We start from the raw sequence: 144,179 nt of genomic DNA, 5'->3' as shown, positions 1-144,179 counted from the left end.
CTGCTTCCATTTCTTTCATGCTGAGTAGGTAACTTCTTGATACACTTATAATTTGGATAAATGTTCCTTGTTTCAAGGCCAGTTTATATGAAATTCCAAGGCGTGCACAGAGAAATAAGTAATATGATGTGAGCTGTATTCAGCTGAAACGTTTGAGCAGTGATTGTTCACAGCGTATGTGAGTCTGAAAGCTCATGGTTCTTATCTCCACGGCAGAATAACTGATGCAGCAGAGATCTTTGCTGGCTCAAGGAAACAGTTCTCACCATATGCTATTCATGAGAAAAGGAGAAAAGAATTCTTTGAACAGCACGTACTTGTCCACTACGGGACTGCATTTAAAAGCTTGTTACTCCAGTATGAATATATACTCCAAAATAATAGGCTTCTTAATTAGAACTATGTTTTTTTCCTTCATCTGGCTGTCATGTAAAATAATCAGAGCAGTTGTCCTGTCATAGCAATAAAGTAATCCATACAATACACTTTTATTTTTATTAGCTGCATAAATGCTAGTTTTTACTGCCTAGAGCTTTGACAGTTATCTAAACTGTTTGCTGTCCTTTAGTTGACTTAAAGTCAGTCAGTGGAACCAGTTTTTAAAGTTATTCTTAAATAGCTGCAGAATAATCTAAAAAAAAAATGCAAAACCAAAAAAAAGAATACATATCCAGAAACAGAAGAGAAAGAAATGATATAAACGGTTTGAAAGTTTCCTGTCCCTTTATAATTTTTTGCATATTTGTAGACCATGATGGTATACCATAACAATAAGCCTCATTCATATGGGTAACCACAATGAAACAACTAGAAATAATCACATGAGGAACAGCTGCAAGAGCGAATTTGTGGATGTGGTGTGAATAAGAAAATCATAAAACAGAATGCTAAAGTTACTGTGCATAATACAGAAATGAAAGGAAAATTATTTCCGAGAAATAAATAATTCATCATCAATCCTGGACTATTTTGCTTTTGCATTTGTAACTGGGTGCTATATTACCTAAAAGCAGCACCCCTTAATCAAAATGGTTTTATTCAGATGATTACTTGAAACCTCTCAAATGTGACCACTGTGTTGTGATAAAACATGGCTTTCTTAGCAGTTAGAACTGGCTGAGCTGTTGGCACAGTGACACTGGAGGAGGATCCCTGCATGTGAAGCGACATAGAACAGCTCGGGCCTCCTGTTTTTCCTATGAAACATGACAAATGGAAGTTCATGAGCATTGCTCATCCTTCCTTTGCATAACGAAAGGAAAAATGTAATTTTAGACTTCATTTCCCAGGTTTTGCCGACGTGCTGTCTAGTGTATATTTATATTGTTACAAAAAAGGAAATGGAATTTGCATTGAGACCTGTTCTTACATGCTACAGAGTAGTTAGATCCTTTCTGCTTCTGTCTATTCCAAAGATTACCAAATAATCCTCAGTTTTGATAAATTTAGTTTTAATTGCATGTGAACAAAACACGTTGGCAACGGAATGATTGAGTTTTTGTCTACATGCAAACTACAGCTATCATGTTCTGTGCAGAGTTATCTATCTGCAGCAACCTCCACATCTAAGAGCCTGTATTTTTTTCACGTGGAAAAAAAGAAGTGTGTTTGCTGGAAAGTTTTGAATATTTTTTTAATACATGTTCCATTCATCCTTCCATCCATTCTTATTTTTCTTAAATTAGACCAGAAAAATTCAAAGAAAGAAGACTTTGCTTCCTGTGGAAAATGAGGCAGTGGTGTAGAACAGGGCAGATCATTCCAGGATGTCCCTGGAAGGTCCCGTCTCCTCCACTGGAAGCCTGCTCTTTGTAGAAAAATCTCATCTCTAGGAAGACAGAGCAGCCAAGCAGTTTGATCTGGGAGAATGTTGTCCTCAGGTTCTCTCCTAAACTCAGTCACAGCTGTCTGCTAAACTGATAAATCCTTCACAAGCTCTCACAGCTTGTACTCCAAATAGAAATGCAGCTGTAAGGAGATTCGAGGCCACAGATTTACTGGTACATTCCAGTGGCTACAGATGTGTTAAATTGTCTGTAAACCTTATATTTGCTATAAAAACAACCACGTAAACATAACTTTTATGTTAGGTATAAATATATATATTACCAAAGATATAAAACTTTGTGTCATTTCTTGCAATGCAAATTTTACAAATACACCTGCTTCAAACAGACTTTGCTTTTACTTTGGAAAGAACTTTGTTGTCTGTTGAGCAGTGAAAAATCAGTCTTCAGTCCTTATCATCTTTCAGATCTGTGTAATCAAACAAATTGTCCACTGTCTGTTGCTAGCTCAGCCAGCATTCCAGTCACATTCCTTCTCACTTTCTCACTTTCTCAAGGCCATCTCCTTGCATCTTAATTTTGAGAAAAGGAGTCATAGGAGTTTGTGAATTACAGATCTGTTTGAGATTCTGTCTGCCTTGTGGTATCTTTCCTACAGTCTTATTTACTGAGCCTTTTCAAATCATGCTTCCATTTCCTTGTTCAGATTTGCATTTTGCTCCAGTTATTTGCAGTCATACTTTCTCAATGTCTAAGTTATTATTTTAGGAAAAATCCCGATGTCTTCCTTCCAAATGAACCCACCCATTGCCTTCTTCTCTTACTTTACTTTGTAAAGTCTGTTTCAGCTTTGTTCCTTAGAGCAAATATTGTTTTTATTGGTCTTATCACAGACTTTCCTGCTTACATTCTTCTTTGGATTGCTGACCATTTAAGTAGTTAGCTAGAAATGAGTATAAAAGCTGCCTGTAACCTGATTTAAAAATTGGGTATATCCATAATAAACTTAAAGGAGAGACTCCCATAAAAAGGAAGGATGGCTAGACCCTGCTGCTAGATTAAGCAGATTACCCAATATAAGGTAAGGGAAACAGACCAAAGAACAAATAATTAAAGGTTACAGTCAGAAAAGGGAGGAGAGGAGATGCCAAAAAAATGTACCAAAAAAATAAAAGGAATAAAGTATTTAAGCCAGCTAGTTCTGTGATATCCAGTTAGGACTAAGCATAAAAGGAGCGGGGTAAAGGAAATTCTGACTTCCAGTTCACAATTCTGTTGCAGCAGTTTTAACTTCTTGTAATTGTAACCTAATAGTTTCCTGGAAACTCATGGCGGAAACACATTCAGCCTATTGAAAGGCAGGCTTTTCAAGCCAGCCTTCTACATACTGCTGAAGTGAACTAAAAACGTGAATTTATCCCATTTTTTTCTAGTGTATTTCATTGGGTTTTATAGAGCTATAATGAACTAAGCTAAATGTTTATAGTACTTGCAACTGTTAGCTTAAAAATGAAGAAATTCTTCAATCAGAAAAAAATATAGAGACATAATTTTCTTTCAGGAAGAAATACTGTGTCACCTTGTCCTTCAGAAGTTAACTATTCCCTGTCCACAAGTCTGTGTGAGTTCAGAAAAGAATGAATAACTCTGATTTAAGGAGCAGTACAAGTAAGTGTCCCAGAAAACAGAGAGTCTGCCTTTTCACTCAAAAGAGTATTTTGTTCCATCAATCAGAGGAACCATGGAACACAATAGTCAGCTCCCTGAATGTGGATATAAGGGCTGCTCCTGGTGCTGCCCTCAGCAGCATTATACCCACCAGCTCTCCCTGGAAATGCTGACTGACAAACTACTTTCAGTTTCTGTGGTCATTGCACAGATTAAGCTCCAGCTGTGGTACAAAATTCTAGCAGCATATAAAGCTCTAGTGTAGAAAAGTTGATTAGGGCTGCAGCACCAATGGAAGAGGCACCATACTGTGCCAGAAGTAATATACTGATGCAAAATGTTAAGGAAAAGCCTACTGTAATGACTGGATGTTGGAAAATCTGAACTTCACGTAGTAGCTTTTACCACAGCCAGAAATAGGAGTGAGGAGTGAGAAGTGAGGAGTGGCTGACACACCAGAGAGATGGGTGCCATTCAGAGGGACCTAGGCAGGCCTGAGCAGTGTGCCCAGGAGAACCCCATGAGGTTCAACAAATCCAAATTCAAGGTCTTGCACCTCGGCTGAGGCAACCTCCATTACCAATACAAACTGGCAGATAAAAGGATTGAGTGCAGCCTTGCTGAGAAAGACCTGGGAGTACTGGTGGATGGCAAGCTGCACATGAGTCAGCAATGAGCAAAACAGCCCAGAAAGCCATCTCTATCCTGGGCTGCATCAAAAGCAGTGAGACCAGCAGGGTGAGGGAGGTGATGCTGCCCTTCTACTCCATGCTTGTGAGGCCTCACCTGGAGCATTGCGTCCACATGTGGAGTCCTCAGAACAGGAGAGACATGGACCTGTTGGAGTGCATCCAGAGGAGGGCCACAAAAATGATCCATGGAATGGAACACCTCTTCTATGAGGAGAGGCTGAGAGAGCTGGGGCTGTTCAGCCTGGAGTAGAGAAGGCTGTGGGGTGACCTGACAGCAGCCTTTCTAAAGGGGAGCTACAGGAAAGAAAGGAACAGGCTCTTTAGCAGGGTCTGTGGTGATAGAACAAGGGGAAATGGTTCAAGCTTAAACAGGGTAGATTTAGGTTGGATATAAGGAAAAAATCTTTCACATTAAGGGTGGTGAGCACTGGAACAGAGATGTTCTTGATGCTCTGTCCCTGGAGACTTTCAAGGTGAGGCTGGATCAGGCCCTGGGCAACCTCACGTAGCTGTGGTGTCCCTGTTCATTGTAGGGGAGCTGGACTAGATGGCCTTCAAAGGTCACTTGCAACCCTAAGAGTTCTATGATTCTATGAAGTACTGTTCAGATGGCGTAGGGTTGGCAGAATGGTCTCCCGTCATCAAGAATCTCCAGAGGGCTGTACACTTGCTCTTCTTTAGCCTTTTAGCTTAGCATGAGAGAATTGCTCCCTGGAGGTGTCTCCTTATGACCATCAGCACTAAAGGAGGCACAATGCAAGGACTGCATACAGCTGATCTACCTGTTAGATACCTAACTTTCCTTCCTGCTGTTGTCCTGTGTGAGTCTTAAGCAGCAGGCTGAGGGAAAATAAAAATATAGAAGTGGAACTTCAGCAAGGATACTGATGGAACATATTTGTACCACAATCAAAATTAACTTTAGAACTCTTTAAAATCAGGATGGCTTTTAATTTTTCTGTGAGTTTTCAACACGTGTCTCCACAATGCAAAAAAATCCAACAAAAAGGGGATGGGGAGGGGGAAGTAAGGAAAATTACCTATGAGAGTATTTATTATGTGCATTAATAGAATTCTGTGGATTATTTTTATGGTTTAGTGACATTAAACCCTAAAGTACATTACACATTGAAGTTTAACTAGTAAAATGAATCTTAGGAGTTTATATAATACAGCTTGAGATCGTTCTAGATTAACATTCAATGGAATTGTAATAAAATGATTTATCCCTAGTTCTGTAGTAAATATATCAAAGACTTGGCAGAACTTAAAAACACTGATTTGGATACAGTGTGTTAAGATAGCCCTCTACATGGCATTACGTGAATAAATCCAACACCACACACATCATACAATAGTCAGAGAAATCTTGCAAGTTCGGTGATTTGGTTGCTATTAAAATCTACTTTAAAATTGTTGTTCATTCTACTCACAGGAAGATGTAACTTACTCAAAGAAAAATCCTCATGAAACAAAAATATTTGTTGGAGAATATGGTAATAATCCTGCAAAATTTTAAAGTTACATTATTAGAACTGCTTGCAGAATCAGTGTTGACTTAACAGTAAATATATCTCCAAATGTAAAATGAATTAACTGTTCAAGCAGTATTGTGCTGACAGGTGATGTTCTGTTCGTATCAGTCACTCATAGATACAAAATCTGAGATTTTGAAAGTGAATTTTGTGAAAAGAATTATTTTCCACATAAAGACTACTTTTACTTCAATGGACACTGGCACAAAATTACTGAGAACATCTGCTGTGGTGAGAGCAGCTACCTCTAGTGTTGGAAAACTGCTTAAGTGTAAGCTAAGTTGTGTAAGAAGTATGTTTACTCTGTGAACATGATTTCCTCACTGTGGCCTTCCAGTACATGAAGGGAGCATATAAACAAGAGGGGGAACAACTGTTTACAAGGGTGAATAGTGACAGGACAAGGAGGAATGGTTTTAACTGAGACAGGGGCGGTTTAGGTTAGATATTAGGAGGAAGCTTTTCACACAGAGGGTGGTGACGCACTGGAACAGGTTGCCCAAGGAGGCTGTGGATGCCCCATCCCTGGAGGCATTCAAGGCCAGGCTGGATGTGGCTCTGGGCAGCCTGGTCTGGTGGTTGGTGACCCTGCACACAGCAGGGGGTTTGAACTAAATGATCATTGTGGTCCTTTTCAACCCAGGCCATTCTATGGTTCTATGATTTTAAGTGAAATCTTTGCTTATACCTTTCAGTCAAATTTTAATGCTGATTTTCTGAACTTGCCCTTCGCAGTAGCATTCTTCCTTGTGAAAGTCTGCATCACCAAAATATACGTTTCAGTTCTCATTGATTCAGCAGCTGTTAGGGCTGCCATAAACTGTCAGGGTTGCCATAACTGTGGCAGTTCAATTACTTTACTTCCTGCCTACCATTTCCTTTTCTCATTAAAGCTGCATATGCAGCCTTGAGAAGGAGCTTTTGCAACATGCTCTACGTGATACTCTGATACTCAGAGGTATGAATGAAATAGCTGACAATGTTGATAGTCCCTGTGAAAGCTTTGCATTGATGTTTGAAAGACTGCAGTGGTTTCCTATTTGTCACTGTTTGCATACCAGAGTGTTGCAATTGGATCTTTAAAGTGCTATTTGGTTTGGATCATATCTATTTACAATGCTACTTCCATCCCAGTGATGGCTGAGATAATCACATCTGCTTTGGTTTGCATCTCAGATACTATTAGGAGACTAAAATAGAAAAAAGAAAAGGGGAAAAAACCTAGAAAAGCCCACCTTCAGGCTGGAGTCACGTCCTTGACCATGTCAGCAGTTCATCCAATGGAGTCCAAGGGCATGTCATGGAAATGAAAATAACCATGGTTTAAGATGTTTGCTGTAGTACTTGAGATAGCATGAGTTTAGCCAGGACTTCAAGACTAAAACAATTGTTTTGTGGCAGGCAACACTAGGGTGGGACCTGGGGCTGACCACATCCACATCCAAAGGTGGTCAGGAAAAAGAAGTTGCTTTGTTTTTCTTGCAAGAACTGTGGTCCTTTTAAAAACTCTCTGCACAGATATCATTACTGGGTGCAAGTGAACTCAACAACATCGTCAGCTGAGCTTGATATTCCCACCCTAAATAATAGAAGCACAGAGAGCAGGCAGGAATCACCACCTAGTTTCCTCTGCAGCAAAGGAGCTACAGGAACCTATGGCACCAGGAAAGAAATAGGATTGTCAGTTTTGTGTGTGCACCACTTCTTGTTACATTACTTTTTTTTCTCCATTAAGAAGAAACATTAACAGGAATGTTCTGTTCTTCTTGGTAACATAATTATCTAATGGCTTGGAGCTTAGTAACATATGTAAGGACTGCAAGATGTTCCCAAAATGCTGCTCTTTGCCATAAAAAGGCTTTGCTAAGGGGTGAAGTCTGTTAAGTGGCTTATCATGGATGACTACCCAAAGCTTCTCCTTTTCTTCTCTGAATTCTGGCGTATCCGTTAAATGACTTTTCTTCTATCCCAGCTGAAGATTGTTACAGCCAAATAAGAATTCTTGTTTTTCTGGGGTGAATCAAAGCTTCAAAAAGTGAGACATCAACATGCACTGAAATTGAGTTTGGTCAGCTGAATGCTGTGGGGTGGAGAGCGAGTCAGTGTGGCTATAGGCACCTGCAGCACCTACATGGATCAGGTAGGCAATGCACACACATAAGGTTGGGTGAATGCAGTACTGGGGCTATGGCTTGTACACAGTTTATCCATTTTAGGTGCGCAGGCTGTTCAGTGACAATCCCCAAAAGTGGCCAGCTGCCAGGAAAACACAGGAAAATCCACATCTGGCCTAGGACCTCTAAAGTACACAGCAATCTTAGCCTTGGCTGATCAGCCTCACATTGAGTTTGCAGTTTCTGTAGCCTGCCAGTCCTTCACAAAGACACCTTTCTCCTGGCAGGTTTTTCTACATTCCCCTCTCTCTCTGGAAGTAATGCTGTAGTTTCACCATTTTGGATTCAGTCCCTACACGTCAGCCCTCTCTCCTGCCCTCAGCTTTATTGTTGTGTCAGCTTCCAAGGCCATCTGCAGCTGGTAAATATTTCTCTCTAGGAATCTGTGACCAGAGCCTTACCGAAGTGACTCTGAGCTTATCCCTTCAACTAGCTGGACTGTCAACTCACCTAGAGATAGAGTGATGAGAAAAAATAGAAAGACATGCCATTATTCTCCTTCCTGAAGGGTTTGAGTGTTTGCTGTCCTTGTTGCACAAACTGGGACTTCAGATTCCCTACAGCGCTCCCGTGGTCCTGCCTCATCCTCCACCACATGATTTTCCATAAGGAAGTTCACCTCCTTTACTGGCAATCAGCCAAGCCAGATTTTCCCTTGCCAACCTTTTACTGCTGGAGATTTTCCTAAGTACGGTGTCGCTGCCTCTGGCATCACAGTGGCTCAAACACCTGAGAGCAAATTCTTCATTTGTTTTCAGAACAATGCTTCATTCTTTCCCTTTATTGTTTCCCTGGCTCATTCACTCCCTGTTGTGCTGGAGCCATTCTTTTACAAAGAATTCCTCTGAGCGGGTAGGGCTGTTGTCATTCCCTCTGAGCCTGCTGTGCACAACCTGCTACTGCTGGCAAACTCTGCACGAGTGATGTAATCTTGTTCAGACCTTACACCACCACTCAGATGCCAGGCATTGTGTTGGCTCGTGTTGTTTGTTACAGCGTGTAGAGCTCCTTACTTTATTTTTTTTAAAGGATTTGAAATTTGATCGATGCTTGTCTTTCTGCTTCTGCTCCTTTCTATCTGAGAGCCCTGACTGAGATCCCCGTGTTGGCCTCTGTGAAAAACCATTGTCCTTCCTATTTAAGTTCCAGCTGGGCTAGGTAACTTCCTTTGTTTCACAAATTCTCATTGTTTTGTTAACATTTAACCCGTCTTCCAGCTTTCCAACTCGGAATCTTTTGCTGGAAATCCAAGTAGCCTCGCCCCTTTCAACTGCTCAGAACAGCAAGACTGGATATTCAGCACCAAACCAGCCAGCCTGCTTCAGCATTTCACTCCCTTTACTTACCTACTGATTGAAATATCTTCCTTAAATGTGCTTCGATTTACTTCAACATTTTCACATTTTATAATACTCTTCCATAATTCATCAGCCTGGTTTCAAAGGTATTAAGTGCTTTGGCTCCTTGCCGGAAACAAAACTATGACCTGGCCGTTTTCCATTTTGCTGTAGTTGTAGTATTATTGCTGTAGTCCTGTCCAAGTACACAGGCAAAAAGAACTTAGTAGCTAGGCAAGGCATCTTTCCTTAGCCTTTACTGGCACTTCTCCTGATTTCTTCTCACAGACACAGATCAAAAACTTCTCCACTTCTCTACATTTCCCGGGATTTCTAGCATTAGTGGAATAGAGTACAGCTCCGCTATTCTGCTCAGACGTTTTCTCAGTTTCTTCTGTACATGACAGTGTTTGCTCAGCAGTGACTCAGAACAGAAAAGTGTGAAAGAGGTCAGCCTATTTCAGGTCCACAGCCTGGAAAGGGTTCAGTTATCCACCCCAACAGGAAATACAGGACTTCCTTGAGAATGGATGCTATTGAGGGATAGAGGTTACAATAGTCACAGAGCCTTGGGCTATCGTGTGTGAGAGATTATTTGACCTAAATTAATTAAATTAATTTAGTGAAGGTAAAAATCTTCCTTGAACTAAATATTCTGAAGAGGAAAAGCATTTACAGGCTGCTCTAGGATTGATCTGGAAAGGATTTGTTCCTTTTCTGGTTACCTAAAAGCCAGTGCATTGGTGGCAGTAGCCTGGTAGGAACTGGGGCAGAAATCCTCTCGCTAGCTCCATGCTAACCTGCAGTAGGTGATTTGCTGTAAAAGGTGATTTGCTTAGGCTCTAAAGGGATAATAACTTATATATGGCTTACATATTGCTGAATGAGAGAATATAAGCCAGTCACATAACACCTGTAAAACCACAGATACTCCAGCTGTAATCGTAACACACTTCACAGAAGAGGTCTGAACAATGAGGAGGGCTGAGGAGGTGTAAAGGAATCTTCCTCTTCCATTTGAGTGCATCAGATTTGTTTAACTTTCAGAGAACAATCACTGAGAACTATGAATGCCTGTTTCACCTGTGCCACTCACTTCTGAATAGGATATGGGTAATGATGTAAGGGCAATTTTAATTTCAGACTCATTTTTTTTTTTCCTCAGGTGATAAGTGACAGGATTTGAGGAAATGGTCTCAAGTTATGCGAGGGCGAATTAGACTGAATGTTATGAAGAACTGCTATGAAAAGGTGGTCAAGCATTGGAAGGGACTGCCCAGGGAAAAGGTGGAGTCTTCATTCCTGGAGGCATTTAAGAGACAAAGGATGTGGCACTAAGGGACATGACTTGGTGATGGGACTCAACTCAGTCTGATAGTTGAATTTACTGATCTTGAATATGTTTTCCATCTACAAGATTCTATGATTCTATACTGCTTATATGTAATATTCATAGGTACTTAAGTCATACTTCAAGTGTTGCAGGTGCTTTGTCAATTCTATTAATAAATCATTACCTGACTCTCATTCAGTGACTACACTTCAGTGAAGAAAAGGTGGGATAGTTTGCCTACAGTAACAGGAGTCATGGGTGGAATGAGGATTACAACACAGGATTTCCTGCCTCCCAAAAACACTCTGGTTCTTCTAGGTGAGGCTGCCACCTAAGCAGGTAATTACATATGTATCAGTCACACCTTTTATAATTTTCTTATCTTCATTTATGAGCTGTGATTCTCCTAGTTAACTCTATTACCCTCCAAGTATTAATTAGCTTTGCTTTACAAAACAAAACCAAAAATCAGAGGAATTTTACATTTGCGTGTTCCTGAAGTCCACGCTAAGGAAGGTGTTAACTAAGACTCGCACAAGGCTAGTAAAAAAAACAACAAAAAAAAAAACCAAAAAAACCCCACCTCTGTTATAACATACTTAAAAGGTAGCTGTTTGCAGACCAAAAATGGCAAAGTCATTTAATCACCCACAACTACGAGGGCAAATTAGTCACAAGAAAATTATAGGTGCATATATTGTGTATGTTCAGGCAAGAGAGCTACATGCTTAAGCAACATGAACTTAAACACAGTTTAAATAAACTCGTTTTCTAAGTGAGTTGCTTTTACATAAAGTATTAAGCTGTATCTGTGCTCAGTTGTGGAAGAAAAAATAGCCAGAGCCTCAACTGCAAAAAAAGTATTTCAGTTCAAGGGAATGAATGGATGCAGCTAGATCAACTTAATCTGTCTAAAATTCTGTACCCAATGTTATTATAAAACTGTGAAAATTATGAGACTTTCAACTCAGAAAGTCATTTTGACAGATGGAGAGAAAATGGCTGCATTGAAAGCAATCTTTATTAGACATGGGGGAAACTGTTGGCCTATTTTCTTAGATTTGTTGTTTTATTTCATTTCTGTGTTGTTGGACAAATCTGCCCTCTGTTCCGGTCATGCAGTATTTTATCATTTGGGGTTGATTTTTTTGTTGCTCTTGTTTAAAAATGCCTCATCCTTCTGACATTTTATCCAAAGTAAATTGCACATTTCTGAAAAGATGTTGTCTCTGTTTCTGTTGGAGAAGGGACAAATATCAAAAGAGATGTCAACCATATGCACCAAGGCAATGTCTGGATTAATATTCCTCAAACTATCTGGAGATGTAAGCGTGAAGTCTGAACTCAGAGTTCCACTGTGTTCTCAACTATTTTGAATGTGTATAGGCATAACATATTTCTTAAAATCAATTGCTTTCTCATCAGACCTCTTCTGATCTTCACAAAGAGCTGTGTTAGAGGATCACCAGGAGGCCTGCACAAAACGTTCAAGACTGTCACTGTGCCACAATTGTCACTGGTATGGACCAGTGGGCAGAGTGCATTGCTAAATAAAGACAGTGATGTTTTATAGCAGTTTTATTGATATGGGTTGTTGCATAGATGAGATAGGGTGGCCCCTCATAGTGCAGCTAGTTCAATTTCTCAAAAAACATGAGTCAGCCTCTCTGGATAATAAAACTGGCTTATGGACATTCCAGAAGCATCTTTTATGATTTTAGATGTTTTCTTTCTGAATCTCTGTGGTAAACTTGCATCACGTTTCTCACATTGTCTTTGCAATGTTAAAAAATTTCCTTTGGAAAAACCTAAGCAGGGAGCCTCAGAAAACCTCAGAATTTCAGTTGTTATTTTTAAAAGGAGACTACAAAAGATATTAAGTCTCAGAATAGAATTATGTGATATTGTAATGCATCTGTGCTACTTTCTCATCATGCAGTCTCTGCAGTGCTGAGAATGGCAAAGGCTGTTGCTGAAAAATGACTGTTTGCTGGCCTGTTTGCACTTGCACTGCAGACACGTAATTCCATGCTCCAGGGCTGTAAGTCATGATGAGCAAAATATATGCATGTGTATAGGTATTATACATTTGAATCTGAATTGGAGTTCATATGAATGTGAAAGGAGACTCAAACCTTTATGTTTGCATAATTTTTCAGTACTTGTCCATACAGAATCAAAACTGAAAAGGAAGATGAGAGGAGAGGGGAGGAAAGGGAAAAAAAGAGAAAGAAAAAGAAAGAGAAAGAGAAAGAAAAAAGGAGTGCAGTCAGCACATAACCACATGATTTACAGGCAGGGGAAAATTCTGGTCGTCATCTGAACTGCTGACCTACAGTACAGAAAGAGTCCCTACTGAACCCAATGGTCACAGGTCAGGTGTTGCTTGGGTCTGTGTGAGAGGGATGAAACAGCAGAACTCCAAGATCTCAGAGGCGCAGTGCTAGCACTGCATAAGGCCACAGTCCTTGGGAAGGAAACAGTGAAGTAACAGTGGTGCACTTCAGCCCCTCTGGACAAATCCCCAGCTAGAGAGGGACATCTGATTCTTGCTTGTGAATCTGAACTTTGGAGCAGCCTTTTTACCATCTTAAAGCTTGTTCCCAGCGTGCTCCTGTGATCAGAGCAGAGATGTTCAGATGCCTCTTGTTTTCTTTTGTTGCTTGTGGCTGCAACATAGCAGTAGCTGGCATCCATGCCTTCAGACTTTACAGTTTTCCTTTTTTTTTTAATAATTCCAGCTGTCTGAGGTTCATGCACTCTTTCTCTTCTAAGGAAGAATTCTTGGAAACTGTAGTCATTCTGGATCTCTTTTTATAATCTGAGAGAATACCAAACCCCCAGTTAATGTAAGGCCTCAAAATCCTTCCTAAAATGGACATTACCAGCCAGAGAGAATCACGATTCATTCACTCTTGAGGGTTATTTTTTTCTGGATCCCTGTGTAAACCTTTCTCTTTTTATGAATGGTCTACTAAATTATAAACCTTTTGTGTGAGACTGGTCTTCCACTACTCCGTATCCATTCTAATTATGTTTGACAGCAAGTCACTAAACTAAATATTGCTGGCTGGTAAATAGAAGTTATGAAAAAATCCACCAAGCCTGTTTTCAAAAAGGAAAAGCCTGAAATAACCACTGCTAGAAAGTTGCTGTGTACAAAATGATGGCTTAGACACTCTTGCTGGTGTTTTGTATATATTCTGTGTAAGATTATTCTAAACCTCAAGATAATTTCTCTTGCAAAACAGGGAAGTCTGTGCAGAGGGAACTTATAAAATAATTATTAAACTCTAAATGTGTCCCATACCTGTGACACAAGAGTTTCCCCACCGAGACAAGCCTTGGGTCACTTGACATATGAAGATGAGGCATTTGGCCCCTGGCACTCTTGTCACAAAGTATATGAAGCCAAATCTCCATTTACAGTCTTTGGAAACTACATCATTTAATCATTAATCATTTCATGATTAAATCATTAAATCATTTTATCATTAACCATTTAATTATTTTATTAGGCTCATCTCTTGCCAGAAAGTAGCGTGACCGGTTGAAAGACTAAATATCCTTGCAAAGAAATTATGGCACATCCATAGCAGCAGCCAGGTCCTTCATACTTGGGAAATGGGAATATGCAGAGTGAGTCCATTAAATCATGAGTACCCTCACAGCAAGGAAGAGACAAAATAATTCCTTCTGGGTCAGGAGACAGTTTGGTTATGTAAGGAGTTCATATGTCAGCAAATATTCCTAGGCACAGAACTGATCTAACACATAGACTGCCCTGTATTTCTATCATAGTGTAAATAAAATTCCAAACACTCATTTGTATGCTGTGATTTAAGGGAAAAGGGTCAGTTGTCAATAAACCTTTCAAGGAGACAAGAACCGCTGTTGTTTAACCACCCTTTAATAGGCCAACATCTAGAATCCCTTCCAAATGTACATACATTTTTTGCTTGATTAAATCATTCTTTGTAAATATATTCAAATGTCCTTAATTGCTAGAGTCCTTGGGAAAGTCAGACAGGATGCTGATAGGGGGATCATAATTACTGCTTTCTCACCAAGGCAATATCAGTACTTGGGTTTTCATAATACTGTCAGTTGGTTTCTCACACTTACTGACTTTCCTGTTGGATTTGACAGCACAGAAAAAGAATACTGCACTTGCACCTTTATCTCTGTCCACTGTGAAAAGCTTTCTGATTTTCCCCACACTCCAATTAAATTCTTGAAGGTCTTCATTCAGCAGTGAGTAATCTAATTTCTGTTTGCTTCTCAGTTCTGTTCTTAAAGGTCTAAAACATTCTTACCTTGAATCCAGGCCAATGCCTTATTAATTATGCCTGTGTCTGAGAAGATGATCTTGGTTGTGGCTGTATCAGCCAGACAAAATGAAGAAATACAGTACGTGATGAAAGACACTCCCTTTATAATTTTCCACCGTGGTGAACTGCTTCTCAGGCCTCACCCTAAATTCTTATCATAGGTGGTTACGTGATTTCATTTGAATCTGGTGATCCACTGATTGATTTTCTTCCGTGAGTGTCTTTCAGAGGAGGGAGAAGTCAGGTTGCATAGTCTGAGTATTTAGAAAGTATCAGCCTCATATTTGCAAAGACCTTTGATACTTCCTTAAGATTGCCTACAGTAATCACCATTCTGGTGACTTATGGACTTCCAGTTCAAAGAGTATGTAATTCAGTTTTGAATTATATTAGGATTAGTTCTGACAGCACAATTAGATCTATTCCCATTTTCTGCTTGTAACAGGTAGGGGGTTCATTCTATTAGGCTGAAGCTGCTGATGTGGCTTTTTTGCATGTATCATTACTTCTGATTACTATGAAATAGCCATATGATCGTCAGTCCAGATTTCCATTAAGCACTTTCCACCACAGAACCATCAGTGATAGACAATTTTTTTTTTGTTTTCCAGAGCAGTACAACAACCTCTTCAGCTCACCTCCAAACACCTCCTTGGTTTCGCCCACAAGCTGTGAGTCATCGAAAAGAGACTGGGTCAGTTCTGGCTATGTATGTGCATGTACACAGTATTAATTGACAAGCATTCTCCAAGAAAATCTACTTGTCTGCACTTTAATGGAAGGGTTTGGGCTTGTGTTGCCTACACACACACATGCACAAACTCAGAAGGTCCTCTACAATTAAGATTTTGCAGAGATTCACTTTTGTACGGTTTGTGCTTGCACAAGGGTACTGATGATACAGGACAGCCTAGTCAGATAGCACAGATCATTTAATTGCATGAACTTACAGAAAAAGAGACTGTGGATACAACATACAAGGCAACAGGAATTCTTCAAGATCATTCACCAACTATTCTTTTGCTTTATCTCACTTCCTTTGTTTTTTAGTTATTGTTCCACAGTGTGCACACCAGCTGGCCTGGATCCCACTGGTGTTATCATTTTTGCCAACCACTCTTGCCATGTCTCATCCTCTGAGCTTTTTATGGGTTGTTCTTCTGCCACTCACACATTCAAAGCCTGACAAGTTGTGTAACTCCAACTATGCTCTGTTTTTCCCCTCATCTCTTGCTCCACCCCATGCTAATTCCTCACATTCCACCCAGCCTTCTATGACCACTCCTTCTCTTTTTTTTTTTTCCTCAAGTTAATATCTTCTTTCATGCCATTACCATACACACAGAGAAAACACAGCCTCCCACTTCATGTTAACTACTATCCCCCCCACATTCCTGTTTCAAAACAAACCAAAAATGCTGCAGAGCCCATCTGTGCCGTGAATCATCCCATCTATAATGAGCACTTTCCATCTGCCTTAGTTTAGCCTTGCACTAGTTGCAGTTTTAAAGTTCAGAGTGCAGCAAACTCCACAGAAATTGATGGGACTCTTGTCTTTCAAATTGAGACGGCTTTGACACACAGCCATGGCCGCCTCAGGGTGCCCCGCCGTGCTGTTCCCCAGTGACACACAGCTGCGGCTGCCTCAGGCCGCCCTGACATTTCCCCCCTCAGCTTCAGTCATCCTGTGGAGCCAAGGAACTGGACCTGATGGTCCTTGTGGGACCCTTCCAATTTGAGATATTCTATGACTCAGGTTACAATATGGTTGGGGCAAACTTGCTCTTTTTTACTGCTTTTTTTTTTTTTTTTTTAATTTGTAGAGTTATTTACTGATCTTAAGTGCAAGCACTTGAGTATTAAGCCCCAAATTCCCGTGACATTTGCTCCAAAGGGGTGCTTTTCCTGGCCATGCTGTTTATCTTTTTATGCTGTGACCCACAGGCAAAATAGTTTACCTACAAGGAATCATGTATCTTCTGGGCTTTGTATGACATCTGAGTACAGCCTAGGAGGCAAAAGATTAATTTTTGCCCATACATTGCCAGCATTTTCACTGACACAGAATTCAGCCCCTGAGCTGCTTTTCTTGCGCATACGAAGACATGAGTTCTCACTCACACTGACTGGATAGTATGTTGAAATCATTAGCTATTAAGACCCTCACCATGCTATTGTGAAAGGATAGAACCACACTGAATTTAGGGATCAAAGCCATAGGTAAATGGCTGAAAACACTGAAATTGAACTGAATTTCTTCTCAAGATACTCTCAGATATAAAATGAATCAAAGTGTCTTGTGCAATAGTCTTGTTGGTGCTGGAACACTCCCTGACAAGTGAGCATCTTCCTGAGAGCTGAGATGTGAAACCAAAGCTCTGTGGCCTGGCCGCAGGCAGCACATCGACACGTCTGCAAGCCTTCACTGCTCAGACATTGGAAGTTTTTGCTTTCAAAATCATGACAGCTTGAAACTCAGCACTTGTTTCTCCGCTTTAACATCCTGGTAAATTCTTTCACTGGGGCTTACCGTAAAACCGCCTTTCTTTTTTTATTTTTTTCTTGTGGATAGTAAAATAGCATCATCTCCCCCTTGTGGTGTGGGGAGAAGAGAAACAGTCCCAGATGGCAAAATGTGCTGAGGGCAGGCCTAAGAAGCCCCCTGCACCAGGAAGGCCTGCTTTGCCCAGAGGTAAAGCTGCAGAGCTCTCTGTGGTGACACCACCACCTCAGACTATTTTTTGCAGACTATTTAATTACTTCTATATTTCAGGATTAGACAAGATCTAATCCCCAGTTTTAGACATCTCACTCGTTACGAGGGGTTTGTAGCAGGAAACAGAAAATGGTCCATGCTGGGACAAGTGTAACACAGCAGCAAGAGGAATTTTAATTGTGCTTATAATAGTTCTGCTGAATTTATCAATGAACTGTTGTTTGTTTTTTGTGTGTGTGTGTGTTTTTTGTTTGTTTGTTTGCTTGTTTGTTTTTTAGCAATAGTTCATCTTTCAATTAATCTTTCATCTAAGAAGAGGTTTTTTTTGTTTGTTTTTTGTTTTTTTTCTGGTTGCAATTTAAAGGCTGTAGCTGGGCAAAATGTTATACTTTTATATGATACAGATTTCTTTTGCATCATATTCGCCCATTATTAACATTTTTAGAGGGAAAAAAAAGATAGAAAGAGAAGAAATTCCAGGAATGCCTACATCCCGAAGGCATCCTGACTTCTATTGCAAATATCATGCAAGTACATTTCTGGGGTGAACTTTCTTTAACTTCATACAAGTTCTTCTGAGGAATCATTGTATTCCAGTGAAATCACATGAACACAAGTGTCCTTTGCTATGGGTAATTATAGCCAAGGGGAAAAAGATGTACTATCCCTTCATGTGCAAATTGAAGTAAATGCATGTAAAGTAATGCTATTGGGGAGAAGAACTTCTTAAGGCTTTATCATTTCTTTGGCTCTATCACTAGTGTTAAGCTACCGGCCTGATAAAATCATGATGTGGGTGGCCACGTGTTCCCTTAAACACAGATTTGCCTCTGAGTGTAAACATGGGAGATTAATAACCTTTACACCATGTGGTGAAACACAGATAGCACTATGATGTGGAGCAAGAGGAGGAGGATGCCTGGGAAATATGAATTAAGTATCAGGGAGGGAAAAAATCCTTAAAAAATACTCCTCTAAGTGCGCTTGTTTTTTTTTAAATCCAATTTTAATTAACAGTCAATTTCAACACAGCTACACCGGCATGCAGGAATGTAAGTTGCCTTCTGCATTTTAAAAGCTTAAATGTTTTGCAATCCTCGTTAGTAGTTTTGCGTAATTAAGCATCGTATGCCAGATCACAAAGGTACTATTTGCATAAATTCAATCTGAAAAAGATGACTTGTGCATGAACTCTAGTGTGTGTTATTGGGTACAGATATGCAAAGTATGTTGCTGAACTTCATATTATGTATGCTATACAGTGCTACACATAATATTTTGCCCTTCTAAAGGATTCCTTAATTGAGTCTCCTATGCACTATGCTTAAATTTGATCATTTCACTGATGCTTACTGATCTTTCCCAATTTTCCTTGCAGCAAATTAATGTCCTTCGGTTGAGTGAGCTAAAATCCAGTGAGCTGCTCAGCCAAAGACAGTTGGAAGTGTGTATTTGTAATACAAGAATGAAGTCTTGCCTAAGTCAGATAAAACACTAATATAGAACATTGAATGTAAAAGCTGAGATCAATGTCATCAATTAAGAAATACCAGAATCAATTTGCCTAATTCTCTTTTAATGTGTTTGCATTAGAATCTAGTTCCGGGTTATGCTACCTACCATATGCTCTTGTTTTTCACAGGATCCTGGCCTTCTTTGAAATAAATAACCTGGCTCCTGTGACAGAGAATGTAAGGATGGCAAACCCAAGGGAGTGTTTTACTGGCATTCAAACACAGAGCTGCTGATCAAATGCTTGATGCTGCCCCTGAATACAGAGATGCCAATACCTGCCTGCACGTGGTGCTTAGGAGTTGATGGTCAACTGTTAAAACAGAAGTGATGATTATGAGTCAGTGTAAAACGGTTGGTGGGTACATTCAACACACAAAGATAAAATGTGAGGAAGAAATCAAGGTAGCCTCCATGAGTCCAGGTAGGCACTTGTTCTCAACTTTCGTTTATTTACTTATTTTGTGCCTCGCTGTTCTTCTCTCGTCCACATTTGGAGGGCACAACATAAACCTAAGAGGAAGCGGATGCAACACATTTCTGGTGATTTGCTGGGACAAAATAGGGATAATTGTTGGAAAGTGGCTGGGGATGGAAGTGAGCAATGCAAGAAGTGGGAGGTTGTGGCTGCCGGTGACCACCAGCTGGTGATTTGGCTCTGCTCCAAGTAAGCCAGTCCCTTAAACACTGTACTACGACTGCATCCCTTTCTGGGGTTGTAGCTGGAAAACAGGAAGGTGATGTTTGAATTATGTTTGAGTTATTGAAAGAATAGTTATCCACACATTACTATTATTATACATCGATATGGAGCTCAAGTTCATCCCTGTATTTGAAATTTTGCAGAACATCTCATTCAAGTGGCTAAATCCTTAACAGACAGAAAACATTTGAGCAGCCTTTAAATTTTTCATAATAGTGTGATGCATGGTCACCTACCAATATCAGAGGAAAAAAACGCACAATATTCTTGCCTTTTTTTTCCTACTTTCCTTTACTTCGCAATGCTCCTCAAGAACTACCTAAAAGTTTCTCCTTTAGCCACTCTGTTTTTCCTCACACTAATTCTAAGCTCTACATGGAAAGAACTCATCTAGAAAATGTTCAATTTCTTCAATTTATAGTAAAAATAAAGTCAGTGTAATAGAATGAACCCACTATAGTTCAAGAGGATAGGCAGGTCTGCTGTGTTACAAAACATTATTCACTCCCAAAGGAGTGAGAGAAATTCTTCACTCTCGGAAAGGCACAGGATCAATTAGGCTGATTTCATCCCACTGTATCTCTCTACTTTCTTCCCATCCTCCTCTCACATCTCCTCTGCAGAGTATGTATTGTAAACTGCTTTCTCTACATTCTTCTGCAGCTGAAAACAAGGGTTGGGAACTGTCAGTTATTGAAGAAGTTACTGAAATTATTAAGTTTAACATTAACCTATTTCCAGGCATCTGCTAATATTTCATGTAGCTGTAATAGCTGCATGCACCATACTATGAAAGCCACAGAAACCTCAGACATGAGGGACCATCACCCATGAACCTGCAGAATTCTGATAGCACTGAGTTAAGACAGCAGATTCCTGTGTGAGGTGTTGCATTTCCATCCTGTTCTACTCTGCTGCTATCCTTCATTCTTTGTGGCAGGGGAGCACCTGACTCTTGGAGATTAATTAGTAATTAAGAGTTGGTTTAAAAACACTGCAAGTTCGAAGAAGAAAGAAATCTAATCGTATTAGATAAGAGAAATATAATTTTCAGATTTTCAGTCTCCTGGGATTTTTATTTTTTTTTTTTAGCAGAACATCTAAATAAGTTTATTTTGAACATAGCAAACTGACCTCGCTAACTAGATGTAAAAAACAAATGCAGATATTTAAGCTGACATTTGAGCAGTGTCAAAGCCTTCTAAGCTTGTTCTGAGTAGATTAGCAGATAAGTGCTAGCTTTCCTATTCTGGGATATGTTCCAAGGCAAGCACAAGGACTGACGATTTCATTTAACTCCAAAGAGGACAACACTTCATATTTAAATAATGCAAATCATTCACATAATTCTTATGACAAGCTATCAGCTGGAGCTGCCAATGTCAGCAGGAAAGCTCTCTTCTTTAATGAAGTCTCTGGTTGCCACTGTGTCTGAAGGCAAAAGCTACATTTCCTGTACCATTCAATTGGTACATAAAGGAGTAATTATTAGCACTGGGTACACAGTTTTCTCAAAAACACATTATGCATCTCATCCGATCTAATCTCAGAAAAAATAACTCAATCTTTTTTATTTTTTGAAACAGAGACATTAGATGCTAGATCTTTAGATGCTTTATAGACTCAGTAGTGTATTTGTAGACTTACATAAAATAGCACAGAAATCCAGAGCCAGCTCCCAGTATCTCAGCAGTATTGATAAATCTGCAAGTACGTATTATGGTATGATGCTGCACTACTGCTTGCTACTCATTCAGTATCTCTGATAGCAAATCCGCAGAGCTGCTTTCAAAAGAGAGTTTAAGTGTTTGCCCAAATTCAGCCTTATTCAGCAGAATGCATTTAAGACTCTTGGATGTTTAATGATTCTGATTTCCATCCAATACCAGTTCTGAACAGAAAAGAATCTCTCTAATATGACACGATATGGGAACATAAATCAAGGGAAATAATCAAAGCTAAGGCTTACAGTTCAGTGTGCTACAAAATAGGACTTTGGGGCTCTCGGTTCTAAATTCACAGACATCATCCTCTTTCTTCCTGACACTCACATCTGTGACACAGAGCAGAGCACTGTATCTCTCCAAGTGCCTTGTATAACTTATTTCAGTAAGCTCAGGTTTCTGTGCAGACTTGACCATTTCACTGAAATTGGGTGCCCCAATTTTCTGTCTTATTATACCATATTTGAATGAAACTGAGGGTGGATTCAGGCTTTGAATGAAATTGAGGGTGGATTTTGCCTCATCCCACCTTAAATGTTGATATCTATACTGTTACAGCTAGAGGCTCTCTGACCAATAGTTGCTGGCCTTTAGGGGGTAGTTCATTTCATCCCAAAATAGACACATTCCTCTGATCATCCGAAAGTCTCTCCAGTCTCCACTGAACCTATGGACTGTGCCTCCATTAGCTGTAATAAGCACATATATTTGGCTGTTGTGCAGACACACTGTGGGCTCCTGGGACGAGCCAGGTGTCGTACTTTTCCAAAACTTAGGGATTGAAGGGTCCTCAGTTTTCAAATTTAACTCATCTTTAGAAAGGGGCAAGTAATTAGATAGAAATACCTGGACTCACATACGTTATATCAGTCTAGCAGTGCTTGGCCTCCCCCATGCCTGGAATGTCTGAGTGCTGACTGTGTACCTCTCAAACCCTGTGCAAACAAGGTGGTCTTCTACTGTGGCCTCAAGATGTCCCCTGCTGCTGCATTTGGCCTACATCTGCCTTTTGAATCTGCCCCCTGTCTGGGCTGCAGGTTAATTAACAGTGTACTTTGCCTGTTTTGGTTATTGTATATCCCTAAATATCACTAAATGGAAGATGCACTGAGATAGAAGGGGCTTCCAGCACCAAAAGGACATGGAGCTATTGGAGTGAGTCCACAGGAGGGCCACGAGGATGATTAGAAGACTGGAGAACCTCTTCTGTGGACACAGGCTGAGGGCTGAGCTAGTTCAGGCTGGAGAAGAAAGGCTCTGGGGAGACCTCACTGAGGCCTTCCAGTATTTGACGGTGCCTACAAGAAAGCTGGAGAGGGACTCTTTGTCAGGCAGTGTAGTGATAAGACAGTGGAGCTGTCAAACTACAAGAGAGGAGACTTAGGTTGAATGTTAGGATGAAGTAATTCTTTGCTCAGAGGGCGGTGAGGCGCTGGCACAGCTGCCCGGGGAGGCTGTGGTGCCACATCCCTGGAGGCACTCAAGGCAGCTGGATGGGCGCTGTGCAGCCTGAGCTGGTGGACGGCAGCCCTGCCTGTGGCACGGGTTGGGCTGGGCGGGCTTTGAGGTCGGTTCCAGCCTAAACCACTTGGCGCTGTGTGACGGCTGTACAGCAAACAGCTCATCTACCGTGACCCAAGATTCCCTGTAGCCATGAGGTTCACAGCAAAGACAACACCCCTCCCGACCGTGCAAACGACCCAGTCGCTCGAACACCACCACCTCCACGGTCTCGGCTTCCCCCGCCTCTCACGGACCTCCCTTCTCCCCGCTCCCGACCACGGGGCCCGCTCCAGCGCGCCCCCGCCCGGCTCCCCGCACCCGCCGCCGCCTTCCCCTCCCGGCGGTCCCGGTAGGGGGCGCTGCCCGCTCGCTGGCGGCGGCGTTTGGCCCGTCGCGGCCACCTTACTCGCGCGTCTCTGGGCCCGCCGCGGTTCCGCGGGGTTTGCCCGGCCTCTGGGGGTTCCGCTACCGGCGCCCGCCGCGGCTGGGCCGCCGCCGGGCCGCCACCATGTTCACCAGCACCGGCTCCAACGGGCTCTGTGAGTACCGGCCCTGGCGGCGGCGAGGGGTGTGTCGGCGTCTCAGCGTGGCGGACGGCCGGCCCCTCCGCCGGGGGACGGGGCGGGACGGGGCCGCGCTGCCGGCGGGAGCTCCGCAGCGGGGGGCGCTCCGACCGGGCCGGTGCGAGGCGCGGGCCGAGAGCCGACTGTTGCTATGGGTCCTGACTGTGTCACGGGGAACACCGACGGGGGGGGGGGGGGTCTGGTAACGTCGTGCTGCAATGACGGCTCCCGGTGGGCGATTGTTTCCGCGCCGTAGAACATCTCTTCGGAGGTGCGAGACGATGTGTAAAGCTGCGAGAAAGTACGTGGCGTGGGAAGGTGCCTGGTTTGGCTGAGTGGGTGAACTGTGGTCAGCAGAATGATCCGTTGCTGGCCCCGCGGAGATGCCGTTCTTATGGCACAGTGTGCGCAGTTCAACCTCCTTGTTTTCTCTGATAAACTGGTACGAAGTGCGCTCCTCACCAACTCACCCCAGGTAGGACAACCAGATGCCAGTTAGACTGCAGCACAATTGATGCGGCGGGTCAGGCTGAAGGCTCTCATAGCCCAGTGTGCCACCTCTGAGTGCCTTTATAACACCTGTAGTGTTTGGTACAAGCCACGTAGTGATACAGTTTGGTAAATCTTTTGTTGTTGTTGTTGTTGTTTTTTCAGTCACTTGTCATAGAATCACAGAATGGCCTGGGTTGAAAAGGACTACAATGACCATCTAGTTTCAACCCCCTGCTATGTGCAGGGTCGCCAGCCACCAGACCAGGCTGCCCAGAGCCGCATCCAGCCTGGCCTTGAATTCCTGTCTTAGGTCATTTAGAAATTGACCTACTTGTTGGTTTTATCTATCACAGAGTAAGGATTTTAGTGTCTTCTGACATGTCAGAAATGCCAGTGGCTTCTGCATTCTGTTGCATTCTGTCCCATCACCTTGTTGTCACACCTTCCAGCGAGGTTCTCATCATTAGCTATACCAAAATGGGCAACCAGTGACCCCAGAGCTCCACCGGATGTTGGTAATGTGCGTCTGAATGGGCTCCTTAGGCAAAGTGTTCCACCAGTTTCACCAGTCAGCTTTTCAGGAGCAGGTGTGTAGTGGTTTGGCTCGGTCACCTTTTTTAAAAAACTTATTTTTTATTCTGAAACTTTTAATCAGAACTTAAATAGTTCTTTAACTCATCTGAAGTTCTTTGGTTCTTGTACGTCATGTTTAATCCTCGTCTGAAACAGACAGGAGAATATAACTTGACTCCTAGTGGCTGCAATTGCAGCTGGCTTTAAACTTTTTACTCCATCTGGTAATAATGATCCAAGGAAGATTGGTAGCACCTTGGACTAAGATGTTATAGTCATTCTTTGAATTCTTAGTTTATTATTCACTTTGCTAATTTTGGAATAAAGCAAAGTAAGTGACTGTGGACTACTGCAGACTCTGGAAACGTTACAAAGATGCAAAGATGAGTTTGATAGTTTGTGTTGCCAAGGGAGAAGCAATTTGAGTATTGTTACATTGTATTCAGTGCAGTGTCTAGAACAAATTCAGGATCAGCTTCCTACCCGAACTGTCTTATGATTCTATCTGTCACATTTTGCCAGATGCTCACATCCCATGAATAATGCTACTGAAATCCTTCAGCGGCTCAGCAGAGGCCAGCATGAGTGTATCAGGGCTGGTGTGGGGCTAGCTGCTCAGAGCTGTAGTGCTGCTATGTTCACTGCTGTCCATGGGTATGGATAGTAGGAGAGTCAGCTGGAGCTAATCTTTGGTTTTAAGGTAAAACCGAAGTCTAAGTTTAAAGCATATCCACTTGCTACACCTGAAAATTGTTTGACTACTTTGCCCACTGTGCACAAAGTACTTTGTGCAGCAGTAGGGAGGCGAGCTCTTTGAACGTTAATGTAAGGGTTTCCTCTAACGCTACGTAGGCATTAACCTCTCTGTGAACCTTGTGGTGGAATGCTCAAGGTTGGTTGAATATCCCCAAGACAGAAGTGCCGTAATGTGCTCTTCAGCTTGTGTAACCTGAAGTGTGCTGTGTGCAGGCATTAGGAAAATAATTAAACTACATAAGCTGATGCTCTGTGATGTGACTAAAGGAAAAATGGAGTATGTATTGACTATATCTGGCTTGTGTGCATAAGTTTTAAGCAGTCTAGTGGTATCTGGAAAAACAGTTCAGCTTGTACAACAGCATGCTAGAGAGCAGTGTGGTTCAAAACATGAGCTTGAGTCCTGGGAACGGTGCGGCCACAGGAGCTCAATTAGCCAGTCATTGCGTGCTGCAAAAATGTGGCTGTTGCACTTCTGCCACAGAGCTAGCTAATTTCAGACCACCTTGGGGATCTGTGCAGCACAGTGCTGTAGCTGTACCTGATGTCTCCGGCATTGTATATTAATAGTAGTAGGGTAATATGCTCTGTGGCTGGGAGGAAGGGAGGAAGAAGAGACTGCTCAACTAGATAAGCACTGTTTCACTTTCTATTTTTTTTTTTTTTTTCTTTTTTCAAATGTTCCATTTAAAACAAAGATTTTCTTTCCTTCTTCTTCTTCTTCTTCTTTTTTATTTTTTTATTTTTTTTTATTTTTTTTTATTTTTTGGTATCTGTTGCAGTTTGTAACCTAGGCTGACACCAACTCCTCCTTAGACAGCAAGTGTATAGGTTATAGGTTTGATTACAGTCCTACCAATGTCTTGTGAAAACAGATGTAAAATGTGATCACCGTTGGTTTCTTTTCTGACTTTCTTCCTGCCAAATGTGTTTCTGCTGCAGGACTGAAATCCTTTGGTATTTTGTAGCGTAAAAGGAGCACAGACTAGATTTTTCTTGCCATGTTAAGAGGATGTATGCTAAGGTTCTGCGCTAAGTTCATAAGCTTCTGGTGAAAATCCCTTCCTGTTGTGACACTCTTATGACTGCATTCACTTGCAGGCATCATGCTGATTAACCACCAGAGTACGCTGTGATGAGGCAGGCTGAGCAGAACATCCCCTTCCTGTGCCTGTGCTGCGTGCCTAGGAGCAGGAGTTGCTTTTGTGAGCAAGGATATGTCATTCAGTCATATCATCCTTGCAGCAATAACTCCAGTATTTTTGCAGGGTCCTCTCGTGTTGCATGTTCTATTCCAAAGGATGAGGCACTGGAAAAGTAATTACTGGATCAACTGACCTAAAAAGTGATCACTTGGAAGAGTTCAGTCCTCACAGCTGGTGTGCCGGCTTGTGACATCTTCCTCCTTCCTCCAGCAGCATTACACGTGTCAGTATCTCGTGTTGTCCTCCCTCCACAGCATGTTCTGATTTGCTTTCAGCTGCTGTTCAGGACCCAGTGCACCATGATAGCAAAGAACAGGCTTTAGATCTCAGATCTGATACAATTATTCCGGTTTCCCAGAAGCACGTGGTGTCTGGTAAACACTTAAAAAGTATTTGGATATTAATTCAGATAGTGAGTTTCAACAACCATTACGATAAAGGATAAGCAAGGTTTCCTAGTACTCAAAATGAATTGTTCATGCTCTTAATGGTATTTCTGTGTGGTGTGCTAGCAGACTTGTGTCTGAAGGGAGTAAAGTAAGACTCCTTGAAAACTGTTTTCAAATGCCACTTTAGGCAAGTGGATGTGCTGCTGGTTCTTGTTCAGATCATGAAACGCAGTGGATGAATAGCTGAATGACAGCTGAAGGCAGGAAAAAATGAAAAAAGACACAGAAAAAGCCGCACAGACTACTGACTCTGCCAGTGCACTTGATATAGGAGAAACTGTGTGTTCGCATGCCCATCAGTTATGGTTTGAAAGACTCATGTATCTCATGTGTATCAATGTGTATAGGCCTTATCAGATAGTTCATGTGTACTTCATGCCGTTGTCGTGGTCCCCAACAGTTAATTTGTCTGTATGGAAGTGATGAGGCTGCCTCAGGCAGTTCATCTGGGGATGTTTCCAGGTAACAGTTTAAAACGCCATTACAGATCATGTTTCTTCTGCAGCTCTGGTGTGTGTTCACTTGGGATCTGCAGAGAAATGTCCTGAGCTAACCTGAGCTTCTGCAGCCACGGCCTGTCAGCTGGGGTTTGCAGTGAGATCCTCTCACAAGTCAACACTTGAGTCTTGGGCCCACAGTAGCAGTCTAAGGGGTGAAGCAGTTCCCTGAAAAGTCATTCTTGAACAGCAGGTTAGTCTTGCTGCCTCTTTTGGCATTCTCAGCTGCTGCATCTCCTCACCGATGAGTGCTGAACAGGCAAGGAACAGAAAAACATTTCAAAAACCTGCTACTGCAGCTCTCGTGTTCTTCTTAATGCAGTGGTGGCTTCTGAAGCTGCAACAGCTTGTGCCATCAGCCTCCCCTTCTGTGAGAGATCATAAAATCCTTGGAGTTGGAAGAGACCTTTGAAGGCTGTCTAGTTTAACTCCCTTGCAACGAATAGGGACACCACAGCTGGATCGGGTAGCCCAGGGCCTGATCCAGCCTTGCTTTGAAAGTCTCCAGGGAAACCTCTTGTTCCTCAGTTCTGTCCTTCGAATGTGGCAGTATCACCAAGAAAGTTGTAGGCTGCAATGCTTCTGGGAATTTATGAGGGTAGTTTTGGTGAGATCTTCTCCAGTGCACCAGAGAGAAGCAAAGATCTGCAGTGAAGTCTGGTTCTGTGTTTTTCATTGTGGTTTTGGCATGCTTCACCAGTGTTACAGAATTGCTCTGTTCACTTATCTGTCTGTTGCAGCAATGATGCTGTTATTGCCTGTTGCTTGGATAAATCATCACTTAAAAAGTGCTTTGGGATTGCAAATATATTCTGAGATCTTTGAAGATAATATTTGGTACGTTTTAGCTTTTCAGGGTCAAAGTGAGAGTTTATCCTTTCATTCTACATTCTTTACATGACACGGAGGAACGGAGGTGTGTTTTCCTCCCTGTGCACATAGATGTTAGTGCTGCCTGTAGACAGCAATACCATGGGGACTGGCAGGACATGTTTGCATCCCGCATGGTGTTGCAGATCTATCAGACCAGAATTCTGCTTCCTGAGTGTTACCTTTCCATTCTAATCAAGGCAACTAATCTGGATGTCAGAATGCTTAGTTGTGCAGTATCTGGCCTCTTGAGTTGTTTTTGGTCTTACAGGTAGGTGCAGATGGTACTGGCAGCAGCAGGGGGGTTCTCTCACTGGTGGCCTCACAGCAGCAGTCCTTGGTAAGGATCTGTATGGTGCTGAATGGTAAGGCAAACTACTGGCTACTGGTGTACCAGAAACACTTGAAAAAAAGTGTTTTGGAAGTTGTGTTGTTCATCTGAAATAGTTAATCTTTCTTCATTTAACTGGCCAGCAATACACTTCTCAAGTAGGATGACATTTTGAGAAACTTGAGAGTAGAAGTTTCCGTTACTCATGTGACTTTCCCTGTGGGGAGCTGTCACAGTAATGGCTTGGTTACTTATGTGGTTTTTCACTAGGTGACGGGCTTAAAAATTAAGTTCTATCCTTTATAATAGGGTTTAAAGTGTCTCATCTGAAAGCTAAAAGGGAGACTGTGGTAAAATGACATGTTTGTACTTTTGGATGGTGTTCTGTGGGTGATTTTTGAACACGCACAAATTAGAAATGAACTTTGTGTATTAACTGTAAAGCAATGCTAGGCACTGGAATGGGCTGCCCGGGGAGATGGTGGAGTCACTGACCCTGGAAGTGTTCAAGGAACAGTTAGATGTTGTACTGAGGAACGTGGTGTAGTGGGCAACGTTGGTGGTACGTGAATGGATGATCTTGGAGGTCTCTTCCACCTTAGGGATTCTATGATTCTAATAATGACCTAATGGCATGGAAAATTACAATGAAATCTGAAAACAGGTATAAAACCTGTGTAGGAATATAAAGATATGGAGAGATATCTAGTGATTTGCTTACTGTGTTTTTTATGGTAACAGGATTGTTATGTGTACATCGTGGGAGAGTTCTTGTAAAATGTGTTTGAACTCCTTCAATAATGTGAAATGCCAAGTGTTATCAAACTTTGGCTCAGGAAGGTCTACCATTGTGACTACTCTAATGGGTCTCATTAGTCTTTGCTTTCTACTTTCTCTTGTATTCCGGTCATAAAACTGACCTTTTCATATTAAGTATTATCTAAGTTAAGTTTACTAATGGAACGCTGGCTTTTTTTTTCTTTCTTTTTTTTAAGCATTAAAATGAATCAGTTGAATGAATAATTGAAAAGGGGACATCTAAAGACTATAGAAAACCTTGTTACTAGAGAAATAAAAACAAATGGGTAAATTGAAAGCTGGATAATTTTCCTGTACTAAAAAAACCTGAAAAACAACGACCAGATGTTGCCACTCTCCTGATCCAATTCCCGAAGAAGATCTGTTTGTAGGAGTAGAGCCTGTGTTGTTCCAAGTCACTGCTTAATTTCTCCAAAAGGGTAGTACTTCCAAGGCATTGATTATTTAAATGGAGTAAGGAAAGTGAGTCTGTAAGTGCTGAACTCAAAAGTACAGTCGGGATCTGAAATAATAATTATAAGCACAAGTAGATGATACGATGCACATCGGAAGATGTTTCCCCCACCTGGTGAGTGATGGAAGACTGAGAATCTCAAGGTGGTGTGAACTGCAGACAGTTGACAGCGAAAGTTCCTGAAGCTATCAGTTAGCACTTGGGTGAGGATCCTGCTTCGATTACTCAGTAATAACCTATTTTTGATGGTAGTGAGATTGTACTATGATTAAAATCTTGGCTTTGGTGCTTATTATCATCTTCCTTTTCTGGCAGTTCAATCTTTTGGTACGTGGCAGATGTTGTTGATTGAATCATTTATGATGGTTTATCTGGGTTATGTGCTAAGTGATCACTGTGTTTACTTCCCTTTAGTAGTTTTAATCATGTTATTCCTTTTGTTATCTAAGAATAATGACAGCGGAGCTACGTGTTTTGTGATAGTACCCTGCAAAAATGCAGATGCATAGATGAGCGGATTCTGTGTTATAACTGGGGTGCTGGGAAAGAAGTAAATATGATAAAAATTGCAGCTGTGAAAAAGGGAGAAGTCATAGAGTGGTATTTCAGAGATTTTATACTGGTTTGAATGGCTGTATCAATGCCTGATTTTTTGCAGCAGCTGCACCAAGTGCTTAGGATGAATTGCTGCATATACTTGTGCTGGATGTTCCACTTGATGGATTTTAGTAAATGCGCATTGAAGGTGTTCACTGTTGTCTGCATGCTTTCTTTGGAATGTTGTTTTTGAAATTCCTGCTCTTAGAGGGGAAGAAGTTATGATTTCACACGTGCAGTTTTATTAATTTCTTTGTTAATAGTTACAGTGTTTGAATGGAAGGAGGATGAATGTTGTGTAAGCTAGCTTAAATGTTCCTCCTTGAATGGTGGATCCAAGCATGGTGAAGAGAAAGGAAATTTATTCACAACATTTATTCATAGCCTTGAGAATAAAGGTTGATCTCAAACACAAAAGAAACAATTGTATTTGTTTGAAGTCCATTTACCTGACTATTTTGCTAGTAACAAGTAATTGTTTTGTTTCCTGAAACATCATTGAGTGTTAGGAGAGCTGTGTGGGAGAGGTGATCTCCATAGGTATGGAGAGCTTTGAATAATTATAACCAAACAATTAATTTCATGAGAGAATGTTGAAGACGAGATGTCTAATGAATATTTAATTGTCATTAGTATCTCCGAAGACTTCCTCGGGTTGAGGTGTTTTTACTATCTATTTGCAAGGGAAGTTGATCAGATAAAACTGAGATGATGCACTATTGTTTGCTGATCGCCTGTCTAAATATGGCACTTTTTAAATGGAAGAGATTTTCCTCTAAAGTGTTTTTCTGTTTATTTTCTCTTTAAGATAAAGCACCTTTGTCAAAGAGTCTGTTATTAGTCCCAAGTGCCATCTCGATTCTGTTGACTCTGCTCTTCCAACATTATCAGAAGTTCTTTGTGTATAACCTACAAGCTATAAAAGAGGATTTTCAGGTAAGGATCAGTCAATTTTTTGTGGAAAGAGACTGCAAGAGACTCTCTTCTGTGCATTTTTTCCTTTCTTTTTCTCTTCTGATTCTTTACCTTTGTTTACTGCTGTAGACCAGCTTGTTCTTAGCTTTTAAGTTACCCTAGTAGTCTGCAGCAGAGTGTAGCAGGCCATTACCTGCTTTTTGTTTGAAGCGAGAAAAACTTGATCTGAAACTGTCAACATAAGCCTTTCACTTCTTTCTTTTGCCTGGGAAATGATTGTTTGTGTCATCTCTCCTTGCAGTTGGGAAGCTTGCTTTGAGCGAAGTGTGACTTAACCCAAATAGTAATAGAGGTGTTCTGATATGAATGTCAGTTATCCTCTTGTGCTTAATTTTTTTGAGGTTGGACAAGACTATTGTGATCAGCTACTCTTGATAACCTACCATTTACTTTAAGGACAGAGGACATAAATGTCACACTGTACCTTCTGCTATAGTGAATTATGAGAAACTGAAATTTTTCTGTTGAAGAGAACTGCTGTTCCTCATCTACAAGCCTTAACAATTATTAGGCCTAGCTGGTGATTCTGCATGTTGTTGCACTCTGTGATCTTTCTTGTCAAGTACGAGAGCTGTGTTACCTTTAATGTGCCATAATCTCACTGCAGTCCTGGAGATGTGACGAGAGTGCTGCAACTGGCAGGTCCAGGCTCTTTAGGAAGAATAGGCCAGGTAGGCAAGGAGTGCAAAAGAGGACTGGGACTGTGCAGAACTGACGGATGATGGGGGAAGTTGAAAATTTGTGGGTCAGGATTAGGGGGCAGACTAGCACAGGCAACTTTGTGGTCTGTAACTTTGTTACAGACTGACCCTGTGACTATGAAGTAGATGAGGACTTCAGACAATTGAAAGAAGCCTTACGTTTTCAGGCCCTGGCTCTCATGGAGGGATTTAACTATGCTGATATGTGCTTGCGGGGGCCAATACAGCGGAGTTTCTGAAGGAGGTTTCTGAAGTGCTTTGGTGACGAATTCCTAGCACAGATATTCAAGGAGTTGAGGAGGGAAAATGTTTTGACCGGATCTCTTACTTAAAACCAAGAAAGGTCTGACTGGGGATGTGTGAAGAACAGGTGCAGCCTTGGTTGCAGTGACCATGAATTTCCTGATGGAATTCAGGGTCCTGAGAGGAGGGAATAAGGCCAGTTGCAGGGAGTTGTAGGAGAACAAGCTTGGAAGACACCTATGGAGTATAATATCCATCATAAGGAGTTTGAGTGGGACTCTCCTTCCCTTCTACTCAGCCCTGGTGAAGCCACATCCAGAGTGCTGTCCTTTGTTCTAGGTTTGTGATTGTAAGATAGAACTGGGTACATGGGTACAGCCAGGAGCTGGATCATTTGATGTACAAGGAGAGACTGGGATTGCTTAGCCTGAAGAAGAGGCTTAGGGTGGATTTTCCAGTATGTGTGAATACCTAATGGGAGAAGGAGTAATAATGATGAGGGTGGCAGACTCTTCTCAGTGCTGTTTATTTACATAACAAGAGATGATTCATTGAAATGAATAGGTGAACGGTTGGACTGGATGATCTTTCAGGTCTTTTCCAACCTTGGTGATTCTATGATTCTATGATTCTATGAAATACAATGAATTTCACTTAAAGAGAAATATATTTTAAGGTAAGTCTGATAGAATGGAGGAACAGGTTTCCCAAACAAGTTGCATAGTCTCTATCCTTGGAGGTATTCAAAACCAGTCTGGAGATGGCCAATTAACATATCCCTCTAGCTGACTTTGTTTAGAACAAGTGTGTTGGACTGGACAGTCTCATCTCCACAGTTCTCTATTTCTATGGAGCAGTGCCTGACCAAATGATTACTTTCTGTGAGGCAAGTGGTACTGTGAATAAGGAGAAATCAGTGGATTTTGTATACCTTGACTTTAGGAAGGCTTTTAACCCATCTCCCATAGTGTCCTTAATTTTGTGCCAAATTGGTGAGGTATATACTGAATAAATGGATTAATAGATCGATGGAAAATTGGTGTTGTGGTTACTGGTACAAAGTCAACCTGTCAGGTAGTAATTAGGGAAGGGCTTCTCAGGGTTCAGTACTGGAACCAGTACTGTTTAGTAACTTCATTAACCACCTGAATGATGGCATGGACTAAACTCTCAGCAAATTAGTGGGTGACCCCAATTTTGGGGTGTGGGCAGTATGCCGGAAGACAGGGCTGCTGTTGAGAAAGACCATGGAAAACTGAAGAAATGGGAGCTTTGTGAAGTAGAAAGTCCTTCTCTGGGACAGAATAACTCCAGGCAGTAAGAGTGCAGGCTGGAGAGCAAGTGCTTAGGAAGCAGATCTGTAGAGGAGACCTACAGATCTTGGTGGACAACAAGTTAAACAGGAGTAAGCAGTGTGCTCATGCATCCAAGAACACCAACCACTTCCTGGGCTGTGTTAGTGACAGTGTGGCAGTAGATCCAGGCAAGCCATCCTTCCCTGCTAGCTGACACAGTGCTCAGATGTGGTCTCACAAGTACCCTGTTCTGGGATCATCAGTGCAAGGAACTCAGGAACCCCACTGGAGTGGGTCCACCTAGAATGACAGAGGGTTAGAGCATGTGGTATACAAGGAGAGAACTTGGTGAAAAGCCTTGAGAAAAGAAGGCGGAGAGGAGATACCTTAGTCCTGTCTGCAAAGTACCTGATAAATGATTACAGAAGAGCTGGAGCCAGACTCTGCTTGGAAGTGCACTTTGATTAGAACAAGAGGTAACAAACAAAAGTTGGAACTTAGGAACTTCTGCCTAGATAAAAATACTTGGTTTATTTTTCTTATCTGTGAGATTGGCCAAGTACTGCAACAAGTTGCCTAGGGAGGTTGTGGAGCTTCCATTTTTTGTGGATGTTCAAGTCTTGACTGGACATGGTTGCAAGCAGACTGAACTGATTAAACGTACTTTGTGCAGTACACTGGTTTAGATGGTCGCTGGAGGTCACTTAAAAATAATTTTTTGATGATCTATACAATTTACTAGGGTTAGTGTTTCTGTTTTTATTTGTAAACACAAACTAGGATCATGAAAATCAGGGTTGACTTGATTTAAATTGTAGATCTGTTTTAATAGATAGACTTCTTGTTTGAAAACATTTTTAAACAGTCTTCTTGAAATCTCTATAGAATTCTAGTTCTTTATTTCCCTCTTTTAATGCCATACTGCCTTCCTGCTGTCTGAGTTTAGTCTTATATTCCTTCACTCTGAGCACAAGTGCTCTGAAGAATTTCGGTGAGGGTAGAGAGACTTAATGTAACAATCTTCAACCTTCTAGATTTGGAGACTTGTATGTGGGAGAGTGATATGCCTTGATCTGAAAGACACATTCTGCAGCAGCCTGCTCATTTACAACTTCAGAATATTTGAAAGAAGATACGGCAGCAGAAAATTTTCAGTAAGTTCTGGAGTTGCTTTTCTCCTTTTATCAGAAATTACTTTCTACACTGTTCTGAATCTTGTATTCTTAGATTAATATTGTAGTTTTTATTACTAATATTCCATATAGAAATATACATTTAAGAGTTTTAAAGTGATTTGGGTTTCTGTAAGTCAGAATTTAAGTTCATCTTGCTATCAGTGGGTTATTCTAAGTTTGCATCTGTATCAGTTGAAAGTTACTGCATCCACAGAATATATTTTTTGGTAATGAATCAAACTCTTTTTCATTCTTCAGCATGTAAACATTTACATCTGAATTTATGCTGTGCTAAATATTATATTTGTCTTGACTGAACTAGTGTAGTGATTTTCTTATTTGAGAGATATATTAAAATCTTATTCTTAAGCAATTGAATTAAAATTAACCTTTTTCTTTCTAGTCCTTCCTACTGGGTGCTTGGACGCTGTCAGCTTTGTTTGATCTTCTCCTTATAGAAGCTGCTCAGTATGTATTTGGCATCACCATCAACAGCTTGCCTTCTGGGTTGTAAGTAGCTCCTAGTGTTATTTTAGATAGGATTTTAAGGGAATATTTTGTGTAGGTTTGAATTTAAAAGCCTTTCTTCATGTAACCTTTTAAATTAAGCATAATCCTTTTGAACTCCAGTGTAAATGTTTTGTGGTAGAAATATTTTCTAACACTCATTTTCTAATTGTAATCTGAGGCTAAGGTTCTTAAAATTTATCCACCTGACGATGATTTTCCTTTCTGTTAGCGCCAGATCCATTGTCAGCATGACTGAGAAGTGGCTTACAGTGCACAAATTAGCACCATATTTATTTTTGTTCAATAAACCTGTAAATGAAATCAGGTTGGTACTGATTTCTTTCTTAAATGCCAAAGATAGCTTAACTCTAATTTGTATCTTTATGTTCACTTTTAAATGCAGTTATATGCATTTCATTCTGGTATTTCATACGTGTGTGTTTCAAAGCTTGAGCATATTATTTAATTTGTTTGCATTTAAAGTTCTTAAAGCTTTAAGATATTTAGTGGTTGAGTTTTGTGTCATCTGTGTTTGACATTTCTGCCATTAATAATAGGAGGTGTATCTGTTGTAGTAGAACCATAGAGCTTGCAGAGCCTTTGTGGTTAGGAGACATCAGCCTCATATAGACTTGAGTTTCCAGATGTCACATGCTCTGAGGTAGTAATAGAAGCTCATGAGGCAAGAGTTTAGATGCTGAGCACCATGCTAAGATTACAGAGCTTTACTTTTTTAGTGTATCCTTTGAAAGTAGCAAAAGGCTGATCTAATAGTAAAGATAAAGCATGTCTTTTGTTGTTACAAGTATACATTCCTTGTGATGTGTGAGTATTCAAAAGGAGTCTAAAGCTTGAATAACACTGCAATGTTTTTGTGCTGGAACACAGCTGCTAGGCACGCATAAGCTGCTAGAGTATCTAAGCAAATTTAGCATTTTCATCTGTATAAAAAGTGTTGAGTGTAATAAGTGTACATATCACACAGTGAACTAATGAGCACTTCAGGTACCGATTTTTTTATGACTTTTTATCTATGTCTGCATAAGCTGTTAGAAGGAAATCTGCGTCAAATAAATATTTTGGTGAAATATTTGTACTTTCTAAGTCATACTGACATATTGGTCAGGAGAAAATGAAGCTGATTTTAGAAGAGTGGGATATACAGTAGTTTAAGATTGTTAGGCTGTGTAATTATGAACAATAGATGATACCTTGCATCACAGTTTTTCAGTGTTAGTGCTTTATTACACTAATGGTTATTTCTTGTCTGGTGATAGCTACAATTTGTTAAGGTGACAAAAGTGGTGGGCAGTTTAACACTGATACTAAGTTTTAGTTCATTTCAGATTTACAAAGGCTGTTGAGCAAACATGCAGAAGTGCCATTATCATTGTACGTCTCGCATAGTTACAGTGCAACAAACATCTGTTACTTCCGGGCACAGAACATTTTCCAGCGGAGCCAAAATTCTGGAATTTGGAAGAATAAATCTCTTGTTTTCATTAGAGAATCCCTCTAATGTTTTTACTTTTTGTTTGTTTTTTTTTTATATCATTTCACTGTTGATATTATTGAGTGATCTTACACTTGCAGTTCGAAAACTCTTCCTGCGCACACTTCGGAGGTAATTGCGATAAAGGATGACACTGATGACTCTAGCCTGAAATTGTTTAGAAACAATGTAGTACAGTATAACATCCAAGCAAGTGCTGAGGTTCATGAGAAAGGTGGTAAAGGCTGCCCACGGATTGTAACTTGTACCTTCATTTAACATCATGAGGGCGAAGCAAATGTGGAAGGGTACAAAGCACACAAGTACTTGAGCAATCAAAGTAACTATGATTCTTATGGATCTCTCTTTGGCCTTAGGCTTCAACTTGGAAGTCTTGCCATGGATAAAATTGTAAATAATGACTAGGTAGCACCCCATCATAATAAGCAAGGGAATCAAAAAGAAAAATATCAAGCGAGAAAAGTTCAACATATTTACTTCCCTTAAATGGATGATATCGAGCATTTTCTTGCAGGTGGTGACATTGCAGGCTTTGTCTGGATCAGAACGTAGGAAGAGCAATGGGGAAGTTGTTGCAAGGGTCATTATCCAGATCCCCGTACAAGCCAGCAGGGCTTTTTTTGTATTTTTCAGTTCTTTGATATGTTTGGGCTGGACAATAGCCATAAATCTGTCTACGCTTATGAAAGCAAGCAACCACAGAGCAATGGCTGGATAAAATACAGTGAAAGCACTGATAATCCGACAGAATATATCTCCAAAAGGCCATGTTTTTTTCCCATGGTAGATTATCCGAAAAGGCAAGGAAAGTATAAAGGCTATGTCAAGTAATGCCACATTCATCATGTATATGGTTATAGTGGTTCTCTTCTTGGTAGTGCAGCTGAAAACCCATAGTGCCGTGGCATTCACTACCAGTCCTACTGTGAATACAAAACTGTAGAAGACCAGTGATGAAATCCTGTATTCTTCAGGGTAGTGATTCTCAAGCATCATATCGTAATTGGTTTTAGGAATAGTTGTTGCACGCCCATTAAAACCCTGAAAATAGATGACAGAGGAAGATTATTCTCCTTCAAGTAAAAACTTTCTTTAAAAAAACAAATGCAAATTTTTGTAGAATGGGGTTTTGTATTGTCTGGTGGGGAAAAGTGTGCTACTTTTGTTGCTTTTTCTGACTGAATACATACAGTGCCATGAAGAAAGTACATGTGCTGTCAGATTTATGAGAAATAGTTTTGATAAGCTATATTAATTAAATATACAGTTACTTAAGAGGAATGAGAAAGTCAAGATTGCTCAACTATTTTTGAATGCGTTCCAATAGCCGGTAATTAGATAGAAATGGCTGTAATTGTAGTAACAGAGCTATTTTCTAAAGAACATTTCTTCAGCTTGTTCCTGCTGAAAAAATTGGCTAGTTATGAAAAGAAAGAAGTGAGCATGACATGTAGTAACATTTGGATATGCTAAGTGAGGTATTTACATTGCATTTTAATGGTGTGGAAACTACGTAGATCTCAAAAGAATATGTGTGTGCATGCTGTTGCTCATGAAAGACATTAAAAATCTATTTTAATAGCTCTGTGGGTTGAATAAAGTCTTTATTCCCAGAGCTTCAGAATGAACCATCCACTATTCCTTCTTTCAGCTGGGAGTCTGAAATCTCAAATTTCATTGTGCAGACTCAACTGATAAGATTGTCCCCCATCTTACTCTGGAGCCCCTTGCAGAAGGCGGGTGTTGCCTGATACCTGCAGGGGTGTTTTTGTGAGCCCACCCTTCCCCCTCTTTCCTGGCTCTCTGTTTTATTGCACTGCGACTTCGCATGGGGGAGCTTCTCTGGTTTGGCCTTTTACCCAGCCATGTGGCAACTTTCTGAAGAGGAGGAGGAAAGAGTGAGTTGGTTGTTTGATCTTCCAATTTGTGACAAGCATCTGACTAACTCCAGCAGCATAATTTCACAGAATCACAGAATGGTGTGGGTTGGAAGGGACCTCAAAGCCCATCCAGTCCCAACCCCCCTGTTATGGCAGGGCTGCCCCCCCACCAGCTCAGGCTGCTTAGGACCCATACAACCTGGCCTTGAACACCTCCAGTGTCTATTTTGGGTAGATGGCATATGTGTGACAGAAAATATTGTAGCACGTGCTTGTAGCACATCTGAAGTAATATTTATTGTACTGTCCCGGTTTTATTACTGTTACATAAATTTGTCCACATATTGCTAGAAAAAAATCCCACACGTTTAAATAAGTTCTTTTTGCATTGTTGGAAACGATTCAGAAACTTTATTTCAAAATAGTTCTTCAGCAAAGCTTTGTGGCTGTGTACACTCATGCCAATGTTTAATATTAAAAATATTTTTAAAATTGTGGAATAAAGTCCTCATAAGCTTTAATTAAAAAAAAAAAAAAAAAAAACAATTTTTTTCCCTTGTATTTTCTGTTGCTGATGGTTGTTTATGACACAGTTCATTACTACCTATATCCAGATCCTGACCAGTCTCTAAACTGAATACTAACATATAAGACAGGTAGAAGAATTCAGTTTTTATAGATGAATGTTAATAAGGGACATGAGTTTTGGTTTTGCTCTCCCCTTTGGGCTTGCAGTAACTGTAGTCATTTCTAGTCAAGTCTTGTTTCTGTAATAACTAGTATGTTGATGTTGATGGGAAGAGAGGAAGCTGAATCTGGTTTGAGCTTGTAACTGGAAAACTGGGGCTGTGTGGCTTATTTGCAGATTATTTCGAAGTGGTGCCAGTTGTTTCAGAGAATGGACATACTCTAACAGAAACTGTTTTTTTTTCCTTCAATTTAGTTGTAGTAGTCAGTGTTGCCAAATGTTTTGTATTTATTGTAAATATACTTTTTAGGAATCCGAAATTTGACATTTATGCAGTTAAGAATTAATTATGTTTGGGGGAAAAAAAAGAGCCTCTCTGCATTTATACACAGGTACAATGATTCAGTTATTTTTGTTTTTTTTTCTCTTGTCAGTACTTGTCTTGTGTGCACTTGTCAACCTGGATTCCAGGTTGAGATCAGCCCAAGTAGGTCTTCATGCATCTCTGACTGGACAGTTTGGCCTGGGTTGCTATCTTTCATAATGGGAGCATTTAATTTGTTCTGTTTATAAAAGCACTTAAAATTGTGGAATCATTTCAGTTGAAAAGGACCCCTTAAAGGTCATGTAGTCCAACTCCCCTGCAATGAAAGGGGCATCCACAGCTGGACTAGGTTGCTCAGAGCCCTATCCTTGAATGTCTCCAAGGATGGGGCATCTACCACCTCTCTGGGCAGACTCACCACCCTCATTTAAAAAAACTTCTTCCTCATACCCAATCTAAATCTCCCCTTCTTTAGTCCTTTGCTTTGTACTATTATAGCAGACTATTGTATTATTATATATAATATATATAATATATATTATATATTATTATAATATATAATATCATTATAATTATAATACTTATAATATTATAATATATATTGTATATGTTATATATATATTATATTATATATTATTATATTATTACTATTATAGCAGAGTCTGTCCCTTTCTTTCTTATCACTCTCCTTTGCTGGACAGCCACTCTCAGGTGCCCCTGGAGCCTTCTCTTCTCTAGGCTGAACACTTTCTGAATAGCTCCTGGAATAACTGGTTTCCAACTGTCTGTGCTAATCTTGAATTATTGAGCTGACATCGGTCCATATGTTATGTCAACATGTTTTATGTTTTAATTATGGCTGAGGTTCTTTGTAACTAACAAGAATTGTAAAGTCTATCTAGATTTCATGAGCAAGAACAGAGACTTTCAGGGCAAAACTAGAATTAATTATTTTCCTTTAGAATTTTAATATGAGTAAATCCCATTCTAAGGATTTTCTGTGTATCTCTCTTCCCAAACCCTCAACTCTCCTCCTACATTTTTTATCTCCTTCTATCCCTTACATTTCCTCACATTTCATCAAGGAGGTCAGGGCTTTCAGTGGGTCATAGACCAAGCAACAAGATAGTTTTGTGTTTTTCATTTAATGAAAACGAGGTTGTTTTTTTTTTTTTTTTTAATTAGTGATAACATATTGACTGCTTTAGTTACGACATATTTTTAAATTCATTGTAAAAAACCTGAACAACGATTAGGGGACTATTATTTATACAAACATTCATTTTGCTTTGAACATTATTTAGAGAATGCTGCTTATGGTTTGAAGGCATTAAGCACTCTAAAGAATTAGATTTCAGTTCATTAGTCCCAGAGTATACACCTGTGTTCAGCTTCTGAAGAAAGAAGTAAATCTTAACACTATGCATATACATCCAAGTTACATTACTGATGCAAAGTAATGGTTTGTAACTTACGTTTTGTGCAGTACAAAGTGTCTGCTGCCATGTTTGTTTCATAGTCCCTCGTCTGTAGAAGCTTTAGACTTCCTCTTTTCTGCTCAGCCTCGCTATGCTATAAAACAGCTCTTCACAGCAGGAAGCAGTGACGCAATCTAGCTAGTTTTGAGCTTGCTATTGGTCATACTTAGAAGTGTCTTTTTAACATTTCATACACATACAAGGTAACTTGCAGGATTTGTGACCTCATAGTTCTCATACCTGATATAATATTTCCAGTGTGGCCAAGCCGGGCAATTGTACCAAATATCATTTTAAAATACTTTCTGAATTGTTTGTGATGAAGGCCAGGTTGGATGGGGCTGTGAGCAACCTGGTCTGGAGGGAGGTGTCCCTGCCTATAGCAGGGGGTTGGAATGACATGATCTTAAAGGTCCCTTCCAACCCAAATCATTCTTTGATTCAGTTGTGAAGAAGCCTGCTTTGGGTTGATATTTTTACAAAAGGGTAAGGACAAAAAATACACATCTTGGTTGTGGAAAGTTTCTAATAAGCACAGTGCTAAAATATTCTCTTTAGACTGCAGTCATTTTCATGGAAATCCCCGTTTTATTTAAATTGGCTGGGGTAGTGTTCAGCCTGAAAGTGACAGGAGCTCACTGTGTGTGTTTGAAGTGAGAAGTTTGATTCTCTGGAAGACTTTGCTTTGTTTCAATCTGCACCGACCGTAATTTACTAACGCTGCAGCAGTGCCTTGATGTCTGAAAAATAATGGCTCTCCCATTTAACAGGTTTGCAGAAAAAGGCTTTGTAAAGAATGTTCAGCCATTATTGAAATGGAATAAAATCTATCAACTGTGTCCCAGCAGACACCTGTGGTGGGATGGGAATATCCTCAGTAGCTAATAGCTAGGGGAGTCAGCCAAGAAATCAGTCAAAAAAAAGAGCCAAACTTCAAAAGAGCCATTCAGGGAAGGAGATATTCCAGATTCTCTGCAGAGTGGTCATCAGTGGCAGTTCTCAGGCTGTCATTAGGACGTTGAAGCAGGCCATGGAGAGCTTGTTACCTCTGTTTGCCTCCATTTTTTTCCTCTGCCAATGAAGTGACAAGTGATATGTGTTGAGGAAGGGCACAGTATTTTGATCTCCTCCTGACATGCAGTCAAGAATTTGCCAGGATTGCACGTGGTTCCAGAAGCAACAAAGTCCTACAGCCCAGACATAGCCAGAATCAGGTTTGTTTGCGGGATCACCCTTTTTCACTGACTGTAAGAGTAATGTCAGCAGGTGATCCCCACCTAGTACTGAAAGTAACTTCTGTGAAGAATATGCTCTGCTCTGGAATCATGTAATCTGTCTCTGTTCAATGGGCTTATGGTAGTGCATAGATATTTGCACACGTCAGTGACAGATGACCTAACCACAAGGTGGGGTTTGGTATAGTTTCCAGTATGTAGATCGGTGATATCTTTAAACATTTGGACTTCCCTTTTCAGATTGGCTGATACTTATTTTTTGTAATCATTTTAAAGATCTCTCAGGTGCAACGAGCTATAAATCCTGCCCAGTCCATCTTATAGAAGTATCAATAGTTAAGCTCAATATTTTTGGGTTAAAGACTATTTTAAAAAGATGTGTTTTACAAAAGAACATGTGAAGGACTGAACAATGTTGAAAACTAAGGCTTTATCCTTAACATAACAACTCTGGAGCATGCTGCAGAAGGATGAGTCACTCATGCTGTTTTCGAGTTTAGTGAAAGGTCACTGAAGTCCAGTGACACAGATATTGTTGAAATGTTTAAAAAAAGAGTATGCAGCTCCTGAAAAAGAATACCTGGCTTTTCAGCTCTTGTGGACAGGAGCATTTTATTCTTTGGTAACCAATCTACAAAACTCTTGAGGCACCTTCAACTTAAGGGCATACCAGAGCTAACGAGAGAGCGCAGAATTAATTCTGGGTGCATGCTGGGTGTGAACACTTGCACTGGCTGTGGTTTGAGGGAGGTAGCTGGTCTCTGCTGTGCTGCATTCCCCTGGTGCTGCAACTTCTGTTGTAGGAAGCACCTGCTGTTCTTTCTGTTTGCCTCTTATTCTGTACTGTTTTGTCAGCTAGAGATGAGTGTCTCACAGTGGTTTTCCTCGGAAGGGAGTGTTTACTGAAATGAATGTTCGATTCCATCCACGGCTGTTTTTTTGTTTTGCTTTGTTCTGATGTTCAGGGAGAATGCTAGCTTCTGTTAAAGCCACCTTTGAGTAGTTCAAAGCCAAGCCAACGTGCTTCATGTCTGAGAGTAAAGCACGGTGCGTGTGTGGTGTGCTGCCCTGACTTCACTGGTAAGCCTTAAAAGAAGTCAGTCTGATCACTTGCAATGATGTCAAAATGCATCACTGAGGGGATTGTCTTCATGCTGTTGTTCTTGCAGGAGACAGGTAGTGCTTGGTTTTCTTTCTCGGTTGTTTACTTATAATGCAGCAGAGTGCATTTTGCCTGTCTGCTTACCACGTCGTGTAAGCTGAAGTTCTGCACTGAAGGGGCAGAATATTTACCCTCTGCTTTGGCTTGAGCTTGTGTTTTCCATTTCTTTCTAAACTTGGCATCGTTTGGATTGGTTGGAAAGAATGAACTGAAGCTTCTTGCACAGCCAATGGTACAGGAAGCAGCTGTCCACATGAGCCAGCCTGTTCACTTACCAGCCTGCTGTTGTGGGTGAGTTCACAAATGCAATTTCGGGTTACAGTTCTCAAACGTGATGAAATTGTGCCTCGCTTTTTTTTACCCATATTGTGTTGTACCGTGGTGAAGGCCATGAATAATAGACCACTAGTTAAAATTGTGGAGGCAATAAATGCATAAATTCCTTGCAGGTTTTTTTCTGGCTTTGGCGTATGTTACTCAGAGGCTGGGTTCTGGCATAGCTGTCCCTCTTCTCACGTGCAACAACATGGAGTAATTATAAATGCTGTGTGCAGCAGAGCTGCTGGGATGCGAAACAGAGCAGCTGAAAAGGGGCTGCAGCCTAGCTAGCCATACCTGGCACGTTCTGCTTGCTGTGGTGTATTGCTTTCTATTCTGGGTTTGGCTAAAATATGGTGTAGTTTGAGGATGGAGTTACTGGTTTTCCCTTTTGAAAAAAAAAAATATCAGTAATGAAATTGCTATTCTGTATTTCTCCTAAGGTTTTGTTTGTTTCTGTGCAGCCAGGACACATCCCATGTCACTAAATACCCTAAAAGTACGCAGTGCATCAGACTGACAGTTCCTCTGCTTGGCAACATCAGCCTTTGAAAGAAGCAGTATTTCAAAAATTTGTTGAGATGTATTGAAATTTGCAACTCTGAGATGTCTAGTAGTGGACTGGAGACAGCAGTTTGTTACACTGCAGCAATCTCACCATCTGTGTATTTGCAAATGGTTGATATCCCATGCCTGGAGACTTTCAAGGTGAGGCTGAATCAGGCCCTGGGCTACCTGATCTATGTGGATGTCTCTGTTCATTGCAGGGAAGCTGGATTAGATGACCTTTAAAGGTCCCTTCCAGCTCTGAGGATTCTATGATATTACCCCATGCCAAATACCAAAACAGAATCTCAGAATGGCTCGGGTTGAAAGGGACCTCAAGGATCATGAATCTCCAACCCCCTGCCACATGCAGGATTACCAATCTCCCCATTTAGTGCTAGCCCAGGCTGCCCATGGCCCCATCCAATCTGGCCTTGAACACCTCCAGGGATGGGGCATCCACAACCTCTCTAGGCAGCCTGTTCCAGCACCTCACCACTCTCTCTGTAAAGAACTTCCCCCTGACATCCAACCTAAATCTCCCCTCCCTCAACTTAAAACCATTTCCCCTTGGCCTGCTGTTATCAACCCTTTCAAAGAGTTGATTGCCCTCCTGTTTGTAGGCTCCCTTTAGGTACTGAAAGGCTGCAATCAGGTCACCCTGCAGCCTTCTTTTCTCCAGGCTGAACAAGCCCAGCTCCCTCAGCCTGTCTTTGTAGAGGAAGTGCTCCAGTCCCCTAATCATCTTTGTGGCCCTCCCCTGGACCCTCTCCAACAGCTCTCTGTCTTTCTGTACTGGGGGCTCCAGACCTGGACGCAGTACTCCAGATGGGGCCTCACAACAGCAGAGTAGAGAGGGACAATCACCTCCCTGCTGGCCACCCCTTTTCTGATGGAGACAAAACAGCTCCGTGCTTGTTGATGAAATCCATATTGCCTATGGCAGATTTCTTAAAATGTTGGGTCTGTGTTCGGCTTTCCACCTTTGTTCTGTTACATTGAGAAACAGTTTTTCTTTTGCCAGAAGTACACTTTTCCCATCACAAATATTTTGTAACTATTTAAAATCGATATGAATATTAAGCTTTTTTAAAAAAATGTCTGAAATTGTCAGGGCTGTGCTATCCAATGTGGTATTTGCTCCTGTTAGGCACTGTCCAGGTGACTATTTTCAAATATTCCTACCGGACTGATTATGCAGTGTGTGATATTTTTACTGTTGAACCACTGAAGTGTGTAGGAGTAGTGTTTCGAAACTTAGTATGCCTCCCAGACATGGAGTTAGTGTTTCAAAAGATATTTCTTTACTGACAGCTGTTATATTCAAGATGTTTGATGAAGTCTGGTGCAGAAGGTAGAGAAAATCATTTTGACTTCTCCAGAGCTCAGGAGCTTTGACAACCTCTGCTTAGTTACCAGCCAGAGGATATATAATTATAAATTAAATAATGAAGAAGTGCTCCATATGCTTTAGCACATCAGTGAAGTGCCAGAAATCAGAAGAGCTGCAGAATTAGAACAAGTAATGTCCTTTAAGTTCAAGGACACTTTTCTCCATGTGGCATTCCTGTGCTTGGTGCCCGGCCCTGGCAGGTAGCTTGCTGTCATGAAGTGACAGTCTTCTGTCACTCCTGTACTATTCTTCCATGCCACCTGTCTCTGGCACAGATTAATGAATACAGAGATATGTTGACGTTGTGAAGCTTGGTTTGCTGCAGTCGGTGAGGATGAGCTGATATGAAAAGAAGTATTCAGGAGAGGAGGGGTTCTTGCTAACCATATGGACAGGCCAAAGCAGCTCAGGTCCTGCCATGGAGCAGCGGGTCTCCACAGAGCAGGGTTGCTTGGTGTGTCCTCAGCACTGTTCTTGGAAAGGAGTGGAGGATAAGGTGAGCACAAGCGTGCTCAGGGCATGGAACAGGCACCCGGGCACTGGGACAGGTCCAGCTGATGCTGAGAGCTGGCAAAGCAAGACAGCAGAGTTGGCTGCTGCCAAATGGTTGCAGAGAAGTCACTGTGTTTGCACCTGACATGCAGACGTGCCATTCTGTCTATCCTTTTTTGCTGTTAATGCTGTATGAAAAGTGCCAATGGAGGTGTGCTACTCAAACACATTATGAAGGCTGGTTATTTGCATGTCATTCTTTTTTGCACTTTGAAATGAACTTCTGCTTTAGGCAAGAAATAAAGGCTCTTATCTTTTCCTCACATCCCAAGTCTGTATCTGCCCTGTTAGTGAGCTCTGTTCTTTCTTACCAAATATGCATTTACAGATCTGAGAGAGAGAGAGAGGAGGTGAAACTATTGAGGCTTATTGCAGCAAGGAGCCTAGCAGAATAAGATAGGACGTGGATTTCAAGTTCAATAATGTAGGCACTGAGTTTCTTTGTGAAAGTGTTGTGTTAGTAATGATGGCAATAAGAAAAGAAAGGCAGCTAAAGCTAAGCTTGTGTAGCTATCCTTTTCTGAACACATTCATGCTATGCATTTTCATTTTTATCCCAGAACATGTGGTATATCGTTAAACAGAAGATCCTGAGTTGTGTCCAGTTCTGAGCCCTAGAATACAAGAGAGACTTGGGCATAATTGCAGGGAGCCCAAGAAATGGCTACCAGAGCAACCAGGGGGCTGGAACATTTATTAAACAGGCTGTGGGAGCTGGAACTGCCCAGCCTGGAGAAGAGGAGGCTCACTGATGTCTATAAACACCTGGAGGGAGGTTGCACAAAGAACAGAGACCGTCTTCAGAGGTGCGCTGTGCCAAGACAGGAGGCCATGGGCACAGACTGTATCCCAGGAGGCTCCCCCTGAACACCAGGAGCAGTGCTGCGCTGTGCGGGTGCCGGAGCACTGGCAGCACTGGCACAGGCTGCCCAGAGGCTGTGGGGTCTCCTCCCTGCAGCTCTCCAGAACCGCCTGGCCGTGGGCCTGGGCACCCTGCTCTGGGTGGTGCTGCTGGAGCAGATGGGTCCAGATCTTCCTGCCAGCCTCAGCCAGCGTGTGAGTCTGTGTTTTCATTTGCCTGTAATTGAGCTGTGAACTGTGTGCTGGTGGGGCTCTAACGGCACTGCAGCAGAACCTGGAGGAAATGCAAGTCTCTATTTTGGTTTAGGTGCAGTGAAGGAAGGAAAGAAGGAAGGGCAGTAAAAGTGAATAGATGTGGGACATATCTCTGTTCCTTCTTTCTAATTAGACAGCATGTGTAGATAATCAAGAAATATACCAGTTGCCTATAGCGCTTAATTTTATCTAATGTTGTATTTTATTTCCAAGATGATGGTGTCACAATTACTTGACTATTTAATATAGTACCTTCTGATAGTGGTGTTGAATCTGGCTTCTCTGTACTGTCATGCAGTTCACGGCTTGGTGCTTATATTGCCTGGTGCTAATAGATTTGACAGTTGGAAACAGGATTTAGCATCCAATAAGAGACGGTGTGAAATGCATTTTGACGTGGGGTGTGGTGATGATTAATTACTGTGTCAATGCTGCCATCTATGGGTCTTAAGCTAGTGTAGCAACAGATCTTTGACACAGCAAAATACAGGTATAACTAGATCATTCCTTTATGCACCTCCTCTACTTAGCCAATTACGCAGGAAAACCATTTGGACCTTCCTGGGGAAGTAAGCTACCTCATTATTTGTTAGCTTAGAATTTGCAATTGTGGAATTGCAAATTCTTTTACTGTACAAAGAGTTGTATTTCTCATCTTGCAATGTCACCTTCTTGCATTTCATTTTTGAACAATAAGATGCAGTCCTGAGAATGAATTGTAGGTGAACACATCCTTACTTAGGGTCTGATTTTACCCTGTGAAAGTGGAGAATTAGAAGATGCTTTGTTGAGGAATGGGAAAAGAAAGGGAAACAGTGTTTGTCACTCTTTTGGAGTTATTATGTAACATAAGGATAAAGATTAATAAATTAAACATCCTTGAGCTTTTAAAGCCGGCCACCCCCAAGTTTTATTTTATTTTGTTTGTCTGATAACTCTCTATCAAAATCAGATGTGGTAGCAACAACTTTCATACTGCCCACATTGCTTTTCTGGAAGACTGAGTGTTTGCATTGTAAGCATTTACATTATTTCATGAAAAGGAACCATGCTTTCTTACTAATGGAAGTAGGAAGCCTCCTTTTTAGCTTAGAAGTTGATTCTTAAAGGTTATTTTCAGTCTACCTGGGGATGGTTAGTTCTAAGAAAATTGACTTTTCTTTCTTTTCTTACTGTCAGCACAGTGTTTGGTTATTTTTTTTTACCCCTTCTCTTCCTCTTTCGGGAAGCAGCAGCACCTTGTTTGTTCCTGATGTTCAACCCCGGTAAAGGAAGACAGGAAAGTGGAAGTCCCTTTGGAATTCAGAAGGAAATCCTGTAGCTAATTGTAGATGTCTGTGCCAAACAATTCTGAACAAATGATAATTTTGGCTATTGTTTGTAACTTGGCTTACTGATGGTAGTGCCCCATGTTACTTTGAAAACAGCCTTGTAGTAGTCATTATGTTCTAAAAATACCAGTTGTCTGATATTGGTACAAGTTCTGCTATGAGCCTGTATTGCTAGGATGTTTTTTTTATTAAGGATCTGGTATCCTTTTGTAAAGCAGGTGAAATATCTCTCACCGTTTCAAAATGAACTGCCTTTGTTCAGATGATGATCTGTGACTCTTCCTTCCCTCTCCTCTGATCTGGAGGGCAATTGTTTGATTGGGGTATCTAATTTTTTAATTGGGGTAGGGGAAAGAAGGAAAGAAAGGATGGGTAATTCTTCAAAGCAGTTGGAGATATTTTGGTGTTACGGAATACTGTGTTACAAAGACAGGGAGCTGGGCTTGTTCAGCCTGGAGAAAAGAAGGCTGCAGGGTGACCTGATTGCAACCTTTCAGTACCTAAAGGGAACCTACAAACAGGAGGGGAATCAACTCTTTGAAAGGGTTGATAACAGCAGGCCAAGGGGAAATGGTTTTAAGTTGAGGGAGGGGAGATTTAGGTTGGATGTCAGGGGGAAGTTCTTTACAGAGAGAGCGGTGAGGTGCTGGAACAGGCTGCCCAGAGAGGCTGTGGATGCCCTGTCCCTGGAGGTGTTCAAGGCCAGATTGGATGGGGCCATGGGCAGCCTGGTCTAGTATTAAATGGGGAGGTTGGTGGCCCTGCATGTGGCAGGGGGTTGGAGATTCATGATCCTTGGGGTCCCTCCCAACCCTGGCCATTCTGTGATTCTGTGTTATATATTTCTGTAATAATAAAATGTATGTGATTGCTGTCTTAGGGCAGAGAGGGTGACTGAGTAACTTCACGAAGGAGGTCTTGTAAGGGTGGGTTCTTTAAAAGATCTCCTCTTGATGTGCAAATAAGTTGATTCACTAAGTTCAGTGGTTTTCTGAGAAGGTACAGTTGTGTGATTGAGTCTTTAATAAACAAATAGGCATGAGGAAAGACAGTGCATATAGGTGTAGTAAGAAAACTACTGTGGTTGCTCTTTGAAGTATTAAGAAATCAGAATGTGTCTTTTTCAGAATTAAAGGACTTTGCAGACCCTATGTGCAAAGAACAAGAATTTTCAGTGTAACTTTATTTTAAAATTTCTTCCTTGCTTGTATTTTATGCTTACTAAATGTACTAGTTGTGTGTAGTCATCACTTTTGCTTCAGACACCTGGGTCTATAGTTGGGGAAAAAAAAAAAAAGGAAAAAAAAGAGGATTGTTTGGTGGTCTTAATGGGGAAGTATTTTTGCGAAGAAATCACTTCTTTGCCACAGCTTTTCTATTTTGTTTCTGTTTTCTCATGAACAAGCTAAATAGTTTCCTGCCAGCAACTTGGGCCTTAGAATATCCAAAGTTGTCTGTGTAAAAAGCAAACATGAGCTAAAGCCAGGGACCAAAACAAAGTCTGAAATGTCTTAACAAAAAAAAAACAACACAAAAAAACCACCAGACAAACCTGACAGGAACAACAAAACCACCCCAAAAATGTGGGAAACACTAATTTTCAAGTACTGTGGATCTAGCAAACTGTGTGAGCAAGATGGATATTAAGGACTAGTAAAAGGAGGTTTGAAAAAATGTTATGATATCTGTTACAATGTTCTGATTATAATGTGATAAGTTATGAGAAGAAATTTGATTTCCTTTTTGACCAATGAGGTTTTGAAAAGTCTCACCCAAGAAATAGTGAATTATGTTTACTGTGGAAGGGTATCAAGGGGTACCCAATTGCTGACCTGTTCTACAGAATTGCACTCAAAATCTTGGAACGGAGGATGTATGCATCGTGTGTCTCAATAGTTGGCTCCAACATATTGCTACCATGAGAACGTGCCGTAATAAATGATACAGAAATATCTGTGCTTGTCAGAATGGTCATCGTGAATTGCTGTCCTTTGTGGCTCCGCTCTAACCCAAGCTTTACGCTAAATACAGGATCTGATGAAAGGTCGTTGTTTAGCGGTGAAATCACTGGGGAGTTGGGAGTACAAGCCCCTCTTCAGCTCATCATGTAACTGGGTGTTCCCTTGCCTTGCTTGGGTGTGGACTAGTTCATGTGCTGGCTGTATGGAATCAGGAGAGTGCAGAGAACTGGTGTGTCTGTGCTGGAACGCGAGGCCTGCTAGCTGAATCCAGGGTCAGGTGTCAGAAGCCGAAAAGGAAGTCCAAAGTTTGTTTAGTTGTGGTGCCCACCCCTCCCTGCCTAGCTCACACAGCAGTCAAACTTATCTGTGCAAATAGTTCTAGGAGGTTGATGCGACCCTGTGCCTCTCTCTGCCCTTCTATTATGGTAGAAACACAAAAATAGGTGAACATAAGGGAGAATCATTGAATCCCTCTCCCAGCTCTATTCAAACTGTACAAAAGTGTTGTCCAAGACAATGTATGGTCCAAAGATATGTACAGAATATGTATGTTCGATACAGAGAAAAAAGCAATGCCCATAATAAGTTGGACCATTCCTGATAAAAGGTTACACTTTTAAGGCAATATGCGTCTGTGCTTCTCAAAGACCTCTTGAAGTAGCAGTCTTAAATGAAGAAAAGTTGCCCACGCTTTTTGGCTCAGTAGAGTGGCTCCTGAGGGGCAGCTTACCAAAATAAGTATCATTGTCTTGAGCAACTGTTAGACTGGTCTCTGCTCTTTAGATTCATAAAAACTGTAAAAGCCTCAGCTGCCCTTCATAGAAACATGATTTTGATTGTTACCAGGTTGTACTTTCTACTTTCTTTCCCCCCTGCCCCAAGACTTGGAGGACATTTTTACTCAGGCTCCAGTATTTGCCAGCATGTCCCTGTGGACTTCTGTAGCTTTAGTGAGCTACATGGCAGTATGGCCATACATGTTTTTCGCATAGAGGGTGGTGACGCATTGGAACAGGCTGCCCAAGGAGGTTGTGGATGCCTCATCCCTGGAGCCATTCAAGGCCAGGCTGGATGTGGCTCTGGATGTGGCTCTGGATGTGGCTGTGGGCAGCCTGCTCTGGTGGTTGGTGACCCTGCACATAGCAGGGGGGGTTTGAAACTAGATGATCACTGTGGTCCTTTTCAACTCAGGCCATTCTATGAGTCTATGATTCTATGGTTCTTTCCTTATCGCTCAACTGGAATTGTCAGTTTGTATTGTTTTTGTATTGTTTCAAGGAGTGTATAGCAGTGGTAATTCACATTACCTGAAGGATTCACATTAGTCTGAAGGATTAAAGCATGCCTCTTGTTTTCAGGCATTTTCAGATATACAGTCACAGATTTCTATTACCTAGTCTAGGGAGCTTATTCTGATAGCTTCAAAAGGAACAGAGACCTTGGATATTGAGTTTCTCAGTCCATGTGCCAGATTGGGATAGGTAATCCTTCTGTCCATTAATATTCAATTATTGCTTAGTGGTAGCTGGCAATACCATGATGTGTTGCATACACATGACAAGTGATGTATCACCTTCCTTCTTAGCCAGATGGAACTTACTTTACTTACTGGCAAATTACTGAGTGGGATTTTGAGTGCTTAAGTCAAATGTGTCATGAGCAGATGATCAGAGATGATGTCTCAGAACTGTTTTTAAAAAATATTATCTTCTGTTCTAGAGCCAGTCAGACTTGAGGCCACCTTTTCCAATTTTCTGACAATACAGAAAGATGGGGCAAGATGCAGATGAATTAATTGTGATGGCACCACTCTATCTGGGAGGCAGCTTTGTTCCCAAGACTATCTCAGCAAACACAGCAGCTATTCCATATCTACCTTTTTCTTTTTTTGCCACTGCGTTCTGGTGAAGAAAAAGATTTTTAGATTGGTAAAACACATCCGCTTCACTCTGGTAAAATAATAAATAAAAAAGAAGTTATTTTTTTGCAGCTCTTAAATAGTCCAGTATTATCTTGGTGTATTACAAAATACTTGATGTGTTTTAAAACTGTATTTTCCTTCTTTTAAAAAAAACGTGTATACATTTTTTTTTAAGTGTCTTATAAACGTAGGAAAATAAAGCCATCTCCATTAAGAGCTGCTCAAAATAACGTGTGCTTTTCTGTGGATGGCTTTTCTGTCACTTGTCACCATTCATTTTTTCAAGGACTTGATGTTTGGTTGTTTGTTTTCCTTCACTTAAGGGTCATATTCCATAATGAGATGTTAATTTGGTTATGTCCTTTATCACACTGTGGTTCTCTGGGTCTGTGACTACCATTTTTTTTTTCACCTTTTGATTAACATAGTGTTTTAATAGCTGTGCACTCTGACAGAGGTATGAAAGAACGTTTAACCCTATGTCGCTGAAGCAGTGTAACATCTTGTGCTTTCCCTCTTTTCTTCTTAACGTTTTACCCAGAATTCAGCCTAAATTCCTGCATCACTTCTCAGAAATCAACTGCTTGATTGTTATTTCATCTAAGTTCATATATTTCACAGTGTCAGAGAATCTCAGGATGGCTGATCGGGAGCTCTGGACCCAAGCAGAGCAGGGTGCCCAGACCCATGGCCAAGCAGCTTCTGGAGCTCTCCAGGGAGGAGACCCCACAGCCTCTGGGGCATCATCATCATCACTTTGGTTGGGCTTTGTTCACTGTGTTCATGTCTCTTTTGTATTGAGTGGCTCAGAACTGGATAGATTGTCACAGTGAACAGCAAACTGTGGGAAGACAGGGTAGCTAGCAGTAAATACCAGAAATGAACCTCTGTGTCCACTGTGAAGTCAAGGACTGTTTCCATTCCAGAAATAAAAAAGCTCATGTTTTATTCACACTTTAGTGTACATAAAAGGCCCAAGACAGTAGCTATGGGTCTGTCACAGTAGCTAGCTTCTGTGCAATCTAATCTCTCATATGCTAAGAAGTCTACATTCCTTCTTCAGTTAATTTCTTTTAGGCTGCATTTATGAGAGGTGAGTGTTTGCAGTAATCCTAGTGAATGTTCATGCAAATGTACACTTAATAGCAAATACTCCTTCCTTTCTTTTGCCTCTGTGCATACTTTCTTCCATCTATAGTTTATCCCACCTCCAAAAAAAATCTGCAGTACATGCCAGTAAACTCCATTAAAATAATTTCTGCTCAGTGCAGTAGTAAAAGTGAAAAGGAGCTAGAATCAAGGGACTAGATCAGAAAATGAGAGCTGATGTTTTTTATTATCTCGGGAGAGCTATGAGGACCTTAATCGATGGAGCAGAAGAGGCTGAACAATAGTAAAAAAAAAAAAAAAACTGAAAACCAACACATCCAGAAAATAGTTGTATATGTAAAGTGACACATTATCTGACCTGAGGGCTCTGACGTATTTGCCTGATGGAAAGAGCTGTGTTAATTCAAAATGTAATTATCACTTCCTCAGCTGTGTTCTCCATCCCTCTACCAGAGCCTTCTAAAGAAGTCAGCAAGAATAAACATGTGGCTTTTCCTCACCTGCTGAAGGTGCAGTTTTAATATGTGAGTGAGTTGATGAAGTGCAGGGTGCTGCTTACGGAGCTGTGCAGCCTGCACTTTCCTATCTGCAACTTGCAGTCATCTGGCTTCATACAGGCAGTAGTTATAGAGAGGTAAAACAATGTTATAAAAGCACATGTATATCATTCTGCTCTGCCTGAAGTTTCTGAACCTTCTCACTTGTGGTGGATGAATACCAGGACCAAAGCAAGGAAAGCAATGGGAGCGTGTAGCTGGAGGGCAGAGGAAGGACTTTGTCTCTCTGTGACTGTATCACAAGATTCAGGTTTGATTGCTGGGATGCTTGTTGGTAAAGCATTGGCTGCTCTAGCACCAGTAACCTTTGCCAGAGGAGGGAGACAGATGAGGAAGAACCCTGTAACCTGCCTGACAGGGTTCTACACGTTCTGTTGCTACAAGCCCTGTATTTAAGGGCAATAAGAGACTGAAATACTGTTATCAGCCAAAATCTCTGCCCTATACAAAGCTGTGCTATCTGAGATGTTAGGCTTACTTCTGTGTTGCTGATATTACGCTTTTCAGATGAGCACACGTGCATGCACACAAAATTGATAGTTAGATGTTATTTAATGTTACTTAAGAGAAAAGGAAGGTGGAGGAGGTATTTTGATAAAGAAAGTGTTGCAAACGGTTGAATGAATTTAGAAGCAAAGCAATGCAGCTTTGGAAGGTTTTTCGTTTTGTTTGGGAATGACCTTCGAGGTCATCAAGTCCAGCCATCTGCCAGACCTACTGAGCACCATCACTAAACCACATCCCTTAGTGCCACATCCCCAGGTCTCTTCAATACCTCCAGTCATGGGGCCTCCACCACTTCCCTGGGCAGCCTGTCCCAAAGCTTGAGAAAATGTGAAGAAATTCCTTGTAATAATATTCAATCAAATCCCACCCTGGCACAACACCATTTCCTTGCATCCTGTCATTTGTCACCTGAGAAAAGAGATTGACACCCTGCTCACCTTTTAGGTAGTAGCAGAGTGCAATAAGGTCTCCACTGAAGCTCTTTTCCCCACACTAAATAACCCCAGTTCCTGCAGCCACTCCTCACAAGTCATGTGTCCAGTCCCTTGACCAGCTTCAATACCCTTCTTGCACACACTGAAGCAACTCAGTATGGTTCTTGAGGTGAGGGGCCCAAAACTGAGCACAGCACTCCGAAGTGCAGTCTCACCAGTGCTGAGTAGAAGGGGGCAATCGCTTCCCTGGTCCTTCTGGCTGCTATTTCTGATTCTGGCAGATGCAAGCAGAGAGTACTAAGTGGCGTTTGTATCTGCAGGCAGACACTTAGAGAAGTGTCACCACTTCCACACTTACTTTTTTGTTACTTTCATCAGTCACAAGCAATAAGGATGCTATTATTAGAGCTCTGTGAAGTAAGTGTGATTATTCAAGTTGGAAATATTTTATTTTTAAAGGGAGAGAAACTGGCCCGCACTGCAGCAGGATTAATTGCTGCAGTCAACATTCTGAAAGTAGCTTATGGAGATAAACATTATGTGAGCCTTTGCCGACTTAGTTAAATATTGCCAACTATCTTAACCCTTTCTAAAAATAAATGAGTTGTAATTGCATTTATGTACTAGATAGTTTTAAACAAAGATTATTAGAAGAACCAATAATTGTTAAAAAGAAGCTGCATTACTTACATCTCTCTGAATGGTTTGTTACTTGTCTGTCAGAATCAGAGTAGCAGATAGAGAGGAATATGGGATTGAAAAAAGTGGAAAAATAAACGGATGGTTACCATATTTTGTATTTCTACTAAACTTTCTGAAATAAAAACAGATACTTTCTCTAAAGGTGTTAAGTAGTTACTATATTTCTGTGTATTTGTTGGCCATCCTCATCACCCGAAAAGATGGGAGTATTTTTAACATTCAGATTTTATATTTTTCTTTTCTTACAATCACCACTTCATTCCAGTTCCTATCAGAGTCAACACTGCTTGAAACTCTGTCAAATTTTAGAATAGCTCACTGTTACGCTCTCCATGACCAGCAATTTGCTTGCATTTTTTTCCTATATTCTCTTATAGCCTTATCATTAGCTGTCCGACTTTGGTTCTGTTTGCAACAAAAATTCATTCATTTAATTTTTTAACCTAATCACTTTGGTCTTTTTGGTTTGAAAGAACACCTTTTCTTTTTGGAGGGAAGGGATTGTAATCAGCTTTATCATTCTGGTATTAGTTAGAAAAGCAATAAATGAAATAGCAAGCATTTTGCATCAAGGAGAGGCTGGTTCTTTCTGCTTCCTTGCAAGGAAGGCACAAGCACCTAAATGCACATAGCTGTTTATTACTAGCCAAGAAAAGCTAATAACAAGTGGTGAAACCTTATGTCTCTTCTGATGCTGAGAGCCCTGAGCTGATAAGAGCATTGGGTAGGCCTTCGGTCAGTGCCTTCCTGTGGTGAGGTTCACCAGCTCTGAGATAACTGATGTTTCTGCAGGGTCTTTCTGATGGTGCAGAATCTACCATAACTGTCAGCAGTCAAGCCTTGAGTGAGGATTTAGCTTTTCAGATTCCCTTGGACAATATGCTCCATTACTCTTGTCTCATTAATAAAGCTACAGTCCTAGAACAAATGTGCATAATCTGAATTTCATTTGGAGGAGACAATACATTATACCTGTACTTATGATTAAATATGCATTGACTACTTGTACATCAACAAATTATGCATTGCCTAAGCACACATTGGTTGACTGTGTTATTGATTAGGTACACCTTGATTAAGTAGTAGTTCCATGGTGTCTATGAGGCATACACCTGCATTAGTGGTTGTGTGGCTCCCTCACCCTTTATGGAACAGTTGTCCACTGCTGGCTTCTACCACAGTGAAACAAATAATTATTGGTGAAGTTACTTCTGCAGCCTGATTCGAAGTTCTGCTCCTTTTTTTTTATTTTTTTTTTAATATGTTATGGGTCAGAAAAGTGTTGCTGTTCTAAGCAAAGGACACTTAAGACCCTAACCTTTACTTCTTTAATGCTCTGTAATTTTTGGTGTATCTTACTGATACACCCCAATGTTTTTCCCTTCTTTGCAACTGCTGTCGTTCTTATATGTATGGAAGAGTTCGCTGTGAGTAGGTGAATTAGATGGAGCATTAATCATCATTCTTATTTTGAACTGTTTTTTTTTTGTTTTGTTTTATTTTATTTTATTTTTTGAGATGCTGGCAAACTCTGAAGAGAGAACCAAAAATTTCTTCCACCCAAGTGTGCCTGTGACCAATGAGGTGCACTTGTTTCCTGTTTTTGCTTGGAAATAGAAAGTGACACCTTGTGAAAGAGCATTAGAATCAGATTTCTGAGAAGAGAGTTCAGAGTTCAAACCCCGCAGTTTTGCCCTGATATTCACATCACTTTTTACAGAGGATATAAATTAATAGTAAACATTGCTATCTCTTGGAAAACTGATTCAAACTGTAAAGACAAACACCACTTAAAAAAAAAAAAAAAAAAAAAAGCTCTGAAGAACTTATCTTAGGCTGAAGAGGCTTCATCTGTTGCTAAAAGCACAGAATCACAGAGGGGCTTTGGTCGGAAGGGACCTTAAACTCCACCCAGTCCCAACTCCCTCTTGTGGGTGGGGATGTGGGGATGCCTCCTGCTATGTCAGCGCCCTTCCAATCAGGCCTTGAGCACCTTCAGGAATGGGGCATCCACAGCCTCTCTGCGCAGACTGTTCCAGTGCAAAAAACAGTATGTTACTAACTCTTCATTGATTTCTGTTCCAAAAATATTATAGTGGGCATTTTAATTAGAATTCTAATTGTGAGTCATTTGATTTCAGCAGGAATTTGCAAGCTGTAGCACAAGAAGCACTGCAAAAGGGTTATAGGATGATGGTGGTGCTTGGCTGCTTGAATGGAGATGCTGAGCTGTGCAGTAAGTGTCCACTCATCACCAGCAATGAATTTATTCTATTAGAAATGCAGAACTACAGCAAGAGGAACTGACTTTTCCAAATTCAACTTCCACACACAACAGAAAACTGGAGGCAACATACAGCGGCCTTTAATGGAAGCAGTAAAACAAGTTTGGGCAGCGGGAGGCATTTCCCCTTAGATTCACTATCTGTGGTGGTCCATGGGGTTTTCTGTCTAGCTGGGTAGGTTTGCTTAGCTGTTGGCAGCTTCCCTGGTGCTCACATGTATGCAGAGACTGCTTGAGGCCAAAGGCATGGGATGAGGATACTGGCTAATGGCCTTACTGGTGCAAGAGAAAAGTAGCAGAAGAGGATGAAGAGGTAGCCTAGCTGTGCCCAGAATTGAAAGCTGCTCATTTTGTGGCCATCACTAGTTCCACTGCTGCTGGTGGTATCAGAGCACGTTGCTTATTATTCTGCTGTAGCTCGTGGGTTAAGGAGGAGTTAAAGATGAAAGATCCTTCTTTGGTGATATTTATGCAAACATAATGTGTTTTGCCAACAAATTCAGATGGCTTGATATTTTGTTTCTCCGTAGAACTGAGATACTTTCTTCCAGACCACAGTTTTTTAGTGATACGCAAGACATTGTGTTCTTAGAGACCTCTAGCCAGATATCCTGTCTGATAAATTACATTGGTTTTTTGTCTAGAACAAAGCCATGAGGAGAGATAAGGAGACGTTGTCAAGAATCAGAGATATACAAAGAGAAACATAGGATCATGTAGGTTTGAAAAGATCCTTAAGATCATCCAGTCCAACCATCCACGCAGAGACCAAGTCCGCTACTAAGCCGTGTTCCTAAGCACCATCTCCTTACTGTGTTTAAACAAAACAACAGAAGAGTACTTCAGAAAAAACATATATTTGTAAGTATTAAGAGCAGAATCATAGACAAATGATTATAGATGGAAAGACAGAAGGCAGACTTTCTGTTTGTTCTATCAGAAAAAATTGCTCAAACAAATGGTATCTTTCTGGGCTTTAACTTGGATTTTCAACTTTGAGCTCTTGTGGAATTTAAGTGGTGATTTAGGAGAAAACCCAAATAATGGGATCATTCTGTAGTTTATCTAAACTAATATGAATATGAAACTTTGCCCTCTTGCCCCTCCTTTAGCATAAAAATAAACTACTATCTATTTTTCTTATTTGCTAGGCCAGACACATTTAAAATAGTTGATCTGTGCTCAGCTAAGTGAAAGAATATGATTTTGATGGGTACCTGTGTTGTTTCAAATAGCTTCCATTGAAAATGCACTGTACTTCTTTTTTCAGTTTTTTCTAGCATGCAAAAATGTGTTTTCTAACATGGAAAGACCCCAAAAACTGGGGTCTTCATTTCTTTCACTGTCAAAAATACCTCATAGATGCCGCTGACACAGCTGCTTCATCTCTTCCTGTCCAACGGGGCAAAGGGATCTATATTGTTACTACAACTAAACAGCATTATTGTGACTTTCCATACTTAGAAATTGCATTATGAAGGTTTCACCAGATTGCTTGGTATCATTAGCTGTTGTCAAAACATTATTTGACTGCTTAGTAGCCTAGTAAATTGAGAATAATCAGTTTTCAGCATCTGTATATTTAAAGTAGGCTGCATCGATGTGCCTTCTGCTAACTAACCACAACTTCCCTCGAAAGTTACATGCCACAGGAAGGATGAAACTGCTATGTCTAGCTTATTAGAGTGAGGAACATATTTCTCCTTGTGCATGGTATAAAACTGCATACTTTTCTGGAGAGGGTAGGATAACCACAAATGTTGCTGCGTTCAGAACAGGTGCAAAGCTTGCTTTTTTAGTTTAGCACTTTGCACAACATCTGTCACAAGTGAGGAAAAGGGGAAGAGGAGAAACTCATATTTTTGCATTGAGAAAAAAAATGGATGCAGCCTTTTGGAAAGAAATCTAAGCTGTGTCTTGACCATTTTTTATTTTAGGAGGATACCAGTGACAGTGAGCTTAGAGGACAATACTAGACAGTATTTTCAGTTATTATTTGCTAGTTTTGCCCCAAGAACAGTGAGTTCCATGCTGCCTTCTTGTCTGACTTGATCAGTGTTTTGACCAAATTTGTTACAGTCATAGAAGGATGCAGGTTGGAAGGAATTTCAGGAGATTGTCTTTCCCTGGTAGTACTGATTTAGAGCTGTGTCCAGTAGATGTTGAAAATCTCTAAAGGATAGAAATTGCACAGCCTTTCTGAGCCATCTTTTCCACCTAATGTCATGGTGAAAAAATGCTGCCTCCTGTCTGGTTGTTACTTACTGCAACTGTGTGTCTCCATCTTTGCTTTGCCCCCCAGGAGCAAAACAAGGGTCAGGGTACTCCAAGTATGATCTCACACATGCTGACTAGAGAAGGATTGCTTCTCTTGACACTCTTTCTAACATGGTCCTGTACATATTTGGCTAAGAGGCCACAGTACTGACTCCTTTTGAACTTACTGCCAAGACTCAAGCCCTTTTTGCCAAGCTGCCTGCTATCCAGGCTGTGCCCAGTCTGCTCTGTTGTATGATTCCATCTTCCAGGTACAGGACTTCACATTTGACTTCTCTGATTTGTTGAAATTCCTTTGAGCCTGTTTTTCCAGACATTTGAGGTCTGGTTCTTCTTTATTTTATGTGTTTGAGCAAGGTGGTCCAAATTTGGCAGTAATGAATTGGCATCCCATTTTTGAGAGTCATCTGTGTGCTCCTGTGGTAGGAAAAGTAATATGGTGCACTGTTGGATAGCCTGCTCTCTTCTGCCACCGGCCCTAGCACATTCAAATGTGCATTTTTTCTGTGTTTTGGCCTTCTTTCCTTCTCTCTGCAGTTTGTATGAAGTGACCGATAGCTTGGGGTTCATGTGCTAAGAGATTAGATGACTCGAAAGAAGGGGTTTTGTGGCATGTCTGAAATCATGAGGGATGTGGACTGGGTAAACATAGAGTCAGCATGTTCACTCATTTCCAGTACGGCAAACAGAGGACTTCAAATGAAACTTGCAGGTGTCACAGACAAAATGAAATGGTCCTAGACACCATACACAGAGTGGAACTTCTTGCTTCAAGATGCTACAGACTTTTATGTGAGTTCAAAAAGGGGCCAGACAAACTGATGAAAGAAAGACTGACTGTGGACTGTTATATGCAAAGATAAGATATCTGCCTCAAGAGGTCCAAAGTTAGACATTGCAGGAAACCAAGGCAGTATTCTGAGAGGAGAAAAAAAAAAAAAAGAAGAGGAAATATGTTTGAGCATTTGTTACAGAAAACCCAGTTTTTCTTCAGAGAAGAATTGCAGCTTGATTGTGTTCGTTTTGTACTGTAGCCTTAGTCTACAGATGGGAATAGGAGATGTTCCTCTAACATTAATTCCATGTTGTATCGAGATTCTTGATGTCCCTTCACCTTGTCTGTACTGAGACAGCACAGTGAGATACTGCTAAAATACAAACTGTTGTCTTGAGCTCTTTTTCTGCTCTGTATCACAGGCAAGAAGGTGGAAGAGACAGACTACATCTCTGCTTTTCAGGTTCTCTAAAACTGATTGTATAAGGCAGAGTTTCTTTCCTCATTCTCTTCAGCTGTGCCACATTCATTTTCACTTTATTAGAGGTTCATAGTCTTCATGGAGTCTATGCATTCCTTGCTTACCTGAAAGCTTTTGAATTTCAGGACTAGATTAGTCATTACTGCAACCTTTTTATATTAATAAGCTAGCTGGTAAAAGAGGAGTCATTAAGCAGCTTCAGGAACTGTGCTATTTGTGGTAGCATGTTTACTATTTCACACAGCTGCTGTTATTGGCTTTTGCTAAGAGATGAATGTAGCTGACAAGTTCCTCATCTGTGTAGCTTTTAGGATGATAGCAAGAGTTAGGCAGCAGTTCCTGCAGGAGTTAGTGTCCCAGAGCTCTCCTGAGTACTGTTCCAGTCACTGATGGACATCCTACCTCATTCTTCCATTCTGATGTTGTCATTTTGAGTCAACAGGGGTTTGCTGGAACCATTACAACTTGTTTGACAAAGACCAGTTTCTTTTAGGCTAATTCTAAGGTAAATAGTGTTGCTAGCCAGATACAATTCTGACAGCTGGGATTTTTTTCTTCTTTTGTTTCTTTTAATTGGTTGGTTTTTTTTAAAGTTTTCTCCCATTAGACTTTGCTAAGATCTTTCTAATGTCTTTGTTTCTGTCCAAGCTGAATGTCAGTTTGTCTCCAGACAACATTCCAAAAAGCCACAGAGTTTGAATGTGGAGGATAACTGCAGCTCTGTCCATTTGGTTAGTGAGCATGCTAACATAGTCTGTGGAAGCTAAGTGCAGATTATATATCAGTGTCTTAGAGCATACATATTCCATATAGGCCTGTGTGGTGGCTTGATGCTGGCCAGCAGCTAAACACCCATGCTGCTGCTGGCTCATTCTTTCCTCCCCAGATGGATATGAAGAGAATAGGAAGACTAAAAGCGAGAAAAGTCATAGGTGGAGGTGAAGACAATTCAGTAAGTGAGAAAAAAACAAGCAGTGCAAAAGCAGTTGCTCACCACCTACCCAAAGCAGGCTGATGCCCAGCCAGTTTCTGAATAGATACCATGGAAAGCAAAGCACCCTGCCTTTCTCTTCCCCTGCTTTTTCAATTTTGTTATTTAGAGACTATATACTTGTTGTATATCAACAGACTGCATAATGTGAGATCATCTCAGTCCTGAAAGGAAACAGTACGTATTTGGAGATAATTGTATCCCTTCTATCAGCTTTCCAGGAGCTTTGAATCTCCAATAGAAAAGCTTGGTATGGCTTGGGTAGTTTGGTTTCACGATCTAGTCACTATGTCTATTTGGAAACCCAGAATGCTGCTCTCCTCTTATCAGACCTGCTTTCTGCTAAGGTTGCAGATAGATCTTCACCTAAGTCTAAAATGTTTTTCCTTCACTACCCGTGACATCTCAGAAAAAGAGACATCTCAGGAAAGTCCTTTTGCAGGAAGAAACAGCGAAAAAGACTACTTGTTCTAACTTAGCAAAGAGACTTGTAAAATGATGGTTCTTTGAAGTTGTCTTCCCCATCATTAATTCTTCCATTTACCTTTGATTATGTAGTGGAACTAAAGAAACATAACTTTTCATACAAGCTTATTTTAGTCCTTTTAGCAGCTGCCCTAGCCATACCCTGCTAAGTTTTGAATTGGAAGGTGTTCCATTATTTTGTCATGAAGAGTTTTTAAGGTCCTGACTGGACTTTGCCCTCCAAATAAGGACCGTTTGTCAATAGAACTTCATTGAAATCCTCCTGAGTTAAGCTACTATCTAATGCTGCTTGTCAGCTACTTGCTTCATGTATGAAAAGGGAGAAGAAGATCCAGATCTGTACAACCAGTTCTCAGCTTGTCATACCAAAAAGCTCATCAAAACCTTTTACCAAAGATGGATTCTGATTTTCTCTTGCAAAGTTCATACTGCTTCAGCCAATGTTGCATAACGTGGCATTCTCTTTTATTCTCAGACCAACAGAATCAGATCTTTCCTTTCTCTTTGTGGAAAGTACAAGATCCAAGAGAATCTTACTCTGTGATGTGTCTTGCACTAATGTATCTGTTTCATTAGAAAAGAACTCTGGTTTACTTTAAGACAGTGTTCCATGATATCTCAAACAAGAAGTACAGAAGTAGTTTGAAGTTCCTACTCATGAGAAACACTGGCAGCGGATATTTCCTGGACATCTACTAGTGCCAGTCATGTTTGCTAAATGTTATGTGCTACCTTTGGAATAACTGTCTGCCAATCTCCATTTTGCTCTGGGAATTTGCTGGTGTGAACTTCCTCAGTGTTAATGACTAACCTTCTTTCGAAGGAAAAAGTCAGGATACTTAATTTTCATTCTTTTGTTTCAACAGTCCCTTTATGTGTTCAGAGCCCTTTCGCTTCCTACTTTCTCAGCGTGTTGTCTACTCAGTGTTGGAGAGGAGAAGAGGTACCAGCTACAGTTTTACTCCCTTTATTCATGTGTTTGAGGCATGCAGGAGAGGGCCTGGAGGTGTGCTTCGATGGGTAAAAATTCTGTTCTAAAAATATTCCAACAAACAATACCAGGGAAAGGGCGCCTGTAAAATGAACAGGAAAAGGCTTCTTGCAGAAAATCAGTCATTTGGGAAGAGCTTCAAGCTTTCAGAATTTTTCAGCCTCCCTTGCTCCTATACAGCAGCTTCTTACCACTGCTCTGGTGATGGCCCCACAGCACATCTGGTAGAAGAAAGACAGCTCCTTTAATACAGAGTCGTGGGCCAGCTGAAATCACCACCACTACTTTTGGCAGTTTCTAATAGGCAGTTTCAAATTTCATATAAAAGAATCTCACTAATAGGAGTTTGCGTGATCGGTTAAGTACTGATGAGCATTGAAGGGAAGCAGTGGCATCAGCTACCTCAGCTGTAAATTGTCACTTTGTCTTCAGGACTTTTGTCAGGAAGCTGAGCTTATTTTTTAAGTTTTTTATTATTATTATTTTTTATTTTTATTTTATAATCATTATTGTTTTGTTTATTTGAGCAAAAGCGGTGTTTTTGTATGAAGTTAGCTGTTTGTTTTTAAAATCATGTCAATATTCTCGGAGTGTGGACTTGAAAATAACAGAATTGCTAACATGAGAAAACAGGGACAGAGAAACTGAAGTTGTCAATGCAGCCCTTCACTTTGTTTCTGCTTAAAAATGAGTAAATATGTGCATTATAGAGTCATAGAATCATAGAATGGTTTGGGTTGGAAAGGATCTTTACAATCACGTAGTTCCAACCCCCTGCTATAGGCAGGACACCTCCCTCTAGACCAGGTTGCTCAAAGCCCCATCCAGCCTGACTTTGAATGCCTCCACGGAGGGGGCATCCGCAGCCTCTCTGGGCAACCTGTTCCAGTGTCTCACCACCCTCACAGTGAAGAATTTCTTCCTAACATCTAATCTAAATCTACCTTCTTCCAGTTTAAAGCCGTAAAGATGGAGCCAACCCCGGTCTAGCACCACAGCCCAGCCCTGAAGCCCCTCCTGAAGGCCATGTGTCATAACATGCTTCTGAAACACAGTGCAAGGGTTCCTTAGGGTTCCTTACAAGCGAGCTCAGCTCCAGCTAGGATGCTGTCCTGCTGAATGGTCCCTGTATGCCTGCACAGGGCCTTCTATGACCCAGAACATTGTGTTTTAATAGTGTTGTGATATATACTTGAGTTGTATTTTATGGATTTCTAGCCTTAAGGCTTTATGACCATAAATGCATGCCAGAAGTGAAAAAAACAGACATTAGTAGAGTAAAAAGAGCTTGTATTGCTATGGTGTTAATATATATAGTTTATTTTTAGAACTTCTAGGCAATCATGAGTAGTCTTTGACTTTATCAAGTTATCATTTATTGACTCCTATAGCAACAAATTCTTAAATAGTTTATTAAAAAAAACTGGTGAGAACGAAATTGCTATAATATACAGAATTAAGTGAAACTTCTCATGTTAAAAACAAATTTTTGTATTCTACTTTCCTGTGGCAACATAGTGTCTTCTGGAACTGGAAATTAAATTTTGACAGTCTGAGTGGTATGAAATATAGGGTCCTTTGCTTTTTCTTTCCCATAATAAAGTAATCATTAATTAATTTTTCCGTACTGCTTTTCAGCTACAAACCTTCCACGTTAGGAGGTAAGTGGAGGTCAACACATGAGGAAGGAAGAAATTGCAAAGATGGCAAATGTAATTGTTTTATTTGATTGCTTTTCAGAACAGTCTCAATGCTGGAGAGATATAGCTGCAATAAATAAAATTTATTCTGACATCTGGTCTACCTTTTGCCAGTAATTACCAGGCATTCTTTAGATTTCCTTTTTCATCACATGGCGCAATTACCAAGTTGTGTTGGCGAATGAAGGTATATTAATAAGACAGAAGACAAAAGAAAAGACACAGGGGCCAGAAATAAAGCAGGGAAGGAAATTGACACGTTATGGAAGGACATGACAGCAGGAAACCAAGACCCACATCCTGGATGTATGTTGGTAGTCAGCCAATTCCAGTAGGATATGTTTATGTCATTCGGTCTCTTTGGGCACCATTTCAATGTGCCCAAATGCATTCCAGGTGTGCTCTGTGAAGGCACGGTAGAAAAGTTTGTTCTTTCCCAGCCAATCCTGCTGATGCCATTGATCGATCATAGAATCGTAGAATATCCCAACTCCAAAGGGACCCATAAGGATCATCGAGTCCAACTCCCAGCTTCACACAGGACCACACAAAAATGAGACCGTTTGTCTGAAAGCAGTGTCCAGATGCTCCATGAACTCTGGCAGCATGGTGCCGTGCCCACAGCCCTGGACAGCCCATTCTGTGCCCATAGTCCTCTGGTGCAGACCCTTTCCCTAACCCTCAGCTGCTCCTCCCCATGCCTTTTAAACCTGTATCCCTGTACTTTTAACCAAAACAGTGCACTTTTTGTGTTTCAATCTCTAGCATCAACTTATTCCTGCGTTCATAAATAATTTATATACAACTTAGAGTCTCTTTATAATACATACTGGAAAGAAAAGTTCTCCCTTAGAAAAAGGATTCAAGAGGTAATAGACCTTGAAAAGACAAGAGATTGAATGTGTGGGGCACAGTCAGTATTGGGGAGAATTGAAGAGTGCATTAAATTTTCATCTGTAATATTTGACAAAACTATCTGTGGATTTTTCAGTAAGACACACGTAATCTATATAGTACTCCATGATCTATAAGTACTATAAAATACACTTTTACCTCCAAATGACTATCAACACTTGCAGTAGTCAAACTGTGCATAGAAGCTGTCCATTTTATCTAAAAATTTGACTGCTTGGCTTCTGTGATTGAGATAACAAACCCACTGATGTACTTGTAGCTCAGCTAGAGCTCTTGTAATTTTCAGGTGTGCTAGTTGTAACTCGTGAGTTATAAGCTATTTTTGGTTTAATCCTTTCTCAGGCATCCAGTTAAACTGAGTCAAGTCTTTGCTTGAGTTGATGACATCCAGCAGTATGGAATTTGGACGTTCACAATGGTGTGCATTTCCTGGAAAAACTAATGAGATCAGTCAAAATGATGTAGCTAGGAAGTTGTAATTTTGAGTCTTCCTGCTGTCGTGTGATAATTCTTTTTCGGTCTAACAACAGTCCTTGATTTCCTGACATCCTGAGAAACAGAATCTTCCTGAAGCTACTGTACAGGGAATGCTAAGAATTTTTACCATGGAGCCTGGATTTTTAAGCCCACTTCACTGCAGTATACTACAGACTTGATTTTTCAGGTAACTTCCCATTGGCAGATTTTGCAAGTACCATCATCTGTGTTTCTCCCACATCGCGTGAGCTTTCTTCATGGTGTGATCTGGCAGCACTTGAAATTGATACGCTCACTTGTCGCCTCAGTATTTTCAGTACAGTCCTTTTGTATCCTTTGCATGCAAAGAAATAGATGAAGGGATCTAGACAGCAATTAAAATTCATCAGAAACACGGTGTAATGGAGTGATTTCTGGAAAATTTGGTTTTCATTGCATAAGGGTTGATACTGGAGCTTCTTAATCATGTGTTGTATGATTGCAACATGATAAGGGGTAAAGCAAATGATGAACACTATAATTACAAATAGGATTGTATTGATAGCTTTTTTGTTTATCCCTGATTTTTCAGTCAGTGGATTTTCCTTGGCTGTTTGAAAAAGTTTGCAGCTAATTTGAGAATAACAAAATAGTATAATTCCAAGGGGAATAAGGTATCCTACTAAGCAGGCAGCAAGAAGTATAAATGGTAAATGGGCTATTTTTTCAAAGTTTGGATATTCCATACATGTAGTCCTTTCATTTTCTTCATGTGTCATAGGCTGTATAAGCAATGGGAACGTTTGGCTGAATACAAGAAACCAGATAAATACACAAATGCCCTTGGCATATTTAATCCTTCTGATCTTGTATCGGAATGGATGGACAACGGCGAAAAATCTGTCGATACTCAGACATGTCATGAAGTTCACACCTGCATAAGTGTTAATGTAAAACAAGAGAGCAGTTATTCGACATAGTGCTTCTCCAAAAGGCCAGTGGAATCCCATGGCATAGTAGGCTATCCTTATAGGCAGGGCAATACAGAACAGCAGATCTGAGAGGACGAGATTTGTTGAATAGAGGGTAGTAGAATTTATCTTCTTTCTGTTTTTAAAAATGACAGTGAGGGCAATTGTGTTTCCGAGTACTCCAAGAATTAAGATGAGGCTGTAGAACACAGATAGGATTATCCTTGCTGTATCCTTATGTTCATACAAGTCGCAGGTAGAACTGTTTGTCTGAGAAGTTGTGAAAGTGTCCATTTCTGCAACTGGTGTTTCTGCAGGAAGCTCAGTGGACCTTACATGAAAAAAACAAAAGGGGACATTTTGTAATAAATGCGGATAAACTAGTTCTGCATAACAGTGGCCAATCTGTATCAGAAAAAAGCAAGATTCTAAAAAGCTGAAATGAAACCTTGGTTGAAATACTTTTTCAAGCCTGCTTCCAAAAACAAACAAAAAGACGACTTTCCCCAGCTTTTATATTTTTGATCTCAATCCTTTCACTACCGAAAAATAAAATCAGACAGTGGGCAAAATAACATACCAGAGACGTCATAGAATCATAGAATGGCCTGGGTTGAAGAGGACCTCAAAGATCATTTAGTTTCAACCCCCTGCTACGTGCAGGGGTGCCATCCCTATACCACGCTGCCCAGAGCCACATCTAGCTGGGGCATCCACACCTCCTTGGACAGCCTGTTCACAGACCTCTGAGTGAAAAACTTCCTAACCTAAATCTCCCCTGTAACTCCCCATGTACTTGGAAGTGAAGCTGACAGATGATCAGGAAGTCGACAACTAGTGAAACCAGTCTGAGAGGAAAAAGAAGTCTGAAGAAATCATGTGATAAATGACTATATGAAATCCCCAAGGGTCAGGTATAAAAATAAAATCTTATAATGTATTACAGTTTATTTTTTAGGCAGTTGTTTCTAAAGATGCACTTCGCAATGGTTTAAATTGTTTAGGGAAACTAATTTCTTTCAGTGTTGTTGCTTATCTTATTGGCATTACTCATAGAATCCTTACAGTTGGAAGAGACCTTTAGAGGTCTAACTTCCAACCATCTGGTCCAACTCCCCTGCGATGAACATGGACACCAGAGCCAGATCAGTTTGCCCAGAGCCTGATCCACCCTCACGTTGAAAGTCTCTGGGGACGGGGCATCAACTACATCTCTGGGCAACCTGTTCCAGTGCCTCACCACTCTCACTGTAGAAGACCTTTTCCTTATATCTAACCTGAATCTACCCTCTTTGAGCTTGAAGCCATTTCCCCTTTTTCTGTCACCACAGACCTTGCTAAAGGGTCTGCTCCTTTTTTCCTGTAGCTTCCCTTTAGATACTGAAAGGCTGTTATCAGGTCACCTCACAACCTTCTCTTCTCCAGAGTCCCAATTCTCTCAGCTTGAAAATTATATAATTATATGATTATAATCATAGAGTCATTAAAGACTTGGAAAAGACCTCTAAGTTCATGAAGTCCAACTGTCAGGCCATCCTGCCATACCACTAACCCACGTCCCTCAGTGACACATCTTCACATTTCTTGAACACCTCTCAAGTATGATGACTCCAGCACATCCCTGGACAGCCTGTTGCAGTGCTTTAATAATAACAATTCAGCCTATTTAATAGTAGTGCTAAGAACTGACTTTGGAAATCTAATTGAGATATTGTTTATATCCATAAATTCCTAAGACTACTAATTTAGTCTCTGTTAGGTGGTGCTGCAAAAGAGATATAACCTATCTGAAGTATTTCACATACATTATAATTTGGCAGATTTTAAAAATTGCTTAACCTGCATAGTCAGAAATGACATGATAGATCTGCAAAGTGGCAATGACTTGGGGAACTCAAAATAGAAAAAAATGATTTAGCAGAATTTTGGAAGTGGAAAGGACGCCGTCCTGTTGATATTGCTTCTAGTACAGAATGCTTTTAAGTGTGATGTTACACCTAATAGTTGCACAGCAAAAGCGTCGGAAAGGATGGGGGGCATCTGATTTTACCCCTCGAGCAGCTCTGCAAAATATTACCTAAAGTCTGAAGAATTTAGCTCACAAATCAAAGTGAGAAATCTACTGTTGATTAGTACCATCCTTAGGGTATTTGTCATTTTCATAGTATTCCTTCTTAGTTGGTCTTCACTCAGACTACGTATTTGATCACACTGAGTTTTTAAAGGAAAGGCATGTTTCCCACTCTTGTCTGTGAAGATTAGTTGTGTCTTTCAGTTCTTGTTGGTGAGACTGCTTGTGAAAAGAAGTGAGATGATTTTAGTTCCTGCACTCTCTAAAAAACTTCAGGAAAACTTCCAACAGCCAACCAGGCACACTGCAATCTTAGACTTTTTCTATGTGTTCATACCCAGTTGTAAGAAGGTGACTGCCACAGAATGCTCTTATAAAAGTCTCTCAACACTGTTGAAAGCACCATAACTTCACAATTATACGGTGCTCTATTTATGTACTTAAAAAGAAGAAAAACAAACCCTGAAGAAATTATTCTTATGTGTAATCATGGCATGCTCTCAGCAATCATGCTAGCTATTCCTTTTCAAACTCTTCGGGCTGCTTGTGTTGTTATGACTGTAATGGAGAGACGTTTCTAGATAGTAAATATTAATGCTAGTTTTGATATCAGACATCTTTTCCATCTGGATGACTCATAAAACCTGTCAGCCTGCTTATCTGCAGTTATGGGTTAAAATAGGAGTCATGATTGCTTCTACTTTAATGCAGAATATTATCTGGAGAGAAGAGCTGTTATAAACTTAAATGTTAAATCCATCTGATATCTTTAATTAAAGTATCTGGATTATTTCTGAAGGATTTGCCTTTCAACAGTCAATATTTACAAACAGCTGCAACATTCTGTACCTTAAAGAAGACTTCCAGTAAAATACCTCTCCATTTTTTGGGTTTTAAGCTACACCTTTAATGAAGTATTCATTACCTTTTTATTAACTTGTGGAAGCATTAAAAGGTTAGTATCTTCTTTCATGTTTTGATGAGATTATCCTATTTACTTCGGGTTGTTCACAATTAATTTACCTGCAGCGCTTTTTGAATTATACAGTTTGATCAGACTTTGGCTTAGATTGGCTGGGGCATGCAAGGTTCTCTTTTAAAGAGTAAACCTGCGTAGCTGGTGATGGATCTCAAATTCGCGATCTTTATATCGCGGTGGACTCAATGCAATAAGATACATGAGTAAGTTACATTACATGTGGTAGGAAGAAATGTAGCATGTAAATACTCTATCAAGTCTATTCATGCACAGGTTGTAGGATAGACAGGTGGGAGAATTCTGACGGATTAATGTATGGTGTTCTGATTCTTAAACATCTCGAGGAAATAAGTTGCACGTCAAGAAATGCGAACACTGCTTTCAGGGTTGGAAGTCAAATCTGAACTGGGAGTATTGTGACTTGAATAGAGAAATTGAATTGCTAATTATCAGCTCTGTGACTGCAGTGCAGTTTTAGGAATATCTCAAATACCTTAGAGTGTCTCTTATAGGAGCATGTAGCATGGCTTGATTTACTAAAGTATAACAGGCTGCTTTTCATAGAAAGTCATTTGTGTTTGTGTAGGCATCTGGATAAGAGTCAGTGAGAGATTTCAGTTTGTTCTGTTTCTCTTATTTGAATGCTTCTGATTACTTGTTCAGATTCCCAGCATGACATTTATTTTCTACTCCTGTCTCCCTTGATATTTAGGTAAAATCATTTCTTCAGAGCTTCTCTTTGCATATGATTAAGGTGTATGATAAACTGTTTTATTGCAGTGACAAACTACAATACATTCACAGCATAATTTTATTTCCTGTTCTCTGTAAAGTTATGGTAGTTTTTACTCATAAATAATGTATATTTGTCACATCCATTCTTCTGTCTGTCAGTGTTTGTATGGTTTAGGCAAAATTCTGTAATTTTAGTCATTTCTTCTGACATCAATAGTAGAATTTTATAAAACCTTATCTACTTTTGCATGATAAAGTAGGGTCTTCTACTTTAATGTTAGAACGTAATGTTGCTCAAAGTAGGATGTTCACCCTTGCATAGAAGCATGGCTCTGTTGAACAGGAGTTGCAGCCAGGAGAGTGCTTGTATCCATCCCTGGTGCATGGACACACACAGGGAGCAGCCATCTCAGACAATTCTTCCTTCTCTTTACCCTTGACACAAGACCACTAGAGCTACATTCCTGATTCTTAGTGAAGTTTTCTAGTTCCACAGTGGGACAAACTGGCCACAAGCGAATCAGAAGAGTGCTGAAGAACCACAGCTAATGTACCTCCCAGATGCACACATTGGTGCTCCTTAAAGGAGGATGCCAGCAGGCTCTTCTGCTGGTTGTGGGAGTCAGCCCTGGGCTGGGGGTCCATTTGGTCTTCTGCTATCCCCGAAGTATTTTGCATGTTAATGCAGGGTACAATACTCTATATGAGTTCTGTTTCTATATAGGTATGTCTGGACATTTTGAGCAGTCACCATAATGTCTAAGTGCTACATTTCCAGAATATATTTAATATTTCTTAAAAACCCTTGAGATTCTATATCCATCTTGGAGCTCAAGCAGATGATAAAGTTGCTGCCATCTGAAAATGTAATATACATCAGCTGAGCGTCTTTGTACATCTGAGTTGACCTGGTGTAGGGAACCTGCTTTGGCAGGGGGGTTGGACTCGATGATCTCTCGAGGTCCCTTCCAACCCCTACAATTCTGTGAGTCTGTGAGTTCTGACTGTTGTTAGATGAACTCTACTGACATCAGCAAGTTTTTCAGCTTTTCTTGTCAATCTTGAACGGGGCTGCACTTAAAACAATTTCTTCATAAAGGGTGTCTGGACTATTAAGTAAAATGAGGTTATTTTGAGTCTCATGTTTTCTATCAGGTCAATATTTCTTTGCAGCAATCCTTCATGATCTATCTGTTACACTTACAGAACATATGTCATCTTCCACAGAACATATCTGAAGAAAACAACAGTGGCCCCAGTTTCGGTGGCACTTGTTTTTAGATTCCTAGAGCAAAACTGGAGAGTGTTGCCTCCTTATTGCTGCAAACCTCACAACAGCTGATCAGTGCATTAACTTGATTCATAGTGGAGTTACTGAGTTATATGCCCTCGTTGTAGTTTATGAATACGTCAGTTAATTTACTTTACCAATTTAATTATTTTGTAAGATATTGCCACTTTTTTTTTCATAGGGGTACGTGATTTTAATGCATTAAATATTTAAAATTCTTGTCTCTTTATCAGTGCCTTTATCAGTATTGTAGAGAAAGTTTGTCTGCAGATACGCAGGATTCAGTGACACGGATAAAGCTCTAATGCAAAAAAACCACTTACTCATTGATATTGCAAGAGGTCAGTGTTAACGTTTTAGTTATTTGCATATAGATCCCACTAGCTATTCACTTATAGCATATTTTCCACAAGGGTGTTTGGTCTTCATTTGGAGGACTTGAGAGAAGGAGAATTAGCCCTTTGTGCTGTAGTAGTGTTTAGTCAACCTCCCTCCTACATCGTGGTCGCCTCTTATTTAAATAAATTTCTCCAAAAGCAGTTTGCAGTTGCTGTTTCTGTTGAGACTTTCCTCTCGGAATAAAGATTGCTTTAATAGCCCCTGTCCACCTCCAGGAGTATTTGCATAGTCTCATTGTTTTGACAATTCAAAGTGAGCTTCTCAAATGTCTCAGTGAGAAAGAATAGTCTTGGGACTTCTGCTCCCATTCCTGTTCAATTCCAGTAAGGGAGAATGGGGTTCCAGATGGCCTTCACCTTCCACGAAACATGCTCACCACTGTGACCCCCCCTTTTTTGCTCAGTGGACTATGTGTTTGAGGCAGAATTGGGCAGCATTTGCTAGAGAGCTTATGACATGATCTACCTGCAATCCTGAGTGATTCCCAGGTTCACTGGATCCTGGGATAACTGCAGTCTATGGCATGGCTCTTGTTCTCTGCTTCTACCTGGGAGGAACATGCACCTGGCAGAGTATGAAGTTAGTATTGTGCCCAATAGTATTGTGTCTTCCAAGCGGTGCCATTTGTTTCTTGGTGTTCTGTCCCTTGCTCTCTTCCAGTTTTAGTGTTGCATTTGCTTTCTGATAATGAATGGACAAGTGTTGAAATACACACACTCAGTTGTGAGTTTTTCTTTAGCCAGTGACTTCATGAGATTTGTTAGATAGCTTGCTTTTAACCTGTTCTATGTGGTTGATAGATATTTTATAGCAATAATAACCACACAGGTATCACCCCTACCCTGGCTTCTTTCACATGTTTACCTGTGATGGCCTTTAAACATGGAATACTGTGTTGCATTCATTGAACTATGGTAGTGGTAAACCTAAGCTATAAGCCTACAATTATAGTATTACAAACTTAGATTACACCGTTTAAATCATGTGCAAGCAGTGATAAAAAGCTCTCTCTGTGAGCTAAATGAGTTTTCTCCTTGCTTTCATCTCCTGCTTTTGGCAGAGGAACACCATCTGTGGAATTTTTTGGTTTGTTTGTTTGCTTTTTTATTTTTTATTTTATTTTATTTTTTTGCACTGTGGGAAATACTATAAAAGGCTTTAACTGGGTGTTGTAATTTAATGTGCGATTTGTCTGTCTGTCTCTTTAATAATTTTTACTCCTTGAGGTAAATCTCTGGTCCACCTGTTCACTATCTAGTCTAAGAACAATATAATTACCTTTCTTGGTAAGGCATGGCAGATCATAGATCTATCCTTGCTCTTCACACAGCATGATTTTTTGCATCACTTTGAGATGGATGAACAAACTGTATTGGGGAATAAAACTTTGGGGTATGTATAAATGATTTAGGAGAAATGATTGGGAAATAGATTTCTATTTCCTTGTACTGCCTAATTTGAGGACTTTACTGAGCTCTGCAGCCCTCTATAGATCAAAGCTGTGTAAGCTTTAGTGAGTTTAAAAACAGAGAAAGATGGGAAATATGCAGTGCTGCGGGTAACGTGTTTATTTTTTTTTTCTTAATTTCTGAAATTAATTGTTTTCTTTTGACCAGTAATATTTTCTGTCTGAAATCTTAATTTACCATTATTGTGATCCTCACTGTATTATGTGTTCTATGTACTTGAAAAATGAGTTTTTTTCCAACCATCTTACATATATTAAAAAGTGTGCACGTCAAGTTGCATAGCAGAATGCTTTGTTAATATGGGAAGGTACATTTATCTGAGAAAGCTGCATTTATCTAGGCTTGGGACAACACGTGGCTTCACAAAAGCTGAAGCAAGAGACAGGCGTTTCCTAAAGCTTCCTGTTTCTTTCTAGTGCTGTAATTCTCGTATTCTTTTAGTACATTATTTTCAAAGCTGTTAAGTTTCATGTCCAAACTTACAGTGACTGAATCCTCACTACTCATGGCTGATTTTAGTGAGATAGTTCCAGTCTAGTACTTTTTCCTAGTAGAAATCCAAATTTGTTGGAATACTAAAGCAAAATGTTTATATCACTCCATGGAGAACCCAAAGTGTGCATTGCATGAGTTAAATTCTCTTAAAGATGAATAGGAAGAATTAAAATATTCTTTAAGTGAATTCTGTAACAGGATTTTTGGATGCATGCTATGTAGGATCTTTCTGGTTCAGCTTTTATCTATTACTACCTGCTTTACCAAATTGCATGACAATTTCATTTTGTATTCTAAAATAATAACAGTTACAGTAAAATAAGTGAAATGGAAGTGAAGGAGTTGAAATGCTACATAAATAGTTAAAGGCAAAGAAGAAGACATGTAAGTGTCTGGCTCGTATCTGTTGGATCTTTCTTTCCAAATGTGATAACTACGAAAAGTGTAAGAATTATCTGACCTAAATTATATTGATCAAAGATGCATGTTAATTTTTACAGCGATGCTGGTGCTGAGAAGATTAACCTCCCTTCAGCTTACCTGCCCAAGTCTACTTAGTATGAAACGGAGAGGCTCCGAAATATGGCAAATAAATAAAAGCCACTAACAATTGCACTTCTGCAAGTAGAAGAGGAAAAAATGGTCTAATAAGATACAAATAAAGACTTTGTATCTTAGAAACTAGAAAAATGCAAACCTTGAAGATATGTGTATATATATATGTATATACATATATGTTTCCTGAAGGAGTGATATGGAACCTGTGCAGGTGCCGGCTTTAATTAATTTCAGGGATTAAAACTTCACAACTTTAGCTTAAATTTATTATTCCTTGCATGTATCCACACTCCTCATTCTTTGAACAAAAAGGGATAAGACTTCAGCTGTTAAAGACAAGTTCCCAGCTCCGTTTTCAGTACCTTTGTCTCTATTCTGGAGGAGCCATAGAAATCTCAGACCTCTTCTATTCTGTGTTCAAGGGCATGCATGCATCTATTTTTTTCCTGGTAAATGCTTGCTTTTTTAACAGCCTATCTGGTTTTACCATTATAACATGAAAAAGTGTTTAACATGAAGGTGTAAAAAAGTCAAATTACTAGTAATATTTATTTAGTTTTATGTTATGAACATCAGTAATAAGGGGAAAGCTGACTATGATTCAGAAAAAGAATGCCTTCAGAAAGCTTTCAAAGAAATGGTAGAAAAGGAATTAGCTCCTAACATTTTAGATTCTTAGAACACTCTGCTACAATATTCAAATACGGGAAGAGCGACTGAGGAGCTCTTGAGCTGAGAATAGAGACAAGGAGCACATCTGAATGAGCAAGCTGTGGATTCATTACCATGTTACAGATTTGTTTTAAGGCTCTCTCCTAATATTAAAGTATTCTGCAGTATTCAGTGAATGACTTGTGAATTCCAGTGTTCCACTTACTACTTCAACAGCAGTTCTTTTGCATTAGTATAATTTAAATTACTTAAACTAAACAAAACCCTGAGATAATATAGTATCAAATATTTCTTTTTGATTGTCAAATTAATTAGAAATTTTCTTATAAGAATTTGTTATTATAAGAAAGCGTTAGAAATAACTTGATATTATGGATCATCATTAAATGAAAATGAACAAAAGGCATATTAAGATAGCAATACAAAATCTGACAGAATTTCCTCCACAAGCCTCTTCTCTCCTGCCACGTGAAAATGTTCAGTATAATGCAAAAAGAAAGCATCTTTCTGGAGTTGTTTGCTGACATGAAAAAAAGAAATATATATATATCTTTTCTGTACTTACATATCTGCAGCTTCTTAGATCCTGTGAGCAGTTAGTTAAGGGCATTAGCAGGATAGCCTGACTGTGAAAGTTTACCCTTGCACATTGTTTTCAAGAGTGATTACGTGAGTCCCTTTTGTGGGAGGGGTAGATTTGTTCATGTGCTTCAAAAAAAAACTTGTTTGTGTGCTGGTCTTGATTTGCTGGCTACTGTCATATGGGATGTGAAAGTGTCTATTTTTACTTCTTTTACAATTAGTCTGCTCAAAAAGAGTAATTAGGAGCACCTCCCCTCCTCCCCCCGACCCACAAGTTGCGTATTACTGACTGTCGCAGAAGGGACTTTACCCAGAAGTTTACTTGACCAACCAAAAAATCCTGAGTGAAAAAACCTTGTTTTTATGACGTCTGCATTTTAAAAAAAAGGCTTACATTTATCCTAGAGTAGAATCCTATGAGGATTGCATACTTTTACACTGGTCACTATGGATAAGACCTGACACAGCCCAGGAAAACCTCAGACTTTAAACATATTATATCTCGATTAAAAGAAGGCTTACATTTAGTTTGGGGTTGGATCATCAGTACACACTTTCAAATGAATTCCTCCTGCTGAAATCTGACACAGCACAAAAAAGTCAAACTTTAGGCATAGTGATAGGCCATGTAAAAACAGACGTCTCAACAGCCCATGTACATTCCCAGCACTGTTTTAGTATCATAATGATGAGGCTTTACAGAAATGCCCTTTAAAAATAGATGAGGGAGTTGAAGAACATGAGCAGTTCTAGAGATTAGTGAGGCTGTGTGCCTGAGTTGATTGCATTTTGAGCAAGGCTACAGATAATCACGATAGTAATATATACATTTACAATACACATGCAAGGCAAACACATTAAAATGAATAAATGGCTTTTAAAACACAGATCTGATTCTGATAAAAATGCATTGATGCATATAGATGGGAATGGGGAGAGGAATGGGAGGCCAAATTGTGAGGTAATGTGTTGGTACCTGGAAAAACGTTGTTTCTGGATGTGAAGCCTTGATCTATCAGTGAAATGGTATGTTTGCTAAGAAAGCTGAAATAGATCAGAGATAGATGGAAAGCCCTGCCCTTTGCTGTTAGATGTAGTGGCTGGGAGTTACCTGGGATTTTCCCCACAAACTCATACTGATCATTCGTGACTGCAAAAGGCAGTTTGTGTTTCAGGTGGCCTCGTTCAGCATCCTGATTCTCAAAAATGAGCATGCAGGCACGGTGATGCTGATGTTAGTGACTCCAGCCAATGCAGAGATGGAACACTGTTTTGGGAAGGCTCGGCTGTGCTCATAGGACAAACTGCTGCTGCTGCTGCCGTGCTAGAGGTGTGCAGATCAGATCTCAAGTAACATATCTGTCTCATCAGGAAGTCTTAAGTAACTGCAGATTTAATGATGAAGTTAAACCTTTTTAAACATACCTTGTCTTCTATGTTCTTGCTATAGAAAATGACGTAGAGCCTCACTAGATGCGTCTGTGCATACTTGGAACATTCAGTAGACTCTAGAACGTGGTTTTCAGTACTGAACCCCACACTGCAGACATGACTTGGTTCTCCTGAGATGCCAGGGAGCTGAACTGCTTCAAGTACTACCAGCTCCTCAGTTGCTGATAGGCACTCCTCTTCCAAAACCAGGCTCAGGAAGCCTTTCAGAAAACTTACTGGGCTTGCTGCAGACTTCTTCCTTCTTTTTCAATTATTTTATATATTATCTTCATCGCAGAGTAGAATCTCTTTAAATGAAGAGAATTAACTACTGATTCAAGAACAACCGTATAGGGAACTTGCTCCATACATCATAAAGTAATACCGCAATGTGGTTCTCTGTCCAGCAGCAAAAATTTGTGGTAGAAGTGAGAAATTTCTCGAGACTTGTAGTAGTCTTTGCTCGAGGACTGACATTAATAACCCAACTTCACATTAAGGGAAATGTTTATCTCATAATAGCTTTAGCATTATAAAAAATAATACCAATATGTGCTTCCTGCTTTGATCAGATAAAATTAAATACTATCTTTTTTTGATTAAGATGCATTACTAGATTGTGCCCATGGAGCCACGCATGTACATTAGCCACCATTCCAGCCTTATGGGATGTTAATTGCTTGAGCAGAATGGCACAGATTGCATCATAGAATCATACAATGGCCTGGGTTGAAAAGGACCACAATGATCATCTAGTTTCCACCCCCCTGCTATGTGCAAGGTCACCAACCACCAGACCAGGCTGCCCAGAGCCACATCCAGCCTGGCCTTGAATGCCTCCAGGGATGGGGCATCCACAGCCTCCTTGGGCAGCCTGTTCCAGTGCGTCACCACCCTGTGTGTGAAAAACTTCCTCCTAATATCTAACCTAAACTTCCCTTACCTCAGTTTAAACCCATTCCCCCTTGTCCTATCACTATCCACCCTCGTAGACAGCATCCTTCCAGTCCATCCAACTGACCCAGAAAGTGAAAATCTAAACCAAAAAGTGGCATGTGTCAGAAAGTGTGATTTGTTTGTTTTTGCCATTGGAATACACAAGTTGACTGTTTTGCTTTTGGCATGCAAGGAGAGTAACATATAAATTAGTACACTGAGACATTACTTTCAGAGATGGTTACATTAAAGCAGTACAGTTAATATTTTGAGTGCTGTGTCATGATGCCTATGAAAACTTATTTTTCAGTCTGCTTGCTTAGTTCATGCTCTATTTGAGCAGTTTACAAAAGATACTGGATTTAGCTTTACTATTCTGTATCTAGACAGCTACTATGCAAGGTAAGGAGTGACTTCTGAAATTACACAAGGTGTTCATGGATCAACTAGAAAATGAACCCAGCCAGCCTGAGTCCCAGTTCAGTTTCTTTACTAGAAAACTGCTTTTCCTTCCAAAATTAACACCTTTTTTTTTTTCTAGGCAGGTTCAGGTGTCTCGAACTAGTGTCCAGCTGAATCCTGTCCTTTTGCAAACAAACGTTATTTCTCAAGTGACTTGAGTTTGAGGAACAGCAAGTGATGACTCCTTGGTGAGTCACGGTTGCTGTCTGCTCTCCAGAGGCCAAATGAAATGTGTCAGGCTAAACTGGATAAAGAAGATGTAGTTAAATGCTCAAGCTAAATGAACTTGTGACACAAAAATTTAAACACAGCTATTTGACCATACTTCTTCAACAAAATAGCCATCCGAACCCCTTTAGTGCTTTCTCGTGCCTTCATTTGTTTTCTGCCTAACCCCATTTTCTGTGCCAGACTTGGTGGGATTCACTGGGAGAGCCTGCCTTTTAGGGTACAGGCTCCTCTTGCTTGCTGAACTCAAGCTAGGGTTAATGAAATCAGTCATGAAAGCAGAACTGCCTTGTAGCTGTCTCTACCAGTCACTTGCCGCAGATGTCTGATGCAGAGCAGCAACTGACAGTGGGTAGGCAGAGGTAGCTGACTGTGTAACACCTAGTTGGCATTACCAGGGATCATAGCTGTTGCTGTGATGCTGTCCTCAGTTGGGATGCATGGCTTGGCCAGCTGTTCTTGTACCTCTCAGTTTCATTGGTATTTCCCAGGACAGGTTGGTTTTGGTCTTGATGTGAATGGCAGTGTGCTAATCATATTAGAGAAAGAACAGGGACAATGATTTATTTATTTTTAAATCATTATAGTACCATAAGCTGAATAAGTGTTTGTTGTTCTGCAAAAATTACTTGCATGATGACTGCATATTAAGAATACCTAAGTGAAGGATTTTTATGTTAACCTATTGTAACAGACTGGTAGTATAGATACAGTCACTTACCCTAGGTCAGCCAAGGAGATGCTAACAGCTGGATGGAGAAGGGTTTTGTGAAAGAGTACCAGATACTATCTTGAGCTTTGCAAACAAAAGTTGGGGGGAGATATCACTAACTGACATTTGTGGAAAGTGATAAAGGACAATGGTAACATCTTATTAATGATAAATAAAACTGAAATTAGAAGAAAGGGTCTTACCAGCAGAAGAGGAAAGTTCTTTGTTAGTCATCTTGCTGATGGTAAGGGAGAGAACAGAAAGCATTAATGGTTTAAAATGGAACCAAGCAGCTTATGGAATAAATTGTTTCAAAGCCTTTAAAGCTTTTCATAGGAGCAGTAGATATCTGCATTCTGTTGGTTCATTGGTCACATATTGTAGTGAACCCAAAGTTGCAGTTATTCTGTTGGGATATTCACGGAGAGCTGGAAACTCTCTTTTCCCCTCAAGACGCATGACTTCACTTAATGTTTTCATTTGGCTGTCTTGTTTGGGTTTTTTTTTTCTCCATTTTCCTGCATTCCTACAAAATATTGGCAATCAGATACAGCATTGGATAACGTAACCTACTGGTTTTGCTCACGTGTGGCAGAAAGGTTGGGTGCAATAGATGGTGCTTGTCATCCTGGGCTTCATCAGTGAGAGGATCACAGTTGTCAAGGGCTGTCATATGTCAGGCAGCTACCCAATTTTAAGAAATGTCATCAAGAAAAAGTTTAGCATTTTCAGAACAAAGGCAGCTATTTTATGCATAGTTTGGCAGTGCCTGGACAGCCTGTAGGAATATAGAGCACTCAACAAACTTGATAACTTGAGTTACTGAGCAAGCACACTGTTTGTACTCTCTCCGTATTATGTGCAGCTGCTTTTAGAGCTGATATTTTCAGTCCCCCAAAAAAACTAAGCGGTTGTGGGTTTGTCGGGCTAATGTTTTTATAAAGAACTTAAATAATGTGAACTAAAGAAAAATACGGTACCGCAGTTAGTAAATGTAGTGAGTCATTCTGAATAAAATAACAGGTTGTTTCTGCAAATTTGAATCCCACAGAACTTCCATTGACAACAGCAGATATTTTTGCAGAAGTAACGTGTCTCTTACTACCCGTCTCTTCTTATGGTTTAGAACTATTGTTTCCTACATTTTGTGCATATACTTACTAATATGAAAGGTTTTAATCTGCTTTTAATATTCACCCTTTTAAACTCTGAGTAACCCATTTCACTCAGTGATGAATCCTTATCCTTGAGTCTTTGTTCTCTGTCAGAAGTCTGTACAGTAACGGATACAGGTGCTTTCTTTCCAACGTTATTGTTTCTTCATTTTTTTCCCCCATGAAAAAGTTCCCTTCTGTTTTGCTGTGTTTTTTGTTTTTTTTTTCCCCTGCACATGTTGAAATCTAACATGCTTCAAAATGAGGATATAATCATTCCAGAGCCTACAGTAGGCCTTTGAGGTGCACATTGTGTACATGTCAAGTGTTCAGACTTCAGAATTTAATCTTTTGGGACTGAGAGTATTTTGTTCTGTTTGAAAATGTTATTTTCTAACCCATGTGACTGAAACTAATTTCCTAAACATGAGGTGAGCAGAAAAACAGTCTGCGTATGTTTGAGTCTGTGTTTCTTCTTTGCACATGAATATCTCGAGTTTCTAGTAGAAACTGATTGGCAGGGTGTTAATTAACCATGTTGTTTCTGATATTGTTGTAAGCGTAAGGAGCAAAAGGCTGGGACCAGGATCTTTGAAAGTAAAGAGGAAAGTAAAGAGGAGAGGGAGGGAAAGAAGATTAAAAGACATTAAGAGGAAAGCAAAGAGGAGAGGAGAAGGAAATGAAGGAACAGAGAGAACTAAAATAGTCCTTCAGAAGAGTAGATACCAAATCTGACCATATACTGCTAAACAATTAATTAACTCAATGAAACTAGTTAAGTACCAGCCCTTAGATTTGCAGCAAGTGTGGTGGGTCAGCTTTGACTGGTCACCAGGTACCCACCATGCCGCTCTCTCTTCCTGCTTCCTCAGCAGGATGATGGGGATAGTAAGATGGAAAACCTTGCAGGACAGGAAAGTCACTCATCAGTTACCATCCAGTTACAGGCAAAAAAATTGTTTTCCAGCTTCTTTTGTGACTATTTGCTGAATAGAAAGCTTATACTGCTGCACAGGGTTATTCCAACCCTAGTGGAAGATTTCACAGTCGCTTTTGTTGAAATCCATAAAATTCTTATCAGCCCATTTCTCTGTCAAGATGTACCTGAATGTAGCTTGTGTTCCAATGTGTTGACTGTTGTACATGATGCCAGTCACCTCATCATAGAAACTAGTCAGTTTGACTGGACATGGGTTGACCTTGGTAAATCAACATGGCCTATCAGTTTGTCCTTCACATGTCCATAAAAAGGCTGTGAAGAAAACTGCTCTGTAACTTTTCTAGGGACTGAGGTGAGGTGCTACCTGAATCATCTTCCTTCCCTCCTTGAAGATGGTGTTGGCATTTGCATTTTTCCAGTCATTAGGACCTGACTACCATGACATTTCAGTAATAATGAGAACAACTGGCAGTAACATTGGCCATCTCCCCCTGCACTTGTGGGATACCTGATACATTTGTAATACCTGTTTATAGGAGATGAGAAGTCTTTCTAACAAATAAATAGTTTTATAAAAATCTGTTGTTTCTTCAAGCTCCTCAAGATTATTAGGTAGAGAGCCGTGTCAAATGCTGAGTTACTCAGATTAGTACCACGATCTGAGATGGTGCTTTCTATGTTTTCTGCTGACATTAGTGGTGAATATTAACATTGAGGGAACCTTTCAACATTCTGTAATCTTCTTCTAGAATACAGTTCTAGGCATGATGCTGTAGTAGGCATAAAGCAGGGTTATCGGAATGTGACTTGTCAGGACCTCCCCTACTCTGTGATGGATTTATGACGCATGCTTTAGGGGCGTAGACAAAGCATGTAGGGTATGTAAACCGCTGTGTAGTTGCAATAAACGCCATTTGCCTCTCCATCATGTTGATGTATGTGTCGCTAATGGCCCTAGTCATTCGCTGGTCTTAAGCAGCCTGACCTTTTGGAATGGGAGCTGCAACAGCATGAGAATTTCCCTTTTGTATTTTCCCATGCTATGATTGAGTGCAGGCTTGCATGCAAAATTTCTTGATCTGAGTCACTATTTATCACAAGAAGAATAAAACCTGAAAAGCATGCCATGATTTTGGTACTCCCTCAGGTAATTTGGTAAGAATAGAAAGAATCACATTCTTTAGACAGAAATAATTTATCCTGGCTTTTCTAAGAGCAGAATAGTTTATTTTTCTTTCTTTTTCTTCTCTCTTTGCTTATGAACCCCAATTTACTATGGTGAATTTTGTCGGCAATGGGAGCAGTTCCAATGAAGAGTTATTTTTTATGTGGCAGTTGTGTAGTTGTGTCTGTCAATCCCTACAACTTAAATAATGTGGATGTATTTTAAGAATGTGCTATGTGTGTTTGTACGGGTGCTCTCAGTTTACATAAGAGGGATCCTCTGTAAAATTGAACATCTTTCAGTAGTTCATGAGTTTGTGTCCTCCATACACCCACATGCACCTGGCCTTATCTGAAACAGATGGTACTAAAAATGTTTCTAATGTCTTCTATCTAAATGGCATTTTGTCTATCTAAAAGACATTTAAGTCCTCAGAGAGGAAGGTTTTGAGCAAGCTAAACTTCAAAAACAGCAATCAAAATGATAATGAAAAATTGTTAAGCCACTGCCCATTAAACAAGTCAACGTATTTTAACTGTGTACTTAATCATTAGGTTCTCTTCATAGCTGTGGGTGTTGCATTTGGCAGTTATCCAGGAAATGAAAGTTTTAATATTCAGACCATCATTTCACATAGCATTACACCTATTGGTAGCTCCTCTGGAAGGGAAATGATTTCTGAGTGAACACTTGAGGTTCTTGTATTCTGATTTATGCCGTGTGCAGAAATCCCACTGAGAGCAATAAGATCCCTGTCCTATAAAGGTCTTTGGAAACTGTAAGTCTTGGAGCTTTTGATAAGCTGGTAAATGATGTAAAATTCTGCTTTGATCCCGGATCTGTCAGAAGAAGCAGTGATGAGCCAGCTGGGGTGGACGTGTGCTTTGCAGAACCCCTCAGCCGAGCTGTTGGCTGCATCTCAGTGCCCATGGTGCGGCTCCCTGCTGCACTGCAGCAAGATGCACCAGGGAATGATACCAGGATTGCTCAGATGTGAGGGGGTGGGGGGAATTCAACCAGACAAGATCTTTGTTTTTAGGATGTAGTAGCCTGGGCAGAGCAGTATTCTGGCAAACCTGTGCAAACAGTGCTTTGGGATGGAGGGTGTCTAGTTATAGCAAAGCACTAAGCTCCATGGGAGGTTTCTCTTCATAGTCTGAAATGAGGGCTGATAATGCCTTGCTTACAGATGTCCGGCCACCCCATTAAAATCTGAAAGCATTTTCCTTCACTGACCTTTTTTTCCCATCTCCATCATAGATGTTTCTAGGGCCACGGGAGTCACTGGCAAAATGGAACTTAAATCAAACTGTTGATTATCCCATTTTAGATATTGCGTTATTGCATCCTGTTTTCAATACTGTAACACCTTAAACCTGGGTGAATAGTGGGAGCTCAACTTCGTATGTGAAGTGATTTTCCTGATCTCTGGGGATATATATAATCCTTTTGTCCAGATCAAATACATTTTGTTCTGATGCGGAAGACCACTGCTGTTCTTTTTGTGGGCTGTATTTTGTGGAAACAATCAGCTATTAAAGCTAAAATGTTGCCTTCTCTGCTGTCCCCTCTCCTGAATACTTGGAAATAATATGCTTTTCATCACCTGTTTCTTCTGGGCAGGCTTACTTAGTAGATAGTAATAGTAGATGATTTGGTAGTTGGATCTGTTGTCCTGAATGCCACAGATTACCAAGTCACCAGTTCCCAAGTAATACTCTTTTTTGCGAGGCAGTGTTTATCATGTTTTTGTTTATCATGTACATGGGGTTAATTACATTTTGTTACATTACAAATTACATACTGTTATTGCTAACATCATTCTTATTAACCATCTGTATCTTTCTATTTGCAGCTTGGGTCCCGTGTTTGCTCTGTTTGTACCGTTCTATTGCTCCATTCCAAGAGTGCAGGTGACACAAGTACTAGGCTTTTTTTCTATTACAAACAAGACATTGGTCTATATACTGGGTTTACAGGTATGGTATGTACTTGCTTGTTCATCTTTTAGTGACTTAATAGCAGTTAGTATTTCTGAATGTGTGATTTTGATGCTTCTAGTGCATGATTGTGTCTAGCTTGTGCTTTCCCATCAACTACAATATTGAACAATATATTCTGATACATATTTTTGGGTGAAGTGGTGGGGAGATTATCTTCTATTCCACAGTCTTCAGTCTTGATTGTCACGCATAGGAAAACATAATATTAAAGTTCTGTAAATTTGAGAGGGATTCAGTGAAATGAGCCAGATGAAAACAGGACCTGGTTCAAACACACATGTATTTTTCACCTTTCTAATCTGCTAGCATTTTTGTTTTTATTTTTGCCTTGTTTGATATTGCTCAAGCAAAACTGTAGATAGAAGACAGTATTTTTCTATGGTTAAGACTGTTAATAAATAACCAAGGATTTGGTTGTATTACACTTTCATATAAATTTGTTATTTTTATACCAAGCATTGCCATGTAGCAGATAATTTAGTGTAACATGTTGCACAGTACTTTCAAGTAGTGTTGTGTTAAACGTGAATGGAAAAATATGGGTACCTGGTTCAGATATACGGTAGTGAGCCCCCAGTGGGCTAGAAGTGACTCTAATGTCACAATCTGAATTATGCATGTGTGAAATTATGAGAAATTGTACTCGTTTTTATATATTCCAGGGACTCAAAAATAGTTCTAAAACTAGTAGTGGAAAGCACCATAATTACACAATGTGGTACAGAGCATTTTAGAATGAGCGGTCAGTTTCAGAACTGTGGTTCCCACTCTGCTTGAGCGTTTCATTCACCTGCATTGCTGTTCAACATTTGGATTCTGTTGATTTCTGCTCCAGCACCCTGTTTTCCCGATCCATTGGAGATATTGTTTCCTCTCTCCCAAAGCCATCAACATCACTATAACTCCAGTCCTTGTGAAAATGGTGATACTGTCTGAGCTCTTTTCCCTTGTGTCCCTTGCCTCTTGCTTTCACACATACAAGACCAGGTACTCATCGCTGCATCTCCACAGGATCTTTCCCTCCTGCATGCAGAACTGTCACTGCCGTCACACAGAGGTCAAAGGAAACTCATTTGCCTTCTCCTCATTTGCAAACTCTGCCCTTATCTCAAGTCACTCTTTCCATAGTGAGCCCAGAGAGGTGTTCTCACAATTCAGGCAGCATCTCACAGAGCTTTTAGTAATCAGTATCAGTCTAATTTTCACCCTGTTTTCCCAGCTAAGAATAATCTTCTCCAGGTGATGAGTCGCGCACACTTTACTGGAAAGGGTGGGCCACCCTGTTGGCATATCTAGATTTTTTTTAATTCACTTTGACCAATTTGTGTGATTTCATGCCTGCAAGTATGTCACTGGGTGAGCACTTTAATTCTTTAATTTTGACACTCATGCTTCAGCTCTCTGTGGCTGTATGCCTAAGAGCTTCATTTGCACTGCCCAGCTTGGAACTCTTCTCCTTCTGCTGCTGAGTCATTTCCTTTGCTTCAGTCTGTCTTTCAGACTTGTTTTTCTGTGCAGCCTATAACTGACATCCTGTTATACTTAGTATACTGTATGAAAATAAAATGTATTGTTCTGTAGAAGAAGAACAATTGTTATCCCTGTGTTTTTTTTTTTTCCAGTTCTACTTTTGGAATGTATACTTGGTAATGTTAAACATGATTTTCATAGAAATAAAGGTGTGACTTTGCCCATGGTCATGATAAGTATTTAGCCTACATAATGTCGTATGTAGTAGCTCAGGAAACATCAGCTATGTAAAATGAAAATTTTTAATTGCTACTCTTACCTTCTAGCTCTTAACCTCTGGTTCCTACATCTGGATTTTAGCCTTAAGTGGATTGGTAAGTCTTACTGTTTTAAAAATTGCATCATCTGAAACACTGTGTTATATGTACAATCAGGGCAGTACATTTGGACTCAAAAAAGAGCTGCAATTACTAAGGAATGTTTTTGATTATAACAGTAAATAGTTTGTCTTTAAAAGTGTGAAATACTGATTGGCTGGTGATAAACTGACATACAACTGATATGAAACAACAAAATGGGTAGTGTTTGCAGTTTGCCAGTGTTGTCTGAGCCCTGCAATTAAATTCACTGTCTCAGGCATAGACCCACAGCTATAAAAGAAGCTTTTGTGGAAATGGTATAAATACCCATTACATTTCTGTTTGCTTGTATACTCTATTTACCCCAGTATTTATACTTTTTTTTAGCAAGCCTCAAATCTATTTCAGAAAGCAACTTTTAACTTTTTACTGGTGGGATTTCATGTTTTGCTCTCCTCCTAGAACATATGCAGATAGCCATTTCATACTGTGATGGAGGCAGTAGGAGTGGGAAATCACTTTATTTGTGTCATTCAGATAAAGTTGATGTGGTCTATCTTTTTCCTTTCTGAGTCTGTTCTTAGTATTAAAGCACTTACTGCTAAAACACATTGTACTAACTTTTTGAGATTGTTAAATGATGATAAGCTTTTTGAAAAAAATTACAAACTTACAAATTAGGAGCTCTACCTGTGATTCATTGACTCAAAATACTGTTTGCTTTTCAAACAGTGAAAGTGCCTCCTCTTCTAAAATAGATGATTTTGTAAGAACATGTAGTGACAGGAGAAGGGGAAATGGTTTTAAACTGGAAGAAGGTGGATTTAGACTAGATATTAGAAAGAAATTCTTCTTTACAAGGAGAGTGGTTAGGCCCTGGAACGGGCTGCCCAGGGAGGTTGTGGACGCCCCGTCCTTGGACGTGTTTAAGGCCAGGTTGGACGGGGTCCTGGGCAACCTGATCTGAATGTGTGTGTTTGGTGGCCCTGTTAGGCAGGGGGGTTGGAACTACATGATCCTTGAGGTCCCTTCCAACCCGGGTGATTCTGTGATTCTGTGATTCTGTGTGATGCAACACTGGAACAGGTTGCCCAGAGAGGCTGTGGATGCTCCCTCCCTGGAAGCATTCAAGGCCAGGCTGGATGGGGCTGTGAGCAACCTGGTCTAGAGGAAGGTGTTCCTGCCTATAGCAGGGGGGTTGGAACTACATGATCTTAAAGGTCCCTTCCAACCCAAACCATTCTATGATTCTCTGATTATTAGGTTGATGCAATCTTACAAATAACTCAAATTCTACCCTTGTTTTTACAACCTACTGATTAGAATTTAGATAAACTCAGAGTGGAATGTCTGTGAATATGTCACATATTGCTGCTATAGTTCAGTGGTTTGGTCTTTTACCATTTTTGTGTACTCCAAATGACTGATGTGAGTGATGGAGCTGTACATGGTGTAGTCTGTCAGCAGTTTGGTCTCACCATAAATATAGATGATAACAGCGTAACTAACAAACCAGAATTCCTCTCCTGGAGACCATCACATTCCTCTGAACCCAGTTGAGAATCTGTGACTTCCTCCAAACACTCTACCCTTCCTGTTACTCTTCTAGCTCTTTTAATAGCCCTTCCTTTTGAACAGGTGTTCGTTATGGAGGAAAGGAAAGGAGAGGAAAAGAAAAGGAAAGGCATTTCAACCCCCTCTTTCCTGGTAGTAGGAAGAGTGTATACTTGGTTATACAGACTTTGAAAGAATGGAACAAGCATTTTTTTCATTCCAGTTCTTACTTTAATTGCCTTTTAATTTACAGTTTTATTCACATCTATAATGCAGTTTTCTTAGGATTCTTTTTCGTGAATGATCATTTTTTAATTGCAGGTTGACAGTATGTTCTACATAGGTATAAGCCCTCAGGAATAAACTGAGCTTTCCATGTGTCACAGGAAGGCTTAAAAAAAGATATTTAAAGTTTCATATTACTTCAGTCAGGATGAATTAAGTCATCATGCTCTTTTCGGTCTCAAGTTTTTTTTCTGCAATGAGCAGATATCTGCACTCTGCCATAATAAGTGCAGATAAGTAACAAGTGCTGCAATTTGGAAAAAAGTTCATGTTATGAATTTCAGTCATTTTTACACAGCATATCTGTCATACTTTTGTGAATAGGAAGTCTCATTTTCTCATCTGTTAGTGATGATAATTTGGTTTCTCTTGAGAAAGCGGATAAAGAAGTGATGTTTCCAAGTACATTAAGTAATCTGAAGAGGAATGTGAATCACCATAAGAACACCTTTTAGCACTTACACACTCATATGACTGAATGTATGTGACGCTGCTGCCATTTAGCTTTCACTGCACTTCTGCCTATCTGGAATGTTAAAATGAACTGAGCCTGCACGATTTCTGAATTGTTTTCAGCTTCCCACTTTCTCCTCAGGATGTTCCCATTTTAGGTTTATTGAAATTCACAATTTGTATATTTTTAGCACACAATGAATGCTCTTAAATGAGACCTGGCTTTTAGTTACAAGACGTGGCACTGCAGGTTTCTGCATTCATCCTTGCTAATGCTCTTCTCTATAAATGTCAGGATGTAAAAGAACATCATGAGTTCATGTTTTCTGTGGTTTTTGTTTTTGTATGTGTTTGCACATGTGTGTGACTGTAGGCATATGACAGGTAGGCGTTGCTGTAATATGCCTGGTGATGGGGAATTTTAGAGTACATATTCTGTGTTATCAGAATACAGAAGCTGTGTGTGGCTGTCTGTGACGTAAAAGATATCTTCCTAGGTCACTAACTTCAAATCAGCATATGAATACTCTGTTCAAGTCAACTTTTTACTCTCCAGATGAAGCTGTAGTACCTCTTAATTTCCATTTTTTCAGTATGTCAGTGTGGTCCTAGTAGTTTCCATTGCTGGTATGTTGTGTAAAGCATGCTGTATAAATACATAGTGTTTATTTAAAAAGAAAAAAAAAAAAAAGTATATTGTGAACAAATTCACATATCTTGAATATTTACATATCTTATAAGTAATCTGCATTGTTAATCTTCTTACTGTTTATGACTCTTAGTTTCTTGCAGTTTACTTTGCCAGGTATATACCATACTTGGCACATATAGTCCAGATTTGTTTTTTATAATAAGTTTCTTTTATTATCATAAAATTAGGGAGCTTCAGATTAGAGGTCCAGGTATATCTTGAAAGTCAGATGGATGCAGCCTAATTCCATTTCACTTAAAACTGGATTAGCTGAATACAGAAGTGTTTCCCTGCAGTGCATATCATTTATTTTAGTGAAGCTTAGAAAAAAATTGCCTATTTTTTCCTTAGATCAGTCGAAACACCTTAGAAAACAGTATCCATTTGAATGTTGTACTGGACACATACATATACATCAGCCCATCCTCTCTCCTTCTTTTCCACTTAAAACAAAAACAAAAACAAAACAAAACAAAACAAAACAAACAAAAAAAAAAAGTTCCCAGGTTCTCATCTTATATATCTTCTATTTGTCATTGGAATAATTTTGCAGGAGTGAAATATGACTTTGTATTTTGTCAGGTTTAGTTCTCAGATTGTTTGAAAAGTTGCACTGAGATTGACATCTGGTCCAACCCTCCAAATGAGGCAGAGTCAGCTACAACAGGTTGTTCAGCACCATGTCTCATTAAATTTTGAGTACTTCCAAGGAGGAAAATTCTACAATCTTTCCAAGCAACCTGTTCTAGTTTTTTACCATTTTCGCAGTTAAAAACAAGGTTTTTTTTTTTCCTATGTTCAGATGAAATTTCAAGGAATTTAATTTGTAACCATTGGCTCTTGTTCTACCATTGAGCACTACTGAGAAGAAAATGGCTCCCTGTCTTCATTCCCTACCTTCAGGCTTTTGTATGCATTGATAAAATCTACTGTCTTTTCTTCTCCAAGGCTCCCAGCTCTCTCAACCTCTCATCCTGTGAAAGACACTCTAATTTCCTCATCGTCATCCTGGACCTGTGCTGTATTTACTCCGGCCAGCCAGTCTGTATCTTTCTTGTACTTGGTGCAGTACTGGGTGCAATTTTCCAGATGCATCCTCATCAGAGCTGAGACGAGAGAGGAAAGATCACTTCCCTTGACCTGCTGGCAACAGTTCAGGATGTTCAACACTAGAGTAAGAGGGATTAGGAAATGAGGAAGAAGCATTGTCTGTTTGTTTGTGCTAAATTCTGGACAGGTACAAATGTCCAAATATCCACCTAAATTTGCCGAATCCCACCCAAAACTAACATAAAGTGGCTTGCATTTAGGCAATGGTTGATATTCAGTTGAATGAGCATAGGTGGCTAACTTTGACATGTGAAATGCTCACTTTTCTGACTTGATCTCCTTTGTGGTGTGAGCTTAGACGCTCATGTCTGCACAGCTAGCTGACACATATACTCCTACATCAAGTGAAGCATCTGAAAAGAGAAATATGATCCCTGTCATACAAGGGATCTTAGTGTGAATGAGAGGTCATATCTGTTTGTGCAGGAGGGTATGCAGTTTCTTCCAGCTCTGGAAGAAGAAGAAAGAATTGGGAAAGGAAAGGAGAAGGTAATTATGTGTGTGTCATAAGATACTGTTTTATCCATGACTTCTGAGATCCTGTAGAATGGATTTTAGCTTTCAGTGTGAAGCTTTCAATTTTTCTCTAAGATCAGAGGAAGAATTTGTGTGCATGATGTCTGGTCCACATTGCCAGTTGTGCCAGTTGGTTCAGGAAGTGGCATACTGCTTCCTGAACCTTTCTTAGCTATGCACTTACACCCCTGTTACCCTCAGTAAGTTTGCAGATGATACCAAGCTGGGAGGTGGTGTTGGTCTGCCTGAGGGCAGGGAGGCCCTTCAGAGGGATTTAGACAGGCTGGATCGCTGGCCTGAGGTGAATGGGATGAGGTTCAGCAAGGCCAAGTGTCAGGTCCTGCACTTTGGGCACAACCACCCCATGCAGCGCTACAGGCTTGGGGATGAGTGGCTGGATGAGTGTGAAGAAGAGAAGGACCTGGGGGTGTTGGTTGATGCTCGGCTGAACATGAGCTGACAGTGTGCTCAGGTGGCCAAGAGGGCCAACGGCATCCTGTCCTGCATTAGAAATGGTGTGGCCAGCAGGAACAGGGAGGTGATCATCCCCCTGTACTCAGCACTGGTGAGGCCGCACCTCAAGTACTGTGTTCAGTTTTGGGCACCTCACTACAAGAAAGACATTGAGGCCCTGGAACGTGTCCAGAGAAGGGCAACAAAACTGGTGAGGGGTCTGGAGCACAGGGCTTATGAGGAGCGGCTGAGGGAGCTGGGATTGTTCAGTCTGGAGAAGAGGAGGCTCAGGGGAGACCGCATTGCACTCTACAACTTCCTGAAGGGAGGTTGTGGTGAGGAGGGATTTGGCCTCTTCTCCCAGGCAACGAGCAGGACACGGGGTAATGGCTGCAAGTTGTACCAGAGGAGGTTTAGGTTGGACATAAGGAAGAACTTTTTCTCTCAGAGAGTGGTCAGGCACTGGAATGGCTGCCCAGGGAGGTGGTGGAGTCGCCGTCCCTGGCAGTGTTCAAGAGGCGTGTGGATGAGGAGCTGTGAGATGTGGTTTAGTGCTTGTGATGGCAATGGTGATGGGGAGACGATTGGACTGGATGATCTTATAGGTCGTTTCCAACCTTGTGATTCTATGATTCCATGATTCTATGATTCACTGTGACTACAGTGCTACAGCTAGCTTAGGATGAGGTGAGTTGTGTCCTAGAAGCACCTACTTCTTCACTGATTTGACAGGGAATCCGTGAGAGTTATTCAGCTGAGTATTTTGAAGCTTCTGCTGTAGAATGAGTCACATCTCAACAACTTCTACTTCTCTTTGTCTACTTGTAAAGCCAGCTTTAAATTACTAACTCATATGTAGACTTTTAAATTGGAGATGTCTGCATTAAGGCATTGACAATTTTTTAACAGTAATATTTTAAAAAATTAAATGTTTTAACAATATGATTTCTGTTGCCTGTAGAACTGTAGCAGTGACACAAGGAGAAAAGTACAAGTTAAGGTAGATATATTGTGCTGAAATGGCAGTACATCCATGCCTGCACATGCAGAAAAAATGTTTTGAGATCTTGCAGTGATTGTGCTTGGTCATGAAGGTAAATAATTCTGTCAAGCTCTAACCACTATGCAAAATAATTTTTCACATAATTTTGATACTAATCTGCCTTCCTTATCTTTGTTTGATTTTCTCCTTAATATCAATCAGGTAAAGAATTTAAAATGTCTTATTTAGTAATGATGCATGTGTGTCCTTGTCTTGTAAAGTCTTGGAGAGCTTCCGTGTTTGGTCTACCTAATGAAAAAGAGAAACTACAGCTACTTCCTTTTTCTTAAAAATGTCACTTTGGAGAGACATGAGGGAAGGGGAGAGGAAGTTGACCTTTCTTATAGGGATGGAAAGAAAATGATATTGCTAGCCAAAAATTCTCCATTTTATCAGTGTGAACTTGACTGCCACGTCTTCCCTTGATAGCTTTCTAGAACCTAGAATACTCTGGATGATCATCTGTTTGGGGAAAGTAGCCCTTTAACCTGATGCACAGTGTTCAAATCAAGATATAACGATATAATCTTATATTCACTGAATAAACTAAGTTGTTTATTTAAATACTAAGTTGTTTACTTAAATACTAGAAATACACTACAACCATGAGAAAATCTGGTGTAAGAAAGAACTTTACACTTCATTAAACTTTACACTTCACTTAGGAAATTCTGCATATGAACCAGCTAAAAAAGAAGTTCCTTGGAAATACTTGACGTTAAGATGAATATATGACACTAAACCAGACTGAATCACAAGACATATTTTAACTACACAAGCCTCCATCTAGGGTTTATTGGAAGTATGCAAATAGGTGTCTCTTTGTCACCACTTGAAACTTCTTGAAGCTAAGCACAGTATTTGAAGCTTTTACATCTAATAGCTTTACGATTGGGGTAGTAAATCAAGGGAAAGAGGAGTGGGAGTGATGCTGAAGTCCTAGCAAATATAAAGCTAATGAGATGGATGTAGGCCATGTACACATAGTACCTATCACAGCTGAATCTGTCCTTCAATCTGTTTTTATTTACCAAGAATTGCAGTCTTGTCATTGCTCTGCACAGTTATTAGCCTACAGTATGTTTCTTGGCAACTACATGTAGAAGATATACAGATAAATAGATTTATCTTCTTCCTTCACGAGATTCATTTTATTTCAGATTTTTCTCTGAACTTCATATTGTCAGATTTCTTGATCTTCTACTCTGTGAGCATGGAAGATCCCGTTTGGGGTATGCAATGAGTTTCTAACTAAGGCAGGACAAGGAGGGGCCAAGACAGTCTGCTGTTGGGGAAAGAGAGGAGAGAGAAAGAAGACAGCCCTCTGCACTTGGTGCTGCACTGACCATAAACCAGCCGTGCTACTCAAGTGAGCTCGTTAAATCTGGGAAGGGAGATAGGAGACATGTGTGTAAGTCTCACACTTAGCATGCTCCATCTTAGTGTTGTCCATAAAATTTAGGCTCCTAAAGCCTTCTCTTCTGATTAAATTCTCTTGATTGACTAGCAATCTCTACTTAGAAAAATGTGAGAATGTACATTTCCTCTTCTGAGACAAACAAATCCCAAAGTGCTGGCACAAATTCATGCCGGTGCTGTCCTATTTGCTGCACTTTCTGTGTTGAGTTGTTATGAGAACTGTTTGTGGTTAACATGTTCAAACACGTGTCAAGATTTGTCATATATTCAGGAAGATATAGATTTTCCTATCACTGCTTGCATTGTTTTGTTCTTGTGACTTTCTGAACTCTTTATAGATTATGGTGAAAATTTTAAGCCTTCACAAAAGACTGCAGGTGATTAGTGGGCAGAGATTGATAGCTGGGAAGGACATGTGAAAGAGTTGAAGGAATACTGGTGTGGTTTCTGAACAAGTATTCTGAGTCCTTTTCTTCTCTTCTGCCTTTCCTTGTGAAATTACTGGGACCAAAGGTGGAGCCTGGCTCTGTAGCCTAATGATACAGAGTGGGAGAGAAGATCTCTGAAATCATCAGATGAAATTTTATGTAATATGTGCGACAAAGTTCAGTCGTTCTTGCTCCCAAAAGAGTGACCTTCCTGGTAGCCATACAATCTAAGTGCTGAGTAAGGAGCCTATATACCCTGACACCCATAGTAGCCTTCTTTGCTGGGTAGGTATCTAAAGTACTACATGCCAAAAGTAGATGATCACAGAAATGATATGAATACTACTCTTCTTATGTATTCACTGGAGTTTTATCTTAGTTTCCAGTTGATGTGCCCACGTTTTTGTCATGGATTTACGTTCTTCTGGAACTGTTTCACTAGAGTTGAGGAGAGAACTGAGGTCATGAAGAAGCTTGTGTTCCAGTGCCCTGTCATTCCCGGAGTCCTTTGAGAACCTTTCTTTAAATGCAGACATGTTTTGTTAAAGGCAGCCTTCACTAAGATGCCATAGATGATGGCCTTCCTCTTGTCAAATCTCATTTAACTTCTTCATAGCATGAAAAGATAAGGGGTTAAAGGCAGTCTAAGTTTTTTCTTTCTCATCTTAGAACTATGGCCTGTGTTTGGTGTTACATCCAACCCCATGAGAAGTCATAAAATATGATAGAATAAAAAGAAAATCAGTATTTCCCACAGCAGAACTGAAATTATTATTCTAAAAGTTTCATTTTCTCACTAGATTATTAATAACAACCTTGTAAATAATCTGGAAAAGTTTTCCTTTCTACTTGCAGCAATGAAATGCTTTCTGTATGTTTATACAAATGTCAGTGGATAAGATAAGAATCCTTAGATAGATAAATTGCCCAGACATGAAGTTTCTACATTGTTTTTAATGTACTGTAATTTAATGCACTAATTTGATATATACCGTTTATGTATTTTGGATGGTCCTTATCTCTTTCTGTTCATTTCATTCTGCTGTCTACCATAATTCTTGAGGAACAGCAGATGTTAAATAGTCATAACTACAGAAAAGTAGCATAAAGCAGAATGGCAGAACTTGAGGAAGAACTTGACCTTTCTGAGTACCACTTTGGCCTTCAGAGTTTTGCAGTGGGATTAAAAGTGATGCTTGAGTGATGACAGTAGATCATCTGCAATGAAATCAAGTCCCAAGGCAAGCATGAGCATGAGCACAGGAATGTTGTTTTATTTTTTTTAATAGGTAGGAGAAGGGCACCACAAAGGCTGATTTTCTTCAATGTCAGTTTTTAATGAACTGTTCTTTTTATTTTATTTTTTCCCTAGAAGGTAGACTGGAAAAAGTCTGTGCATAATTTTTGGTTAAACTTTAAATCAGCTATTTTACTTTTGTCTTTACTCAAATGGTATTCTGGGCTTCATCAGAAGAGGGGTGCCCAGCAGGGCCAGGGAGGTGATTGTTCCTCTTTACTCTGCCCTCGTGAGGCCCCATCTGGAGTTCTGTGTCCAGGTCTGAAGCCTCCAATACAAGAAAGACAGGGAGCTGTTGGAGAGGGTCCAGAGGAGGGCCACAAAGGTGATCAGGGGACTGGAGCACCTCCTCTATGAGGACAGGCTGAGGGAGCTGGGCTTGTTCAGCCTGGAGAAAAGAAGGCTGCAGGGTGACCTCATTGTAGCCTTTCAGTACCTAAAAGGAGCCTACAAACAGGAGAGGAATCAACTCTTTGAAAGGGTTGATAACAGCAGGAAAAGGGGAAATGGTTTTAAGTTGAGAGAGGGGAGATTTAGGTTGGATGTCGGGGGGAGGTTCGTTACTATGAGAGTGGTGAGGTGCAACATCCCTGGAGGTGTTCAAGGCCAGGTTGGATGGAGCCCTGGGCAGCCTGGTCTAGCATTAAATGTGGAGGTTTTTGGCCCTGCATGTGGCAAGGGATTGGAGATTCATGGTCCTTGAGGTCCCTTCTGACCCTGGCCATTCTGTGATTCTCTGAAAGGCAGACTTGGAAATGCTGACAGAAACTATGAGGGACTTGTTTTTTGTTAAGGAATGTTTACAATGCTTCAGCATTCTCAAGGGCAGCCTTTGTCTTCTCAGGTCAGCATGCAGCATATTCTGACCAGTTCCTTTACTAGAAATCAAAGTTTTATTTGAATAAAATAAAACTGGTTTCAGGTAGAATAAATCTTTCTCAACCAGATTGAGAAACAGTCACTCGGTTTGGATTGAAATTCTGAAAAAAAAAAAAAAAAAAAGAGCAACTTTCTGAGTCATAGGCAGTGCAGTACACAGATTTTGAAATGTAACAGTCTGTAGTTGTGAGGAAGTTGAAGGTAAAGAAATCCCCTATTCTTGGTTCTTGACCTAAGACTCTGGGTGAAAACATTAAAATGTACGTTTAAAATAGAAAGGCCATCTGCAGCTAAGTACAAAGTACATTTGCTGTATTTAAAGTCTTTATTTTTTTAACATTTCATTTTGACTTTTAGATTTCTGGGATTTGCTACAATAGCAGTATATTAAAAGTTCATCGAATTCTTTGTGTACCCAGCTGGGTAGCAAAGATATTTTCCTGGACTCTTGAACCAATCTTCTCGTCTGCGGAACCAACGAATGAAATCCGAGTGGGAATGGGAGCAACAGTCGACATCCAGAGGCAGCAGAGAATGGAGCTCCTGGATCGACAAATCATGATGTCTCAGGTTGCCCAAATGAGGAGACAAAGGCAGCAGCAGGTACTGATGCATGCTCCATAAAGATTATGTTTATGGGAAACATATGTTTTCAGTTTGTATATTTTATGGTTCCTGCTTGATATATTCTTCTCAATTGGTTTTTCATACCCTGGCTATTGGCCATTCAGGTGTTTCTGTAACTTTAATGTTAAAATCGTTTTGCAAGATAGAAGCAGAGCATCCGACAGTCCTGTAAGGATATCAATACATCTGGCATTTCTTTCTCCAAAAGTCAGCCTGAAAGGTAAAGTGCCTGCCTCTCCTTTTACTAAAGACAGTAAGCTGTTGGTGAAAGTTAGCAAGTTCTGTCTGTTCTGAGTATTTGTATTGTTTGCATCCTTTTCGGAGAAAATTATCTACACAATAACTTTATTTGCAAATGTACTTTGAATAAGGCTTGCATCTTTGAGAAAGTTCTGAAATTCAATCGTCTAACTCCCTTACAGAGGTCAACCACAGGAACTTTCTCTTTGCTGCATTTAGTGTTCATTTTATTTCCTTACTGAATGGAATAGCAGAGCCCTTTGTTTTCTCTGTTTTAGTCAAGGCAGTGAAAGACGTTCACATGTTTTCTGTTGTACTGCAGAACAAGGCAGACAGTGTCTCAATTAACTTCTTCCTATGCCTTAAAAATATATGTTGCTGCTCTATCAAACTTAGCAGATATGGGCCTTAGATTTCTCTATGTGAGCATACCTTGTTCATTATTTTGTTACAGTCTGACAATTTGTGATCTTTATTGAGTTTTCTCTGACTGAAATGCAGCTCTGTACTGATATATGAATTCTTAGTATGTTCATGGTAGCTTGTAAATACACCTGTGTTACCATTAATATGTTGGCAGAATTAGATGTAGGATAGCATAAAGCTTAGGCTCTGGCTAACAACTAGAGTATATATCTTTGTTTCCCTGGAATTTGGTTTTCTTCCATTTCTTAACATTTTGATCTGAATAAATTGTTCCTCAGGTGGAAAGATTCTAATTTCTATCCCCATTACAACATTTACCAGTTTTAATGTAATAAATAAGAAATGAACTAGAAATAATTCAACAACAGTGTTCTGATAGAAGGCTCTTAGAAGGTGTCTTTCGGGCCACAAGCTGTTGTGAACATTCAGCTAAGTTTCTTCAAATTAGAAGAGAAAGAAATTGCCAATTATGAAAGACAATCTTTATAATATATTTTGAACTGCAAGAAGCATTAAATAAGTTCAGAATTATAAATGTTAAGAGTTGATAATGTTTTCTTCCTATCCTTCTCCTTTTCCTGGGATTACAAACAATGAAATTGGCAAAATGTCTTTTCACTATTGATTTCAAATAGAGGTTTTTTATAAAATATGGGGGAGTTTAAGTAAAATAAGTGAGTGTTGTTTGAGCAGCAGTGACATGGTTTACCTTAAAAGTTGCTGAAACTCTTTCAAATCGCCTACATTGACTGGTCTTTAACTTTGGAGCGGCATTTTGTGATCTGATAGTGCTAAATTGTGAAACCGGTGAGCAGAAGGCAAAGGATTCGATGTGTGAACGTTTCAGAAAAGTTCTTCAGAAAAGATGTGTTAGGAAAGCATTTGCTGGGCTTTGTTTATGACTCACAAAATTTACTGGATATCAGCAAAACCATGAATAAGTGCCCTTCACAAAAGCTGAGATGCAATGGTACAAAAAGACAAACAGGATAATTTCAGTCTCAGTGTTCAAAACTTGAAAACAGTTTTCCAGATTGTTGTAACTGTGCAATTCTTTTGCTTTTAGAAGCTTATAAAGGTATAATTTGAAGACAGTGGAGTTGAACGCATCGCACTGCAGATGGAATTTAGATGGTAAATGCTACTGCTGGGGCTGAAGCTGGTAAAGAACACCAGTCAGTGTCACTGGGAGGTTTTTTGTGAAACTAACAGTAATAAAAGCTGTGAAGTGTATCAATCAAGTTGTCAAATACAAGTTAGAGTTACATTGCAAGGGGATATTGTGCAGATTTTTGGCAATATTTGCAGATTTGGCAATATGCTGTCCATAGATGAGATAAATGAATGTTTTCTCTCCTGCTTTCCATGTTGTTTGCCAAGGAAAGGAAACTTTAACTTTCCTCTGCACGTCATTGTGCAACTATTTTTTTGTTATCCCTTGGGGAGGCATTCTGTTTGTTCCTCCTTTTCCTTTACTCTACAATTCTTCTGTTTGGGAAGAGGCAGTGCACTTTCCCTGTGTACTGTTAGCATATGGAAAACACAGGAATGCAGTGTGTGGTTTTAACAGTGCTGCATTGTCCTGCAGAATGTGGCAAACTGTCCTCTGGCTGTAAAGAAGCCCCTTTCTTAAATGGGCCCTTTTTGTACTAAGCTCATTCTTCAGGTTTTACAAGAAATTCTGAAGAATGTGAGCCTGATGTACAAAAAAAAAAGAAAGCTTAAAAACAACAGGGAAAAAATAGGGGAAAAAACTTTCTTAAGTTGTTTAAACTATATCTCTAAGATGCTAAAATATAGAGGGTTTTTGGTTTTTTTTTTTTTTCTGTTCACATTTACGGAGTTCTTTTATTTGAAACAGAATTAATTTTGGGTGTTTTCTATGGGAAGAAAACAAAAAAAACAAAACCAAAAAGAACACAGAATTTCCTTGCTGGCAGTTCTTAGAGCTTTGCCTTGCCCAGTCTTTCTCTCCCAGAAATGTTGCCTGCAGGATGCTGAAGCAGAGAGGTGTGCTTGTGGCTGCTGGGCTGCCAGCCACTCACAGCTTCCAGGACCAGGTTGAGTGAGGGACACAGCCTGAGCATAAGCCACCAGCTTCACTACTTGATGTACGTGGTTTTGATTTAGCCCTGAGTTGTGCAGTGCTGCTGTGTCTGAACGTGTTGTTAGAAACTGAAAAATCACCTTACGTTGCTAGTTTCACAGGGGAGTGTGGTTACATGGTGTCTGATTTTTGTCTTGCTTTCTAGTTGCTATGGATACAATCCTTAACCAGATGGTGGTGTGCATGTTGAAAAATTTTTGTCCCTTTTTCCCCTCCAATGATAATCCTGACAAATTCTGAACCTGTCAGTTCAGAATTACTGAACATCACCTCCATCACCTTTTGAGGCAGTGAAATAACATGTGTGCCACATGTAGTCATGCCCTCAAAAAATATCAGCTTGCTATTTTTTCCTTTTTAAACCCCAGTTTCTTAATTCTTTTCTTTCTCTCTCTTTTGTCAGTCCTCTTTTCTCATTTTAGTAATGTGTCCTCTTCTTTTCCCTTTTTTCCATAAATCTGATCTCTTTTTTTCCTTTGTATCATTTTCACGTTTTCATTCCCCACTATGTCATTTTCCTCCCAGATTTTCATCTCTTCCCCTTCATTTCTATTATTTCCCATACTTTGTGTTTCCTCCTCTACGTCCTTCTTTGCTCTGGAGAAAATTCTTTCCCATCACATCTTACCCATCAGTCCGCATTTACAATGCATCCTGAAGGCGTCGATGCAACTTCCCTTTCTCTCGCTCCAAACAGGAGATAGTTTATATCTTCAGGCACTATTTTATCCTTTTTATTATGTAATATCAATGGATCTTTTTGGTCTTTCTCTCCTGACTTTTGCATTTCTGGATCTGTTTCATTTCCCAACTCTTTTCTGAAGCTTGTCTTTCTGTAACGCAAATGAAAGCCCTGGTGAGAAAGGGGAAGAAATTGCTGCATGTGTGCACTGGGGTGCTAGCAGGGAGCCAGCCTGACTTTCACTTCCCATTGACAAGCTTAGAGGGAGGCTGCAGATAACCAAACTGTAAATAGATGAGGGAGGAGTGCGTGCGAGGTGTTGCTGGCAGCACTGATGTCACTGGGTTGTAGGAAGGTTGTGGAAGACTGCAGAAAAGGTGGTCAGCATCTTCTGTTGGCTATTAGGTACCAGTTCTCCTTTTAGTGCTCATTCCTGTGCCCATTCTGTATATGGGATTGGAGAATGAACCCTGGTCCATTCATCTTAAAAAAATGCTCTCAGTAGCCTTCATTCACATTGAGCATGTTGAAGACACTGTTGCCTGCCTCCTGGTTTCTCTTAACTTTTTGGTTCAAAAAAGAGTATCACTGAGGTGCTCAAGGGTCTGTGATAAGCCTACAGCAATATATGAAAATCTTTTCTACTATTTCCTCTACTTTTAAGCTTTTTTTGTGGGGTGGGTGTTGTTCTCCCTCCTGTCTTTGTTTTTCTGTTCCAGCTCCTGGTACTTTTTAGTGAGGCCGGACCCCCTTTGATTCATATCTCTGATTCCCCTGCTTGCAGAGACCAGACTTCTTCTATAACAATGCTGCTTCCCCTAATTGTTCATTCACTGGATGTCTTCCTCCTGGGACACTGGAGAGATGCTCTGTGGGGAGATGCATTTAGTGTCTTTATTGTTACTGGGCGTCTCATATCCTGAGAAATTTGCAACTTACTTATTTTGTGAGCTAAGGACTGAGGCTAGATTACCAATTTACCTTTCAGTTTTATTTAAGTAGTAAACTTCTGACCTTGGAAAGCAGAATTTAATGGAGCAGTGACTTTCCTAAGACAAGAATTCCTCTTCAGGAATGTTGTCCTTGCTCATGATGCTAGAAACAAATCCCTCAGTGAATACCGACAGTCTATTTCTGCCTTCCCGAGGAAGAACCACATCTGAACATACTTCATTTTCCCACTGATGCAGAGAGGTGCTACTTTAGCAAAGTCTTCTGAAATAGCTTGAGAAGCTTGAGTACCAACTAAAATGCTTCAAGAGGCTTCTTGGGTCCTGAGATGTCTTGCAACCTTTACACATTGCCAGCTCCCTGGAAATTCTCACAGAACGCTAGATGGAAGGAGTTTGTTCATACTGACCCATGGATGTATCTATCATTGTCAGAGAAGAATGTACCAGACAACTTTACTTGAATAAACGAGGGAGGTTTTCACCCAGTGTGATGCAAAATCCTTTTCTCTAATTAGGCTTTTCACTCCAATGTGTGTTACCTATAGGAACTCTGGGATTTTGTGGCATAATTGAATAGAAAGTGCTATTTACAACGTTACCATAAATTTTAAACACAATTGTAGGTGGGATACTCACAGAATAAAAGAGTTACTTGAGCTCTGATCTCTGAGGCATGTTTCTACAGCACTGACGTCATATTTTTACAAATTCTGCTAATAAGTGATCCAGGGGTTTATTTATGCTGCAGCAATAATCATTGGCTAAATTGAGAATCCATCTTCCCTTATGCATTGTGGACATACCATCAGCCTTTTTTTTTTCCCCATTTTTGCAAACGAAACAATATTTTTTCAGACCTCGGTGACCTGTTAACTCATCCTTTGCTTTTTGACATTCTTCTGGTGTTTTCAAACCTCTTTTTTTTTTTCCTCCGTAATTTTTTAATGTTTTCTCTGTGTTGAGAATAATGCTTGTTTGTATTCCAAAAGGTGAGCTTTATGCTTAGTCAGCTGTAGAGCTGTGTATTCTGCTGATGTTGGTATACATTAAATCTTTTTTACTGCTCCATTTTGATAACATCATTGCAGCAGTTGCTAAACCCTACTATTCAGATATTTCAGTGTTGTTTTGTTCTTTTTTTTTTTTCAAATAACATTTTCATGGATTTGACGTCATGAAAAATGTTGAATTTCCAGGGTGCTGATCCAGGTAATGAGTTTATGACTATTTCCTCTATGTATCTACTTTACATTTTCTGTCTTTTTCATGGAAATCAGCAGTTCCAGGAGTTGACAGACACAAGTAGTACTACTAGAGTAAGCTTAATGTACCTCCTTAACAGCCAGTGGTCAGAGTCACAAGGCTAACTGTGTCTGACTCCTACTCCTCAGTAGCACTCCTGCCCTCACACTGAACTATCATTTTTTTCTTGGACTCCATTATTCAGTTCTCTTTCTGTTTGACTGGGCTTCTGAGCTGTAGCCTTTAGACAATGATTAAATTTGAGTTAGTGTTTGTAATCAATTTCCCTACAGAAGCAATGGTGGAATGCTTCCTAAAGCAAAACAAAGCAAATAATTTTTGAGATAGAGATTACGTTTGTTCTCCTACGTGACTGTTCTGTTCTCTCTTACTCTGACAATTTAATTTGAGGTAATCCCCATTAAAAAAGCTCACGGCATAAAAATCTCCCCAAGCATTTTGAGAGCATTTAATTCTTTATTGTCTGATCCACCACTGTCCACAGAAGGCAAGTTTCTTTTTAGCTGTTTGTGTTCTTCCATCTGCGGCTTCAAGCATGAACCAAATTAGACATCCAGTTTCAGGGCTGAGAAGTCAGTAGTTTTTTCTATTACCCTTCATCTGCACTCAGAAGTCTTGTTTGGAAGTCATTTCTTCCTCTAAGTCTCTTCTTTTGTAGCTCATAGGGACCAGAAACATGTAATTCAGATAGTGTGTGGTCCATCTTGGTATTCAGTTTTTCTGATTGGAACGTTGATAATAGCACATAACAACTACAGATCTGTGTCATTGGTTGTTTCTAAAGCCTGTTGAAGCACAATAGATGGGAAGGTTTTGCTAAGCAGTATTGCCAGTATGTCACCTTGAATGTTAACTTTAGGATGTCAACAGATGGAAGCTCTTCCCATTTGCAACTGAATCTTTGCTCCCTTGAATGGGATACTAACCTTTTTTTTTTCCTCCTATGTGTTGGTAGACTGGCCCTTTATGTACCCAAGTATGTGTTTATGCTAGTGTATTGGAGAATCTGGTTTTGAGGTTTCTTTGTACCCAATGTTTGCTAGCTAAGCTTCTCAAATCAAAACAGTTTTGAAACTCTAATTTCTCACTTATGTTTGAAAATGTTTGTGCACAGGAAGTGAGTGAGGTATTATCTGTCTAATCATCCATCAAGCTTTAATAAGTCACTTGTCACCAGTTTGCATCCAAAGAGCCAAATAAGAAGGGTCAGAACTGCCTTTGTTTTGTCTAAAATGTCAAAAATGGAGTAACAGATGGTTTCCTTAAATCCAGAGAGGATGTTCATGCTGCTGGATCTGCCTTCAGCATTTGGCACAGCGGACTGCCACACTCTGGTTATCTCACTTAGCAAATATTAAAGGACCAACATAAGAACAGCTCCAAATCATTCAATTACTTAAAATTCAGGTTGTGATTATGACTGATAGCTGATGTAGCTGTGACCACGTCTGTGATGTTGAAAAGCCCAGTCTGGATGAAGAGCAACTGATGCAAGCATGCGAAAGTGAAGTGGAAAGTCCACAAATGGAGGTGCTTTGAAAAGGTGTTTGAAGCCTTGCCTCTGCTGACTAGACAAGATCAAAATCCCCATTTATTAGTGCAAACAAAGTATGAGAGCCCTGCTCAACACTTTCCTAATGCTGGGTGAACGAGTTAACGTCTGTTCTCAGAAATGCCATCTTTTAGCATCTGACTGATATCAAATGTCTTTCTTTCTTGTTGGTGTAGCAATCCATCACTTTCCAGTTGAACTATTGCATCACAGCGGTACTGAAATGTGAGTGTTACAATAATGTGCAGTTTGGTACAGAATAGGTTTTTAACCATACTGTGATGAGTTGAATGCAGAGCCATCTGACTCTCCCACTGTCCTGAGCTAACTTGCAGTTTTGGGGAGCACCTTCATAGCTTTTCACTTTTACTACCAGCTAGTTGTGTGCCTGAGTGATATAACAACACCCCCCTTCCTGTAATGTGTGGCAAGCAGACTGCAAGGCCAAATGCTTGGGCATGCATGAGTACACTAAGAAGCATTCAAAACTCCCTACACCTCCCTTGAACACAGTCGCAGAAGCAGCTGTGCCCACTCGCCTCCCAAGGCACAGATAGGCCTGCCACTTGGCATCTTTGGCATCTGCTGCTGTGAATGCTTTGAGCCTGTGCTGAAGTCCCTTCCATTGTTTCTCTAGTGGCTTCAGAGGCCAGACTGAGGTGTTCCTCCTGGATTTCAAAGGAAATAACTGATCAGGCTTCAGAAAAGACCACATGTGGATTTGTGAATTTTTGTGACACACGAGCTCCTCTGGGAGAATGCAGACATCAAAGCTCAGGATACAGCAAATAAGAGTTGGAGACAAAGCCTCTGGGCTAAGGAGACTTGTCTGTAGCATAAATTTCCAGAGGAAATTGGAATATGTTTAGAAATTGCTGCACTACTTTCCATGGTGAAAAATTCTTTCCATCGTTAGAAGTGATGCTCACAGCACCAGTATGATTACTTTTCTACCTCCTTTCAAAAAAGAACGGTATTAAGGTTAAAAAAGAAAAAAGTTTAAGATGAAATAAACTCCCAGAACAGTTTTTACCTCACAAAAAGAGACAGGCCAGACATTTTAATAAGTCCACTGGAAATTTTACCATTGCCATTGATCTTTTTTACAGTGTTCAGAGACTGAGGCAGCTGGTATCAGTGTACCATTCATGGCTACGTTGTTTTTTTATATTATCAGTGCATACACTTTGGGGTCAGTATTTTTAACAAAAAGATTGTGTCTGAAAGGCAAGTGTTTTTTGTTTCTTAGAATGAATTTTTATATCAGTGAAGTAAGACAGCATCTATACCTGCACCAAGTAATGACTACTATGCAGGGAAGCAAGCTCTAAAGTTGTTACTTTAAAAGATGAAATGCAAAGCAATTTCCTTTTTTTTTTGTTTTTTTTACTGTGGTTGTTGTGTTGAGAAAAGGTGAACAGGACAGATATCAGGAGGTGTTTCCTGTTTGTGCAAACAGATGGCAAGTTGGCATTAACCATATACATGAGATAACATTATCAAAAAATCTTAACCACATGAAAAATTATCAAGAGGACTTCTATAAGGCATTTTCAATTCTAGTGAAATTAATCTAATTGTAATACCAGCACATGTGGTAGCTACTTCAGTGAATATTTATTAGTGGTGTGTAATACATGTTTGTTTGTCAGACTTTGTGTGAGAATTGTTTTACAGAATATGCTATGGCAAGTATGTAAACGCGAAGCAGGGAGAGCTGTCATCTCTGAAAGAGAGTGAGGAGATGATGTGAAAAAATGGTTGTGCAGTTGGGATTTCAGCAAGTTATGCAATCAGACATTTGCTAGCTCTAGACTGATACGAATGTCTTGTTCTGTGGGAAAAGAGGATACTCTTTTCCTTTAAACAGTATTATCCCAGACAACATTTAGGAAAAAAAATAAAATCTAGTATGTGACCTAACAACTGAAGTACTGACAGTTACCAAGAATAATTCAACAATACAGTATTTCCTTATAATATTTCCTATCATGGATAGATGCCATTTTCCCATTCCTTTAACCCATTCCTCCATCTCATTGTTTGGTCGCCTGAAGCTTGTGACTGATTTGTTGTTTTCCTGTAACAGGAGTTCCAACATCATCAATGTTTTCCTAATCCACTTTTGTTAGTGATGTAACAGAGATCTATAGATGGTCTGGTTGATTTGTTTGTCTCCTGTCAGATAGTAACAAAGAACTTGCCATCAACCAATTCACCCAGTCTTTGCACCGCTAGCATCAAAGGAAACTGCTGTTTTCCTTAGTTAAAAAATTACAACTGTAGGAGGAATAGAATGGGGAAGGCTTATAGACCTTTCCTTAAATGTGTCCATCCTGCTCTTTGGCTACTGAATGAAGCAGTCTTTTTGACATGAGTTTTCTGTGATGACATGTGGAAGACTGTTGCAGGCAGAAATCAGGGCCCAGTCACCAACTGTACAAAATATTTGTATGAATGGTAGTTTACAGACTGATTTTCTCAGTGATTGCCTTCCTCTAGCAGAGGAGCAGAAAATCTTCACCAAGTTGGTCATGAAAGATTTGGACTAAGAAAGAAGGCATGAACAGTAAGTCTTACCTTTGTGTGGATAACATGATGAGTGGTTTCTCTCTGCCCAGAGCACTGACTGGGGAAAGCAGTTGGTTTACCAGTTGCGATCCTGAGCACACCAACCTGCTTTCCAGAGGGTTGTGTTGCCTGTACTGAGGGCCTCCTCTGACACAGTACAGCTCTTCAGCCTTGGAGCAGACTTGTGAGAAAGAGCTGTGGTTAGAAACATCTGTGAGAAGTTTTGGGGCCTCACCCACCTCAACTGGGAGTTCGCTGTTTTTTAGTACAAAGTCCAGGTCCTAAGCCACTGATTTGACTTCTGGTCTTAATCTTAGACCTGCCTCATCATTGTGGGTTTGCTTGGTGATCTGGACTGTTGGCTGACTGTGGTTACCATCACTGGTAATTTGGCTTTAGCTTTTTTCAAGTCTCCTGCAAAAGGCATACTTATTTACCATTCTCCAGTAGAGACTTTTGGATGGTTTAGAAGCATTGCTTAAGTAGACTCACAGTTTGGATATCTTCATGTGAAATCTTCCTGACCTCTCTCAGAATAAGTGTCTTAGCATGGTCAAAAACCCCTCTAATACAGAATGTATCATAAAATTGTGAACAGAAGGTCTACAGAATAACGTCTGGGAGACGAGGCAGAATATTGATCTGGAAATCTGTGCACATTTTTAACTGGAATTTGAGAGGTTTGGTTAATTTAAGACATTTTTTTCTGTTCGCTTCGAATCAAATTAAAAATCAGATCTTAGGTCAATTTCTGCTGTGATAGTAACATTGTCCAGAACTCACCGTGCACACTGGAAATCCTTAGCCTTGATCCCCGCTTTCTATGTATCTGAGACATTAGCAGCAGTTCCTGCTGTATTCTTATATTTAGGGAATGGTCCACAGTAGCAGTTCCTGTTGCAACTCTCAATCTCTGCTCTTTTCAGTCTGACTTTGTACGTGTCCATCATGTGATTAGAGGCAAGCCCAAGAGAAGAAGCAACTTCCTTGCATTTACAGATCAAGAAGCATAACTACATGGTTTAGGTGCAGTCTAGGAAATAATACACAGTTGAGAAATAGACCATCCAAAGTAAGTTGTAATTAATCCTAAACGTCAGCGCTCACATAGCATTAAGACCTTTGGGCTTCATTAGTTGTGCTTTAGATATTCTTTCATCATTAATACTGTCAAGACCTGACGTTTGTCACAACTTCCAAAAGTAATTGAAATATTCTGAGGACAACTGAAAAGGATCCTTTCATAGGAATTTTGATCCAGTTTGCCTTGTCTGTTTGTTATTTCTGGGATAGAGTTAGCAAGCTTTGCCTGGAACTGTTCTGAATTCATCCATCCATATCCAGTTATCCATAATAATCCATAATATGCATTCATCCGGTTATCCATAGTAAACCTTCTAAACGATGTAGATATTTTGTTAGGGAATCTGGATTTCTTACTGCAGGTAATGCATTTGGTGCACATTAATTTAACATGTATTGTTAAGTTTAAGATAAAAAGGCAGATGTCTTTGCAGTGTTATGTGTCAGCACGCAGGACGGGGTGCAGTAGGTAGCTTGGTGGTGAAGCTGAGAGCACAGCTGGAAAGGTACATTTATTTCAGTCTTCAGATACATCAGCATACTGATAAATTAATGCATTTATTGTAGATTTTATATTTAATATGCATTATTCTCTATGAATTCTGATGCTACAAAAAACATGCCTTGATCCTGCTGGCATTTTTCGATCCACTAGTTTTATATGAATTACCCTTGGAAGCATTGCTTTCTCTGCCTCAAGTCTTTGAAAAGAACACACACAGGCAAAGCAGCATCAGTTCCATGTTCTTGCTGAACTATAGAGTTCAGTAGGCTTCCAGAAATTCAAAATTAATGAATTAAAACTCAAAATAATTCTGAGCTAGGGGAAACTAGAGATGGGGAAGTACATGACGTGATTTTCCAAGACCACAGAGGAGTTCAGCTTGTCAGTAGAAGGTGTGAGATCCCTCTCCAGGTTTAAACTAGAAACCAATTCTCCTTTTTGCTGCACTATACTGTTTGGCTAACACAAGGCTTATGTGAAATCCTTCAAGATAAAACCCTTAAGTAGATGCTTAGTGCAGCTTATAAAGTAGAAATATGGATATGTAACAGTGTCTTAAACTCCGAATTGCCAGTAGTGGAAACTTTGTACTGAAGATGAGTGGTGACTCATAGCTGGTGCTGATCTTCTTAGGGAAGATGCACTGTGCCATAAGGGAATGGAACACTTTAGAAGCTAACAGGTCGCATCTCATGACTCCCCAGCTGCTTTTTCAAGTGTGCTCTTGCACTGCCTCCTGTGGTGTCTGGGCTGACTGGGTCTCCAAGGGAGACAATGGAAGAGAACAAAGGAAAGGGCAGGAAAATGAAATAAATGATTTTGTGTGTGTGTGTGTGTGTGTGTGTGTGTGTGTCTGGGAGTAGGTTAAGCTGCTGCTGCTGATCTGATCAAGCAGAGAGCTTTTAATGCTGCAGGAGTACATAAAGGCAGGAAGAGCCCCAGCTGAGAGAAGAAAAAACTCATAAGAGGAAGATTTTCTGAGAAACGACAGCACAGACCTAAAACAGAGCAACTAGAGGAAGGAAGTCCTTGTCCTATATATACTGAAAGGGAGGGGGATCTCTTCCATGGTAACAGAGGGAGTGGGTCAGGAGGAGAAGGACACCAGCTGCATTGCGAAGAACAGAGGGAGCGAGTGGTGCTGCTCTTGCCCATTTGCAGGTTCTGGTGTCATACCACATCTCTTCCAGAATGTTTGTGCAAGCTCATGGAAGAAAGATGGATCATTCCCGGGCAATGATAAAGCTTGCACTTTGCATTCTGTGTGTCTTACTGTTTTAAGGCTTCAAGCTGAGCTGTTAAAGTTTCTGTTCAGTGATTTATGCCATACTTACGTTACTGCTGTGTATTTATGTTATTACCATGTAGTCAGAAAATGATTCGGCACTGGAGTACAGCCAGTTTCTGCAGTGGTAGTAATGCAATGAAGTTAGGTAAGTCTGTCACAGTCATATTGGTGTCACAGAAATAATCACTGGTGTGGAAAGTCTATCACGGGTATCCTGCAAGTTGAGCTTGTGATCAGCAGCATGTGCTCTGAGTTTCCTGATGTGTTTTTGTGGATGCAGTGAAAAGCATCTTTGCTTCTTCTCCCTGCTTCTTTATTTCACTCTTACCCACGTAAAGCAAGCACATGCAGGACATGCTGTTGCATCCCTTGCCAGACACGAAGTCTGGCACAAAGTCACAAAGAGAGCAGGCTCTTCAGCCTCAGAAACCTAGCACTGTAGTGAGCCATATCACCCACAACATATGTGACACAAGAAGTATTAGCAAGAAATCAGGCAGTCCTTTCTTCATTTTATTAGCACTTTTCCTTAGCTTACAGCAGCTACTTCCAGTAGCTAGGAAAGAGGTAACAAGTCCCAGTTTTCACTTCACCAAAAGCTTCAGCAGCTCTTGTTTGAGATAAGCGTTTCGCTCAAGTGTTTGCCTTCTGTATTATGTGGGATGGATGGTCTTTATGTGTAAAAGAACCTGTAGTTCTTTTTGGAAAGACTGACAGCAGTGTCTGGTTTCAGGGTGGGATGATTAACTGGAATAGACTGTTTCCTCCTCTACGTCATAGACACAATGAGAATTACCAAGATCATCACCCATCTGAGCAAGACACACCTCCACCTACTGAGGTTTCTGAAGAACAGGTAATTTTTTCTTTTAATATTTCATTAAAAAAGCTGTTTTTAGGAATTACCTCTGTTTTTTGGTTTGTTTGTTTGTTTGTTTTGTCTGGTGACACAACTTCTTAATCATTCCCTGCAGCAGCATAAATAGAAATCCCAGTTAACAGTCACAATACAGGGACGGTGACTCGTCATTATCTTTCAAACTGGAGTTGCATGTCAACTTGGGAATTACTGCTTTTATGCGTAACTTTTCATTCCTTATATTTAAAGGTTAGACAATTTCACAAGTGGGGCTGATATGTTTCAAAAAAAAAAAAAAAAGGAAGAATGGCAAATAGATTTCATCATTCTCCCTGTAGACATACAGCTCTTCCTGCACTGAGGTCTCCAGCTTAAGTTCCCAACTTGGTCATGTGGCTGTTTGGAAATAAAAACGTTCTGCCAGCCTTGGGCTGCAGCAGACACTTGTGGGGTGTTTCCCTACATAATATGGTTGACTGATTTTGTATACTGTTGCCACAGAGAAGTTTGTCTTTTCTGCCTAGTGTAGATTTAGACCTGTAGTGTAGATGTAGATTTCTGTTGATAATTTGTTTTCTCCAAAGAGAGGATTTGCTAGGAAGTTTAAGAATTGGATATTAATCTTGTTTCTTTATTCAGGATTTATTGTGTGCAGTCAAGTTCTCTGAGTTTTAGCCCATCTGCAGTTAGCTGCACTGGCCTTTTTATTTTCTAAGGTATCTGCTATTCTTCAGTGAGAATAGGTTCCAAGAGTGAGTTCCTCTTTCCCCTTTTTCTGCTTCAAGGAGACAAATCAGTACCTGCTAGTGCCATGCTGTTATTTCCAGTTAGTTTAAAATGAGATTGTTCCAAAGAGAAAACTTTGCTATGATCCAATTTCCAGTTTTGATTCAATGTTAGATTATGTCCCAAATTAACTGAACTGGTGGTTTTGATTGAGAACTTGTTGGCCTACATCAGAAAAGTTAAAAAAAAAATAATTTAAAATTAAAAAATAAACCAATCAACAAGAAAGAAAGAAAGAAAGAGAGAGAGAGAGAGAGAGAGAGAGGAGAGAAAAACAATAGAAAATCCCCCACTAAAGAACACCTTCTGAGACCAGTCTGAAATTTTGACCAGCCTAAAAGCCTATCCAGTGCCGGGAGTAAAGTGACAAATTCTGTATGTATGGACTGTACTGTTGTGCTGGAACTCATGTAACAGTTTTTCGTCCAACCTGTGCTGTCTTCTGACCTCAAACCTGGCCCAGGCTCAGCTGTATGAAAGCACTTCGGTATATGCTTACATGTTGTAATGCACTGAAGTTGTAAAGATCACCCAGTTGCTGCCATCTGAAATGCTGTCTGGTTGCCTTGCGAGGTAGAGAGTTACCCAAGCACCTTTGATTTTTCAGATTTGTGCTAATAAATCTGTAAATCGTCTGAGAATGGCAGAAGTGCAAGGTTGTGCCTGTTCTTTGGATTCAGATTTGTAAGCGTTAGCAACGTCTGGTAGAAAAATCTGTGCTTCTCGTGGATTTTTTAGCACCTTCAATTACTGTTACCAGCATTCAACTCAGTTTCCTCGTGCTGGATTCTGTGGTTAAAATGTACTCAGATAAACAGAGCTTTCTGCTGTTAAAATGTATTTCCCATCATGCCCTCTGGATGTTTCTGCAAATGGGAGCATCGAAACACCATCCACCGCTTCTTGAAAGCCAAAGTTACAATTCATGCCCACTGCCATAAAAACCTTTCATCTGAATTGTATTGCTGTGGTTAGCTTTTATTTCCATTGCCTGACCTCTTTCTCATAAAAATCGTTATCTTAGGTGAAAAGTCAGAAAAGGGAACTTCAGAAAGTTACTGGTTATGAGATCCAGATTGATGTTGCAGTGATGTTGAAAGTAACGATTTGTTTCTCTCTCTACAAGAAGGTGAGAAACTGACACTAAGTGATAGAGCGAGAAGGGGAAATGCAAAAAAGGATGGTAGCATTTTTGATATTTTGACAGCCAAGGTAGCAGTATTCAAACATTTTGTAACAGCGAATTTAGATCGAGAGAACCAGAACTCCCACCTCTGGCCACTCTTAGCAAGACTATATTTCTCAATAAGCCACCAAAGCAGCAGAGATTAAAAATCCTGAGTTCTTTCTTCCAAGAGGCATTTCAAATACGACCACATATTGTTAATGTGTCACAGGATGCAGAGGATCTCAGCTGCATTCCTGCTTGCTTGGTTCTGTGCAACAGGCTCCATGCCAGCCTCCAGACGGCCACCAGGGCTACCAGGCCACTCTGGACCTGCAGCTCCCACCTCACAGCCCACCCGCAGGCATGAGCAGGATGGAGAGTGCCTCCTGCTGCCCCTGGCCATGCTTCATTCTGCGTGCTGCCCCCCTCTCTGGATGATTAAATATAAAAGTGAATTAGTTACATTGTGACTTTCACTTGTACCTAATAGAGAGCCATAGTTTTCAAGTGTAATTTCAATCAAAACTTAGCCGTAGATTTAATTAGATGTATGTACTTTTTTTAACATGTAGTAATTTGTGATACTTTGAGTATCTATTAGCACAGGGGAAAAGGTTAGGTGTCAAGAACATGATGTTGCAAAGAATGATAATTGATTACTGGTCACCAAAATGATTCTCTCAGTGTGCCCATTTCGAGGTAACTCGTCCATCACATGGCATTGACTTGCCCTGTTCTGAAAACATTTGGAATCCTTCCATGAATTTTACTGAACTGATTTAAGTATCTCTGTGCCTCTGTTTCAGGATTAGCTTTCAGGTTGGCTGTAAAAACCACCTGGAGCAAACGTTTTGGGCTTTTTAATGACCTTTGGAGAATTCAGGTTTTTTTCAAGCAGAGCACAGCTAAGTGTAAACGTGCAGGTCTTCCCATCTGCTGTAAGATTTCCTATTTGGGTCAGCGTTGGGCTCTGCAGGGCACGTTCTTCTCTAGAGCAGTGAGCCCTGGGGTCAGGCTGCCCTTGGCATGTAAGGTGCCAAGGTGAAAAACAGAAAAAATGCCAGCCAGACAACAAAGCTTACTTTCTATTTCACTCTTCTTTCAAAACTGGGTCGGGGTTGAAAACACAGCAAAAGACTGGTTCTGAACAAGTGATCACAGAGCACTCGTCTCACTCTCTCTCTCTGGCGGTGTTTTCAAGCATGCTGTCACAGACAAGTCTTTGTGGCGGTGCCCATGTGCGCTTGCACGCTCTTCAGATAGATAAGCTTCTGAACAGTGGAAAAACAAGTGATCCCTGACACTGTTAAATAGGTAATGCACACATCATCTGAGTAAAACTGTTGGTTCAGTAGTTTTATGTTACTTCTCTTACAGGTTGCACGACTTATGGAGATGGGATTTTCCAGGGGAGACGCTCTGGAAGCTCTGAGGGCTTCAAATAATGACTTAAATGTAGCCACTAATTTTCTACTGCAGCACTGATGATTATGTGAGCGATGAAGGAACTCTCCCCGTGGGTTTGTACGCTCCCGAAGGGGACACAGCCACCTGCTGGACAGACTGATGCAGGTCGGCCCTGCCGAGCCGGCAGGAAGGAGAAGTGGGCTCCGCGTGACTGCTTAGTGAATGACGTGAGCTGTTCCCAAGCCTTCGAATCAACCGGTGGTTTCTATTCTGGTTATCCTTTTCAAAGTAAATTTAGTTTCTACTTATTACTGGATATCACCTAAATTTATTTTTTAAATAAAATAGGTGGTTTTTTTTCCTTGTAAATCATTGTTAGACACGTTATCGAACTGAATGACTAAGAAAACATGCTCCTACAACCACAACAACCAGATTGACCCATTAAGGAACGGTGTGCTTTCTTTGTTTGCCCGTCTGATTTCTCTAGCTTACATGTTATGTTACAGTACTTGATTTCTGACTGCAGTAATAAGGTGTTCAACGGTCACTTCATGTTCAACTCACTGAAGTGTTATGAGATTATACTGTCACTCCAGAAACTTTTATTAATGCCTGTAATATTTTGTTTCCTGAATTCCTTTTTAAATAAAAGTCATCATTCAGCACATAATAATGCACAGATAGGGTACAAGAAAATTTATATGGTGTATTACAAGCAATGATAAGTGACCACTGTACACTTAAATTTTGCAAATGGAGTAGATTGCTGTTCAGACACAGGGCATGAGGATACTCACTGGAAGCAATAAAGGTGAATTGAATGAGACAACGAGGTCAGAACTGCAGTAATTTGAATGACATCCATGTCTGATTCAGACAGGCTTCTGCATCAGTGGATGTGTGCTGTGTCTGATGCGCCAGGTTTGTATTTTGAGCTGACTACACACCGTCTTCAAGGAAAAATATACAAAGCTATCTTTTCTATGCAGTTCCAATTTTCTACTTTCAGAGTTGTGGGTGATCCTCATTTGCTGAATCTTTTCTTTATGAAGTAGTTAATGGCAGATGGAGTGCCAACCATAAGAGTGGCTCAGAGTAACACAGGAGTCAACGGGACACTGCTGCCAAGGTAGCATAGTGCTGGCTTTGAAGTGTAGATGGATGGGTAAAGTTGTGTGGCTTGACTCTCAGCAGTGCTCATTGTGAGCACATCAGGAGCTTTAGGAGGTGGGTAGGACACCAAGCTGAAGTAATACGGTATTTCAAACTGCAACTCCATGAAACCCCTGCATACATGTGTCCCAGACATTGAATGTCAGCTGTTGTGTATGTACTTTCGTTGGTGTGTTGAGTATATATGTGTCTATTTATACATGTACAGGCATATTTAACACATACATGTGTTCAGAATAAGATACAGGTCCTCAGGAGCATGAGGCTATAGTGGGTGAAAAGGGAATGAGATGCAAGAACACTGGGAAGAGAAGGGTGTTTGGGAAATCCAACAGAATGCGTGTGTTCATATGTGTTCATACTGGACATGTGTCCAGTTGCATTTCGCTTGGAATATTTGCTGGGGAATCACAGCACAATATTTAGGAACTGAGAGATACATTGGTTTTTTGTTGATGTTGTTTGTTTGAGGGGTTTTTTTAGTTCACTGATAAGACTAAAAATGGTCCTTCCAGCATGCGAGTCCTTATGCAGGCATAACATCCAACTTCTTCATCTTTAGGCACATAACAGGCTTCTGTAATAAAGCCAGTGTCCTGTGCATGTGTGTGTGTGTGTGCAGGCTGGGGGTGCTTCTATACCCAAATGGCTGGAAACTGGCTGCCTTAGGAAGGGCAACTGTTGGAATATCTTCTTAAAAAAATACAGTAATTTGTGTAAGCAAAAGTTTTTAAGTTTGAAATAATCAGACTCTTCCTCCACAAATGTTTTATCATAATCAGCAATAAAGACTAAGACATTCTTTCAGACGTAAAATGTTGTCTGAAGGAAATAAAGGTCCACCTTCCCTGGATGGACTGAACAGAACACATGGACACGTGCCCTGTTCTGGGGACAGGCACAACAAGCATTTCTTACATGGAATTTTAAAGCATAAAGGAAGCATCCTGGGCACACTGGTGGATATTGTCCAAGTCTCAATCCTTGACTGCTGTTATCTATACAGAGGGTATCCGAAGGCCGCGCTTTGGAAAGCCCCATTTCACAACATATCAAACATGAGGGGTGAAGCTCAGGTCTTGGTGATGTCAGCTAGAAACCTGACTTCTGCAGAAGAATCTATTGCTCAGAATGCTCCCAGGGCTGTGATTTCCAACCGGGGAAAAAAGAAGAAAAAAAAAAGAAGTGGTGAAAGGAGGGGTCCCTGATGCAGTTGAGCAGAGTTCCTGTTTTGTACAAGAAAGCTCCGCTGCACCAGAGCTGGGGAAGACCTCAGTCTCCTCTTGATTGTGACACATCTGTGCATGAGGAGAGTGGTCCTTCCAGCCCTCACAGTGCCCAGTGCAGCTTTAAATGTCATCATGCAGTTCCTTTTTGAGGTGTGACACAAAGATATGTTTAGGCTGTGAGATAAAGCGGATTGCTTTTCTATGGAGAGGATTTTAAGTCCCTAGGTAATGGTAGCTGCTTTTCAGACTTCTCTAACAGCATGGGAATGTCACCGTGAAACAACATCACGGTACTTCGCTGCGGACTTTCCTAGATGACTGTGGGACTTGGAAATATACCTGCAGTTGTTTGCATTTGTGGAAAACTGCCTGGTGAGCAGTTCTCAAGCCCAAGCTCTTTGCTGAGACACAGAGTGGTTGGGCTCTGTACCTCACCCAAACTTTTCCCTCTCCCAGAGCAAAGACCATGTGCTGCTGAGGTGAGCATTTGGGTGCCAGGCCTGCTACCTCCCTCTGGTCCCGGAGCACGGGATGGAAGTCTCATGGCTTCTGTCTGAAACGAGAACCAAGCAAGCAAGTATAGTGCAAGGTAGTATCATAGAATGGGTTTAATTTCTTGTGTGTGTTCTCCTAAGTGAGACTGACTTTCTTTAAGTGGATAGTCATAGAAATGAGTTTTTTATAAAGGAGCATAAACACTATTTTATTAGTAGAGTCACGTGAGCACACAAGCACTACATGTGTTTATATATGCACACACACTATTTAATTATATCTGTGTATGAGTTTCTGTAAAGCATACAGGACTTGGTTTAACACTTCATGGTATTGTTCCTCCTTTGCTGGGAAGAGGGGCCATGGCTGCAGAAAGAGCACACAGTTCTACATTGAAATTCAAGAGGGTGTGCACCACTGGGTGCCATCAGCCCAATCATGAGATGGGGAGTGGTGGAGGGGACAGGGACTGCTTGGCTGAACTGAAGGCAGCATCTTCTCTGGCCTTTCAGCCAGAGAAAAGTAGGCAACGAACCTGGCATTTAAGTTTAATGAAGAAGACATGAGTGAGATGGGGCTCAGAGGAACAAGTGAGAGATGGAATAACATGAGCAGATCAGCAGTGTGGCTGAGCCTGTACAGAAAATCCACCCATGGTTTTTCTTGTAGGAACGTCTGCTAAGGTCATCCACCCATTTCACTTGGTTGCTTTTGCATGAAGTGCTGCTTTTACCCAGGGAGGAGCACAGCACGGTCAGTCCCAGCCAATCTCAGATGTAAAGTGGAGCCCAGTGTCGCCCCAGCAAGTGATGGAGTGTTGATGGCAGCTGATGGAGACCTGCAGGCAGGAGCTGCTCGGTGAGAGGCTGTTGGGTTCAGTTGATGCACGCACTTTCACATGGCAACATCATGGTGCTATACGAGGATGGGTATCCTGGTGTGAAACGGGGAGTTCCAGGTATGGTTTAAAGAAGAAAAGTTAGTATGAAAATAGAACTGTTGGAAACCCCAGGCAGGTCCCAGCTCCCCCTGTCAGCAGAAGATGTGCTGCCAAGTGTTGCCACGTGCTCCCAGCAGGCCAGCAGCTCCCTCCCGCTGCGTTCGCTCCCCTGATGTTATCTTGGCGGGTGCCTGCAACTGCAGGCATCCCTCATCTGATGGCAGCAGCATGGCGCTGGGTGCAGGCACGTTTGCACTGAGAAGGATGTCAGGAAGGGAGCAAAAGCTGTGGCAATGCAGTTACTGATAGGAGCTGATAAGAGGAGGGATGAAATGTTCTCAGCGAGTTCACACATGAGTGAGGTGAGCAGCAGGAAACATGCATGTCTCAGTGCTGCGAAAACGTGCTGGCTGAGGCAAGCATTATGCAATGAATGAAATGTGGAGAAGGTGCTCTGTGCCCGTGGGGGAGGATACTGTGATTGTCTTATTGTGGTGAAATGCCCCATTTTCACACTTCTGCATCAGCTGTGGAGCAGAGCACCAGGAGGGCCTCCATGGGAGGAGACAGAGCGGAGTAACACCTCTGCGAGGGAGCCCCTCCTTGCAACCCCTGATCCTCTGCTGGACAAACAAAGCCACCAACCTCCTGTGCATGGTGGCCCAGCTCCCAGCAGGTTGTGTGCTGGACATCCACACTGGGCTCCTTTGCAGTGCTCAGACCACAAATACCCCTCGGTTACTGCCCACCAGCTCTTCCACGCCCATTGTAATGTGTTTTTTGGACACAGGCTCCCTTCAGGCCAGCACTGAGTTTAGACTGCCGGGAGCAGGGCTCGGGTACCCTGCAGGGCTCTGCTGGAGGCCCTTCCAACCTCAGGTACATCCCTGCAGTCACCTGTGTGCAGGTGAAGCTATTTTCATCCAAAAGATAACTCATGCACACTGAAAGAGCTGCACACACCTGTATGATTAACCTCCAAGCAAGAAATGTTACTGCCTTCAAGAACGAATTCTGGTAATCAGAAGTATCATTAATGGAACTGCTTTAAAGTTAGGCAAAAGAAAGCTGGTTTTCCTCCTCTTCATATCTCTGTGCATATCTGTGTCCCTTCCAGCCTCCAGTACAAAACCATGAAATCTGGTTTGCTTGTGTCCAGCCCTGTAGTCCATCAAATTCAGAGGGGAGCTGTGGAGCTCCTAGGTCACACCAACCTTTTCCTTACTGCACAGGCTTTGATGGGAACCAGATGCCTCCTGGCTCTGGTGAGGGTCATGTGTGACCTACCCTTAGCGAGGCCCCAGGAACAGCCTGGTTTGGCTCATGTTCCAGTCCTCATCTTCAAGGGAAGGTCAGCCAAAGCAGAGCAAGACCACCATCAGTCCCTTTTGTGGGAAGAGTGAGGTGGATTAATGTTGCAGGGAACCATGCACTTCCTCCCAGTGCCACAGAGGGGACCAGGATCTGCTCACATGGTGCCCACTTGCCACCCATCCCGTGCAGTGCGTGGTGAAGGGACAGCAGCAAGCTGCTCTTCATCCTTGCAGGGAAAGAGCTGCAGGCAGCAGCTGGGTTGGTGCTGTGTTAGCTGCGCAAAAGCCCCTGGTTCCAGGCAGAGCGGTGGGGTCTGGTCCTGCTCTGCGGCCCGGCCCCACGGCTGCTGCAGGGAATGGTCCACACGCTGCCAGATGGAGAGAACAGGAGGGTCACGTTAGACAGAGCTGGAGCCGGGCGGCTGGCTGTTGCTGTTGCTCTCAGAGGGGGTCTTGGCAGTGGAGGAGGTGGCCATGGAGCCGCTGTTCCTGAAGATGCGGAGAAGCCTCCGCTTATAGCCTCGGAAGGCAAAGAAGTAGATGATGGGGTCAATGCAGCAGTTGAAGTTCATGAATGCCACGGTGATTTGCAGAGACATCTTGAAGGCCTGCTGCTCATGGCAAGATGGCTGGTGGAGGATCTTCCTGACCATGAACTGGACGATGTTGATGTGGTAGGGGCTGAAGCAAAGCAGGAGGGCCAGCAGCACCACCAAGATGACTGTGAAGGCCCGGCGGTGGTGCCCATTCCTCACTGTCAGTGGGTTCTCCTTGGCGGTCTGGCAGAGCTTGAGGTTGATCCGCACATAGCACACCAAGATGATGCCCACGGGCAGGAAGAAGCCGAGCACACAGGCCACCAGGAGCAGGTAGGGCAGCTTGGGAATCTCCTCGAAGTTGAAGTACTCCATACACGTCAGCTTGTCACCCATCCGGCGCGTCATGGGCCGCAGCAGGAGCGGTGCCGTCTGCAGGAACACCAGGAACCAGACGAGGGCGCAGACAGCCCTGGCACGGCTGACCCTGCGGGTCCTGCCAGGGTGCCTGGTGTGCACCACAGCGATGTAGCGGTCCACGCTGACGCAGGTCATGAAGTAGATGCTCACGTAGGTGTTCATGTAGAAGACAAAGGCGGTGACCCGGCAGAACCAGTCCCCAAAGGGCCAGTTAAACTCCAGGACGTAGTAGGCGATCCTGCCAGGCAGCGCCAGTGTGAAGAGGGCGTCGGACAGAGCCAGGTTCACCAGGTAGAGGTCGGTGGAGTTGAGTTTCTTCTTCCTGCGCTGGAAGGTGATGCAGAGGGCCAGGATGTTTCCGCAGGCGCCGAACACCAGCAGGGCAGTGTAGAAGAGGGAGAAGGTGACCTTGGCAGAGAAGTGATGGTTATGCACATTGCAGCTGCTCTGGTTGGAGGTGATGTTGGCAGGTGCAGACATGGCCACCACTGCAGCCATTTTGGAGCGTCTCGTGAGCCTTCTCTCTGAGGATAGGAACAGCTGTAAAAGCCCAGCAGCGGGAGCAGCACCCTCAGGGCTGTCCCTTCATGCTCCCTGCCACCCCCCGCCTGTCCGTCCTGCTCCTCACCACCCCCAGCAGCACACAGCCCAAGTCATTTGGAAAAATGCATCTCTCGTGATTTCGGTGTGAGCGGTGCAACAAAGGCTGTGACTCATTGTCTTCTTTCTGCTTCTTGTCAGCATCTCTTTTTCTTTCTTTTTTTTTTTTTATTAAAACATCCAAGCAATACCAGAAAGGATGGCAGTGCGTGGGGAGAGCAGTTGCATCTTGTACAAACAAGGTCCCAAAGTCATCCTGTGGCAGTGAGATCTTTGATTCATCACCACAGGGGCAATGGGGAGATTCACTGAGAAAACAGCCAGATGGGGCTGGGGGGAGCTCAGGGGTGCAGGCATAATTGCAAGGGAGCAGAAGCAGAAACAAAAAATTCAAAGAAAAGAGAGATTCCAGCCATCCTCATGCATACAACGCCCCATGCCATGCACAGATGTGAGAGGGGCATTCCCTGCTACCAAACGACACACCCTCCTTCTCCTTGATGTGCTTTGGACTGTGGGTCAGTGCCTCCTGAGTCCTCCATCACACTGCTCCATTCCAAAACAGCCCTATCCATTCACATCCCATCCCTCCCTGCCTGTTCCCTTCCAACCCATCTGCATTCCATCCATCCTAGTCTGTTCTCATCCACTTGATCTCCATCCCATCCTGCCCATCTCCATTCCATCCACGCCTGTCCATTCCCATCCCACCCTTCCCTGTCCCATCCTGCCCTATCCAGCCCCATCCATCCCATCCATCCCCACACTATCCATCCTTTGCGTACACTGCTTACCTCCCGCTGCTGTTCTGAGGTCGTGTCCCCTGTCCTGTTGCTCTGTGGACACTCAGCCCCACACTACCTCCTACTCCCTGAGGTGTGAACAGACGGAGAGACACACTGACAGACACAGGCATACACCCACTCCCCTTCACCCTCCTCCCCTTCCTCTTGCCCTGGCTCCGCGTGGACCCTCCCTGCAGGGCTCCTGCTGTGTGAGTGAGCGCCTCTCGGTATTGGCTCACGCTATAAAAGCACCGGGAGGTTTGGGCTTTTTTTTTTTTTTCCTTCTTAGATTTAGTAAAGCTGTTCTCACTGGGCTTTTTTTTTTTTTTTTTTTTTTTTTTTTTTTCTTCCTTTCTTGATGTACGAGAGACATTTGGCTGCTGCGGGGTTATTCTGAGTAGAAGCAGATAAATGACTGTACCTGCACAGCAATCGCTCCTGACATCTCTGCCGACTTTGGGTTTTACTCTGAAAACGTCCGTGAGGACACAAAACGCAAGTGAGCCAGGAAAGCAGCTCCAGCCCTACTTCACATGCTCAGCCCCTTGGCCACAGAAGCCTGATGGGACCCCAACAAAGCCTGGACAAACCCTGGTGCAGCCTATAGTGTGGAACATCCCAGGCTGTCCCTCATTGCACTTCTGGGGGCAAATCTCCCTCTTTCGAGGGATGGAGAGACCATCAGGCATTGCTTCTTGAGACACAGACTGAAAGTTAGATTATTTGCCTTTTATTCTTAGGCTGCTGCTGGTGGGATGCGCTTCCCCATGTGCACCATTTACTGAAGTCTGATGGAGCTTTCAAATCCCAGGAGGATTTTTATTCCCTTCTCAGTGATTTGGGGTTTTTCCTTGGTGGCGGTGATGATCTGGCTTATTTTTTTTGTTTTCTTCCTTCCAAAAACTCCCAATTAGCTAGGAAATTCCCACCAAGGGGCATTCAGGGTGCTACTGAAAAACTGAGGCCAAGAAAAGTCAAGGTTAAGGTCATAGTTAAACTTAAATTTCCCTTTGTTGTAGTAAAGCTCAACTAATTATTTAATTGCATAATACTTGTAATGCTTTACAACAGAACAGCATTAAACTCAGCACTAATCTCTGTACTCGTGGATGGTGAGTCATGCGTATAGAAATTACACAGTGAATGGTATTGCCATGAACCACTATGACTTAAAGACTAATAGTGAAAATCTGCTCGCAACCATCTATGAATGGATCTACTTCTCTAGCTTAGGGGTCTGTATCGCTTGAGAGAAAGGATCTGCTGTGGAGACAATATTCCTTAGTAAGATGGGCTTTCTACCTGCGCAGCTGGCAATAATTAAGCCACCCAAACCTGCATGGTTCTCAGATGTCCTTGAGTTTCCTTCTCCATCATGGCAATGCCCGGGGAGTGCACTTCTGAGTGCACACCCAAGAGCAAATATGGGACCGACTTTTAGCCAGCATGCATCGTGGGCTGTGAGGTACCCCATGCTCCCACTGAGGTCACCAGGGTGAGTGCTGCCTGGCCCAGGAGAGGTTCTTGGCTGCATTCCTGGTGCGCTTATCAGGAGAGTTTTCTGTGGAAAACCTGAAAGCATCATCCCCAGGCCAGACCTGCTGTCCCCATCCATCCCTAGGGCTGCTTGATGGGTGCAAGAAGGCACCACAACACCAGGATGCTGGACAGAGACCAAAGATCTCCCAAGGGAAGGAAAAGCCAGAGGAGGGATGGGCCCTGCTGGCACCACCAGCCTCAATCACAATCAAGGAAGCCCAAAGATCCCACTGTTTCTTCCAGGGCCAGTGCATGTATGCTTGGGAATAAGGAGGGTGAAAGCAATGAGCTTCACCTGATTTTATTTCTTTTCAGTGCAGAAGAAAGGAAGTGGCTTCTTCTGTGCAAAACACAGACCTGCCCTGCATGCAGCAGGTGCAGCCTACAGACGTGCAGCCCAGCCCCACCCGCTGCATGGCCCCACCAAACCCTTCCATGCTGCACCCACAGCTCCTTCAGGCCAGAAACCTGGCGTGGTGGACCAGAAGCTCTGGTGGAGCTCCTGCCTCTGAAGCACCCACGGGGTGCAAGACAGGTGGGGTCTGGCAGCTCCAAGGCAGCCAGAGGTGCAGAGCCCACCATAGTGCAGCCTGTTCAGCGTGGTTACATGTTGGTGTTACCCACCCTCCAATCCCCCTGCAAGGCCCTGACATGAGGGCATGACATGAGGGCTGCAAGCTGGCCCAGGTATTCTGGAGCTCCCTGCACCCCGTCTTCGATCCTGGAAGCCTTTACCCATGAGCTTTGTGTTGCCCAGCAGAAGGGCCTGCCAGTGACTCCTCTGGGAGCTGGTCCCTCAAGCCAGTGTCACACATGTCACCATCACTCAGCCCCTCAAGTCTGGTTTGCTTGTTCCACTCATGTTTGGCTCCATCAGTGCAGCGGCTTTCGTAGAATCATAGAATAGTTCAGGTTGGAAGAGACCTCTAAGATCACCCAGTCCAACCACCAGCCCATCCCCACTGTGCCCACTGCCCATGTCCCTCAGTGCCGCATTCACACCGTTCACAAACACCTCCAGGGACAGTGACTCCACCACATCCCTGGGGCAGGCTGTGCCTCACCACTCTTTCTGAGAAGAAGCTTTTCCTATTATCCAGCCTACTCGCACCTGAGCCCCTGCATTGTCCCACCAAGAGCCACCATTATCTCCATCTCCCTCTTGACCCACAGGCTGCGGGGCCTTGCTCCTCAGGACCAGAGCCCATGGGGTCAGTGGGGAGAGCTTGCAAAGGCCTCATACATGAGGGCACCAGGCTTGCCGCACTTGTGATCCCCATACCCAAAGCAGTGTTGCTGGCAGAGCCTGTCCCAGAGCCTCATGTTGAGCAGGCAGCATCCCCTCCTGCCAGGGGTGGCAGGAAGCTTTGCACTTTCTTTCCATTGTATCATCATCTCTCCTGGCTTCCTCCCCACTTAAGCTGTGGCTGCTGCTTTTGTCTTCAGGTGCAAAACATTGTCAGGAAGCTCGGGGTTTATACATAAAATCTCCCATCCAGGTGCTTTTGGTTTCAACACATGAGGCAGGGATTTTCCCCACTGGGTGCCTGGCTGTTCACCTGGTGGGGAGCAGGACCACCAAGAGAGCAGCTGGTTTTGGCAGCAGCTGTGGGGGGAGCAAGGCATTTGGGAGGCATCAATTCAATGGAAACTATTGAGATTCTTACTACTTTGTGAAGAAAATCTCAAGAAAATAATTGAGTATTCTCGAAACCTGATCTCATCCTAAATCTTTGTCAGGATAAACATGTAATGATGCATGCTTCAGGAGATGACACCGAAGCCCCACACAGCGTAGAGGATCGCTGAGAGGCTGCACACAGCACTGCTCAAGACCAGTTGGCTGCAGGAGGTGTCCCAAGGCCTGACAGCACTCAGCCCTGGGCTCCCAAGCTGGGAGAAATTCGCATTATGAGGCAACTTCCTCTGCTGAGTGTGAGCGGTGCCGGTCCCACGCCGCCCCGCAGCTGAGAAGCTCCATTTTGATTCTGCAGGAATGAGATGAAAGTTGTCTGAGTATCTGATTTCTGTGGTTAAAAACAATGTAAAAACGTTTGTTTAAGAAAAAAAGAAGAAAAAAAAAAAAGCAATCAGAAGGCGGGTTTGGAGATCAGAGGTCCTATTTTTGTCTGTTTTTCCTCACAGTGGGGCCGCACACGCTATGCGTGCACACACACTTGTAGGGTGCAGCTGTGGCACCGGCGAGAGCAGCGCAGTGCTGGAGAGCTGGGCTCCATTGCCTGGGGAGCGGCCTGCACTCTGCTGGGCCTGGCTGCCTGGATGTGGCACGGCACGTGGGCTTGCCAGTGGCCTCTCCTGGCTTGTTAAATGCAACTTGAAGGTGGCTCCTTGGTGCCTTGCTGTGGATGAGGGGCACCTCATAATATAGTAGAATCGTTTTAGTTGGAAGGGACTTTCAACGGTCATCAATTGTCACCTATTCCAACCCCCAGCAATGAACAGGGACACCCAATGCTAGATCTGCTTGCTCACAGCCACATCCAGCCAGACTCTATGTCTCCAGGGATGGGGCATCCACCGCCTCCCTGGGCAACCTGTTCCAGTGCCTCACCACCCTTGTCATTAAGAACATTTTCCTTATATCCAATATAATGGATCCCAAATGGCCAAAAGCTGGCGGCCACGTCCCTGTGAGCACCCTGCCTCATCAAGGTGCTCTTCCTCAGGGGCCCACACCTCCCTGCGAAACCACAGCCTTGTTTTTATGTCTGAAAATGGAATGTTTCTCTTGAATTATAGTGGGAGAAATTGCTAATCTGTTTTTTTGGTAGAATTTCCCAGCTGCGTTCATCCCCTAGCTGTGTTTCCACAACAGCCCCAACCCAAACAATACCTGCTGGGCCAAAGCTGTACAGAACCGAAAGACGTCACGTAACAGAAAGTGCTGGGGAAGCGTAACCACAGAGCGTGCTGCAGCCCAACCTCCTGCCCTGCTCCCAGAGCAGAGGATGCTCCTGTTTGTGTGTGCAGACGTACATATCTCACACGTAGGCTTGTATCCAGTTCTGGGCTCCGCAGTACAGGAGAGATGTGGAGTTACTGGAGGCTCCAGCAAACAGCCATGAGGATGATGAAAGGACTGGAGCATCTCCCCCATGAGAAAAGGCTGAGAGAGCTGTGACTGCTCAGCCTGCAGTAGGGGAGCCTCAGGAGGATGCTATTAATGATCTTTCATTAATTACAACATTGGATTAATATTAATGATTAATCAATACATGAAGGGAGGGTGCAGAGAGGATGGAACTCTTCCCTGTGATGCCCAGTGCCAGGAGAGGAGGCCCTGGGCACAAACTGTATCCCCGGAGGCTCCCCCTGAACACCAGGAGCAGTGCTGCGCTGTGCGGGTGCCGGCTCCCCCTGAACACCAGGAGCAGTGCTGCGCTGTGCGGGTGCCGGAGCACTGGCAGCACTGGCACAGGCTGCCCAGAGGCTGTGGGGTCTCCTCCCTGCAGCTCTCCAGAACCGCCTGGCCGTGGGCCTGGGCACCCTGCTCTGGGTGGTGCTGCTGGAGCAGGGGCTGGGACACGGGGACACAGAGGGACACAGAGGGCCCTGCCTGCCTCAGCCAGACTGGGGTTCTGGGATCTCCAAACAGCAGAGAATGTCGTAGGCAGCTGGGAAAATGGGAATAGAGAAGCAATTTTAACACTCAGTGGTAAATGGAAAGCAATATTTCTGGGTGTGCCCTCAGCTTTGCTTTTAAACTTTCCCACGGAGGACCATATTCATGCAACACATTGTAGAAGGTTGCAAAAAAAATCGGCTGTTAGTTCTCATGGGCCACAAAGGCTTTTGGGGGGTTCTCTTGCTTAGCTACGCTATTTTATAACCTCAGAAAGGTTGAAAGTTACTGGGGGTAGAGAACAGAGATGTTCCGGCATTCTTCAGCTGCGTGGCAAAACAGGGTGAGAGTCTTCCCCCAGTTAAACAGTACCAAATTCTGCGTGGGTCCTGCATTTCTCTGCAGATCCCTTCCCTGACTGGGCTGTTGCCCTGCTGACCACCTCAGACAGACAGACAGAGCACTTCATTCAGCAGCCCCACATTCTTTCTGTCCCTCACGATTCTGTGCAACTACCCAAGAAAATGTCTGATTTTAAATCCATACATTTAAATCCATACATTTAATCAGGTTATGGGTTTGGGGTTTTTTGTTTTTTGTTTTTTGGTAATGCCTTAAACATCTGGATTACGCTGAGGGATTTCTTCTCCAGTCTGCAAATGATGTTCTTTAGGGCTTTACTTGCAAGATCAGACAGATAGATCTTAAACCTTACCACTTTAAACAACCACTGGATTTGATCATTTCCATGCATTCATTTTACACCTTTCCTTCTCCCTGCTCATCTCCTGAGCCCACACGGCAGCTGGTCTCCTGCCTCATGCACCCATGAGTGTGGTTACCAAATGATTCCCTTCATAGTGGTATTTTTGCTTCCTGGGGTTTCACTCTCTTCACATGTACTGATGTTTTAGCTGCTAATGCTTACTGAGAACACTTGGCTCTCTGAGCTTGTCTGCAGCAACCAGCGCTGCGCTGCTGCCACATGCATCATTCTAAAACGCTCAGTTGGAGGGAAGCGTTTGGTTCTTCACACCCCTCATCAAAGCCTGACCTCAAAGTTATTTAAAATCGTGGTTACTTTTAAATAATGTTCAAATGCAGAAACGGGTCCCCATCCTCACACAGCTACAGTGCCTGCACTGCTATGGCATCCCACCTGTTCTTTAGCAGTGCCCAGCTTTGTCGTGTGCCTGGTGCAATGTCACCTGGGGCTGACACCTCTGCAGAGGGTAGCATTTGTGCCCTTATGCATGGAAGGCTCTGCCATCATGGCCCTCCTCTGCCTGTGATGCTTTAGGGGAGCTGGGACCACTCCGGGTGCTGGTGGTCAGCATCGTGATGGGTCAGAGCTGATCTGACAACAAACAGGAATCACACAGAATAGTTCTAAAAGAACAAGAAACAAAGGGGGTTTCTGAAGGAAATTTGAAGGGGACAGTAATTTCCCATCTCTCCAGAGCTGTAGTCATCTGATCACTTTGGTTGGCCTTGGCCATTGATTACTAAACATGGAACTTCACATGAGATGACCGACGTGCCTCTTTAGCACTTTCTGAGAGCACATCCAGTCAGGCTGTGACAATGGAGTCATTGTCCTGATCTGACATGAGCACCAACTTCTAGGAAGGATAAAATCAGTACTCGCTAGAAATGAAGATAGTGTTGTTTCAGCAGCTAGCCTTACTCACTCTTTGGGAGGTGCAGATAAGGATCACAGAAGCATAGAATCATAGAATCAATCATAGAATCATGAAATAGCTTGGATTGGATTGGAAGAGACCTCTAAGATCATTAAGTTCCATCCCCCTGCCACAGGCAGGCTTGCCAACTGCTAGATTAAGTACTAGATCAGATTGCCCAGGGCCCCATTCATCCTTGGCTTGAACACCTCCATGGATGGGGCATCCATAGCCTCTCTGAGCAGCCTGTGCCAGCACCTCACTGCCCTCTCCATGAGAAACTTCCACCTGACATCTAATCTAAACGTCCCCTCCTTTAATTTTAACCATTCCCCTTGCACTATCACTATCTACCCATGTAAAAAGTTGATTTTCCTCCTGTTTATAAACTCCCCTTAAATACTGGAATATTGAAAGATGATCACACTGGTTTCACATATCAATAGCGTGGCTGGCTGTCAGACTGTGTCTCCCCCTGAAAAAGCAATTTCTGTATTAATCTCCTTCTCACTGTTATGAGGGTTACTGGGCCATTCTGGACACCACCAGCAGAACTGTGGGTCCCACCATCCTCCCCAAGCACAGGGCATTTTCTGGTATGATTCATGTTGACAGTGGAATTCATGTTTGTAATTGGGTGTAGGCTGGGGTGAAGGTGATTTTATGCTCAGAAATGTGCTTTATTCTTGAGATGTGGGTATCTTCATCCTACTTTTTTGGATATAGCATGTCTGTGGGCAGATTCCATGCAGCCAGCTGGGTGTAGGAGCCCCCAAGGTTGTTGTGAAAGGAGAAAGTCTTTGAAAAGGCATTATGCTGAACAGGGAAAGAGCGTGCACTGCTTGGATGCAGTATGCCAGAAACCAGTTTGAGGTAAAAGAGAGATTTCACACTGAGGTCCCTTAGCAAAGTCCACTGAGAAAGTGTAATGAGATTCATATTCAAAAGAAATATCCCCAAGCAGAGACCACGCTCTCCACAGGACAAGCGTAGAGGAGATCCACTGGGCACCCCCAGTGCTGCTCTGCTCCTGCAGCACAGGATAAAAGCCACCCAGTGCTGGGATGAGCCTCAGCACAGTGACATGTCAACACCTGCAGGGCTTACAGGGGGCTCTGGACAAACCAAAGCCATGCTGGTTCTGTCCCTTCATAAGATGCCCAGTGCCTATTGGGGTGCTGGCACTCTGATTCTCCTCTCTTCAGCCACAGACCAGCAAGGAGCGCTCCCATCCAAGTTGCATCCTAAGCAAGTTCTCTTCACTCTCAAATCAAAGAAGCTCTCAATGACTTACCTGTCTGATAGGCTTGAGCTCAGGACGGTGACACAGAGCTGTCAGCATGTCCTGGTGCAGATTCATTCAGGTTGTGGGCAAAAGGTGATTCTCATCTCCAGTGATGGGCTGCACATCAATTGCAAAGCCCTGCAACAGCACTCACCCTGTATAGGCAAGGAGGGAGGTGTGTATGGCTCCATATCCCAGGAGGTGCAGAAAGGAGACAAGGGCTGAGCAAATCAGCCTATGTTGGCTGCAGTGCTTGGGGTTTGCCCTGGAATCTCGTCTGGGGTGAGAGGGCCAGCAGGCTGCTGGGAGGTACAGGAAGAAGTGCAAGAGAAGGAGACATCCTATTCTTCTTCCCCCTCCTCGCAGACCCACCTGGAGCTGGGAGAGAATGCAGGGGGAGATGGGGATGACGGCTCCCAACCCAGATCCTCTGCAAAACTGGGAACGCTAAAGAAATGGTGAGGAGGCAGTAAAAGGGGAAGACAGCAAAAAGTATTTGTTAATCCTTGGGTGCCGTTTTTAGGATTGGTAGGGTGCAATCTGCGGTTCTACACGATCCATTGAAATGGCACAAGGAACGTGAGGAACGTCAGTTTGGAATTAGGCAGTAGCTGTGATTAAGCACCGGATTAATCTCCACTTTCTGAAAGAACTAGCTCTGTTAATAGGAAAAACACAGGGCAGCAGCCCCGCACAAAGCCTCCGCCAGCAACCACGGGCACCCTTGGGTGCAAACAGCAGAGCCCGCGTCGCCCAAACGCCGATTCCCTTCGCTGTCTCGGAGGTGATAACGAACAGCAGCCGTCCTTACAAGATTTTCGCTGGGTTGCGGAGGAAGAGCAGCTTCCCCGCTAGAGGTCACCGTTTGTACGACGTTGCGGGCGGGCCGTGGGCAGAGCCGCGGGGCGCTTGTTTGATGTACTGCTGTTAGTTGTTAGCAACATGACATGTTTCAATGAAATCTAATCACCGTGGCGGTCACAGAATCACAGAGTCACAGAATGGCAAGGGTTGGAAGGGACCTCAAGAATCATGAAGCTCCAACCACAACCCCCCTGCCACAGGTAGGGCCACCGATCTCCATGTTTAATACTACACCAGGCTGCCCATCCAACCCGGCCTTGAACACCTTCAAAGAGGGGATCAGAGGGTTTATCTCTGCCCCAGGGCTTCCCCAACCTCCTTCCTTTGATGTTTTCACCGCCCTCGAGTTCGGTCCTCAGCCGCTGGGGCTGGCAGGCCTCCATTTGCATGCCTCAAACCTTGCTGGGTAGGGTGAAGTCTGAAAGTCCCCGCCGTGGTCTGAGCCAGGTTTCACTTTGAATGGCTGGGTTGTCTCAAAGCCAAACTGAGGCAAAGCCTCAGGCTAACTCAAGCCTCGGGCTGTTGCACCTCGTCTCTTATGGCTAGAGGGAAGTCATTTGCAGCCCTTTCACTCCGCCATCCCTCCTGTTAGAAACCAGACACAACACCCTCAGTTTTGGGGTGAAACTGAGAGCGGGGTTTGCTGTCAGTGACTAGCTCTGCATCTTGCTGCTGGAAATGCCGGCAGCAAATCACATCGAGCAAACCCACTCTTGCTTTCCCTGCTGGTGCTGCCTGCACCCCTGTGCCAGCACTGTGTGTGGGGGGGGAATGTGTGGGGTCGTACAGCACAAGGATGGCACTGCCCTACAGGGACCCCAGCATCCCCCGTTGGAAACACTGCTCTTGCAGTGGGCGCTTTCATGTTCCCAGAGCATTCCAACTCGCTCCTGAACTTTGCAGGCACATCTTAACCACCTGCATTTGTACAGGCAGTCACACTGCACAGCTCTGCAGCCCATTGGGCTTCATGGGGGGAGTGGGAGGAATAGTGGTGAGAGGAGTTAGGTAGAAGAGGGTTTGCTACCACCTGAATTTGCAAAGGAGAAAGTGGCAGCCGTGTTTCTCACCCTGGGCACAGAGCCCATGTTCCCAGGCAGTGGGTGGGCCCCAGCAGCCAAGCAGGAACAGTGCTGGGCTGCAGCAGCAGCACTACTGTTGTTCTTTACCTCCGTTAACATTAGTCATCACGAGAGCAAACTTTGCTTCCTGGTAAATAAAAAGGTGCCGGTGCAGCTGCTGTATTTGAATTCATTGTCAGGGATAGTCGTTGATACACAGGTGGAGAAGGAAGAAGGAAAGACGCCAAGAGGAGGATGCACACCTCTATAAGGGCAGCAGGGTCAGTGCACGGTGCATCACGTAAAGCCCCTCGTGGTGCCCACGCTGCCCCACAGCCAGGGTAAATGCTGATGCCTTTCCCGGGGCATCTCTTTGGCAAGTGGGGCACATCGAGCAGAGGAAGGTGAAGGTCCAGAGCCATTCCTTGCTCACATACCCCTCTTGTCCAGCTGGGTGTGAGCTCAGCAGGCCACTTCTCACTAGGGCGCCTGTGCGTACTTTTACAGCCCAGGTCAGAACTGGCTCCTGCAAGCTGCAGTGCTGGTGCCCCAGCCCTATCCTTTGCTAGGCATTGCAGGGGCAGAGCACAAGTGCTGGGCTGTGTGGTGTTCCCTTCTCTGTGCTACAGAGCTCTTACAGCAGCTGTGGAAAATCAATAGGAAAATGTTGCTAATAAACCCTGTGAACCATAAGACTGAAATTATCAAAAGCCAGTGCAGCTTTACTGCATTTTATGCCAATTTGATAAAATCTGCTTCTCATCTAACCTTGGAGGTGTGTGACCAGAGTGATTGATTGAAAGCAGGCCAGGAGAAGCCCAAATGAAAAACCCACTGTGGGTATGGGACAAACTCCATTATGGGAGGCAGGTGCTGATTAGAGACCATAAACACCTGAAGTGAAATAACAGGGTGAGTTGAGGCGATGGAACACGCATTGCTCTTAGGAACCATATGGGAAGGTGAATCGCAAGGAATTGCAGGCTGATAGGAGGCTGCTCCCAGCACCAAATGGCTGCAGAGGGGCCTATCCACACCACGTTTGCTATTCAGTGAGATCTGGAGAGCATTTCTTAAGCCAGTGTTTACACAGCACAAGGATCTTGGTGCAGTTCAGCTTTGCATCACTTCTGATTGCTCTGTTGATAAACCATGGCGAGATGTAAGCCAGGAAAAGGCTGAGAGATAGCACAGGTTCTTGGTTTTGTTAAAGGAAATTTATGATATTTTGACAGAGTGACTTTTTGAAATACAGAAGTACAGCATGAATGTTTCTCACGTTAAACCACTACATTTGTCCAGTGAGAGTTGGTGTCTCTGGATGCAGCACCTACACTCAGGTATCTGCAGAGCAGCTGTCTTCATGTGAGAAACAAATTTAAACTCTAATGTTGATGGAGGCCCAACCAGTGAAGCTGAGATCTTCTGCAGTCTCAAGTGGGGAAGAGAAAGCAGGGAAAATTGAATCTGGGAGCAATATTGGGTACAGCCTTGAAGCTTAATCAGTGAATTTTAAAAGAGAGCAGCTCTGTTGGTTTATATTTCTTAAATTTGAGACATAATCCTGCTCTGATTTGAGTCAACAGGAGTTTTGCTGTTGATTTCAGAGGGACAAGAATCAGGCACTCTGTCTGCTCCAGGCCTGACTGTTTTATTTGGAAATTTAACTTTTTAAAACACGCACTTTGCTCTTAAAAAGCTACAAAGTAGAGCAAGTAATTACATTAGGCTCTACCTGAAGCTCCAGAGAATTAATACAAAGGCTGCTCGGCTCTCACCAACTTTCACTGTTAGTTTTACTAGCGCCATATGCAGCTCTACCTTACCTGCTTGGTTCTTGTTTCACTTAGGAAACTCATTGGAGCTTTTGCTATTTTCTTTTAAGAGGAGCTTACAATATACACAAACAAGGGCTCTAGGGAGTGGGGACCAGCTCGGTGGCCCACTTGGTGTCCATATCAAAGAAATCAGAGTGGGAGCAGGTCTGCTTGCTCCGTGACCCCATACTTTCTGCAAACATTGCTCAGGAAAGCTCTCCTTTGGGTGGTTTGTGTGGCTTGCTGTCAGACAAGAGCCTGTGAAGTGAGATTTATGGTGTTGTTTGGAGCACTGCTGTGGCCCAGGAGGTGGGGAGCTGGGAGAGGGGTGGCAGCAGCAGCCTGGAGCTGTTGAAAGGCTGGGGACAGCCAGGAAAGGGTTTGAGGGCAATTTTCCAAGGACAGCTGGGAAAGGGTGTGTGCAGAGGAGATATTTTGCTAGAATAAGCAAATCCTGTGGTTTTCACACTGCTAATCCCAAGGTAGGAGAAGAACTGAAGGTGAATTTAGCACCAGCTGCAAATCACACAGATAAGACTTCACATAAAGTTCAAGGCAGGGATTGTCTTCCAGCAGATGGCTTTGCTTGGCAGAGGAAAAGTTTCTGCACACAGACAGGCTCAGTCTGAAAGACGGGACATAGAAGTAATGTCTGAGCAGAAAAGGATGAGGGATTTGTCACCATGAGACTGAAAAATGAAGCAAAGCTTTGCCTGCACCATGCCATGCAGCAGCGTGTAAGTGGCAGAAAAAGGAAAGGAAAGGTGGCAAACAAGGGGCATCCAGGTTGATCCTCAGGAGGTGTCACGCTTGCAGGTTCTTGTCCTGATGGGGGATTTCAACCACCCAGGTATCTGCTGGCATAGCAGCATGGCGGGGGGCAGACAATCCAGGAGGTTCCTGGAGTCTGTTGAGGACAACTTCCTGGTCCAGGTAATAGATGGACCAACCCAAGGTGAAGCCTTACTGGACCTGGTGCTCATTAATGCAGTGGAGAGCATTGGAGAGGTTAAGATTGGAGGCAGCCTGGGCTGTAGTGACCACGAATTGGTGGAGTTTGTGATCTTGAAGTATGTGGCCCTGGCAAAAAGCAGAGCTAGGACCCTGTGCTTTAGGAGAGTGAACTTCTGGCTGCTGAGTGGGATCCCCTGGGAAACTGTCCTTAAGGGCATGGGTACAGAAAAAAGCAGCTCTTTAAGGACACCCTTCTGAGAGCACGATGACTCTCCATCCCTCAGCATCCCCCAGCAGAAGTCGAGCAGAGGAGGCAGGCGACCACTGGGGCTGTGCAAGCTCAAACTGAGAGAAAAGAGGGAAATGTACAGAAAATGGAAGCAGGGTTGTGTAGGCTAGGAAGAATACAGGGCTGTTGTCCGTGTGTATAGAGATAGGATTAGGAAAGCCAAGGCATAGATGGAGCTGAACTTGGCAAGGGATGTGAAAAATAACAAGAAAGGGTTCTACAAGTACATAGCCAGGAGGAGACAGGCCAAGGAGAGTGTTCCCCCTCTGATGAAAGGTAACAGGGAGCTGGCTTCTTCAGATGTGGAAAAAGCTGAGGTACTCAATGAGTGCTTTGCCTCAGTCTTCATGAGAGGTAAGGCTTCCTGTGTTTGCCAGGACCATGAACCTCTAGGTGAGTGGTTTCTGTCCCACTGTAATGGTAGAATAGGTCCAAGTTCTCCTCATGAAATTGAAAATTTAGAAGTCCATGGGGCCAGATGATATCCATCCTAGGGTTCTGAAAGATGGCTGATGTGGTTGCCAAGCTGCTCTCCATCATATTTGAAAAATTGTGGCTGTCTGGTGAAGTCCCTGGTGACTGGAAAAAGGGAAACGTTACTCCCATTTTTAAGAAAGGCAGAAAGGAAGACCCGGGGCACTACGGGCTGGTGAGCTTCACCTTCGTGTCTGGGAAGATCATGGAGCAGATCCTCCTAGAAGCTATGTTAAGGCACGTATGGGATAAAGAGGTGATTTAAGACAGCCAGCAGATCGTGCCTGACCAATCTGGTGGCCTTCTATGATGGAATGACGGCTTTGGTGGATGGGGGAAGGGCTATGGATGTCATCTACCTGAACTTCTGCAAAGCCTTTGACATGATCCGTCACCACATCCTTCTCTCTAAATTGGTGAGGTGTGGATTTGAAGGATGGACTGTTTGATGGATTAGGAATCATCTGGCTGGACGCAGCCAAAGGGTTGTGATCAATGGTTCTGTGTCAGGGTGGAGGCCAGTCACAAGCGGTGTCCCTCAGGGTTCAGTCTTGGGACCGGTGCTCTCCAGCACCTTTACCAATGACATAGACAGTGGCATTAAGTGTGCCCTCAGCAAGTTTGTGGATGACACCAAGCTGAGCAGTGCAGTCAATACTTTGGAAGGAAAGGAAGCCATCCACAGTGACCTGGACAGGCAGCAGAAGTGGGCCCATGAAAATGTAATGAAGTTCAACAAGGCCAAGTGCAGGGTGCTGCACTTGGGCTGGGGCAATCCCAGGTACTTATAGAAAATGGGAGAAAATCTCCTTGAGAGCAGCCCTGCAGAGAAGGACTTGGGGGTCCTGGTGGACAAGAAGCTGGACATGAGCCAGCAGTGTGCGCTTGCAGCCAGGAAGGCCAACTGTGTTCTGGGCTGCATTAAAAAAGGGGTGGCCAGCAGGGAGAGGGAGGTGATTGTCCTCCTCTACTCGGCTCTCGTGAGGCCCCATCTGCAGTACTGCATCCAGGCCTGGGGAGCCCAGTACAGGAAGGACATGGAGCTCTTGGAGCGGGTCCAGAGGAGGGCCACTAAGATGATCAGAGGGCTGGAGCACCTCTCCTGTGAGGAAAGTTTGAGGGAACTGGGCTTGTTTAGCCTGGAGAAAACTCCGAGGAGACCTCATTGTGGCCTTCCAGGGAGCATATAAACAGGAGGGGAATGGCTGTTTATGAGGGTGGATAGTGATAGGACAAGGAGGAATGGTTTTAACTGAGACAGGGGAGGTTTAGGTTAGATATTAGGAGGAAGTTTTTCACTCAGAGGGTGGTGACACATGGAACAGGTTGCCCAAGGAGGCTGTGGATGCCCCATCCCTGGAGGCATTCAAGGCCAGGCTGGATGTGGCTCTGGGCAGCCTGGTCTGGTGGTTGGCAACCCTGCACATAGCAGAGGGTTGAAACTGGATGATCATTGTGGTCCTTTTCAACACAGGCCATTCTGTGATTCTATGGTGCCCACCATAGTGCTACCACCCATGTCCCCACTGCTGGCCATCCGAGGGGTTCTAGCTGATTGATATAAACTAGGAGAAACAGAGCAGAGTCATTTACAGCTGAAGCTTGGGTGTCAGAGCACCACAGCACTCTCTCCTGAGGACGTGCATGCCATTAGCTGTAGCTACTCAGTAAATGAGAGCAGCACCCAACTTACATTCTCTTGTTTCTCAAGTTCACATTACAGTGTGAGACTTAGCAAAACATAGTTTTATATGCTAATTTCCTTACAGTAAAACCCTTACTGTATGTCGTTCATTGATATCAAAACATGCAAGAGTAGACTAATATTATGTATATATTAACAATTTTATGGCTTCAAGAATTACAGTGTGCTTGTTTTATTTAGGTGGTAAACTTTTTTAATGAGTCTGGAGGGTGCTTTACATAAAAGTAGTGACTCTATCTTGAAATCTCTTTCCATGTTTATTAGAAATGTGTTTCACTTTACCACGCAAAAAGCCAAGGAAACATGCAGCCTTAAAGTCTAATGAAGTAGTTACTCGTGCAGTCAAAGTTCATAAATTTTAAATACATTTAATTTATAAATTGAAAACATAGCTTGCACTGGCTTTTTCAGGATTATTACTTTCCACAGGGGTCTCAGGATAGTTGTCGGGTCAAGCTTGTTGCCTCTTTTCTTTCAAAACTGAGGCTAGATCTTCACAATTCACACATATCCACTCTGATGCTTTCAAGAATATAATAACATGTAAAAAATCAGTTATCTAGAATATTAAAAATTGTAACCCAGCCTGTAGCCTCTTTGTTCTCAACTCAGACAAGACCTGCTTTGGAGCTGACACCAGTAGGGAGCTCTTTCTCCTGGCGAGAAGCTCTTTGTTCCCCAGAGATCTCTTTTTTGAACTAATTGCAATGTGTTACCTGCAGCAGCAGCCTGAGCCTGACTCCAGTCTCACACCAATAAAATCTCGGTACCAGGCTGGGTAAAGAGAGAATTTAGGGAAGGGGGAAAACAAAGACCGCAGCTCCCTACTTTTGTTCTCTGCCCTCTGCAGTTGCTCATCCGTCCCTCGCGAGACACTTAGCACAAGCTCAGCCGTAATCAGTCTTATTTGCAAAGCAGTCTCAGGCACAAAGCCTGCTGTAGGGATGCAGGGAATCTGGTTGTCCTCTGCCTGCATCAAGAGGAAGCCAGGTTTCCACTCAGTGCCCATAGGGGGCCCCACAGCATGGTGAGGCAGCAACCTGCCAGTGGCTGCAGGACCAGGACAGCTACTTGGTGACTGGGAGATGATGGACATCGATGCCGGGGCTGCCAATAATTTTGTGGAGATCTTACAAAAACCAGAACGTGCCTATGGTAAGGGAAAGTGTGAAGCCCACCATACCCAAAATCATGATTTCAGTGCTAAATTTGAGTTCTCTTCAACTATATTGCTATAAAAAGAAGCTTTGGGAATGTCGGCTTTGGGAACCAAAGGGTATCCAAACAGGTCAGTTATTCAAGCCATTTCAACATGTTGTTTTCCCATTTGACTTTGGTGATGGACACACCACAGTACACTCAGTACTCCAATGCTTCAATCTCCTCTATCAGCTAAAGTCTTTTCTTACAGGTGTTTCTCACCAGGGCCATTGCTGCACCATACACCCAGGTGACTCCATCCTCAGCCACGAGGACAACTTTAGGGGCTTCTGCCAAAGAAAGCTGCGAGGTGACACCACCTGAATTCCTGGAGTATGTCCCTGCTCTGCACCATTGTGCCTCCCACCTCCTCCATCACTCAACCCAAAAGCCCCTATGTAGCTGCAGAGCCATCAGCATGCATCAGACCTGGCCAGCGCAGGGAGCAGGGCTGGTAATTGGAAAGGGGAATTGCAAAGCACCAAAGCTCATCAGAAAACAGCTGGGGAGAGCTTAGCAGCCCTCTTTGGGGTCCAGAGTCCCAAGTGGATTTGCAGCCTCTTGCTTGGCAGGATAGCAAGGATGCGTGTGGCTGCTCTGCTTGGAGCAGTACAGGAGCAGAAAACAAGCACAGCCCCGTGCTTAGGGCACCTACAGTCCCCTGATTTTTCTGGGGTAGCCTTAGGCACAAGGCACGGAGCAAGCAGCTATTTTCTGAGGTATCTTTTACTCATTAACTGGATAGTCTAATTATAGCTCTGACAAGAGTAGGCAAGGGATGGCTGGGTTTTTGTGCAGTCCTCCCAACCATTCATACGCATGCTCCTCCCCAGGTGACATCAGATAAACCAGTCTCTTGCTGCCACCAACATGGGTAAACTCAGCACTTCGAAGCCCGAATCCTTAAACAGGAATTGTTCTCTCCCACTGTCAGAACGGGTCCATCAGGAGCTCCTCACCAGTCCTCAACCAACACTCCCTCCCTCATTCAAAGTAATAGGCAAATGGGAAAGAGGGAAGGCACCTGCAGGAGTTTCACCAGTCCTTCCATCTTCCTAGAAGAGTTGAAAAAGACTCTTACACAAGAGTTGAAAAAGGTGGGTAAATTTGCACTTACACGGTGCTACATGCAGCTGGTCCACCAAAGAAATGGATGTCTGCAGATCTTTTATCATACTTAGGTAAAAAAAATATGGTTACGGTCTCTTGCTTGCTGAAACACAATGTCCCTTGATAACTTCTTACTGATTTCAATCACTGTCCATCAATAACCAAAAAAAAAAAAAAAAAAAAAAGGCTTTCCAATGCAATGAAAGCTCTGGATAGTCTCCAAGACTACTCAGAGAAGTCTCCCATGAGATTTTGCCATCTCTACTCAGGAACTCCTGAGCTTACCTTTCTCAATGTGATTTTCTTGAAGTGAACATAAGATCCCACTTCCTACATCTGAAGTAACTTGTTTGCCTTCTATGACAATACCTGAAGCAGCACAGTGTATTACAGAGATACAAAAGCATGTAAGTAGCACACTACCTTCATCAGAAGTAATCTGTGAATGGCCTCACATTTATTCTCCTTTGCCCTCACATAATTTTTCTCCTGGAAATATTTAAAAAATATTTACTCTCCGTGTGTTCCCTTGAGAGAATGGTATGGGACAAAACGATATAGTGAGCAAATATGTGGTGGCAAAGCCAAAGGAGTGATGCTCTTTTGAGATAAAATTCTCTTTACTTACAGCTGAATAGACAGAGATGAACTTATAAGGATTCCAGGCTCCTTGCCAATTCTTACCCATCTGCTTGTCAAGAGCAAATGCTTTGTTATTTGGCTTGATGTGGGAGCAAAGAGCAAGAGAGAGGGCAGCGGGCCATGGCCATGCCTTCCTGTAGACATCTTCACACCCATGGGAGCTGCTTTTTTCTGGAAACTCCAGCCCAATGCTTCGTATCAGTGGCAGAGAGAGGGCCAGAGTTGGCTTGCCAGCAGTGGTGCATGATGAGAGCACCATTCAGGAAAGAATATGTGGATAGAGGGAGAATGAAGGAAGATCCATATATGAGGCTCCTAAAAATCAAAGGCAGGTAAGGGGAATCAAGACAGAAAGAACAGAATAGAGCTTTTCCATGTTCCTAGGAGATTGAGGTAGGTATGGCATCATGAGATACAGCCTCAGAGACTACTGGAGCCATTGGAAGACTTGGTAGTTCCTGGAGCTGTATCACAATGTCAGCAGTGTCCTGTGGAAAAAAAAATAAATAAATGAAACATTAAAAGATCAAGCCTATGAACCACACACCCCTATGACAGCAGCTGCGTCAGTCTCTGCATCTTGTCTCATGCATCAGAAGGCAATTCAAAACGAGAAGCAGCTCTGAATGAGCAGCAGAAGCTGTATGACGTTGTCTGCCACAGTCGTACATTTGGAAGCGAAGAAGTCTGGACTGCATGTCTGTTGGATGATCTGAATATCTGTTGCTGTCAAGTGGTTTGAAAATTGCCCAGACCACTGGGCAGTTACCAATTGTAATTGCTTCCGGATTCCCAATGCTTCACAGGCCAAGCCACCACAGATTGCTCTTATTTTGTCTTGCAAAGCCCCTGGAAACTTTGGGATTGTGCTAGCTTTCATCTTCATGGTGGCACTGCCCTGTGTTCCTTCATGTTCAAATAAAAGAATGGCAAATAAATGTCTCTTCTCAAGCAGCTCAAAGCAACATTTACAGACCAACCCACCTCATAGGACTGTTTACTGATGATTTTTTCTTGCAAGTATCATGAGATTTGCCTTGTTAGCAAACTAACACATCGGGTGAGATACTTTTCACATTTTCTGCTCCTGTATGGTGCTCGTGTGAGGTATGTTAGGTGATCCTCCCAGGTGATCACCTCCCATTATCAGAGAAAAGGTCATTCAGAGTACCTGTATCTGCTCACCAAAAAAACTGTAAATATTTATGTCTCTCATGTATAAATTCCTTTAATTCATAACAGACTTGTTACACACAACAAAGGTAACTCTCCTGGGTGAAGTTTTATGCCAATTTTTGACATTCTAATCTCATTGGCTGATATTTTAATTAACTTCTAGGCTGAACCTCCATTTCATTTCTGATAGGGTCATCATGATAAAAATCTTAAAAGCATGCAAAGTTACAGCTGGGCCCTGTTCTGAGGAGACCTTACACAGCAGTGAACAGGAGGACCACCTGCTCCTGGCACTCTCCTGACATTGAAGCACTCCTCACAAATTGCTTTGCAAAGGACAAAGGCTGCACCTATGAAAGAGGTCTGGTTGCAAACGAGGTCAAAAACATTATTAAAAGCGTTTGAGGGTGGGAGCAGACAAAACTACTTATTGCAGAACCCCTACAGGTCACCCATTAAAAAAATGCACCTTGTGATTTATTTAGTCATTCAAATGTTGGCACTCAGGGATCCCAGCCTTTAGAATGTAAATGTGTAGTTCATCATTGAAGCAGTTGCAATAGTTTTTCTGGGGTTTCTCCCTCATCTGAGAAAACAAAAAGCTTCATGCAAAGGGTCTTAATCTTTTCATTAGCAAAGGTCAGGTCTGTATTAAGCAGTCTTACAAATCAGGTTCCATTATACAATCACATAGCATTGCTGTGAAGACAAGAGTGTGTGCATGAGACTACAACACCAGATGTATAACATTATATTGGGTTTTTTTGTTTGTTTGTTCATTTTAATTTGGATCATATAATTATTCTTGTAGCAAAAAAAAAGGTACCCTGATCTGTGCTGTTTTCCTTCTCTCTCTTCCTCTTCTGCTCCCACACACTTAGCCAATCCCTTGCCTCCTCTTTCCCACTTAATGGTAGTTTAATGAAGACCACACTTCCCTGGCACACCCAGGAGAGTGTCACCAGGGACACTG

General features: G+C 41.9%; 4 protein-coding genes across 7 annotated transcripts; 1 reads left to right on the top strand and 3 right to left on the bottom strand.

Moving 5' to 3' along the window:
* The first annotated feature begins 23,452 nt into the window (after window positions 1–23,452).
* Window positions 23,453–117,160, top strand: UBAC2 (UBA domain containing 2). Of its 4 annotated transcripts, none has more exons than XM_042809461.1 (10): window positions 23,453–23,554; window positions 31,430–31,557; window positions 34,870–34,989; window positions 35,414–35,478; window positions 35,750–35,845; window positions 86,711–86,834; window positions 88,655–88,702; window positions 99,172–99,417; window positions 112,845–112,967; window positions 116,302–117,160. In XM_042809461.1, exons 1-10 carry the CDS (start codon window positions 23,524–23,526, stop codon window positions 116,407–116,409), a joined length of 1,089 nt encoding a protein of 362 aa, XP_042665395.1. In that variant the 5' UTR covers window positions 23,453–23,523; the 3' UTR covers window positions 116,410–117,160. The 4 variants fall into 4 exon arrangements, with proteins under 4 accessions (XP_042665395.1, XP_042665394.1, XP_042665398.1 ...); XM_042809460.1 differs by having other exon boundaries at window positions 35,414–35,520; XM_042809464.1 differs by lacking the exon at window positions 35,750–35,845.
* On the bottom strand, window positions 34,663–41,489 carry GPR18 (G protein-coupled receptor 18). The gene is made up of 2 exons (XM_042809466.1): window positions 41,402–41,489; window positions 34,663–38,074 (listed from the first exon to the last, which is right to left on the bottom strand). Exons 1-2 carry the CDS (start codon window positions 41,441–41,443, stop codon window positions 37,067–37,069), a joined length of 1,050 nt encoding a protein of 349 aa, XP_042665400.1. The 5' UTR covers window positions 41,444–41,489; the 3' UTR covers window positions 34,663–37,066.
* LOC122155543 (G-protein coupled receptor 183-like) lies at window positions 66,241–77,893 on the bottom strand. The gene is made up of 2 exons (XM_042809465.1): window positions 77,811–77,893; window positions 66,241–68,907 (listed from the first exon to the last, which is right to left on the bottom strand). Coding segments are annotated over exons 1-2 (1,116 nt in total). The 5' UTR covers window positions 77,813–77,893; the 3' UTR covers window positions 66,241–67,793.
* Window positions 117,161–121,193: 4,033 nt separating the features above from the next.
* On the bottom strand, window positions 121,194–123,896 carry LOC122155970 (G-protein coupled receptor 183-like). The gene is made up of 2 exons (XM_042810359.1): window positions 123,835–123,896; window positions 121,194–122,964 (listed from the first exon to the last, which is right to left on the bottom strand). The coding sequence occupies exon 2, from the start codon at window positions 122,936–122,938 to the stop codon at window positions 121,883–121,885; it is 1,056 nt and encodes a 351-aa protein (XP_042666293.1). The 5' UTR covers window positions 122,939–122,964; window positions 123,835–123,896; the 3' UTR covers window positions 121,194–121,882.
* Between the last annotated feature and the right edge of the window lie 20,283 nt (window positions 123,897–144,179).

Source organism: Centrocercus urophasianus, unplaced genomic scaffold, assembly GCF_019232065.1.
Source record: "Centrocercus urophasianus isolate 14NV4802_14NV808 unplaced genomic scaffold, USGS_Curo_1.0 seq_12, whole genome shotgun sequence".
Taxonomy (NCBI): Eukaryota; Metazoa; Chordata; class Aves; order Galliformes; family Phasianidae; genus Centrocercus; species Centrocercus urophasianus.
The sequence above is the reverse complement of the archived record's forward strand: the minus strand, read 5'-3'. Positions and strand labels throughout refer to the sequence as shown.

What these genes read in the sequence shown, in the direction of transcription:
- UBAC2 (XM_042809460.1), top strand. Translation starts at nt 23,524, where the DNA reads ATGTTCACCAGCACCGGCTCCAACGGGCTCT. An exon ending in CACCGGCTCCAACGGGCTCT is followed by an intron (nt 23,555 to 31,429) that starts GTGAGTACCGGC and finishes TTTCTCTTTAAG; the next exon opens with ATAAAGCACCTTTGTCAAAG. An exon ending in TCTATATACTGGGTTTACAG is followed by an intron (nt 86,835 to 88,654) that starts GTATGGTATGTA and finishes CTTACCTTCTAG; the next exon opens with CTCTTAACCTCTGGTTCCTA.
- GPR18 (XM_042809466.1), bottom strand. Translation starts at nt 41,443, where the DNA reads ATGAAACAAACATGGCAGCAGACACTTTGTACTGCACAAAAC. An exon ending in CACTTTGTACTGCACAAAAC is followed by an intron (nt 38,075 to 41,401) that starts GTAAGTTACAAA and finishes ATCTATTTTCAG; the next exon opens with GGTTTTAATGGGCGTGCAAC.
- LOC122155970 (XM_042810359.1), bottom strand. Translation starts at nt 122,938, where the DNA reads ATGGCTGCAGTGGTGGCCATGTCTGCACCTGCCAACATCACCTCCAAC.